At 39.4% G+C, this 111,064-nt stretch overlaps 5 protein-coding genes across 5 annotated transcripts in view; 1 reads left to right on the forward strand and 4 right to left on the reverse strand.

The window, feature by feature from the left end:
• The first annotated feature begins 12,299 nt into the window (after positions 1-12,299).
• LOC100890774 (multiple epidermal growth factor-like domains protein 6) lies at positions 12,300-48,155 on the forward strand. The gene is made up of 8 exons (XM_003728132.3): positions 12,300-12,612; positions 32,448-32,530; positions 38,883-39,180; positions 40,685-43,198; positions 44,840-44,943; positions 45,872-46,061; positions 47,048-47,127; positions 47,671-48,155. The coding sequence occupies exons 1-8, from the start codon at positions 12,500-12,502 to the stop codon at positions 48,153-48,155; spliced, it is 3,867 nt and encodes a 1,288-aa protein (XP_003728180.2). The 5' UTR covers positions 12,300-12,499.
• Positions 48,156-51,498: 3,343 nt separating this feature from the next.
• Positions 51,499-63,678, reverse strand: LOC115919448 (multiple epidermal growth factor-like domains protein 6). Its single transcript, XM_030973299.1, has 7 exons — positions 63,416-63,678; positions 62,556-62,870; positions 61,848-61,967; positions 54,372-61,064; positions 53,296-53,464; positions 52,762-52,844; positions 51,499-52,088 (listed from the first exon to the last, which is right to left on the reverse strand). The coding sequence occupies exons 1-7, from the start codon at positions 63,597-63,599 to the stop codon at positions 51,943-51,945; spliced, it is 7,710 nt and encodes a 2,569-aa protein (XP_030829159.1). The 5' UTR covers positions 63,600-63,678; the 3' UTR covers positions 51,499-51,942.
• LOC115919450 (multiple epidermal growth factor-like domains protein 11) lies at positions 63,606-66,456 on the reverse strand. Its single transcript, XM_030973300.1, has 2 exons — positions 64,264-66,456; positions 63,606-63,773 (listed from the first exon to the last, which is right to left on the reverse strand). The coding sequence occupies exons 1-2, from the start codon at positions 66,454-66,456 to the stop codon at positions 63,606-63,608; spliced, it is 2,361 nt and encodes a 786-aa protein (XP_030829160.1).
• A 761-nt stretch (positions 66,457-67,217) lies between these two features.
• LOC115919451 (multiple epidermal growth factor-like domains protein 6) lies at positions 67,218-76,539 on the reverse strand. The gene is made up of 3 exons (XM_030973304.1): positions 76,425-76,539; positions 67,876-75,881; positions 67,218-67,385 (listed from the first exon to the last, which is right to left on the reverse strand). The coding sequence occupies exons 1-3, from the start codon at positions 76,537-76,539 to the stop codon at positions 67,218-67,220; spliced, it is 8,289 nt and encodes a 2,762-aa protein (XP_030829164.1).
• Positions 76,540-92,426: 15,887 nt separating this feature from the next.
• The window catches only part of LOC115919452, a 19,354-nt gene continuing 716 nt past the window's right edge, over positions 92,427-111,064 (reverse strand). Inside the window, exons 2-7 of the mRNA XM_030973306.1 lie at positions 110,779-110,901; positions 109,816-109,957; positions 109,142-109,346; positions 107,843-108,046; positions 107,295-107,387; positions 92,427-96,173 (exon numbers count right to left, since the gene is read on the reverse strand). Of these exons, the coding sequence (XP_030829166.1) occupies positions 93,516-96,173; positions 107,295-107,387; positions 107,843-108,046; positions 109,142-109,346; positions 109,816-109,957; positions 110,779-110,901 (3,425 nt within the window). The 3' untranslated portion in view covers positions 92,427-93,515. The remainder of the gene's footprint in view (positions 96,174-107,294; positions 107,388-107,842; positions 108,047-109,141; positions 109,347-109,815; positions 109,958-110,778; positions 110,902-111,064) is intronic.

Here is a 111,064-nt window from a genome sequence, read left to right on the forward strand (position 1 = left end):
AAGATAATTATTATCAACAGTTCTATATAACTTTCATACCGAATTTCTATTTTGTATGAATCTGCTCAAAGAACTTAATATATATTTCTGGAATATAATTTTATATTGTTTCAATAAATTGTTAAACTGAATTGTTAAAGGTAAAGACCAGTATTGGAAACGCCCCATTAAAAAAAAAATGAAATTGAAGCTCTTATTACCAATCATGTGAAAGAATATGTTTTGACTAATACATGATGATAAAAATTTCGCCGGGCAACCGCCTACTAATTGATATATTTGGTAAATAAGTTTATCTACATGGTCTGTGAGAGATAAACGCACGTGTCGCGCACGTGTGCGTATAGTCCCATATACATCTTTCTGTGTACAGTGCTCGTAACTTTACGAAGACTGGGCCAAATTTCTTATCATGTTGATGATTCCAGAACCTTGCAGTACACACCAATACTTATATGCTAGACAATCAACCTTTTCTGATCGATTCCACAACGTTTCTCTCACAATGCAATCGCATGACCATATAACTCGTCTTTACCTTTAAACTAAATTTTGTGTAGTTTGTAAGAGTTCAGAATTCTTTTATGAAGTCTTGTACTTCATCTTTTCCTATGCATTCGTATTGTTTGAATATATATATATGTCGACAGAAAGCAATAAAAGATGTTAAATGGTTTAGAAAAAAATGAGTGTGTGGGGTATTGTGAATTACATTGTAAAGGCGTGTTCACTGGTCACACAACATAACTACGAGGAAGCAAGGTTGCACTGGCAATAGAATACAAGAAAGAAAGTATTCCCTTTTCGTTATGTTTATTGGGTACTGATGTTGCAGACCAAACACTTGCAAAGTGTCGTCATGCAAGCAAATGAATGTCGTGATTCGGAATTATGAGAATCACATGAATGAGAATATTGCACGGAGATTACATAATGATCAAGGATGAGAATAACTTGAATAAATGCTATGGACATGATGAATAAAAGCTTACGACAGAATGGAAATGACGTCGAAAGTCCAAGGAAAATGAAGAGATGTGAAGAACGAAGAAAGGGGCTCACGCGATGAATGATGCGGAGGCTTGAAGGCGGAGATGTAGCTTCGTTATCGTGGCTGAAGAGCCGTGAAGAATCTCGACGCTGACGCTCGTAATGAAGATGGTGAAGAAGCTCTCAGGCGAGAAGAGAAGAGAAGAGATGTGGCGCTCGACGACGGAACAGTGGGTCGTTCGAGGTCGGAGGCAAAGAGTATAAATGTAGACATCAAAGTCGGTGGTTAGAACGGAGCAGTGAGGTCGCTCGATGAATCGTTGAGCCAGACTTTGAAGTGAAATCATCAGAGTTGCAATAGGTCGAACTAGTTGATGACATAGCAGACAAACTACGGTGAGTCGAGCTCGTGAGTGAAAAGAGCTACCGGTACGAAGAAACTGGCAGCTCCCAGCGGAGAGTCAGGCGCCATGTCGGTTCTGACTATAACATTCCAACTGGGAGACTGCAGCCCGACGGAGACGGCAGAGAAAAGGTAGATCTGCCGTAGAAGAGACGAAAAGCACAGAAGATAAAGCCTTAATTGAGAGGAAATCATGGAGACGTCTTGACTCGACCAAGGTGAAAGCGGAAGTGGAGAAAAACCTCGTGGCGTTGAAAATACGCGGGTAAAGGAGTGCGCGGAAACACGTTGCGTGAATGGAAGGAAAAACATACGTGGTCCGAATAATGAATATAAATAAGTAGCGTGATGGAAAATAACTGTGAACATGAATGTACGATAAAAGTAGGGCGAATGTAAGAGCCGCTACAATGGTATTGTTCTTGTGTGTGGGCCACTTTTTTCAGACAGTAGAATATAGTAACATAACTATAATAATGATATTGATAAGATATTTGAGGAAGTGAGAAGAGGCGGAAAAAGAAGGGCGAAATACCGGAAGCAGATCTAGGATTATCCGAAAGAGGGCTTTTTTCCCCTCCCATTCAATTAAAACTAACGAAACAACAACAACAACAACAACAACAACAACAACGTTTCCAGACTTTATACAACTACTATTATTATTATGATACTGGCTTTCATTCTCTTTTTTCTTCTTAGGAGGGGAGGGGGCGTAGAACATCGCCCCTAACCCGCTTTGTCTATTTGAATCTATTAATAATACATATCAATATAATGTTATATACTGACAAGACTCATTTACTAACATACTATATCAGGCGCGGATCCAGGATTTCTTAGGGGGGCCGGGGCCGGGGCCCACTTTTTTTGTTGGTCCCAAATTTTTTCGCAACGACTCGGCCAGCCGCTGAATAAGCGGGGGGGGGGGGGGGGGGGGGGGGAGGGGGGATAAGAGGACACTTTTTTTTTGGGGGGGGGGTCTCGAAATTTGAAAATTCGACATTTTGTTCCGTGGGGGGGGGGGGGTGAGGTCCCCATTGGCATAATTTTTTTAATTTTTTTTTTATTTAAAAAAAAAGTCACAAAGGGGGGGGGGGGTTTGCTCCAAGATACACACATAAAAAAACCCGAAGGGAGGGGGGTTTACCCCCCCCCCCCCTGCGTATGCGTCTGCTCGTCTGAATACAGTTCCCCCCCCCCCCCCCCCCCCCGCGCGAAGCGCGGAAGCTTTTACGTTTCATTAAATCATTAAAGAAAGAAGGCGATTCGTTGTACCGTTCTCGACTCTTAATCCTCGTCTGAATTCAGTTCCCCCCCCCCTCCCATCCGCGTGCGCGAAGCGCGGAAACTTTTACGTTTCATTAAATCATTAGAGAAAGAAGACGATTCGTTGTACCGTTTTTAACTCTCAATCCTCGTCTAAATTCACCCCCCCCCCTCCCGCGCAAAGCTCGGAAGCTTTGACATTTAATTTAATTATTAGAGAAACAAGACGATTCGTTGTACCGTTTTCGACTCTTAATCCTTGTCTGAATTTCAAAAATGTTTTTTGTCTGCTCCTTTCCCTTAATACGTCCTTTTCTTTTCTCTCCTCTTTTTTTTTGGCCGGCGGTGTTTTTTTGGGGGGGCCGCCCCCACTGCCCCCCTGGTCAGATGAACATCTTTTGATACCTTGTCCGCCCCCGGAAACTCATGGGTTGAAGGCAAATTACGGTCAGATAAGCATTCCGGGGCCCGCCTCAGGGCCCCTGGTGGGGTCGAGGGTGCGGAAACTCCTGAATTTGAATACGGTCAGATGAACATATTTTTATACCTTATTTATGACACTGGCAGGACACTGATTGGCGTGAGGTCCAGTGGGCGGAGCCCCCAGAAGCTCAGGGTTTTAGGCATTACATTACCGTTAGATTAGCATCCAGTGAGGTCCAGGGGGCAGAGCCCCCGGAAGCTCAGGGGTTTAGGCATTCGATTACGGTCAGATGAACATATTTTTATAATTTATTTGTGACACTGGCAGGACACATTACATTACACCAAATTACACCAATATCTTTGACGAGAGAACGGTTTTTGAAGCCTGTGCCCATTGGTTATAATACATGCGCGAGCATGCGTTCGAGACTCGCCAAAAGACACCACTTTTCCATATGATGATAATAATGTACGACTGACATCCTGAGCCGAAGACACATTCTCCAGAATGTTGGAATCCAGGCGGAAGTTGCGGAAGGACCGAAGGAGACACACATATCGAAGCCGTGTTCGTCTTCGAGACGAGGAAGCATCTCATCTTCGACGAATGACTTGTCGTCATCGTGATGACTGACGTAGGCATCATAAACATATTCATGGTTGTTGTCTCCCACAGCTCCGTAATTTTGGCGCTGAAAGGAAACCCCTATGCGGTGATGATAGTAGTTTATCAACCTGAACCTCCAAACGACGAATGATACGATGATGACGACGAACGCGACGAGGATAACAGTGACAGCAATTATGACCACATGCCACGGTGTTTCACCAGGAGGAAAAATGGGTGGGCTGGGATCAGGCCTGAGTAGACAAGACTCACTGAAGAAGTCCTTGAGGGGCTTGCCATAGTTTTTACATTGATATGGCCCCTTTCCTGGAGGAGGACTTAATGTGATAAACGGGATGAAGTCAGGACTTCGTGTACTTGTACTCGGCCCCGGCAGACTAACACAGGCGCGGATCCAGGATTTCTTAGGGGTGGGGGCCCAATTTTTTTCCTTTTGCTCTCGACAAATTGAAAATCGCGCCGGCCTAAAATGCGCCAAGTTGGGGGGGGGGGGGGGGGGGGGGGGGGGGGGGGGGGGGGGTAATGAGCACTAATTTTTTTTTTTTTTTTGCTCCCGAAAATTTGAAAATTGGGGGAGGGGGGGGGGGGGTTAGTGAGCACTAATCTTTTTTTGCTCCCGAAAATTTGAAAATCGCGCCGGCACAAAATGCGCTTAGTGGGGGGGGGGGGGGGGGGGGGAGGGGGGGGGGGGGGGGGGGGGGGGGGGGGGGGTAGTGAGCACATTTTTCTTTGTGGTCCTCGAAAATTTAAAAATTGGCACCCCCCCCCCCCCTTGAGCGCCAGGGGGGCCAACTCCCAAAAAAAGGTAAAATTAACGGGTTTTTACACATTTTTTTTTTCTCAGATCCGCCACTGATCAGAAATATCCTCTAGGAAACCTTTTTTTTTCTCGCTGATTTCGGCCGAGTCCCTCATATGACGAACGCCATCTTGTGCTGACATTTAACAACAGATGCTGAAATTCGGAATTGTTTTCGCCATTGTATACGACTGAATTGTCCTCCTCAAACAACTAGCAACCCTTTCGCTCTCATATCTTAACAAAGTCCAGTCAATCTTCTAATGCTCATCACATTCTTTCAGAATGGTTTTTATGTAAATTTGGGGGAGGAGGTGAAAGTTATCAGTACTATCATGAATATTATGAGTCAATTATTTACTAAACAACTCTGAATTAAAATACATGTATACTCAATCACATCTCTACCAGTAAGTGAAAGCATTCTGATGATGATACTGAACTCAGAAATAAGTATGTGCAAGGCAGGTGGGTGTATGCAAGTGTAGCTAGATTAAATAATTGTCTTTCAATGTGTCCAAGAACGGGATCATCCCCGTTGATCAACAGCCCACGAGACCGATGATTAACACCATATTTGGAATATATTTGGAATACAAAGTTGGAAAACTGCGAAAATTTCTGGATCAAAGTTCTACTCATCGTCTTGTTAATGCCCTTGTAACTTCCCACCTTGATTACTGTAATGGACTATTAATCAATCTCCCTAGCTCTCATTTAGCCCCTCTTCAACATATTCAGAACACAGCAGCACGCCTCATCACACGTACAAGAAAACATGAACACATCACACCGATCATTCGTTCTCTACACTGGCTCCCCCTCCAACAACGTATCAAATTCAAGATTCTCATGCTGACATACAAGGCCTTTCACAAACTTGCTCCCTCATATCTCTCGGCACTCATCACTCTTAAAACTCGTACTTCATCTATGCGTCTCAGATCATCATCCACAGGCCACAGCACATCTTCATCTTGCCCCAGGCCCTCGCACCCACACCCGCTATGGAAATCGTGCCTTTTCTGTCTGTGCCCCCCAACTTTGGAACAATCTTCCCCATGAAATACGCGAGTCCCCAACCTTAGAGACATTCAAAAGTAAACTTAAGACTTATTTGTTTAATATGTAATGTAATGTAATCATATTTTGTTTGTTTAACTATAAAGCGTTATGTAAATATTAACTATTATTATTGTATGATTGTTATTAGGAATTTGTTATTATAATTATGTATCATGTATTATATTCTTGTAATTTGTAGGTTAACATTACTTTAATTTAATTTTTTTGTTAAGCGCTTAGAAACTTTGTATTAAGCGCTATATAAATGTAATTTATTATTATTATTATTATATTTACTAGACTGACTGCCAAAGAGACCGAGGAAAAAAACACTTATATCAATACATGATTTTACATGGTCGAATGATCATTTTCTCACACGTCGAATGCTTAAGAAATAAAATATTAACTAAAATAAAGTAAATGTAACTGTTTTATGTGCTGAACTCCAGATCAGATTCTGATCAGACTTCTTTGCCCACGCGCCAACATTATTTTGAATACTCCAATAAATAACAAATAATGTGTTACACAATGGATGGTGACGGATGAAATCAATCAGTCGATAATTAGAGAAAAGGTAAAATACATTAAATTGAGAGAATATCAGTGAAACACCTGTTGAATAATTTCTTAATAGTGCAATGCCCCCAGCAAGGCTACATTAACCCATCGAATTATGCCTGAACTCTATAATTATGTTCGACGGACGTGGATTCACACGGCACAAAACAAAGATCGCTGGAAGTTTTAAACTTCAATCCGATCAGCCTTAAAGTTATTTATATACATCTGCAAAGTACATAACATCGAGTGAAGACCCACCGCTTCTCATTTATGCTAGGATTCTCAAAACAAATGTGTTTGAAGTCGAATATAGATGGAAAAATACAAAATTTAGGTTTTCTGCGTTAAAAAAACACACAGAAAACCCAGATTATGTATATTGTCTGCAAGCACATTTTTTTTTCTTTTTTTTTTTTTGGGGGGGGGGGATCTTTGCAGAAGTGTGTCTTAAATGATTATGATACAATTTAAGTTTAATTTTGCCATCAAATTTTTTGTGAATTTGGGGCTCCCATCACTTTAGAGGGGCTTCAAAGTGTATGGACTGCCGTGTAAACCTAGCTTATGTTACGTAAGATTCATAGAATTTTGTCCATGTTATTAGTTTCATCATGTAATGGTTTCCTCAGGGCCAGTGTTGGTTGCAATGCAGGGGGTAATTAGACAACTGGAGGTATGCCAACCTGAATATGCCCCATTGCCAAAGTGTAAAGGGGATCTTCCGTGCTATGACGAATAAGTTCAGAAGTTCGTTACTCTGTATAAACAATAATATCAATTTGTGTATCTGTGCCATAAAAATGACAATTTGTATAACTTCTAATTCGAGAGACATTTCATCCAACAGGACTTATTCAGTTTTGTTACAGGTGCATTTTAATGTGCGTGTGCAATTAAAACAATTTGTGTAAAGGGGTGGGGGGGGCAATCGTAAAGTTTGATGACCCTCTGAATGATGATTACCATTTTTTACTCTTCGTGTTTTTATACCTCTATCATCAAATCTGAAATTCTGAAGGCCTTCTTATATATTTCTTCATGTCTTTGTTTCTTGGAACAAATTTCGGATAAGTTGTTACTTCTTCGGCAATTTCATTCGAAAGAATGCTTTCAAGACGATTTTCCTGGTTATATTGAGGGCGTATAGGGCACGAGACTGACAGAGACTGACTTATAAACTTGTCTTGGCTTGGAAAAACCATTGGCAGAAGGCCTCTTGATATCATTCACCACTGCCAGCAAATAGGAGGACACATATTATGATACATTACGTAAGATTATGGCAAGCCACCTTAATCATAGATTAACAGATCCTCATATACGGACCCAAACTTTGGAAAACTTTCCAAAGTAATTGTTCCGCTGTGCTGGCGGTTAGATGCTCCGTATATTCTATTATGCTTAAGTAGACATGAAGGTGACCAATTTCGCCTCCTCGGAAAGAAATCGAAGAAGAAATAAGCAGAATTTACTAAAGGCCTTTTCTGTTTATTGCTCCCCCCCCCAACAACAACAACAAAATAAATAATAATAACAATACTGATAATAATAATAGTAATGATAATCAATGTAATAATAAATAAATAAATATAATTATAAAAAACAATAGATACTTTATAAAATCAGACAAAATAAGAAGACAGATGCGCCTTTCCAACACTTCCTGAATGGATGCTTACTTGCTTTGGGACAGAGACAATTCGATGACAGAAAAAGTGAATGACGGAAAGATAGACAGGAAGAAAGTGTGAGAAGAATGAGAGGGAGTGAAGGAGGGAGAGAGAGAGGGGGGAGGAGGACAAGGAGGTGAAAGAGAAGCAAGAATAAATTCAGAGAGGAAATAAATGACGCGACAGACAACGACTGAGAGATAAGAGGAGTGATAGACGAGATGAGAGAGAGAGAGAGAGAGACAGAGGCAGGAGGAAAAGAAAATGGAAATGGAGAGAGAGAGAGAGTGGGTGAAGGTACAGAAAGAGATGACACAGAAAGCGCGACATACAAGGACAGATGGAAAGGAAGAAGAGAGACTGAGAAACAAAGAAAAGACCAACAAAAAACAGAGACTGAGGACAAACAAAACATTCGTCTGAGGGATCGAAATAGATGACAAGGGACCCTGGAACTTTCAAAATGTATCCGAATCGATACAGAAAGTTCCTAAAGGGAATAAAAAGAGACGGAAGAAAGAGGTAAGAGAGGGTAAAGAATGGGGTAAGTGATCAAGGTCATGTTCTGCTTTGTCATCGTTAGCTTCCTATCCCGCAGCATAAAATAGACCAGTCATCACTCATTACGTGACATGCAACAAGGGGGTGCTGAAACTCCTTTCATAATTATGTTCTATCGGGAAAAATTATTTTTAAATTCTCTTTTCCCGACCAATCTGACACTTGACTTCCCCACTGTTTAAATTAACTTTATTTCGATTTTGAATTTGAATGATGAGGTATTTGCGTGTACCCAATTCATAATAATATGGTGACCTTTCTCTTTAAACAAAATGTATTTTAATATTACTTTTGATAGAAAATTTAAAACTAACTTTGAACATTTAATCCGACCCCTCTTTACAAAACGATATGACACATTTGCATTTATGTTATCATTATTACTGTTTTCGTTTTTGTTAATTGGTATGTAACATTCCTTTGTAATCGTCATGTCTTCCATTTGTTATGATGTTTTAAGCAGCAAATTAGCAGATTACGATGCATTAAACAAACAACCAAGTCTCACATGTGACTACAATTAATACATGATTAGGAGATTATACATGTAATTGTTGCTCTTTAGGCCCGTTTGTAATTTGCCTTATCGCCGGACTCGAAATAAAAGAACGAACATTTAGCGAGTAAACGATTTTCGTGTTCCTCTCTTAAACTCCAGTACTAATTGCAGTTAGCGCCAATCATTTCTAAACTGTGATTGCGCGAGGGATGATTACCCCACGAGATAGATGTATCTCCTATTAATTAGAAGGTAATTAGACAGCTGTTAAAGTAGAGAAATGTGATACCATAATATTCCAAGCATCCCTGTGATCATGATACGACGCTAATACGTGTCCGGGTTTGAAACGCATGTGTCGTGATTTCGAATACACTCGTATTATGTCAAAAGTGTTGAGTGAGTTTTTAAGGCAGATTTTTATCACAATCATTATCTTGTTGACAAGATGTATACTTGAATGTCCGTTATGATTTAAACAACAGTTGTGGTCATTTCTCTAGATTTAAGCAATTGTCATGAACATGATATTATTATGTGTTGTTTCCTCAAACAATGAATGAAGACGGGTAACCTTAACAGCAGGCTAACATTGAACCCCTGCATGCGCCAAATAAAAAACGACAATTAACGAAAAGAAACAAAAAGAAAGCACGCTTAACAGAATCTTACAAACCTTTTTAACTCAGCCATTACCGATTATGAATCCAAGATGAACATTTTTTTTTAATTCTTCACGAATGGAGCTGCATGGTACTTGAGATTTTGGGGACCTGACAAGAGTGGAATAGAATAAAATTGTTCCCTCATTTTTGTACCATTAATGAGTATACTGACTTTAATCAAAGTATAGACTTAAAAATACCTGTCGTGCCTCTCATGATTTGACGTGATTTAGGATTAACGTGACACAAGGATTTTAGAGTTCATGCCTTTCTTGAACCTACCAACAAATTCAGAGGTACTCGACGCCTCCAAAAGGGGGTAAATGATTTTCACTCATTCTTTCTCTTTCCTTGAAGATGAAAAGGAAAGTTTAACCGTTCGCGGAACATCCTCACACAATATGCTGCAGACATTATAGGACAATCATCCAGCGATTACTCATGCCTTATTTTTACACCATGCAAACCCACCCGATAATTCACCAAGCAGCTCTCCGGATGCGGGCGGGGAAGATCATGGATGCCAATGTCTGACGAGACAAAGGGAAATTGTTAGGTGTAGTGGAACAGACTGAATCTTCCTTCTGTTAATGTAGTTTAATGTACCGCTCAGTATAAACAAAGATATGACACGAAATCATATGACATTCATCGCATGTCAACGAAAAACAATCTTTCGTAATAATCAGGGATGATACAATAGTGTTAATGTACTACATAAATCAATAGAGAAAACAATTGGTAGTTGTCTGAATACAAAATGACATTGTAATATCAAATAATACCTTGCCACAAAATCAACTTGCTCCAAGGTAAAACACGACATTTGACTTGAAATTAGAAATTAAAATTGCGTTCCCCACGCTTATTTTATTGTGAAGAAAGAACAAGTGAGTGTAAATATTTGATTGGTATAATTAGTCGTGCTTGATAAAACACGGACAAAGCAGAATTGTTTTTATATCAAATATTGTAGAACAGATGACACGAAATCTCCAAAAGTTAATCAACCGTCACTTAAACTGAGTAGAATAAATTTGTGCAACCTGCCCATTGAAATGCGGAACTTGGAATGCAAAATACCTGCAATAACCTGTAAATTCAATGGGTTTAGGCCTGATATTAAATTATAAACGGCATTTCTCATTTACTTCATTTCTCTTCTATCAATAACATTCATGTTCATTGCTCAAAAGGCACCAAGCGTCATTTTGCTGACGTGGGACTACGTCAGCAACTGACACAGTATTGTACGTGACGTGCCATATTACAGTGACGTCGGATATTAAGCGAATTTTATCAACGGTGCTATACACTGCGTTAAATTACATCATTAGGTTTTCTTAGCGCGAGTATCAACGCAATCTGAATGACGTATCGTGTATAACGGGAGTTTAATACACAAGGAGGACTAAATTATAAAACCTTGCGTGGCTGCGCTTATGGGAAGAAATTATGAGGCGACATGGTTAAGTTTAATATGAAAGATGGCAGATAAAAGATTTGAGTCGAAATTGACGGGTAAAATCAAGCCACCCGTTCACTCCTCCATTATAAAAGCAATCTACAAAAACATTTTTCACATTTCACTCATATGGAACAACTCGATGTAGACGAGTTTGTAATTGTATTGATATAGAGCGGAGATAGAAAAACAAACAAGTCCTATTGCGAACACATGCCAGATTCGCCACGCATATAATATTTATAGACCTCTTTTGTCGTCCATCAACAGAAAGAATATTGTACTTTTGGTCCAGACAATAATCTATGTGAAAGATCAGCTTACTTTTGACTTTACTTTTTATCACATCCATATTGTTGGTTTGTCCTGTATACCTGTCTAGCGAGAAAATGTTAATGTAACAATATAACTTGTTTTCATGTTTTATTAGTGTTTGTCTCATCTTTATTTTCTCCTTCCGCTTGTTCTTCTTCCAATAATCTTAGTCAGTCCCCTCTCTCTCTTTCTCTCCCTCTTTCTTTCTTTTCGTAGCTTGTACTCGATTATGATAAGCGCTTCTCGAAATCTAAGCCATTTTATTTCAGTGCTCTCTTCACTGTTGCTATTATTCCAAGTCAATAGTTACCATTTACAAAGTCAACATCGTGTTTTGTTTTGTGGTAATGTCAAATTATTATTCTAGTATCACCTTGGATTTATTTTGATTGTTTTGATGCGTTCTGTATTACTAAACAGGGTCTCATGGTAGACCAGCACTATCGGGTGGAAATGTACTACCCTGTATACATGTCAGAAATAAATAAATTAATATAATGAACCTCTAACAACACCGTGAAATGTTTACCTGGGAACTTAGTAAAAGATTTAAACGAACATCCTGGATTGCTTACCGAACATGACTTTTTACTGAGTACATGAAATCGTGGCCCAAAACCTCACAGTACAATTTCTGTACACGCAGAAACTTTCAGCCAGTGAGCACCCGCGCGTGAAGCAAGTTGATCATCAATAGCCAATCAGCGACTTCCTTTACTGTCGCTAATGCAACCCACACACACACAGAGTCCACCAGCCGCCTGTTCTTGTCTTTGCACTTCGCTGATGGTAACTCTACGGGGAAAGTCTGGCGTGGGCACGCTGCGCTGTTGTGTTGGTTCCTCGTCTCCTTCTCTCTCTCTCTCTCTCACTCGCTATATGCGTGTGGAGGTCATTTCTAATGATTGCATACCACTGCAGTAAACGCACAAACAAACAGAGGCATTCTTTGTTTGGATTTACTTACTCACTGCTCGAATAGATGTATGCCGAACAGCACTTTCTGTACATCGACTGGTCAAAAGACTGCCTTGGAATTGGACTTCATCTCACTTTACTCAAAGATGGTCGTGAGCGAGCATAAATGTGCTTAAAACCAGCAGTTTTAGTTACTCTACCGTGTTATTTATCATCGGAGCACGTTTCTAGGGTGTGAATTCTATTAGCAAAAGAAACCATGGAACTATTATATTGGGTGAATACTCTCCTTGTTCTGGCAGCATGTCTTTGGTGTAGGGTGTCATCTAATGGTGTTTTCTCTCCGACTGGGATCAACGTTTGCCAATACACGTGAGTATGCATAAAAGTAGATGGAGTGAGAGGTTTTTTATGGGTGAATTATACAGTTGGAAAAAATATATCACTTTTTATTTGTAAAGTTGTTTAAATAGAGCAGAATTGGTTCACTCGTTATGTTTTGTTTGTTTATTTGTGTTTCTTTTTTGTTTTGTTTTGTATCATCATTGTAACGAGCTAAGATGTTTTTCAGCTCATGTTGGTGCCATGATATTTCATGTGTGCTGGAGAGTGAAAAGCTAATCAAAACATAAATCAAATAAATCGTTATCATGGGATGTTTTTGTTTTCCAAATTTCTTCATGAACGAAATTAACTAAATATGTAAATATTCACAGCTTCCAGATTAAAACAACCAGGAATTCAAGATCTTAATTTGTATGAATGATAATATTCCAAACCAAACTAGTATTTACATGTACATTATTCTGATGTAGGCCTATATCAATATCAATATTCAGATGTATTATGTTCAAGTTGCTTTGAATACTATATTATCACGAGTGCTCAGAGTCAGAGTATTATCAACAAAATTGGATAAACAATACATTCTTGTGAAAGTAAGGTAACATTAAAAAAATCATAAAAATTCATGTAGGCCTACACTACACATACGACAACAATGTCTAGTGAATGTCTTTGATTGAATTGAATATGCCGGTGTATAAATTGTGTTGCTCTTGACAATGGACGCATTATTTTGACACAGATAATGTTTGATGATAATAAATACACGTGGAGATTATAATGCACCTCGCTTCCTGCTCCATACAGTCATGCCACCCACTAAAAGATTAAAACGGGCCTCAAACTCTGTTTCAGTATAATCACCATTAATTTGTATTGGACGCATCAGCATTTCCACTCAAAACATTTAGTTGTGTGCAATGATTTTTATGATAATTTTGTTCATCATAATATAGGAGGAAACATGAAGTTAACATAAACACATGTCTCGTCATTATTTGTATCTGGCTGTTTATCAAGCCAAGTTATTGATATAATATTACAAAATGTATATGTGAATGCATCATTGACATAAACGATATATTTATACAAAACGAAATAAAACCTATATCAAAATAGATTTGCATTATTTTGATACAATATGAGGTAATTATAAGCTCATTATGTGGTGATAAATTATCAGTTTCAAATACAGAGTTAAGTAAATAGGGTAACGTTTTTTAAATATGACTGACATGAGCGATATACAAGAACCCATTATTATTATATTATTATTATTTTTTAAATGTATTGTCATCATAACATAGGTTATGCTATTGCATGTTTATATCATGACTTCCAAATACAGAATTTAAATATAAAACTATGATAAAATATATTATAATCGCCTATTATGTATTGCAGGTGTATATCGAAGATGTGAAAGAAAGTCGTGCATATAATTAAATAATATTAACTATAGGCTGCAAGCCAATAATATATCTATTACAGTTATCTCACAGTCTTGGTTTTTTAGAGTTAAATGATTGACAGATGTCTTCTTGGCTTGAAGCTTATCCAGGATAATGTGCCATTGTCATGGTAACTAATCAACCGGATGAGATATTCGTGATTACATATGGCACTTGCAGAAATATTGCCTTGCAGGATCTTGATAGCTTGTAAACTGTGGTTTCATTTGGACTTTGTTTGGTGGAGTTTGCATCTGTCTGCCTGAATTTGTCTCCTATATATAATTTATATCGCTATCTTATTTCCCTTATCCGTCGTATTTATTGGCATTTAGCTTTGGAATAAAATAAAGCTTTTCTGTATCACCATAATTCCCATTGACCCGTTGATTTATTTTGATATTACAGACAATAATCATTTTCAATGGTCGGGTTCATGGATTTAATTAAACATTGAAATGTCGTTTATTTTACATGTGGGAAGATCAAATGTATAGGAGGACAACGCAGGTCGTTTTTGTCTGTTCGGTCGGACCAATCTGTTTCTCCTATAAGGCTTTGTATACTAAGTTCTTCGTTACACTAAGGCACAATTAATATTTCGGCAATTTGATCTTTCAATACAAGCACTCCTAGAGACCCTTTTTGTGTGTTGTATAAGCTTGGAAACATTTTAAAAACCGTGAAATTTTCACACCTGCGTGATTTTGCTCTTTCACGAACAGATCTTTCGAATATCGACGGTGAAACAGTCTAACTTCAGCTCTAAAAATATGAATTATTGAAAATTCTCGAATTACAGAACGCACCTAGGACGTTTTTATTCAGTGACCCCCTTTTAAATATTTCCCCTACAGGAGAATTTAAAATAATTTCAATATGTCATCGAATCGGGGGAAATAGAAATGGTTCGAATCCAACTAAAGGATATTTAGGATATCTGGTTTGTTAGCATAATAACCGAGGGCATTAGACAGGAAATAGTCCATTTCCCTCGCCTTTGCCTCCTTCTCAATCTCAGTAACTTGTACTCTTTTTGTACGTGACTTGCTGCAGATGAATTCACCTGTGTTTTAACTGTAAAGCATAATCATACCGGTTTTCCTTGGCTTGATATTTCCCTCCGTTATTTAGAAGAGTCACGCGAACCCTATCAGGTTGACAGATTTTAAAAAAAGCTGCCGTTTAGTTTTACAAAGTTTAACAAAATATTTATTCAAATTAATCGTATAGTGCGAGAAAATAAGTACGATCTTGTTAGCCTGCACTGTAAAAAAAAAAAAAAAACGTCCGTAAAATGCCTGACACGAGGTAATAATGTTTCCAACCAACTTTCAGTAATATTATTCAAACTCAGTTTGGGTAAAACTGTTCCCAGTTTATGGTTTAAAATAGGCAGAACATTGCATCGCTCATTATTATTCATGATTGGACAAACTGCTATGTGTTACTTGAGTAAGGCAATATTGGTCAAAGTTGGTTGGATCATGGAGGTGCATGAGACTATGATTATGGTTAGATACATCATTACCCTCAATAATGGGCATTTTAACGCACTTTTTTTCTAGATATTAAAAAAAAGTCGAATGAATATGGTGCCATTCGACAATTAGACATTTTATAAGTGTCATCCTGTGGTCAGTTTAGATCCAATCTTGATTTGTGTTCAAATCTGATTGCTCCAGCGGATATCCAGTCAAATGATCAAGGAGTTACCCTGTCTGGCTGATCGGATGGGCGAGAGGACTGGGCGATAGGACAGGGCGATAGGACAGGGCAACAAGGACATCCCAAGACATGAAAATACCTGGATTTATTTTATCTGAGATAGAAAGGTTTGACAGGCGTGAAAATAATCAGATGAAGAGACGTTAGCAGAGATTCCGAAATAACGCGTGCTCTTTGGTCTGCATGCAAAGTACGTCGTAATGTCGAATGATTTAAAAACTACATTTTCGATATTAAAAACAGTTACAATCACATTGATATAATCCAAATCAGTTTCCCCATTTTGTAAAATTCATTCCAAATTCCATCACAGGCGGTACCAGTCTATGTGTTTATTAATTCATTGCTATTTTATTTCATCTTTGATTGAATCCCTTTTTCTTCTATAGCCGCTTGAAGCGTCTCTCTTCAGCTTCTCATACTTTATTAGTCATCTCTAACAGAGAAGACAATCAAAATCATCATTTCTGTATGTCTTTTACCTGTCTAATCTAGAAACCTATCACTTTTCTTTTGCAAAGCAGTGAGAGCGGTTTTATTTTATTTTGTGTTACGTAATTTAGATGCTCCTCCGCTTGATAATGTTCCATTTTCAAAAAGCCGAACAAAGGCAGTAAGCAGAAATCAAAAGTTTGAAACAGGTTGTCTGAATCATCCCTTACTTGGTTTAACTATGACGTAATCATGACGTCTGATTATCTAAATGATTCAAAATACCCTAACCTTCCATCACTAATGAAACACAACTGTTAAAATTAATTGGTTCCTCATTAAGCATGTTCCAGACACGAAATACAATGCCTCCAGTGCCTCTTAACCTCACGCCTATGAAGCATTTAAAAGTACGACTTTTAAGTTTGATAAGGTTTGAAGTTTGGTCATTTGGTCGTGTTCAATTAATTTTTTTGCATTCCTTTCTGATGTATATACAAATATGAAGAGGTTATATAGTTTATTACGGAGAGGGAGAGGGGGTGAAAAAGAGAGTGAGAGAGGAATGGAGAGATAGAGAGTGGGAGAGGGATCGAGAGAGGAGGGGGCAAGTACCCAATTTATTGTTCGCTTCCATCATGGATCCAAAATTAGGGTTATGTGGAAAATAAACGAAGAAATAAAAGAAAATCACCCGTGTCTTGCATGCTGGGGAGGGGGTGGGGGCTTGCGGGGTGGGGGTGGGGGGCTGGTAACATCCATCTACATCATTTTGTTACTTCTTCGTCCAACAGTCTTTCAGTACTGATCCTGGAATGAAGCCATTATCAACATAGCCCCCATAGACTTGATAGAGGAAGGGGCAACTAAGGGAGAAAGGAAGGGCTGGGGTGACAAGCATATAAATAGAAAGAAAGGCCCTGGACCTAGATTCCTAACCACTGTAAGCCACGTAGTGGTTTCATCGGTTAGTTCCTTAGTTGATCAGGAAAAATATTAAGATTCATGAAGAAATGACGAAGAATATTTAACAGGTGAGGAATTACCTGCGGTCTTGGTCGATTCTGCATTTATCAAAAATAGCGAATGATGACGATGTTAAAATGGCAGGTGTATGAACATTTTCGGAAGTATATTAGGTAGTTTGCCAATGAATTTGGGAACAGAATATCAATTTACTTAGGTAATGCTGCCATCTTGGTAAGTTGGGCCAAGTGTGAATCCAGGAAATTAAACGAGGGAGGGGACAAAATATCTGACAGCACTCAATATTCGTGTGTACAGAATGCCAAATTGGGGTTTAGAATGAGAGGGGTTGTGTGACTGCTATGCCCTTCTTAAATCCACCGGGGAGACTGGTCCTAGTTTACAAATCAATAATTATTTGTCCATTTCTAGCAGTTGTCATAAATCATTGATATTAAAGCTCAAGATGGTAGATTGGACTTGTTCGCGTCCATTTGCACTATTAGAAAGGGAGATAATTTTCAAAAATCAAAACCATCATTGACAGATGACTCAGAATAAAACTTAGTTTTAGAACTCATTCATTATTCATAATCATTTATGAATGAGTTATTTCTTCTGCGGATTTCATGTTTACTTTGCTACGAAATTGCAGAGAAACCATCGCGTGTCAACTGATTACGTCCATGACTATTTATAATGTGACATTCAATCCTGCCAGGAGTGGCATAATGTCATCAATTATGTTCCATTCCTCTGATTTGAGGGACAATGTTGCCAAAGATGACAGATTGGTCACAGACCCGAGGAACTACTACAGGACGTGTATCATTCCTTGCCATATTCAAGTTCACTGTACTATCAGAGTGTAGAAAATTTGTTGTTGATGTTGTTGATGATGTGTGCTGGTTTCTTTGATTGAATCTTTGCTGCATGGACTATTGTAGCGTATAGGCTCTCACCAGGCCGCGTGCTATCTAACCCAATTGACAATGACACAACATGTCAATACAGGAAGCTCTGAAGAGTAACGTTAGTTTATTGAAATGTGTCCTATATTTGACCGACATGTAGGCTCTATATAATCATTACATCAGTCATTGATTTGTTTTGGTTATAAAATGTAATACAAATTACATAAGATACAATTTCACCAACTGTATTTTTTTCAATTTAACCGAATACTATCATTATAATTAAAATAACATGAACAGAAATTGAAAACAATAATACAGGGGCTTAAAGTAAAAGCTTCCATCTCACGTTTGTAAAAATTACATATTTTGCACTTCATTATTTTATTTTAAAAAAGCTAATGATACATAGGCGAGAAGAGGCAGTATTGGGATATATGTGGGATCAGGGAGGTGAAAGAAAAGGAGGCGAAACTATTGTAATTTATTCAAACGCATTCTTGAGTTCTAAAGCGTAACAATGGGATGTGTAACATTCCACTTGGCTTTGAAGTTCCATGCTCCGAACCGCGCTTCCACTGCGGGGACTTTCGGAAGCCAGGCACCAGTTTTACATTTATTACAAAATATTAAATTACCGGCAAAATTTCAGTGTAAATCAAAAACTTTATATGGGGATTTTATTGGGAATAGTGCATCAAACAAATTTTCAAATTTAGAACTCCGTCCTTCCTTTAATTTGTGTGCCAGAGTTAGTAAAAGAAAAATTACATCCTGTCAAAAACTCAATATTTTAGGATGATGCGCTAATTTGTGCATGCTTTAATGTCCCGTTATTTGATCCATGATTTACAATCTTCAATAACATTAAGTTTGCTAATGCGTGTTTTCGCGTGTTTTTTGTATTTTTCAAGTTTAAAAAAGGATGAAAGTACACAAGTTTGTGTTCGCTTGTTCTACTCTTTACACATTCAACAATGGATGAGAAATCATTGGAAGGGACAGCGAACAGTTGCAGTGATACCATTTTCTGATGTAGGAATTCTAACTCCTGAAATTTCATGCGCTCTTTTATCTCACCACCTGGTCAACAGTTGCAGATTAGCGCATAACTTTTCGGCGGCTTGGAGCATGGGGTCAAAGGAGAGCGGCTTGATTCCAGTCCTTCTCTATCACGTCCCTGGTGGGATATATGTATTTATGATTTGCCAGTTCTGACTAATTGTTAATTTTCTTCAAGCAAGAAATACACCTTAATTAGATAAATATATATATATATATAAAGAGAGACAGACAGACAATGTACATGTTCATACTCAGGTTACGAAGAGTTATAAACGTTTGCCTGGTGTATATAATACGTTTGAGTGTTCCTCGTCTGCAAGTTCAACTACGAGTAACTCTGCATAATGCATGCGGCGAATTTGTGAGTTATGACGCTGTCCATCAAGAGTGGGTCACCTTCGTGTCTAAAAAGATTATCAAATACTCCTTTTCTTCCACATTTCTATTGGATTTACGTTTCAGAATGAGTGCGAAGTGAAAACACATATTTACACGTGTTCTCAAGGGATGTTGTTCTTAGCTTTTTTTAAATGAAGTGGTTGGGCCGATTCAATGAATTTTCTGAAGGTACAGTATTAGTACAAGGATGCAAAATGTATTTCCTTCTCCAATTTTTCTAGTGAAAGATGTCATTGTAAATAATACCTAGGGGAAAACGAGGTAAAAGGATAACTTATGAAAGCATTCTGTATTTTCATCTATGCATAATTATGGTTTGACGATATTTCAAACTAGGGTGTGCAGACACTCAAATCTACGATTATTTTGAATTTCTAACATGCGAGCAAAGCATTACAATCATGATTACTTGTAGACGTAAACCATAGATTTCACACTTTGCAATGCTCCAACAGCCTGACTAGTCAAACACGAAGTAAATTTTCAGTTATCTCTTTCAAGAATTACGAAATTCTGCCCTTAATAATATTACAGAACTGAGATGAAAATGAACTTCGAAGAAATAAAACAGAATTAACGTTGCCTCAGGGAGAAGAGGAAAACACCGGTAGCCTGATATTTTATTTCGCTAAGATTTGAACAAGTAACCCGGCATATTTAAAGCCTACTCATGTCCGAGCTAGACCTTGTTATCCCTCGAGTGAGGAGGGTAGCCCCTCAGATCAGGAAGATTATCTCCCATATTCGTCATCAAAATGGGCGGGGGACAGAAACCTGACTCCGTACAAACACCCGCCAGCTTTACCACTGAACTTGATGGTTTAAAAGTGGGTGCCCTTTAAGATCGGAACAAAATAGATCCTCATCAAATTGACTGAAAGACGTTTAAAGCTACTCCATCTATTGAGGGATTATCCATGGTGATCCTTGCAAGGATTAGCCGAAAAAATGATAACTCTGTCTTGGAGATGACCCCAAACCGTTTAAACTGATTGTACAAAATTTAAATATAAGAATGATTACAATTGCAACAATACAATTACATTAAGAATTTTCTCAGTTTTCAGTTTTTCATACAACTTTTCTCTGCGAGGAGGGTTTGAAAACCTATCAACAAGATCAAGAATATCACGGTGATGAAAGTATAAAGCTATCATCACAGTTTGTTTTTCCCGTCACAAAAATGATACAAATGACAAAAGCAAGAAGAACTTTACTGTTCTTACAAATCAGTAGCTGTAGGTCATTAATGGTCTGAAAATGAACTTCTTATATAGTATTATGTGTTACGAAAAAAAATTAATGCAATTTTGCAGTTAACGATCATTTCAGAAACAACGTAATCTACAATATTTTTTGTATTTGGCCTTGCAGAATGCATCTTTGCAATTATAAAACGATAAGTTTGTATCTTACCAAATATAAATTCTGAATTTAAAATGTCCACATAGTAGTTGTAGGTAGGTCCTGCTTGTATGATAGGCCTAATTGTCAATTGGTGTATGCTGTGCCTATGTTAAAAGTGACCCATATGAAATCATTATGCAGGATTAGGAGGGATGATTACCGTTATAGATAGACGCAAATAAACGTCTTGGGGGTTCGCCCCTATAACGGAAATGCAGACTTCCTACTTGATATCTTGTTCATACAAACCATAAAAGATAATTCAGACCGTCTTTGGTCACCAGCAGGGGATATGCAAACAGTCAGACAAGGGCTCCTTCTGGTTCAATAAATGACCCGTTCTATGCCAGTCAAATCAAGTCAAATATACTTTCTATGATTTATTTTTAACGGTCGTTTAATTACGTATACCCTCGCGATGCAGATGAGCGGAAAGCTGAAAGCCACTCTTGCAGGAATCTTTTGAAGATTACTTCGTCCACACAAGAAACTTAGAATAACCCACATTAGAATAGTGAAGTCTTATATATTTGAACATTGAATAAAAATATTAATTATTTCAAATTGAAATGCGACTTCACAAAAATGTGATCCCTAGAATGATTCCTAAGCCTCCATTTAGATATTATTTTTTCTCCTCAAAATTTTGCTCTTTTTAAAAATATAGAAATAGCCATAAGAGCAGCTCATTACATGTCACACCCATTTAAATGACAACTAATTAAAGTTTGGCCACTGCACGTGAAATAGATTTTCTTTTCAGTTACTCTTTCAAGCCAGAGTCACTAACCGCAGACTATGATTTGCGCAATACTTTTGCTTTCCATAAGTCAAAACTAACTACACCTGTGGTCTGTGGTTGGCATACATTTTCTTGACGACATCCTACATTTAATTTCCCCAAGAAGCGTGTGATTATTCTAAATGCATTCACTCATGTCATTAATCTGTATCTCCTGTTCCAAATTTGGTAACTTAACCGCTGTCGCCGTGCCCACTCCACATAATTATATTCACACCCCACAATTTGACATGGCCGATAGACATAAGTTCAGCTATTTTTTCTTGTAAGGACTGTTTCCCTGCGCTCAAATAATTATTAGAGATGGGTAGCATATAACCCCCTTTTCTTCCAAAGTAAAATGCTTGTGTGCTTTGTGATGCCCGATGGACACAAGACGTCATTTTGTTGACGTGCGTCAGCTAAAGGCGCGGTCTTTGACGCACCGCATGAGAGTGATATGGTGTACCAAAAGTGTGCTTACTTAGAAAACAACGGTATAAATATTGCGTTAAATTTCTGGCGTACAGGCTACTTGCCTTCAGACACAGGCTTCATTGGCGCACGTATAATGCAATCGACTCATGACTACTCGTGTGCAACGGGTATTACGCTGCGGCGATGAAAACAGCACTTTATTATTGTATCGCTGCGTCATTGACCTGCGTCATCCCCCCTTCAAGGCAATTCATATTTCCATGTGAATTTTGTTTTATCATCGGGCCGAATGCGCTTATTGTGGAAAGTGGGCTGGGGGGGGGGGGGGCGCTTTCCGACAAATTAATTAAATCTTTTGATTGGTTTCACAGGCTGGACTTTTTAATTTGTGAACGTGTTGTGTGGACGCTTATCATAGCGAGGTATTTCCTCTTTGTTCTGTAAGATATTGGGTCAGTGTGAATCAGTGTGTAGGTAATGACCTATTACTAATGGATTATAGTCAAGTATAAATTCGACTGGTTTATTTCTTTATTCTCAATTTGATGATCATTTTGATACCTAGATCATCATTTTTATTTACTCGGTTTAACGGATTTCACTTTTCATTATTTGTTCGTAAATTGATGGTTTATTGTACAATCATTGCTACATGACAGCCTTTAATTGTGCGTCAGGAACATATTGGGAACATAATATATTAGGCTCGTTAAATATTTCTAACCTTTTTCTTTCGCTCCTTTACAAGTCAACAGAGGCACACGGGTATGAACAAATTCCTTTCCATTGTTGTGGTACGCCGATTCATTTTGTATATAAAAATTCCATAGTCCGCATAAAAGCCCATTTTACTTGACTCAGTACTTGTCACTCTGAGGCTAAATATATCACACTTTCCCAAAATCATTAATCTTTCTTAATCGTTAACACCCCCTCCCCCTACTGATATTAGTCTTTTAATTGTTATACTAGCAAATCAAGTAAGAGCATGTCCTTCATTATACTTTCAATAATAATGATTGCATGGATTAAATTGACACTTCTACGGATTTATCTTTGTATAGTGTTTCTATATTGTAGCATACGTAGGCCTACATATTAAAGATAACTTTTACGTGCAATATACTTCCAAATAATTTCCTTGATATTTAAACGCTAAATCCGATTGAAGTTGATTAAATTCATCAAAAACGAAAAGTATTGATGAAAACATGATTTATATTCCACTAGTATCTCACACTGAAATTAAATGAAATAATTTTATAGAATCTATATACATGTACAATTTACATCATTTTTTGAAAACAATTGTGTAGATATTTATTTGATGCAATCACCAACAATTAGTCAACAGTGCCTCTTCCGTTGCGCAATGTTGATATCCTACAGGTAGTATTTACTTTGATGTCATGCATGCATGGTTCAACTATGTATCATGAATACAAACTTGACTAGATTGTGTATGAAGTATTTGTAATAATTATAGACAATGCTAAAGTAGAAATCGCTGTGAAGATCAAACTTATCAACAAGTAAATTGTCACACGTTATGAAATAAGTATAATGAATAAGAAAGAAAGACTTGCGAGACGGGATCGAAGGAGAGATAAGTTTCGAAAATGTATTGAATGTCTTTCAATATTTTACTTCTATTTCTATCCACTTTCCTTAGTCCTTCTAGGACTTTATACATGGTGTACCGTAAACCTCTTCCGCAATATTTTAGTTGTCGTCAAAATCTGTCTGTGAAAAACGTTCTGACCCATATTTTGTCATTCTAGTTTGGCATGATCCTCATCGAGATATTTTTAGGAAATCTTCATTAATCCATGAAAAGAACTATTGACCTTGGGATTAATAGATAATTAAAGAATCCATCCGCTTTGTGGAACCTATGCCATATACGAAAGATGTACAGAAATTACGTTTAACATCGACGAATAGATATGGAATATCATATATGATTATAAAACAAGAGAGAGAGGGGGGTAAGAGGGAGGGGGGGGGTAATTATGTGGAAATGCCTGCCCACTGACCTAAATAAAATTGATCAAGGTAATTTATTTTCGACTTGAAAGACATTGAAATTATTATGTGTATAATTATGTACTGAAAGAAAACTTCACGCATTTAAGAAAAATTTACATAATACAAAAACCAATAACAAAGAAGTGGTTCGGAAAAATCTTGCACAACTTAATATTTGGTAGACATGGTGGCGTTTGAAATTGTATTTGAAAACAAAGATGTGATATTTTCCCCTCTTAACACATATTACACAATTATGTAATTTCTTTCGAAATGGCAAAGGCATGCTGTCGGATACAAAATGTAGATTTACCATGTTCTTGAAACTGTTATTTAAGGCTATTTATGTTAATCGCTCTCCCAGGGGAAATAGGAAATAATGACACGCGATCATAATTATAACAGACATAATCTTTATTCTTTACGAATATTACTATTCAAACCAAGTATGTATTTTGCGTTTCATGTTGATTTTGACAAGAATTTCGATGGTGATTTTGTTGCAATTTGTCAGCATTTTGGAGATCATCGCATGTTCTTCTGTGATTGATGGAGCAGTTATCTTCAAATTTTCTCAAATTTTCAGGTCATTAGTGGTAAGATTTATTCAAATATCTTGATACTGATAGAACAAAATAATGCCTCCCGAACGGTGTACTTTAAGGTGAAGAAGAAGAAAGAAAAATAAACATTTGCGTGTGTCCCTCGCTCGTTGGGAGGAGGTCTATTGCTTTCAATATTGTTGGCGTGTTATAAACTGGACTGGCTGGCTAGATTAATAAAAGCCTCATAAGGAGAGGTTACATATATTACATCCCTTGAACTTGACGTCATGTCATATGTATTCACACTTCAAATTGGAATTATAAGATGATGAGACAAATCTGGAACCCACACTGTTAGAATACCAGATGTTAAATCTTTCCAATAGTAGATCAGTATTGTTGAACAAAACAGCTGCTCTGTAAAGATGTATGGTTTTATTGTTTATAATTGACTTATTGTTTAAATGCATGATTATTTTACAAGTAAATTCACAACAGATTGTTTCAAATCGAATTTTAACAAAGAATCAGTTTAACGTTAGCTGGTGTTTCGTTACTGTTTGAGTAAAAACACGATATATTTTTTTTCAGTAACCTTTATTACAATTATATCCAAACGTATGATAAGAAACGTATGCCTCATAGGTTGGATGACAAAAATAAACGAGTTACAATGATATGTTTTCGGAGCAGTTTAAACTAATATAGAGAGTGCTTCCAAAAGATAACTATTCCTCCATCTTGAACCTGCATCATCTCAAAGTCAGGGTATAAAAAAGTCAAATGGATTTTGCGGGAAATTGCTTACTTTACATAACAAATCCATACATGGACATGTTATAAACATGGATTTAAGTATGCCTGTTTCATTTCAAACCAGTTGGCATGTGATCATCTCTGTAAAGATGAAATAAACCGACATTTAATCCCTCTTTCTATCCGCCTGGCGGCCATTTTCTTTGCCACACGCTGGATAAGGTATCACTGACAAGCCACATGAACTAAACCTCCGTTCATGGTCGTCACACCGCGCCGGTGCGGTGAAAATTTATTTCTGAAAAATAGGAAAAGATGGTAATATTTGCTGCTTCATGTAAACTAGAAGTGTTTAGATATGTGTAATTCAGACAAGGGTTACAGTAACCAAAAAAAGAAGTGTTTATCAGTTTATATCTTGAGATTTGGAGAAAACGTTGACTCGTAAGAAACTGCTTTTTATCATATAATATGTGTAGAGAGAATTGTTCACAAATTAAAACAATATTGCGTGCTATACCTCTTGCCGTCTGTAAATTGTGGCCCAAAAGCCACTCCCATAGTTCAGCATTTATGACGTCATCATCCTGCTCCTCTTGATAAAAGTAAACATATTTTTCATAAAAGGATATACTATCCACCCAGTAAAGAAAGTAGACAGTGTTAATTCGTGTTTACACAATGTCTGGGAAAATCAACTTAGCAAAATGTTTTTTTAGAATTAATGGTGCGAAAACGGATAAATATTACAATAATGCGTTTAGGAATAGATATTCGGGTGATAGCATATAATTATGGTCCCTGATTATTATAACCTTCTGCTACTACCTTTGCTTTGGGTAATTATGTTTTTAGTGATTTGTTCGTTTTTAGGAGAGAGATAGAGAGAGAGAGAGAGAGAGAAGAATGTATAACACCAGGTAGTAACGTAAATGAGAAGAGGAAACAGAAAAAGAAGAAGAAGTGGAGGAAGAAGAAGAAGAAAGAGAAGAGAGATGTATACTAGAAGAAGACCTACATGCCAGTTATCGTGATTAGAGAGTCAAGCTTTTAGTGCATTTGGCATTAACATTTAACCCGCGCACTTTTTGTCCACAAAATGAGATGACCACGTGACCTTTGCTTGGGGCGTAGATCTCGGCTATCACTTATGATAGGTCGCATCAACATTCTACATCATCATGACCGTGGACTTCTACTTAGAAGGGTTTCTTTTTCTTCTAAGAATCATCTCTCATCGGGAATGCACATCGAATCCTAGATGAAAATGAGTTCTCCAAATGTTGTGGCCAAAACAGCGAGGCTCTTTGTTGGTTGTTGGAGGGTCGTTTAGTTGCATATCGAAACACCAGTTCTTGCTTTTTTACATTAGGAACTTAAATACGGTCGTCCTACCGAAGATCTGTGCTCTAATTGGACGCAGAACACCCCCCCCCCCCTTCCGTCATGCAAAATGACTTACAGACACGGGCGTATGATTAAATTATCAAATTGTTCATTTTGTACTAATCTCATCTCTCTCTCTCTCTCTCTCTCTCTCTCTGTTTCATCCGACCATACCAGTGTCTCTGGTAAATGTATCGGTCAATTCAAATGTGATATTGTATTACAGATATTTAATCTGATGTAAGTGTTGTTATCATCGCGACGCCCATACATATCATATGGAAAAATAACAATACAGACCTACACGTACAATAATGTGTTTTTGTTCCATGGGCCTTCATAAATTTAACACCCCATCTTCCCCCCCCCCCCCCCCCCATCTATCAGCATTACAGAGGCCGCTCATCACCCCCATTGTAAATCTGTGCCAGGCTTTCATAATTTCCATACAGCACGCACACGCCAGTCATGTTCTAGCAATGTTTTTTTTCTTCTATTAGTTTGAAGCGCGTCGGCGGTCGATCGAGAGCTGCGAAACGCATCAGTGTTTTCCTCCCCGGCCTTTGGTCATCTTGTAGGAAAGGGGCGAGAAGTCATGTGCCAATGATATGGCGCCAACAACATGTGACAGGTTAAAGAAACGGTTAGCATGATACGATGCTCATGTAAAATTATATTGGAATGTGTATAGGTGTTGTGAAATATCTTTGAATAGTTTGAAGTTTTTTTTCTTTCTTTCCTGAAGTCTAAAGCGTTTGAGCAGACCTGAAAGCATTGTTTTGTCACGCATGTGAAGTTTTGAGGAAAAACTAGTTACGACATGCCATCTGGTCTGAATTTTATGCAAATAATAATGTCAATATTGCGTTTTCTCACAACACATCAACGTTCATGAAGTCTCATTTGGAAAAGTTTTGTTTCTTCCCCCGGGCCCCCACCCCTGGATCCGCCACTGCCCCCCTCCAAAAAAAAAAATGAAAGTTTTCCTCCTTTACTCAACTTACGGTAAATAGCACGGTTAGACATAATCAGATAAAAATACAAAAAATAAACATATCTTTTAATGACATTTACGACAGCTATCTCTGATGTCCTCGTCAACTTCCACCCTATCAATTTTACTGATAGAACTAAGCGATGTATAGACAGTGAATAATAAGGGGAAATACTTGTTTTGAACGAACGGAACCAATGACTCTTCAACAGAGGAAACGATAATGAGACTAGGAAGTATTCCTGGTTCTACTTTACCTGCCGCCTAACTAGGTTTATTAACATGTTTGATCACCAATACACTTGTTTATCCTTAAACCAGGTTCCCTATAAAGCATATTGGCATAATTATGACGATGATACAGTGCCAATTCGCGGATGAGCAGATATTGTTTGGCAATGGTACAACGAGCTTTTTGTGGTCATGTCAAAAAAGAATGCAACGTTTTTTTTTGTCTGTGTGCATGTTTTGTTGACAGTGTTTCAAGGGAATTTAGGATGAGTTTCGCTGGTCCATTGATTTCGTATTGAATCCATGCGATTGTTAATTACTTAAATTTGGTAAATAAATATGATATTTGGTTGATGAACAATATTGTGCTTTCCGATTGAAAAATATTTCCTGTTTCTCACACCTTCGCACATTCTCTAGATGTGTTGGAACAAAACCATTTTATGAACTTTTAAACTACTGGAATTAACTTGTCAAGGTTATACTCATGTATGCCATCATCATGATCATCATAATCGACAAGTGCAAACTGTGATGTTAGCAACTGTGACAGGGAATGTGCGTTCTCATTGTAACAGGTTAATACCATTTTAGTTATATTCTTTTTATTTATGCAACTGATAACATAAACAAAGCACGATGACGAAAAAAAAATCGACCTGGGACAATAACATGGATATTATGTCGGAAGCGCTGATAATAAGAATGAGATTATGTGTCTTTCGCTACATTCATGATGAGCTTAATATTTCCCATGGTTATTAAAAGTAATCAAATTGAAAAGGTAAAGCGTATAGGGCATTGAAATCTATGTTTCATAGCAAACCAGTTGGCATATATTATGTAAACAAAAGAAAAAAACTGACACATAAACCTAAACCCTCTTTCTATCCGACTGGCCGCCATTATATGATTTTAAGCAAGTTCAAAAGGTGCTTGACTTTGAAAGTAAACGTTTTGATTATTACTTTGATAGCATTCTAAGACAAACTTTCAGGTATATGTTTTCTAAAATGGCTAATACAGGACGTGGGGGTAGAAGAAGGTCATTTACACCGCTAAGTCTGGAATGCTTACTTTCAGAACCCACAGTGGTTTCCTTCCTTGATATTTCATGGGTAATTAAATAATTTTGACGTCTCTAGGTGGTAACTTTATCTTTATAATTATGATGATCCAGAATCTTGACTTTAACCTAGTTTGTTGCCCACAAGTCTTTTTCTGTCTCTCTCTCTCTCTCTCTCTCTCTCTATTTTTTACTCTTTTTTCTCCTTCTTCCACTCTCTTTCTCTCTCTCTCTCTCACACACCATCTCTCTCTCTCTCTCTCTCTCTCCCCCCCCCCCATTCTCCTGATTTTATTTTCTTCCAACTGTCAAATGACTGTTACGCTCTAGATTAATTCTAACTTGCCTCCATCATACCCTCATTTTGCGCTCAACGTACTAGGTTTGTTTTCCTATATATTCGTTTATTCCCCACCTCTTCCCAATCTCTCTCTCTCTAACTCTTATTCTTATCCCCCCCCCTTTCCCCGTTATCATATAATCATGATAATCATTCCTCTTCATTTATTTTCTTTTTTATTAGTCATCTTCGAGTGAACATCGTCGGCGGACAACGAATGATTGTACGTCCAAAAATGCGGTTATTTATCAAATATCACGCTTTTGTTCGCAAATTGCTCCGTGTTATTGGAGTACAACACACGTTTTGTGCAACACAACAATAGAAGAGTCTCCCCAAAAGAATGTCTGTGTGAACTGCAGCCGAAAATATTCAACTCAATAAGGTCATACGATTGTCCAACCACACCAAAAGTCCCTTGTAAAAAGAAATTGAAAAATTTTAACTTTAACAAATGTATGGACTACCATTTGCCCTCGATTTATCATCATTAGTCATCATTACGGTGGGTCAAAGTAAACAAATTACAACATATACCTACAACCTTGATGATGCAGTAAATACACACTTTTTAAAACCTTTATGAACGTAATTTGATGAATGAGTAAAAGGATTTTTTAAATTGTTTCATCTATATAAAAAATTATGTTACAATATGAGGTTAGACTGATATTGTGGCAATTACCACTCCTTCAAAACTATTAATTGACAATATCTACAACATGACATTTCCCCAGAATTGTCGGCCTATCCTTCGTGGTTTGAATACCCATTTCCTGCTATATATTGACCGTCTTTTGCGATTAGCTTGCCCTTGATTCTGACGTGAAACCATAGACCTACAGTCAGGGCTTAGAGCAGGAAAACCATTTATTCAGATTTACAAAAATACGTACAGACGATAAAATAGGCCTCAAAATTTATTGACAGAGGAAGACCCACTTAGCGGGAGAGATGTCCGATAAATATAGCTGGTCCGAGGCCGGGTTTGGTCTACTTCGTTGGCACTGAATCATCCGATTATACCTATCAAAGTGTGTATCATATTCCACTTATGACAATAGAATGGTGTTGAAGTTTGTCAAGGAAATTAGATACTACACCACACCTTTATATGGAATGCGATTTAGGCCAGATTAAACCGAGAATAAGCATGAATTATCCCATTTGTTTGAGATATTTGCCACGAAACATGACATTTCCTGTGTAATATAGTTAAAGGGATTCGGTAACTTTGTCTCAGATTGTGAAACAAAATCCTGGATTTAGTTCATGCTGCAATGATAATTATAATGCTTTAGGTCAGTCAAGAACTCCGTGACTTTTAAAAGCCGATCGCCTGTCTGATTATCAAGATATTTCCCGTATATGATTGGAAATCGAAAACAAGTTTTGCGTTTTCCTAACGGTTTTCATAACACTGCAGTCTATATATAAAACGAGTATGGTAAAAGCGGTCACTCAAAGATTTTTACTTTTCTGAAGCACTTCTTGATCATTTTGAAGCGCGATTTTTTTTGTTGGTAGGGCTTCAATATTACACCATATCACAGATACTAATAACAAGTAGGGCCGTGCATCTCATATTTAACATTGTTAAACGATGCCTTTAAAAGGTTAATCGGCGAGTAGTGCGATAGTAAGAAAATAGATCACCTTCATTTATAATTTTTCTGAATTTAGATAAATCCCTAAAAGTCGTCATATGCATCCACACAGGAAATAAAATGTATATATAATCAATACAAAGGCTGAAGAAAACAAAAGGTAACGATCTCTGATTCAAATATTTCACCTCTCATTTGCCTATCAGTCTACCTTCGGAGAGATTGAGAAAAAAAGGAAAAGAAAGAGAGATAATATGACAAGGGGGAACATCCCGGAAAACTTAGAGGGGCTATGACTAATCTCGTGATTCATCTACTAAATATCAAAGGAATCCGACGAAACCCTTTCTTAGCTTAACCCAAACTGTAAGTAAAGTTGCGATTAAATCGAAATTTTACTTTAATCCATGATAAACAATTAAATACAATGCACCAAAAGCCTGAAAGAACAAAAGGGTTATAGTGTGCTTTCGTTTTGAAATGTGAGTTCATGGTCAATTTAAATCAACTTCCACTAAAATGAACACCGCAATCGGATTGACCTGGGGAAAATAGTTCTGTCTACCTAAATTGTGTCTGTTGTGTGGTTTCCTTAACACTTGTTTGTATGATGATAACCAAACTCATGACATACATGATTCAAATGACAGGCTTCCTTGGTCTATATCCGTGACTCAAAAAACAACCTCAAAAAATGTATTTAGATAGATAACATCTCGTCTAAATGTCAGGGGTCATTGGGGTATTACCTGTATTATAAATCCGGGACTGTAGAATGATATAGCGATGAAGCCTGAGCATCAATGCACTTGATAAAAGCATTCCGATACCTATCCTTGTATTTTAATTTAATTCTATGAGCTATTGGTGGTCATCATTATTATGTCTATTAAATACAATATGAGTTAGAAAAGAGGAAATAATGGAAAAACTATAATGATATTTATATTATGAAAAGAGCATGAGGTTTTATTGGATTGCATCATTCTAAATACTGCAAAAGAAAATTATTCGAAAATGTTATTTTTTCTTAACGTTGAATAATGGATCACATGTTTAACTTTCTATCATAGATTATCTTCATCATTTCCATAAGATATTTAGTTTCTTATTACACAAACTACTTTGCCGCTTTTTAAAATAAAATTTACTGAGGGCTGGATATTAAAAATAACAACAACAAAATTTTGAAGAGTATAATATCCAGTTAAAAGGGGGAAACAGGGAGATGCTTAATACTAACAAACGTACAAACCCAGAAGGAGAGCCATGATTGTTTTATTCCGGAAGTTTAAACATTTGAACCTTTGATTTTCATGATTTTACAGGCAGGAGAGTTCAACAGGACAGAGTGAGGTTGTTCTAGATTGCTGCCCGGGATGGAGACAGATAGGCAATGAATGCCCAGAACGTAAGTCTATTTTCATTCATACTATTGCGTGAGATTGTTTCTTATTAATTATTTACAAATATTCATCTATCCTTTTTCATATTCTCTTACTACTTCCTTTCATCAAAGCAAACTTTCTTACACTGGTTTCGTCCATGTTGAATCCTCCATTTCTCGGTGGTGTTTCCCTTCATATCCTCGTTAAGATAATACATTTAGTTTGTTTGTTTGTTTTGTTTCGTTTTGTTTTGCCTGACTGCTGAGAAAGCATTTAGCGAGAAGAAGACATCAACCATCATCTATCAACTCCCAATTGAAAGAAAGTCACCCCTGTGCAATGTTTCAAGCCGCATTCCTTATCAATAATTATGACTCCTGCTCTAGCAGCTTAAACCACTATCTGCCATATTAATTAGTCATAATTATAATCTATTTTTGATAGTTTAATGAGAAACAATTAATGATGAAATCACTTTCCTGATATAAGAAGTCATATCGTGGGCACACAGTCATAAGCAATCGATTATTGATAATGACTAATGACGCCAATTACAGGGTGTGCTTCTCTGAACCTTCCGTATAGGCTGGACATACTTCAGAATGTAAATGAAAACCCAGATGATGTGACTGCTCAGGGTAACTTGCAGATCTTTATACCATGTACTTGCATTAATTTTAAATAACGGGACAATAATTATTTTTCGAAAGATTGTTGTTTTACAGAGCGAATTTTTAAGTTGTCATGCCATTGTATCATTATCGTCATCATAATCATTTTTAGTTTTTACGAGTTTTTTTTTTCTTTGGCTGCTCACGGTTGACGTGGCTATAGTGATGGGTTTTCAGTGAAAATGACCATTAGTTTTTGACTCACTACTCCATGGTATAACGTTCCATAATCATCAGGCATTGGATGTATTAAAATCTCGTTCTTGAGATTGTGTGTTGGTCCAACGATGGTATGGAGTAAACTGTCATAGGGTTTTGCAATCATAGCACATGGCATTGTAGAATGATTACCTCATTGAACTATACACTTATCTGCATTCTTGAAATAACGGGTTTCTTTGATGCACACCAGAGCAGTACTTTCCTTTTCGGTTTCCCGCCTTTATCAGAAGAGAGCTTTCATATCTTCGCTGGACCACTGAAGAGATCTTGTTCAATACTTTCTAGCCGAGTATTTGCAAGTGTTCCTTGGGCATTTCATGTAGCTTAAGTCTACTATGAACAATGCAATCATATTTATCATGATGAAACCAAGGTCGTTCATCACCCAAAATGACCAAGTCGAAAGTACTTATGTACTTATATCTTGTCTGAATAGTATATAACCAACACGATTACAAACAAAAAAACATTGAAACCATGCAACCTAGCTATTCCATTGCTCATTCGAATCATGTTCAAATTACACAATATGTCCTTGCAATATTCATACATTGCAATAAGTGACACGCTAAGCTCTTTAAATTGCCTAGGGTTGATTTTTGTTGTTGAAAGTCTTTGCATCGCACCTCACCTAAAAAGTAAGGAAATTGATAAGAAACATGTTGCTAATGGGCAAGAGCGTTCTCCCTCCTCTCACCCCCGCCGACTGTTCAGATTAGATTAGAACATTTTTCAAGGAAGGCGGGAATGTGGCCATGATGTGCTCAGATGTGGCCTTATATCTTAATGAGGGTGGCGCTAGATGTCCGAGATGACGAGATACGGTCAGACTTCCCGAATCACGTGATCACCCACATTTGCGTATGGATGACCGTAAGAAACTGACGCCATCATGATAGATATAGAATAGGTCTACACATCATCGATTCGAAGTTGATTTTGATCTGAATAGTGTAACTTGAAGTTCCAGATAATTTAATAATTAATATCTAATTTTAAAAAGGCAAACCTCAAACGTGTAAAATAACAGAATTAGCTACATTGTTATAGGCACTTAATGTTACTGTTATCTTCTGATTGGCCATTTACTAATGGTAATGATACTAAAAACGACCAATAGTCAACGCTGTTACATCTAAGAGATTTTAAGTCTTCGATAAAGTACTATGTCACACGGACGGGACACATTGCACACAATCTTCCTTATTGTGTAGCATAACATTTTTAAAAGTTTTGATCCTTGTGCTCAATCATTGGTGGTTGTATGACAATATTTTGTCATTTTCCCCTCAAGGTTATTGCCTTTGATTTCTTTCTTGGTGGTCAAAATATTCTGGCAGGAAGCATGCTATCTCTTTACGTCAATCATCTCATAATAATGTTAAGCCTTTGTCATGGAAATAGCATTTCCCGTCAAAGTGTTTTTCAGATGTTGACTCTGGATTACATCTAATATTACTTTGTGGTTTGTAATCAATGGTCATTAAGGGTTTTGCGTTATATTTAGGTATTATTGTTGGGCTGTTTACAAATAACTTCTAAAGATTGTCTTTCTCACGTTACAAAGTGATATCAACGATAAATCATGTTTGTGATCAACAATGTTGGTGATAATATAACGTCATGATATCGTCATGATATGGGTCCCTATACCTGGAAGTCGAGTTTAACAGATTTCGTCAACAGTGGATACTTTCGAATTATCTTACATATGGCTCGGCGATAGAGCAGTCATCTCGAAACCAAGTTAATGCCATAGTGCCCTTTGGTAAGGCAATAACCCTTCCCATCAAGTCCCTCGGATAGAAGTTTTATGCAATCGGTCCCCTGGTTGCTATACCAAAAAGTACTTACTCTTTAGCATTTAAGTAAAATTCTATCATCAATATTTCCATTTTCAAATATCGTCTAATATTGATATAAATCTGAATATTGAACAGTTGAGCAGTCACTGAAGAGTTAAGCACTCCATCCATTTTGGTTAGATTCATAGAAGTCTGAGAATAAGGATGTCGCACACTGACACCATTACTGAACATGTTGAGGAAAAACTAATTAATAGGTACTTCCCCTGTATTCGATGGGATTCCCTATCTCTAAAATAAATTGCTTCTCGTCGAAAACATGGTGTCTGGTTTCTGTTAGAGAATCCTTTTACTTGTCAACCATTCATTAACCCAAATCGTGGCTAATCTCTTCGTCTATTCCAACAAGTGCAAGGCGAAGATGGCGCCCAGTGGCAAAGAGGGGGTTCTGTCTATCCCTTGCCAAGCGAAGTCCTCATCAGCCCCTTGGTATTTTAGGAGGTACTGTCAAACTTTCGCAGACAAACATCCCGTATTCAGTATCGGGAGCTAGGACACTCAATATTACTTGTAGGTTTCAATATGGTTATTTGAAATAACATGTCTCCGATAAAATGATGGCCGAACTCTTGCAGACTTTGGTCTATATTTGCTGCGAAGAGGGATATACCTTTCTACCCGTATAATGATAAATACTTCTTAGCCATTATTAACATTTCTGACTATGGAATTGGCTTTTGAGAATGAAAAATCGATCTAAAATATTGTCGTGATTCAGTCTGTTTATCTATGCTGCTACAAAATATTAATCAAAGAGGATTGTGTAATGCTGAATTGAGGCATGCATGAGTTGGTAATCATCACCAGTTCTACGAGGCGGGGGTACTCATAGTCAAAGGTTTGTAGGATGATACTTCCCTGAATCACTCTTCTTCCTGTTTCGTTTCCAGATTGAAACCAAACGACTTTCAGTTGGAACTGTTCCCAATATGAATGTTTCATTACATTTCCACAAATTCCTCCGCACAGGTCCCCTCCCTCTATTTCCGCACTCCGGCGTAAAGCTTCCGCGCGGAGTGGCGCCCCCAATCAACTCTGATTAAGGAGTGTTTAATAAGTTAATCCGCAGTGCTCCTATGTTCCTAGGTTAAGTTCCAAGATGATTGGTCCAGTGCACGACATTTACTGCCATGCAACGTCAGTTTTGCTTTCCTTCTCGGCTGGTAAGAAACATGAATGAAGGAAACATTGTGACTTCCTGGTGAGGAAGCTTTAGATCTCATCCCATCTGATCCCTGATTTACTAGAGAACATTCAAAGACTAAAATTACTTGGGTTGATATCAGTCATTGCCATCATGCTGACGATGGTCTTACTGTTTTGCAGGGGTCGCGAGCTAGCTATGACAAGATGTAGCCTATTTATTATGCAGGATTTGGTCATTTTTGTTTGCAATGATGTTAAGAATTTGTACAATAAGATTAAATGGGTGATGATTCCATGTTTTAAAATAACTTGGAAATTGACCATCGACATATTTCACCCTCCATCATGTATTGGAAGTAATCATAAACAAGGTTGCAAGGACTTTCGAAAAATCGACCTAAGACAAAATCAGAAGTCTTATGGGTCATACATTGAAATGTGCGAACATGACCATGATGAAAACAAAGACATATTACATAATTCGAACAGGATTTACTCGGGCATATACGTGTAGGCCTATGTATAATAGGATATAGTGAAACTGCCTTAAATTTGATTTCTCGAATGTTTTACGATAATGATTTATATGAAATCTCATAATTTGTTTATAATTCACTTTAAACTATTAATATATGGGTGCAGGGGCGGAATGCTACCGGTACCTTAGTGGCCACAGTGGTCATAGTGGTCATAGTGGCCATTCATGTCCGACCATCACATAACGACCATAACGGCTCTAAAATGCGTTATAAGTGAAGTTAATGGTTTAAACTGTAATATTCGAGTACAGTGTATGTCATAATTATTCTGACGATTATATTACGGATGAATTGACCAAGAGTGTACTTTCCTAGGGTCCCAGAATTATGGTGTTTTTTTTTCTCGAAAAGATGAGGTCAAGGAATACTTTGTTTTCGTGACTCAAGTCCGCGTAGACAATCAGGTGAAAAAGACATGGATTAAACTCCAACAAGTGTACCACGGTTCGTCATGTTACTGGTAGGATATGAATACGGTCACTAATCGCTACACTATCCTTAGAAAATGTTCATACCCCAAAAAGAATAGATAAGCTCCTGTCAATCCTAATCGGTGTGTCATGGGAGAAAATGGAACCGACAAATTGTGAAGACCTGCAGATATATTAAGCGCAGACGAGGGGTGACAGGGAGGTCAGTGGGTTTTAATCTGGATGAATAATGCTTAGGAATGTATGGATGGATCCCAAAACAATTCCTGGTGAGTTTCAGGGGACAAAGAAGTGAAAGAACGATGAAATAAGGCTCGTTTGTTTGAATTATTACGTAGTGAAATAAATACGCCCTCATCTCATACGACATGACTGTTTAAGAATGTCCAAATTACTTCTTCTACTTCTATTTCTTCTGTCATGATTTGCAGCTGCTTTTGCCCACGGTTATATTTCGGATGGTCCCTCTTGCGCATTTTTTGTATAGGTTATTAGCCACAATTAATGAAAAACTATCTTGAAAGCAAAATCCATTTTTAAAAATATATATGCATTTACCATGGTAGACAATCTTTATATGCTGTCATTTATTATAATCAGTACTTCTGAAGTCTATCCATGGAAGTTATTTTCCTTATGTCATTGCCAGAAACATTTCCGCGCCGAAAACACTTCCCCAATCTAATCCTTCTTTAATGCACTTAATTTCTTAGGGTAGACTTACACTCTTCACCGACAGAATTCTAGCTAAACTAAATCCAATCATTCTTCCCCCTTTTAGTGGTTCCCTCTAGCTCATTCAACAACTACTCGGGTATAATGTACTAATGAACTTGTTTATGCTCCAGATGGGCGTGGTCAAATTAGCGTTGCCAATTGATGCTTTCCGACTGAACACAGTGCGTAGTGATCATCGGGTCACCTTGCACTTTCACGGAGTCAATCAGAGCTACGCTTTTAATTACTCCAACGACAGGTTGACACAGATGGCGTCGAGATAAATGTGGCTGAAATAAAAACGTCTGGAATCTGGACGGGATTCTTTACAAAGAGTACAGGTGTTTGCCGTGTAGCGACAAACACACAAATATGATTATGCCTCAAGAACACGGTGGAGGATATGTTTATATATATCAGATTTCCTTTCGTGGGACGCTGCAAATGTTGATTGTTCAAAAACTGTTCTAGGAAATGTATGATTTATGAAGAAAAAAAAATCATTTATACATCATGAAATGCAATTAATCATCTTGATCAGTCCCCCCCCCCCCTCTTTCTCTCTCCCTCTCTCTCTCTCCCTCTCTCTCTCTCTTTCTCTCTCTCTCTCTCTCTCTATTTATAGTTATGGGTCTCCTCACTTCATGTTACTTTTAATAAAATTATCATAAAATGGTAAATGGCTTCGTCTTGAGAGGGCTGCGTCTTTAGAGGGCTGCGTCTTTACATATTTTATGACAAACTAATCGTTTTTTTTTACCTTCTCATCTCTTTTCTCAAACAGCGTGCGGGTCAGGTACATGGGGTCGTAGCTGTGCAAAAGTCTGTAGCTGTCCCGAAAATACCAACTGTAACAATGTGAACGGCGCCTGCACCTGTCCACCTGGATTACAGGGTGCACAATGTGAACAGGCCTGCGACCGAGGTCGGTTCGGAGCTGGATGTACCGGTGTCTGCGGATGTATGAACGAAGCATCTTGTGACGTCGTGACAGGGACGTGTGAATGTCGACCGGGATGGATGGGCGAGTCGTGCGACGTCGCATGCGAACAGGGTTTCGTCGGTATGAACTGTGGAATTAGGTAAAAACAAACATAAATACAAACAAACAAGATGAGACAAAACTAAAAACACCGTCATAGTAAACATATTACAGTAAACATCCAGAGGATTTCACTAGCTTTCATGTCATACTTCTTCCTTTCGCTTTTCTTCAAAACTTATAAAAAAAATACACTGTTGTATTTTCTTCAATTAATTATATTAATTATTTCAGAATTTTGAAAACTTGAGTGCTAAATTTGCTACTATAAAGTTTTTGTCACCTTGTGGTGCGAAAACAAATCCAGTTTTCTAACAAGAACCTTCCACAAACTATTGATAATATCTGCAAACATATTTTCGTATTGCCAGTGTCAGACAAAGGATACGGATGGGCCTCAAACAAAATCCGCATTTTGAATTAGGGATCAAGGAATTTAGACAGATTCTGATCAGTGATGATTTGCACATTTCATTTTGATGCATAACTCCTATACATTATAACTACGTTAAACAGTATACTATTTGATAAAATCCTTTCAAATGTTATCAGCTGATTGTTTAGATTACCTTATATATGCTTCGTCATCATGGTATACTGATTTGTTTCTGCCAATGACGAAGGTTATATAACAAGGTCTCGAAAGCTCAAACGAACATTTCCCCAAAACTATTTAAAAAAAACTATTTTGAAGGTATATCCGGCCTCCAAAAACGATTATCGAGACAGACCAGAAATAATTTTCCATCCCTTCATGGCCTCTCACCCTCTCACCGTGTGAAGTTCAAATTCACCGTGCGTGGATATTTCGTCAAATCACTCTGGCACGGTCATACAGCCAACAAATCGAGTAATTCTTGTGTTCCTGCTCTGGTTAAACGATATCAATTATGTCCTGTTTTTCCACATTTCTACAAATTTGAGGAAAATTACATTCATCCGAAGGACGGCGATTTATTTTCGGTTCATTTGCCATTCATTTAAGATGATTTGGAGATGAGTAGTTAGTCAGATGCCAAATCTGGTAGACCAGAGTTTAGGAGGTGAATCACTGAGGAGGAATGGCCATGATGACATAAACATATCCAGATGATTTAGACATCTAACGGTGTTCGTTAAGGTCGTGACTCGTATTCTTGAGCAATATCTTACAAGAATTGATGGTTAGAGAATTCTCGAAGGCGTTATAGGGTGATTGATAACTAAACGAATTATCATATGAGTTAAAGAAATTTACAATTTTTGTCTTTGGTTTGTTTGAAGCCATGGGTAAAGGATGAATAAGTATATGATTACATTTTCACCAATACATTTCTCACAGTGAGGGGAGGACCACAGCTATATTGTTGAACATTCGAAGTGGTCTATACAACTAAGACCTTTATGTAAGATTAGACATCTTGCCATAACATCAAATAATAGGTTCAAACAAGTTTATAAGATTGGCAAGATTATAATGCTTGATACATAGGAATTATTTTAAAATAATCTACTCAAAAGTTGAATACTTATGTACCACAATATTTCCTTCTTCTATATTACAGGTGTAAATGCATGAATGGTGGGACCTGTTCTGATTTGAATGGCACGTCCTGTACCTGTCCAGCAGGCTTGACCGGTGAGAGGTGTGGAGATCCTTGTCCTCCAGGATTCTACGGCGAAGGGTGCCTTCAGCGATGTACCTGTCAACACAACGGGAAATGCAACCCTACTAATGGGTCTTGTACCTGCAGCCCAGGATGGATGGGAGAGGAATGTTTGCAGATGTGCCCTTGGGGTTGGTACGGTGAGGGCTGTGTTACTGAATGCATATGCGACAATGGAGCAGGGTGCAGCAACGTGGACGGGTCTTGTTTCTGTAGGTCTGGATGGAAAGGTCGGCAGTGTGACATTGCCTGCGAGCCAGGACGGTACGGTCCTGGTTGCAAAAGATCCTGTAGGTGTCAACACGGTGGAAGATGTGACCATCAGACTGGCCAGTGTTACTGTACTTCAGGCTGGACAGGACGATTCTGCCATCTTACGTGTCCAGAGGGATATTATGGCGAAGAATGTGGCAATAAGTGTCGCTGTCAGAATGGGGAGTGTGACCACATCACAGGGGAGTGCACTTGCTTTGGAGGATGGAGAGGAGAGCGTTGTGAAGTGCCATGCTCAGAAGGTTACTACGGAAGGGATTGTAGAAGTAGCTGTTTGTGTTTGAATGGAGCAAGTTGCAACTCAGTGGACGGAACATGCGAATGCTTACCTGGTTGGGTGGGTGAGACTTGTAACCAGGTTTGTGAAGAAGGTTTCCACGGACATGCATGCAGGATGACATGCTCATGCGAACACGATGCACGGTGTAACCACGTAACCGGAGAATGTGGATGTCCATCAGGGTTGACCGGTCCAAGATGCAACATGACTTGTTCTGCAGGAACTTTCGGCCACGAGTGCAGTCAAGAATGCGAGTGTCTGCACGCAACCGGTTGTGATCCAAAGTATGGCACTTGCCAGTGCGAACCTGGCTGGACTGGAAAATGGTGTCAGTATCCATGTGAGAAAGGACGATATGGTGATGGCTGTTTAGAGGTTTGTCAGTGTCAAAATGGAGCTGCTTGTGACTCAGTGAATGGCTCTTGTTCGTGTCTTGAAGGATTTCACGGGGAGTTTTGTGACAGGATCTGCCCTGATGGCACATTTGGACAATCTTGTGCAGACGAATGTTCGTGTTTAAATGGTGCGTCGTGTCATCATGTCAGTGGTTCCTGCACTTGCTTACCGGGATACGTCGGCAGTGACTGTGAGTTCCAATGCAATTCGAGATTCTTCGGACAAGGGTGCATGACGGAGTGCTCGTGCAAGAATGGTGCAAAATGTGACCATGTGAACGGTTTCTGCAGTTGTACATCGGGATGGTTTGGAGAACATTGTGATGCACCCTGTCCAGACGGACGGTTTGGAATAGGTTGCATAGAGGAATGCAGGTGCACAAATGGTGCCACATGTCTTTCCGGAGATGGTACATGTATTTGCAGTCCGGGTTGGACGGGTGTCCAATGTAGTGAACAATGTCCTTTGAATACCTTTGGGGTGTTTTGCTCAGAGAGTTGCAGGTGTGAACATGATGGGGCATGTGATCCGGTCAACGGATCTTGCAAATGTCAACCGGGTTGGACTGGAAAGTACTGTGAAGAATCATGCCCAATTGGAAATTATGGTATTAACTGTGAAGAAGCCTGTTCTTGCTTCAACGAAGCAACATGCGACTCTATTTCAGGACATTGCGTTTGTTCTGCAGGATGGACAGGATTAAACTGCAATGAAACATGTCCAGAAGGATATTATGGGTTGAACTGTTTAAACGTTTGCACTTGTGAAAATGGAGGTGACTGTGACCCTATTCTCGGTTGTGTGTGTAAATCCGGGTGGCAAGGGCAACAGTGCAATGAGCCCTGTGTGGAAGGTACCTTTGGAGTCAATTGCCAGGAGATGTGTGACTGCCAAAATGGTGGACATTGTCATCATGTTATCGGATGCGTATGTCCTCCTGGTTGGATCGGTAGTCGGTGCGACAATAGATGCCCTGTCGGGTCATATGGGACAGACTGCTCTCAGAAATGTAATTGTGGAGAGAATGGTGAATGTCACCCAGAATTTGGATGTGTTTGTGAGTCTGGATGGTTGGGCCGGGATTGCAAGGACAAGTGTCCAGAGGGCTTCTTTGAGGATCAGTGCGAGGAGAGATGCACCTGTCATAACAACGCCACGTGCCATCACGTTTCTGGATGCAAGTGTCCAGATGGCTGGACAGGAACATTCTGCAACGAGTCCTGCACAGAAGGTTTATTTGGCAAAGATTGCCTTGAGGAGTGTAGATGCCATCATGGGACATGCGACCCTGTGGTAGGATGTCTTTGTAAACACGGTTGGCAGGGGCAACACTGCAACGTAACCTGTTCGAGTGGATGGCATGGACCGGGTTGTACGCGGAAGTGCCCGAGTTGCCAACATGGCGGTGTTTGTCATCACGTGACGGGGAGCTGTGTCTGCTCACCTGGATATATTGGAAAGAGGTAAGTTTGACCAAAATATTTACGTCTGGCTGATATTGAGAGGCACTCCTTATCGTATGAAAACAAATAGTTTAATAACAGTCTGCAATTATCTTCTTAGAGCAAAATATGTCGTTTATGGGGACTTTCGGTTTCATTATGACTTGTTAGGATATGTTTGCATCCTGTTTTGACTGCATTTTACAAGGATAAAATAACTATACATTTTTCATTGTTAACATTATTAATGGGGAAAGCCTTCTTGCCACAATAAAAGACCTTGAGGTTCCGAAGTGACCAGGCCGCTATACACGTAAAGAAAATGGTTATACCATCCTTCTTAGTTGCTTTGATAAGAACTATATTCTGGCAATTTTGCTCCTAATCAAATGAACGGGTATTCTAAATTAAGGCATGGGTACAAGGGTACCTTCTTTCTAATACGAGCAAAAGATGCTGACCAACAAGTGTGTTTTGAATTTTAGCCCAAAGCCACTGAAATTATTTTGGTCCTAACGTTTAGAGGTGGACAACCTGATTTGAAGGGTCTGCATGAGAAAAGACCGATGGAGACATCTTGGGGGTAATATTTCAACATCGATAATGTCTGGCGTGATGTTGTTTTCCTGTTGATCGGAACATGAACCTTCAAACTTCCTATAGACCTACTCCCTTGTGTACCAGCACGGGTTGTTGAGAGACTGGTACCCTTATGTACAGTTCAGTGCTATCAATGTGGCTAGCTTGAGATAGTGTGCCTAACGGTGTCGTTACAAAATCTTTGTAAAACACAAACAAAGATGATATTACAAGGTGTTACTGCTTTTACAAAGACCATTTCACATATTAAAGAAAAAACATTATCGTTGGCTGTCAGTGCCCCCAAAATGTAAATTTGAATAAATTACAGCAGTTACAGCCATGACTTTGAGTATAAAATACAAAATTGCATAAAGGAACCTTGGAGATAAAAACATTCACACCCTTTAGACCCTCTTGTTTCGTCTGGAATAAACATTTTATGTTATTACGCAGGTTATTTTCATTCTTTACTTTTTTGTTGACTGAGCTTCTGTTTTTAATCATATTGTTTTCAGGGGGCTTTCCTAAATGTGAATTATATTTTTCTCAACATTCATATTTTTCTTGCGGTCTGACCTAAATTAGATTTCAAGGAAGCGATGAGTGGCATTTATGTGTGAAATGTTTTACTTTAATCACCTGAATGATTTAACAGAAACAAAGTCTAGACTCGACATCCTCTCAAAGTTTCCCAAATGGATTCATCCACGATTTTACCAAACTTTCTCTCCTCGTAAATCATAAAATAAAACGAAGGGCAATGTATCATATTTCATCATGACATATCAAGAACTGCTTTATTTAAAACAGCCATGATTATGATTACTTCTTTCTTGCCACAACTTACTAAATAGGGAATGTATTTCTTTCTTAAGTTGGCCATTAATGACGGTTGATGGTTAATGAACACAATTAGCCAAAGTTTAGCTCTTTTATCGCTAGAATTTTGTTCTCACCTTGTTCTCAATTATAAACCACAAATAGCAATGCATATCGATGGAAAATCGTTAGGTCCTTTACATTTATTTATAATTCTTAATTCCCTTTGGTTTTGTCTTCTTTTTTTCCTTCTAATTACAGATGTCAGAAGTCATGTCCGAGAGGTTACTTTGGTTCAGGCTGTAAACATCAATGTGAATGTGGTTTAGATGGAAATTGTGAACCAACTACAGGTGCATGTATAGGTAAGTTCTTTTCTTTCCTTTTATGCAACAAACTTTCACCTGCAATTTTTTTCAGTGCGTCACATATTAATATGTTTACAGCAGAGGCCTACTTAGAGGAAACACAAGTGTGACTGTGTGAGACTGATTCGCTGTCTTCACCTAATCAAAGTTTGCCTTCAGAAAACTCTTGTATGGGATCTAGACAATCTAGTGCATGCTAATTAAAATCCCGTTCCCCTTTAACCTCATATTTCATCCACATCCACACGGTGTTCAAGTTAGTTAACATTCCAATTTCCCCTGGCTATGAGCTTGTTCGGGAAGGGGTGCAGGTTGCCTTTTTGCTAAGTTCGGGAAGGGGTGCAGGTTGCCTTTTTGCTAAACAAAAAAAAACCAAACCGCCAACAGCGATGGAAACCCAACTTCAAGGGTGAAAGAACGGTTTCCCCAAACCTCAGGCAATGTGCTGAAATTAGTTTTTAAAGAGCTTATCTACTTCCTACATAATTTCTACGACATATAAACCTTAGAACTGTCAAACAATTATGGTTTCAATTTTCAGTTTTTCTGTTAACGAGCATGAGCATTTATAGATTTCTGTCACCACCCAAACAAAAAAAGACTGAAGGCACATTTGTATACCCTTGAGCTGACTCAGATTGAGCATGAAATAAAGATCAAACATTACCTCTTTATTAATATCAGTTTTAACCACTTGTCACTCTTTACATGTAGGATGATATCCCGTATCATAATGTCTCTTTGACCACGCAGCAATAACGATACGGATGATGGTGATGATAATGATACTAATAATGAAAACAAACTTAATTTCTATATCGCACATCACCATAGATGGAGTCGCTATGTGACGTGCCTCGGAACGACTTCTATTTCTTGAAATGTTAAATAAATGTTTTTACTGTTCCTTTTCTTTTCTTTGTAGACAACTTTGAAGTGAACCTAACTGAGAGGGGTAGCGGTAACATTCAAAGGCAGGAGCTTCGAGACACGATGCCAACTCCCTTCTTTATGTACGCAATCATCGCTGGGGGCGCTCTTGCACTCCTAGTTCTCATCGTTTTCACTCTGGTTGCATCTCACCGGTTCCGCTTTGTTCACCGTGGCACATACGAGTAAGATAATAATTAATTTTTCTCATTTTACGGTATTTTAAAATAAAGAAATAATTGCTCGTATTCATAATAGCGTTCTCATTTTAGTCTCGGTCTGAAGCCTTGGACCCTTACTAAGCCGGTAGAGTTACGGGGATTGATGGGGCGAAATCAGAACCCCCCCCCTCCCCCCTACGAAGGAAATAGATCTTTTCGGCATTAAGCATAAGTTTCAACTTTTCATTTCTTAAATTTACCATAATGCTGACCCTAAATTACCAAACAAAATCCATGTCACTATGAAATCGAAGTACCTTTATTGCATGTCTTGATTTATTTCGTTTAATCATTTTGCTACAGTAGACAGAGTTTCTTTGGAAAGAGGTTGGCATTTGACGCGTCAGAAAATAACGGATTTATTCTTGCCAGGTTTAACTCTTTCTGCGTTTTTCTCGAATTGTCTTTAACGATCTTCTTGAATACCCCTAAAATGTTTCCACATGGCATCCGCTACTTAATATTGTCATTCACACCTCCCCCTTCCACTGACATGACAAGAGTCGGGAGAGAAACAGATATATTCGTCATCAAGTATAAACGAGAGATGGGGAAAGGGATTCGTGTATGAGTTTGGAGATAATATGGAAATCGTTTATAAACCGGTATTATTTCTCCATTCAGATTTATGCTTAATCAGCCTGGACACAGATGTTTGTAATTCCAGATTACAAGTCATGTGCCTTCATATGAAAAACTGAACTGAGTCAATGCAATTTCAAAAATGGGAAAGATAGTCCAATCATAGACTACATTTTGGGGAATGTTGGGGGTGACTTTGATCATTTTTCTTTTAACTAGTCTTTCCTTGATCATATCTAATCTTTCACGCAACATTTCAAATGTCATTGTTGTTGCTATTGTTGTTGTTCTTCTTCTCCTCCTTTTTCTTGTTCCTCACTAACGCATTTAGTTTATTTTAAAGTTTATTTGTTTTCATTTTCAATTAGAACTGGTGAACGTCTAGAAGATCTACTTGCAGGTGATATGAAGAACCTAGATTTGAACAGAAACAGGACGAAGACAAATGGTAAGGAGCCTCAGAAGAACATGAAAATGAAAAAAAGGAAAATATCGCTATTACCTCTACCATCTCACTATACCACCATCACCACGACAACCACCAATGCCATGCATCTCTACCACCACCAAAACCACCTCTATCACCCCCTCTAATATATACCTCCTTCACAGCCACCCCTACTACTTCTTCGTTCCTATTACTTTTTATCGTTCGCCTGATTTCCTGTATGCTGAGAAAAAATTGTACTTAATTCAGCAGAAAAGTTTTCTCTCGTACCTTATTAGTAATAAATTGTTCTCTTCTCGTATTTGTTAACCCTCCACTATTACTTCTAATGTGTATTGCTCGCAGTGGCGTACGCAGGATTTTTTCAAGGGTTTTTTTTTAACATTTTGAAATCGGGCCAAAAATTTCGCAACGACTCACTATTAATAAACAAATCTCAAGAATGGGGTTTTAACCCCCCCCCCCCCCCCTACGTACGCGCCTGATTGCTCGTAGGTAAACCAAATACTGATGTCTTTTATATGATTTTTCATCTACTTTCAGGTGCGTTAGCAACAAGAGTAGCAGAGGAGAGACGGCGTAGCATGGCCTCGTTATTATCATCTTCGGACAAAACACATTCTCGAACCTCCTCATCACTCTTCAACTTCCAGTTCGGCAAGTGCGTAGAGGAAGATTATGACGTCAGGAGAAGCACAGCAAACAGTCTAAACCGAAAACCCATCCCCTTTCCTCGAGATCCGAGCAAAATACGCACCATCCTGTCGCTAGCACCAAACAGAACATCATCGGATGTTTCGAAATCGGTGGCAGACTTTTTAAGATCGTCGGGTGTCGATTTAAGAATACCCATTGACGATGTCGTTGATGTCGAAGAGAAAGATGATATCAACAAGACACAGTTAACTGTCAAAGACACTACTCAGTCAGAAAAAGTTGAGCAAATGTCGGTAGATGTCACGCAAACTAACATTGTTCCTACAGCACCTCCTGATGTGACTTTGGAGAGTGGGGAGGTTGCATCATGAATAACCGACCATCTTGCATTCTGCTATAAAAGAAAGCAGATTTTAAGATTTTAAGGTGCAGCAAATGCACAAGGCGGAGTTTACAATTACAAATAAGGATGCCTTTGTCGCATCGCAAGCGTTTTATGCCCGAGTTGTCGAATAGGCCTGCTCCGTTCTAAGATGTTGCTATGATTGGTCAGTCAGTCAGTTAGTTTGAGTAACGTACATATGCCGCTTATGTAGGACGTGTCCAGAGTCGTCACGAAGAGGAAGCCAGGAATCGACAACAGTTTTTTTCTCATATGAGCATGAATTAGGGAATCCTATCGGCCCCCTCCAAATCGCGGGTATCTAAAGTCCGTCTGCACTAGTTTGGCCAGGGGGATTAGACCTCACTGCAAGGTCATTGACAGGTGTTTATCTCATCAAATCAGCTCTCATTAAAAAAAAGGTGATCATGTGGACCAACTGGCACCGATTAGGCATTGTTTGCTATATAGAGGGCGCAAGTAGCTATAAGTAGTGCAGTGGGGCTTTAAGACACCATAGATCAGCCAGTGATTTAGTTAGTGGTGGATGTCATTTGAGCCATCAAAAAAAAACTTTGAAATGAAGCGGTACGAAATGGACGAGAAAAATTACCCAATTTAGTAAAATACTAAATTACACCAGTGCTCTCTAGCTGGTTCCTTGTTTATTAATAGAATCGTGATTAATTTTGTTTTAAAGCGGGTTATCATGATTGCTGAGACTCAAAACGTCTTTTAACAGCCAGCATTCAGGTCTCCGATATTTAATTTGAAATTTATCCCACCAAGTGGGGCACGTTGGTGAAGGCTCTTGGCACTCAGACGGGAGGTCTTGGGTTCGATCCTGCTCGGTGCTTACATATTTGGACAAGGTGTTTTGCTTAAATTAATTTATCGCACTCCACCCAGGTGTATACATAGTAATGCTGGGGTAATGATATTTGCAGCTTCCATAAAAAGCGCATTATCAATACTGACGTGGCTTCCCTTGGTAAATAAGACCCAATTGATATTAATTGTATTTATATACATATGTTGTGGTCTTGCAGGCATGACCGATATGATCCTCGATCAAGAGAGATAAGAGAAATGTCGCAAATGAAAGGAGGAATATGGGTATGGTGTGCTCATGAATTATATAGTTATGCAGGTATTACTAATGTTTGCAGAAATTAATATGGCAATAAATGTGAGAATGATTTGAAATATGATTGACAAACATTTAAGAGTGAAGACTAAAACGTAACACAAGACTTAACCTTGTAACTACAGATTTGTCCCAGTTGCAAATAATGCATCCGATTCAGAAAAAAATTAGCCTTGATAAATTCATTCTATCGATTTCCTTCATATAAATTGGGCTAAACGTTGCATTACAAACTTGGATAGATATCGGGTATTAACGTCTAGTGTAATGACAGAATTGAATATGTGTTCATGTACTGGAATATTATGGATGAACAAGACTTGAATATGCATGAACGTGAATGTTATATTGATATAAATGTAATCTCCAAATCTGTGTCCATTTTGAAGATCAGTGTACATTGACTATAAAATATCGTCATGTGGAATTCAAATGTTTATGAACTGCCGATAGTTTTTTTTAATTTGAATATTTGTTGTTTGGAGTATTCTATATTCTATGTTATGTAAGGGTATGAAAACTATGTGCAATTTATTTTTACTCGAGTATAGAATAAGATCGTCGTCAATTCATGAAATTTAAAAAAAAAATCTTACACGTGGATGTTTTTTATGATAGCATAGCCGTTAAATCATGGTCGCTGAGCATAATTTCACAAGTGTGGTAATTCTCAGTTAGTTCAATATTTTAATAATTAATTCAAAAATATAACAAACTATACCTGTATGTTAGAAATGCAGCATGATTATTGTACATAAATAAGAAGGACAAGGTCAAACAGTAATTGTACATAGATTGCAAATGTTCTTCAAAAGAAAACTTTTATTGTAATTTTGTTTTATACTGTAAATACAATTTTATTTAACAATGATTAAATTCTATATAGCCTGTTTCTTATAAAAGAAGTTTGTCTTTGTCTCCTTGTGTGCATTCCAATCAAACAAAAGTCGTCACAATTTCTTTTTCTCTTTTTCAAATTCATCCATTTCGCATTGTGTTTGAAATCATACAGATGCAAAACATATAAAACTCATACTTTGATGACAATTTTCAATTACCAAGTAAACTATAATGTACAGAAATTACTGATAAAGTTGAGGAAAGCAACATGATTTACGTATATACCTGAGCATCAACACTTAAAGACTGCGTAAATGACACGAACAGTACAGCAATATCTAATTACCGCCCTTCTTCACCTTTATACGGAAAATATAAAATATAAACAAAATATTTACAAGCATCTTTGTGATAAGCCTGATATCAACTGCACTTTCTCGTAGATAGACACATCATGTTTACCACATGCTATTCTACAAAATGGCAATAGTATAAAAAAGACATTTACTAGCTTGGAGATATGGATGTACAGTGCGTCCCAGAAAAAACAAAACCGAGAATTATCGATGTTTAATTATAACTTAATCACAATTATTATTGATAAATGACACATGTTTCGAAAGCTTAGATCCTCCTCTTTCATTTGATGCAACTCATATAATGCATATTTCACGCATGAGTGGTAAAAATGAATTTGAAGAGAGGAAACCAAAAAGTTATTTGGCGGACGGTTTCTGAATTTCAAAGAAAAAAATCACATTTCTAGAAAGTAGAGTTTTTGCCCTTTCATATGACCCCTTAGTCAGGAAAAATGAGCTAGGAATAACAAAGTTCTATTTGTTTAAAGTAGTGCTTGCATTTCCATAATTTCATTAAACGAATTCGTTTTCACTGACTGCCTGCCGTAGCAACCAACGGAATTAACAAAAGACTTAACTCCGTTTCCTTGATATTGATATTTCACATATTGGGGAGGGGCAAGTGCCCCCTGAAGCTACACCAAAGGTGTTGGAAATAACTTAACTTGCCGTAACGTCCCTCTGGACATCTGTTTTCACACAAATCTCCTATCCATCCTGGTTGGCATAAACAACTCCCATCGATATGGTTGCACGAAGTTTTTTTCATAATAACTGATATTGTTCGAGGAGGGCTGTAACGGATATCTGCCTCACCCATCCCTATAAAAGCAAAGAACAACAAATAAAGAACTCGGTAATGATATCAAACCTTCCGAGCTGACATTGCAATCATATTGAGCACTTCGTGCTTGCTATATATATATATATATATATATAACATAATAACAACGAAAACAACAATGATAGAATGGTAGGATGGGTTATCGTATCACGTTGAAAACAAGCCAACTAAATGAATCAACATTCCTTTGGTATGAACCTTGCAACCATCTTATGGACTGCAACTAACTAAACAGACAATTTTCATCATGATTATTATACAAATTATACAAAATATTATGAAGTAGCAAAGCATTAACCATGTTAGGAATCATTGCCAAATAGTTGCATGGATTATCCCGCTGCAGAGTTATTGTAATCGCCTAGAGGGCGAGACAATCATACGGATTAAAGAACAGTGTTTTCTCTCATCGCTTACAGTGCATGAAAATAAGAAGGGCACATTTCCACATGGAATCTTTTGGTCCAATTTGGATCGAATTTGTTAAAAGCATTAGAGAGCAAAATGGAGCTACAAACGATTTGGCATTATTTTCATTTTTTTAAATATATGCTTAGAGCAGCCACACACAATGACTCGCAGGATATTATAAGCTGGATTCCCGCTCGACGATGTCATCCTCTGGCATACGAACGCTGATGACCTCGACGCTTCCTTCCAAGTACTGCTGTCGTGTCTCTTCCGTATCACCATTCGATGTTGACTTCCAATCCGACTGCGATCCCGGTTTGCCTGAATAGTAAGAAAACGAGACAACTTTTACGCTGGTTGTGTGAATGTGGATTAGCTAGGAGTATACTCAATGATGATCATTGAGTATTTTTTTTTTTTTGGGGGGGGAGGGGGGTATGTTTGTTGAATTAAGCGAGCGAGCACATTTTGAAAGGTTTATAGTTTACTTAATTGACATCCTCTGATGATGCAGCATCATCCAACGTGTATAAATTTATGATTAAACATTACTAACAAAACACCTCGCTGAAAAAAAGAGATGATGGTTACCCAAATAAAATGTCATTTCAAGCTTTTCTGCAACCTCTACCCACCCTCCACCACCACTTACGTCGGTTTGGATGTGCATGAGCTTTTCGCCGCCCCATAGAAGACATTCTATCACTCAATCAATTTTGGCGGCAGCCATTCACAATAAATATTTCAGCATGTTACGGAATGCAACCAAATTAAACTGATCTTTATGATTAAAAAGAAAAGAAGAAGAAGAAGAAGAAAGAAAAAAAAACCTTCAAAAGTAAAGATTTAAAATACATGTACTTCTAATTTTCAAACGCAGATGGCGCTAATGCACTCATTTGATATCCTCACATCCATCCGCATTATCAAAAATAAGGGTGTAGCTATATTAGTGTACACTGAACGAGGGAATCGTTTCTTTCAAATAACTAACCTAATAAGTTTTGATTGATTACGTCTAGTTTATCACCATTAATGTCTACCCGATGAGAACGACCATCAGTGGCTTTTGGAACACTGAATATGAGGAAGAAAGAAAATATGTATTAGATAATAATGCTTTCACTTGTAACTGATCTCATACCAAATAGAATAAGGTGCTTTTAAAATTAATTAACAGCTAAACTGCTTCCCTGCCGGCTTGATGCAATATCTAAATCTGAACCGCTAACCTGGAAGCTTTCGCATGTAAATGTGTCCAATGTGTGCTTCTACTATGAGCAAAAAGGGAATAAGTCCAAATGATAAAAATAACACCCTTCAACCTATTTGATAACAGCTATTGTTTTCTCATTCTTTACTTCGTATTACTTTCATGATTCTCGATTTCCCAACTTCAGCCCCTGGACCGAACACTGTACCTATACTTAAATCTAACCCCAATCCTTAACCTAACATGAAAACCATTTTCAACCCTAACTCTCTATTTTTAGCAAAATAAACCCGGTGCAAATGTTTGATACCACACCTGTTAATTGCTTGTGGTGGTCGGTGCTTTACCCGTCGAATGACGTAGGCAATTACTGCAACAACAACAAATATCACTATAGCACTCCCAACAGTGACACCAGTGATCACTCCTAACTGGTCTTGTTTGGAACTTGGCTCTTTGGTCTCAACAGCAGCAACGTAGAGGTCTGCTAAATACAGAAGAAGGTAATGAGAGACAGGCGCGTAGCCAGGCGGGGACGATGGGGGCGGTCGCCCCCCCCCCCCCCCCCCCCCAACAAAACGCCGGCCAAAAAAAAGAGAGAGAGAGAGAGAAAAAAAAAAAGAAAGGAAGAGGAAGTAGGAAGAAAAAAGGATTAAGAGTCGAGAACGGTACAACGGATCGCTTTCTTTCTATAGTAATCTAATGACACGTCAAAGCTTTCGCGCTTCGCAAAAGGACGGGGGAAACTCCCCCCCTCCCTGCACCCACCCCCTAGGGAGTGCGCTATGCGAGCTTGGTAAGTGATTCGCACTCTTTGCGTGCTCACTACCGCCCCCCCCCCCTAAAATAAAATCCTGGCTACGCGCTTGATGAGAGGAAAGAAGTAGAGAAAGTACAAAATATTGGTGTAGTGGCACACTTTCGCCAAGGGCCTGACTATCAAGTTTCCATTCAAATATACTTTTGGAAGTAAACGAGGCGAGGGAGCAAACCATTGGAATAGAAGTACGGTGATATCGTTCAGTATTTCGTAGTTATGGTACTAGAAAGGATATGTAGATGGAATATAACACCCAGCTGCCCGATTATGATGTTAAGATTGCTCAAATTATTTGTAATTTTAAAATCCAAAGGGAGAATGATTTGGTAAATAAATGAAAACCATGTAGCTGTAAAACAAAACGTTTGTGGTGAAAATAATCGTGTAATATTGAACGGAAAATTCAAGCTACTAACATGATTATTTAGATATAAATAGTACAGATTTACAATGCACGAATATAGTTTATTTATCACTTAATCAAGTGAACGTTTCCCTTTTTTCTTTTGGTACTCCACTTGATAATTCTAAAATAAAAATATGACTTTGAACATTTGAAGTGTGATCCCACCTTGGCAGTATCCAGTCTCTGGATCACAGAAGTCAGTCAGCTGACAATTACACACCGAGCTGCAATGGAGACCAAAGGTACCGTCTTGACATTGATCTTTACACCCGACACCTATCCATCCTGGAAGACAGTCTATGCACCCAAGGACGGGATCACAAACTCCACCGTTCATACATGCGCAAGTATGGGCACATACTGGGCCGTAAGTGTCATTGGCGCACAGTTCCTCACACCGAGGACCAGTTAATCCTGGGTCACACAAGCAGCCAAGTTCATTATGACACGAGCTGTTCGTGCTACAGTCGCATGTCGAAGAACATTTTAGACCATACGTGCCATCAGGACAGACGCTGTTACAACCCTGTCCTAACCATCCTGCGTCACACACGCATCCAACTTCTGGGTCACAAGTACCGTGCTGGTTACATGAGCATACTTCGGAACAACCGATACCGAATGTGCCATCTGGACAGCTTTCAGCGCAGTTGGGCCCTCTCCATCCAGCATTACATAAGCATGAACCATCCACCGGGTCACATGAACCGCCATTCTGACATGAACATTTCTCTGCACAATTCTGTCCAAAGAACCCTTCAGGGCACTGCTGTCCACAATACATGCCTTCCCAGCCACGATCACATGAGCACGACCCATCAGCAGCATTACAACGTCCATTTTCTTCACAGCGGCAGAGCTCGGTGCAGTTGGAACCGAATCGGCCTTCTGGACAAGGTGTAGCACAGATCTCCCCCATCCATCCAGCTGAACAGGCACAAGAACCATTTACATGATGACAGGCGGCACCATTTTGACACTGGCAGATAAGAGAACATTGGTGACCATAGTAACCAGAAGAACATCTTTCGTCACACAGTTCCCCGATCCATCCTTGCTGACAAGTGCACGCCCCATCTATGTGATTGCACTCTGCAACGTTTTGACATCCACAAGGCTCCTGGCACATATGTCCAAAGTAACCCCTTGAACACGATTCATTACACTGTAAACCGAACCATCCAGGAGGACAATTACACGTACCATCCATTGGGTTGCACGATGTGATGTTATGACAAGTACATACATCCACACAGTTGTACCCATAATATCCTGGAGGACATGTTTCTTCACACATGGATCCTATGAATCCAGATTGGCAAATACAGAATCCAGTGACATGGTGACACGTTCCGTAATTCTGGCACAAGCATGTTTCTTGACAATCTTGGCCATAGAAACCCTCTTCACACCAGTCTCTACACGTAGGTCCAATCCAGCCTGGTTTACAGGAGCATGATCCATCGACATGATGGCAAGCTCCACCAATTTCACAATGACATCGCCCTAAGCACTCACTACCAAAGAATCCCTCTGGACATTTCTGATCACATATGTCACCAATCCATCCGGACGAACAGGTACATGATCCATCGATGTGGCTGCATGATGAATTATTCTGGCACACGCAAAGTTCAAGACAATCTTTTCCAAAGAAACCTCGAACACACCTTTCATCGCATATGGCTCTAGTCCATCCCGGTTCACAAGTACATGAACCATTGATGTGATCGCATGTACCATCATTCTGGCATTGACATATTTCATGACATCCATGACCAAAGAATCCTTCTCTGCATCTCTCATTACAAAGCTGTCCAGTCCAACCCGGAGAACAAGAACAAGACCCATCAATGTTACTGCAACTTCCACCATTTGCACATCGACACTGTTGTAAACAACCAGATCCGAAAAGTCCAAAAGGGCACGCTTGTTCACAGAACTCCCCGATCCATCCAGGTCCGCAAAGGCAGGACCCATCTAGATTATCACATGTGGCACCATTCTGGCACTGACAGCGCTCCTGGCAGTCTTGTCCATAGAAGTTTTCGTTGCAGGGCTCAGCACAAGTGACACCTTGCCATCCTGGAGCACAGGAACAAGCTCCACTAACATGATGACAAGTTCCTCTATTAACACACTGGCACTGTTGCAGGCATTCGTTCCCATAATATCCTACTGGACACTTTTCAGCACACACTTCCCCAGTCCATCCAGATTTACAAGTGCATATTCCATCGATGTGATCGCATGTGCCATCATTCTGGCATTGACATAACTGTCGGCAGTCTTGTCCGAAAAATCCATCCTGGCAACGTGCACTGCATGCCATGCCAGTCCAACCTGGAAAACAATTACATGAACCATCAACATGGTCACACAATCCACCACTTGTGCAACCACAAAGAAGCATACAAGCATTGCCGTAACGTCCCTCTGGACATCTGTTTTCACACAAATCTCCTATCCATCCTGGTTGGCATAAACAACTCCCATCGATATGGTTGCACGAAGCATTGTTTCGACAGGCGCAAACTTCCCGGCATTGTAGACCAAAGGAGCTGTCTCCACAAGGGGATTTGCAATCTAGTCCTATCCAACCAGCAGTACACGTGCATGAGCCATCTATGTGGTTGCATGTTCCTCCATTTTCACATTGGCACTGTTGTGAGCATTCAAGCCCATAGAACCCTTCTGGACATTCTTGTTCACATGTTTCTCCAATAAAACCTTTACCACACCTGCATGATCCATCCACATGAAAACAGGTGCCTCCATTTTGACATCTGCATTCCACAGTACATCCTAATCCATAGGTGTCTGTCGGGCAAACCTCAGTACACAAGTCCCCAGTCCATCCAGGTTGGCAGCTGCATGACCCGGAAACAGGGTCACATGCGCCATCGTTAAGACACTGACATTCATTCTCACAGTTCAATCCGAAGGTACCATCCGCACAGGTATCCGTACAGAATTGTCCTCGCCAGCCAGCCAGGCATGAACAAGTGCCGTCGACATGATTGCATTCAGCTCCATTTTCACACAAGCATCCATATTCACAGTTCATTCCGTATGAACCTTGTGGACATCTTTCATCGCAGAGATCACCCGTCCACCCAGGACTGCAATCGCAGTGACCATCCTTATGATGGCAATGTGCTCCGTTCTGGCACAGGCAATCCGTTCGACAACCTTCGCCAAAGAAGTTTTCTGGACACATCTCAGAACATGTCTCTCCAATCCAGCCTGGTGCACAAAAGCATGAACCACTGGTGTGGCTACAATTCGCACCGTTCACGCAAGAACACACAGCTCTGCAGTCAAGTCCATAAAACCCTTCCTGACATCCAACATCACAGACTTCCCCCATCCAACCTGATGAACAAGTGCAGGTTCCATCTGTCTGATTACAGTGTGCTCCGTTTTGACATAGGCATTCCTGTGAACACCCAGTTCCGAACGTACCAAGAGGACATGGTTGGTGACATCTTGGTCCAGTCCAACCCGGTTTACAAGTACATGAACCATCGATGTAATCGCATGTACCATCATTCTGGCATTGACATATTTCATGACATCCATGACCAAAGAATCCTTCTCTGCATCTCTCATTACAAAGCTGTCCAGTCCAACCCGGAGAACAAGAACAAGACCCATCAATGTTACTGCAACTTCCACCATTTGCACATCGACACTGTTGTAAACAACCAGATCCGAAAAGTCCAAAAGGGCACGCTTGTTCACAGAACTCCCCGATCCATCCAGGTCCGCAAAGGCAGGACCCATCTAGATTATCACATGTGGCACCATTCTGGCACTGACAGCGCTCCTGGCAGTCTTGTCCATAGAAGTTTTCGTTGCAGGGCTCAGCACAAGTGACACCTTGCCATCCTGGAGCACAGGAACAAGCTCCACTAACATGATGACAAGTTCCTCTATTAACACACTGGCACTGTTGCAGGCATTCGTTCCCATAAGATCCTACTGGACACTTTTCAGCACACACTTCCCCAGTCCATCCAGATTTACAAGTGCATATTCCATCGATGTGATCGCATGTGCCATCATTCTGGCATTGACATAACTGTCGGCAGTCTTGTCCGAAAAATCCGTCCTGGCAACGTGCACTGCATGCCATGCCAGTCCAACCTGGAAAACAATTACATGAACCATCAACATGGTCACACAATCCACCACTTGTGCAACCACAAAGAAGCATACAAGCATTGCCGTAACGTCCCTCTGGACATCTGTTTTCACACAAATCTCCTATCCATCCTGGTTGGCATAAACAACTCCCATCGATATGGTTGCACGAAGCATTGTTTCGACAGGCGCAAACTTCCCGGCATTGTAGACCAAAGGAGCTGTCTCCACAAGGGGATTTGCAATCTAGTCCTATCCAACCAGCAGTACACGTGCATGAGCCATCTATGTGGTTGCATGTTCCTCCATTTTCACATTGGCACTGTTGTGAGCATTCAAGCCCATAGAACCCTTCTGGACATTCTTGTTCACATGTTTTTCCAATAAAACCTTTACCACACCTGCATGATCCATCCACATGAAAACAGGTGCCTCCATTTTGACATCTGCATTCCACAGTACATCCTAATCCATAGGTGTCTGTCGGGCAAACCTCAGTACACAAGTCCCCAGTCCATCCAGGTTGGCAGCTGCATGACCCGGAAACAGGGTCACATGCGCCATCGTTAAGACACTGACATTCATTCTCACAGTTCAATCCGAAGGTACCATCCGCACAGGTATCCGTACAGAATTGTCCTCGCCAGCCAGCCAGGCATGAACAAGTGCCGTCGACATGATTGCATTCAGCTCCATTTTCACACAAGCATCCATATTCACAGTTCATTCCGTATGAACCTTGTGGACATCTTTCATCGCAGAGATCACCCGTCCACCCAGGACTGCAATCGCAGTGACCATCCTTATGATGGCAATGTGCTCCGTTCTGGCACAGGCAATCCGTTCGACAACCTTCGCCAAAGAAGTTTTCTGGACACATCTCAGAACATGTCTCTCCAATCCAGCCTGGTGCACAAAAGCATGAACCACTGGTGTGGCTACAATTCGCACCGTTCACGCAAGAACACACAGCTCTGCAGTCAAGTCCATAAAACCCTTCCTGACATCCAACATCACAGACTTCCCCCATCCAACCTGATGAACAAGTGCAGGTTCCATCTGTCTGATTACAGTGTGCTCCGTTTTGACATAGGCATTCCTGTGAACACCCAGTTCCGAACGTACCAAGAGGACATGGTTGGTGACATCTTGGTCCAGTCCATCCCGGTTTACAAGTACATGAACCATCGATGTAATCGCATGTACCATCATTCTGGCATTGACATATTTCATGACATCCATGACCAAAGAATCCTTCTCTGCATCTCTCATTACAAAGCTGTCCAGTCCAACCCGGAGAACAAGAACAAGACCCATCAATGTTACTGCAACTTCCACCATTTGCACATCGACACTGTTGTAAACAACCAGATCCGAAAAGTCCAAAAGGGCACGCTTGTTCACAGAACTCCCCGATCCATCCAGGTCCGCAAAGGCAGGACCCATCTAGATTATCACATGTGGCACCATTCTGGCACTGACAGCGCTCCTGGCAGTCTTGTCCATAGAAGTTTTCGTTGCAGGGCTCAGCACAAGTGACACCTTGCCATCCTGGAGCACAGGAACAAGCTCCACTAACATGATGACAAGTTCCTCTATTAACACACTGGCACTGTTGCAGGCATTCGTTCCCATAAGATCCTACTGGACACTTTTCAGCACACACTTCCCCAGTCCATCCAGATTTACAAGTGCATATTCCATCGATGTGATCGCATGTGCCATCATTCTGGCATTGACATAACTGTCGGCAGTCTTGTCCGAAAAATCCATCCTGGCAACGTGCACTGCATGCCATGCCAGTCCAACCTGGAAAACAATTACATGAACCATCAACATGGTCACACAATCCACCACTTGTGCAACCACAAAGAAGCATACAAGCATTGCCGTAACGTCCCTCTGGACATCTGTTTTCACACAAATCTCCTATCCATCCTGGTTGGCATAAACAACTCCCATCGATATGGTTGCACGAAGCATTGTTTCGACAGGCGCAAACTTCCCGGCATTGTAGACCAAAGGAGCTGTCTCCACAAGGGGATTTGCAATCTAGTCCTATCCAACCAGCAGTACACGTGCATGAGCCATCTATGTGGTTGCATGTTCCTCCATTTTCACATTGGCACTGTTGTGAGCATTCAAGCCCATAGAACCCTTCTGGACATTCTTGTTCACATGTTTCTCCAATAAAACCTTTACCACACCTGCATGATCCATCCACATGAAAACAGGTGCCTCCATTTTGACATCTGCATTCCACAGTACATCCTAATCCATAGGTGTCTGTCGGGCAAACCTCAGTACACAAGTCCCCAGTCCATCCAGGTTGGCAGCTGCATGACCCGGAAACAGGGTCACATGCGCCATCGTTAAGACACTGACATTCATTCTCACAGTTCAATCCGAAGGTACCATCCGCACAGGTATCCGTACAGAATTGTCCTCGCCAGCCAGCCAGGCATGAACAAGTGCCGTCGACATGATTGCATTCAGCTCCATTTTCACACAAGCATCCATATTCACAGTTCATTCCGTATGAACCTTGTGGACATCTTTCATCGCAGAGATCACCCGTCCACCCAGGACTGCAATCGCAGTGACCATCCTTATGATGGCAATGTGCTCCGTTCTGGCACAGGCAATCCGTTCGACAACCTTCGCCAAAGAAGTTTTCTGGACATATCTCAGAACATGTCTCTCCAATCCAGCCTGGTGCACAAAAGCATGAACCACTGGTGTGGCTACAATTCGCACCGTTCACGCAAGAACACACAGCTCTGCAGTCAAGTCCATAAAACCCTTCCTGACATCCAACATCACAGACTTCCCCCATCCAACCTGATGAACAAGTGCAGGTTCCATCTGTCTGATTACAGTGTGCTCCGTTTTGACATAGGCATTCCTGTGAACACCCAGTTCCGAACGTACCAAGAGGACATGGTTGGTGACATCTTGGTCCAGTCCATCCCGGTTTACAAGTACATGAACCATCGATGTAATCGCATGTACCATCATTCTGGCATTGACATATTTCATGACATCCATGACCAAAGAATCCTTCTCTGCATCTCTCATTACAAAGCTGTCCAGTCCAACCCGGAGAACAAGAACAAGACCCATCAATGTTACTGCAACTTCCACCATTTGCACATCGACACTGTTGTAAACAACCAGATCCGAAAAGTCCAAAAGGGCACGCTTGTTCACAGAACTCCCCGATCCATCCAGGTCCGCAAAGGCAGGACCCATCTAGATTATCACATGTGGCACCATTCTGGCACTGACAGCGCTCCTGGCAGTCTTGTCCATAGAAGTTTTCGTTGCAGGGCTCAGCACAAGTGACACCTTGCCATCCTGGAGCACAGGAACAAGCTCCACTAACATGATGACAAGTTCCTCTATTAACACACTGGCACTGTTGCAGGCATTCGTTCCCATAAGATCCTACTGGACACTTTTCAGCACACACTTCCCCAGTCCATCCAGATTTACAAGTGCATATTCCATCGATGTGATCGCATGTGCCATCATTCTGGCATTGACATAACTGTCGGCAGTCTTGTCCGAAAAATCCATCCTGGCAACGTGCACTGCATGCCATGCCAGTCCAACCTGGAAAACAATTACATGAACCATCAACATGGTCACACAATCCACCACTTGTGCAACCACAAAGAAGCATACAAGCATTGCCGTAACGTCCCTCTGGACATCTGTTTTCACACAAATCTCCTATCCATCCTGGTTGGCATAAACAACTCCCATCGATATGGTTGCACGAAGCATTGTTTCGACAGGCGCAAACTTCCCGGCATTGTAGACCAAAGGAGCTGTCTCCACAAGGGGATTTGCAATCTAGTCCTATCCAACCAGCAGTACACGTGCATGAGCCATCTATGTGGTTGCATGTTCCTCCATTTTCACATTGGCACTGTTGTGAGCATTCAAGCCCATAGAACCCTTCTGGACATTCTTGTTCACATGTTTCTCCAATAAAACCTTTACCACACCTGCATGATCCATCCACATGAAAACAGGTGCCTCCATTTTGACATCTACATTCCACAGTACATCCTAATCCATAGGTGTCTGTCGGGCAAACCTCAGTACACAAGTCCCCAGTCCATCCAGGTTGGCAGCTGCATGATCCGAAAACAGGGTCACATGCGCCATCGTTAAGACACTGACATTCATTCTCACAGTTCAATCCGAAGGTACCATCCGCACAGGTATCCGTACAGAATTGTCCTCGCCAGCCAGCCAGGCATGAACAAGTGCCGTCGACATGATTGCATTCAGCTCCATTTTCACACAAGCATCCATATTCACAGTTCATTCCGTATGAACCTTGTGGACATCTTTCATCGCAGAGATCACCCGTCCACCCAGGACTGCAATCGCAGTGACCATCCTTATGATGGCAATGTGCTCCGTTCTGGCACAGGCAATCCGTTCGACAACCTTCGCCAAAGAAGTTTTCTGGACACATCTCAGAACATGTCTCTCCAATCCAGCCTGGTGCACAAAAGCATGAACCACTGGTGTGGCTACAATTCGCACCGTTCACGCAAGAACACACAGCTCTGCAGTCAAGTCCATAAAACCCTTCCTGACATCCAACATCACAGACTTCCCCCATCCAACCTGATGAACAAGTGCAGGTTCCATCTGTCTGATTACAGTGTGCTCCGTTTTGACATAGGCATTCCTGTGAACACCCAGTTCCGAACGTACCAAGAGGACATGGTTGGTGACATCTTGGTCCAGTCCATCCCGGTTTACAAGTACATGAACCATCGATGTAATCGCATGTACCATCATTCTGGCATTGACATATTTCATGACATCCATGACCAAAGAATCCTTCTCTGCATCTCTCATTACAAAGCTGTCCAGTCCAACCCGGAGAACAAGAACAAGACCCATCAATGTTACTGCAACTTCCACCATTTGCACATCGACACTGTTGTAAACAACCAGATCCGAAAAGTCCAAAAGGGCACGCTTGTTCACAGAACTCCCCGATCCATCCAGGTCCGCAAAGGCAGGACCCATCTAGATTATCACATGTGGCACCATTCTGGCACTGACAGCGCTCCTGGCAGTCTTGTCCATAGAAGTTTTCGTTGCAGGGCTCAGCACAAGTGACACCTTGCCATCCTGGAGCACAGGAACAAGCTCCACTAACATGATGACAAGTTCCTCTATTAACACACTGGCACTGTTGCAGGCATTCGTTCCCATAAGATCCTACTGGACACTTTTCAGCACACACTTCCCCAGTCCATCCAGATTTACAAGTGCATATTCCATCGATGTGATCGCATGTGCCATCATTCTGGCATTGACATAACTGTCGGCAGTCTTGTCCGAAAAATCCATCCTGGCAACGTGCACTGCATGCCATGCCAGTCCAACCTGGAAAACAATTACATGAACCATCAACATGGTCACACAATCCACCACTTGTGCAACCACAAAGAAGCATACAAGCATTGCCGTAACGTCCCTCTGGACATCTGTTTTCACACAAATCTCCTATCCATCCTGGTTGGCATAAACAACTCCCATCGATATGGTTGCACGAAGCATTGTTTCGACAGGCGCAAACTTCCCGGCATTGTAGACCAAAGGAGCTGTCTCCACAAGGGGATTTGCAATCTAGTCCTATCCAACCAGCAGTACACGTGCATGAGCCATCTATGTGGTTGCATGTTCCTCCATTTTCACATTGGCACTGTTGTGAGCATTCAAGCCCATAGAACCCTTCTGGACATTCTTGTTCACATGTTTCTCCAATAAAACCTTTACCACACCTGCATGATCCATCCACATGAAAACAGGTGCCTCTATTTTGACATCTACATTCCACAGTACATCCTAATCCATAGGTGTCTGTCGGGCAAACCTCAGTACACAAGTCCCCAGTCCATCCAGGTTGGCAGCTGCATGATCCGAAAACAGGGTCACATGCGCCATCGTTAAGACACTGACATTCATTCTCACAGTTCAATCCGAAGGTACCATCCGCACAGGTATCCGTACAGAATTGTCCTCGCCAGCCAGCCAGGCATGAACAAGTGCCGTCGACATGATTGCATTCAGCTCCATTTTCACACAAGCATCCATATTCACAGTTCATTCCGTATGAACCTTGTGGACATCTTTCATCGCAGAGATCACCCGTCCACCCAGGACTGCAATCGCAGTGACCATCCTTATGATGGCAATGTGCTCCGTTCTGGCACAGGCAATCCGTTCGACAACCTTCGCCAAAGAAGTTTTCTGGACACATCTCAGAACATGTCTCTCCAATCCAGCCTGGTGCACAAAAGCATGAACCACTGGTGTGGCTACAATTCGCACCGTTCACGCAAGAACACACAGCTCTGCAGTCAAGTCCATAAAACCCTTCCTGACATCCAACATCACAGACTTCCCCCATCCAACCTGATGAACAAGTGCAGGTTCCATCTGTCTGATTACAGTGTGCTCCGTTTTGACATAGGCATTCCTGTGAACACCCAGTTCCGAACGTACCAAGAGGACATGGTTGGTGACATCTTGGTCCAGTCCATCCCGGTTTACAAGTACATGAACCATCGATGTAATCGCATGTACCATCATTCTGGCATTGACATATTTCATGACATCCATGACCAAAGAATCCTTCTCTGCATCTCTCATTACAAAGCTGTCCAGTCCAACCCGGAGAACAAGAACAAGACCCATCAATGTTACTGCAACTTCCACCATTTGCACATCGACACTGTTGTAAACAACCAGATCCGAAAAGTCCAAAAGGGCACGCTTGTTCACAGAACTCCCCGATCCATCCAGGTCCGCAAAGGCAGGACCCATCTAGATTATCACATGTGGCACCATTCTGGCACTGACAGCGCTCCTGGCAGTCTTGTCCATAGAAGTTTTCGTTGCAGGGCTCAGCACAAGTGACACCTTGCCATCCTGGAGCACAGGAACAAGCTCCACTAACATGATGACAAGTTCCTCTATTAACACACTGGCACTGTTGCAGGCATTCGTTCCCATAAGATCCTACTGGACACTTTTCAGCACACACTTCCCCAGTCCATCCAGATTTACAAGTGCATATTCCATCGATGTGATCGCATGTGCCATCATTCTGGCATTGACATAACTGTCGGCAGTCTTGTCCGAAAAATCCATCCTGGCAACGTGCACTGCATGCCATGCCAGTCCAACCTGGAAAACAATTACATGAACCATCAACATGGTCACACAATCCACCACTTGTGCAACCACAAAGAAGCATACAAGCATTGCCGTAACGTCCCTCTGGACATCTGTTTTCACACAAATCTCCTATCCATCCTGGTTGGCATAAACAACTCCCATCGATATGGTTGCACGAAGCATTGTTTCGACAGGCGCAAACTTCCCGGCATTGTAGACCAAAGGAGCTGTCTCCACAAGGGGATTTGCAATCTAGTCCTATCCAACCAGCAGTACACGTGCATGAGCCATCTATGTGGTTGCATGTTCCTCCATTTTCACATTGGCACTGTTGTGAGCATTCAAGCCCATAGAACCCTTCTGGACATTCTTGTTCACATGTTTCTCCAATAAAACCTTTACCACACCTGCATGATCCATCCACATGAAAACAGGTGCCTCTATTTTGACATCTACATTCCACAGTACATCCTAATCCATAGGTGTCTGTCGGGCAAACCTCAGTACACAAGTCCCCAGTCCATCCAGGTTGGCAGCTGCATGATCCGAAAACAGGGTCACATGCGCCATCGTTAAGACACTGACATTCATTCTCACAGTTCAATCCGAAGGTACCATCCGCACAGGTATCCGTACAGAATTGTCCTCGCCAGCCAGCCAGGCATGAACAAGTGCCGTCGACATGATTGCATTCAGCTCCATTTTCACACAAGCATCCATATTCACAGTTCATTCCGTATGAACCTTGTGGACATCTTTCATCGCAGAGATCACCCGTCCACCCAGGACTGCAATCGCAGTGACCATCCTTATGATGGCAATGTGCTCCGTTCTGGCACAGGCAATCCGTTCGACAACCTTCGCCAAAGAAGTTTTCTGGACACATCTCAGAACATGTCTCTCCAATCCAGCCTGGTGCACAAAAGCATGAACCACTGGTGTGGCTACAATTCGCACCGTTCACGCAAGAACACACAGCTCTGCAGTCAAGTCCATAAAACCCTTCCTGACATCCAACATCACAGACTTCCCCCATCCAACCTGATGAACAAGTGCAGGTTCCATCTGTCTGATTACAGTGTGCTCCGTTTTGACATAGGCATTCCTGTGAACACCCAGTTCCGAACGTACCAAGAGGACATGGTTGGTGACATCTTGGTCCAGTCCATCCCGGTTTACAAGTACATGAACCATCGATGTAATCGCATGTACCATCATTCTGGCATTGACATATTTCATGACATCCATGACCAAAGAATCCTTCTCTGCATCTCTCATTACAAAGCTGTCCAGTCCAACCCGGAGAACAAGAACAAGACCCATCAATGTTACTGCAACTTCCACCATTTGCACATCGACACTGTTGTAAACAACCAGATCCGAAAAGTCCAAAAGGGCACGCTTGTTCACAGAACTCCCCGATCCATCCAGGTCCGCAAAGGCAGGACCCATCTAGATTATCACATGTGGCACCATTCTGGCACTGACAGCGCTCCTGGCAGTCTTGTCCATAGAAGTTTTCGTTGCAGGGCTCAGCACAAGTGACACCTTGCCATCCTGGAGCACAGGAACAAGCTCCACTAACATGATGACAAGTTCCTCTATTAACACACTGGCACTGTTGCAGGCATTCGTTCCCATAAGATCCTACTGGACACTTTTCAGCACACACTTCCCCAGTCCATCCAGATTTACAAGTGCATATTCCATCGATGTGATCGCATGTGCCATCATTCTGGCATTGACATAACTGTCGGCAGTCTTGTCCGAAAAATCCATCCTGGCAACGTGCACTGCATGCCATGCCAGTCCAACCTGGAAAACAATTACATGAACCATCAACATGGTCACACAATCCACCACTTGTGCAACCACAAAGAAGCATACAAGCATTGCCGTAACGTCCCTCTGGACATCTGTTTTCACACAAATCTCCTATCCATCCTGGTTGGCATAAACAACTCCCATCGATATGGTTGCACGAAGCATTGTTTCGACAGGCGCAAACTTCCCGGCATTGTAGACCAAAGGAGCTGTCTCCACAAGGGGATTTGCAATCTAGTCCTATCCAACCAGCAGTACACGTGCATGAGCCATCTATGTGGTTGCATGTTCCTCCATTTTCACATTGGCACTGTTGTGAGCATTCAAGCCCATAGAACCCTTCTGGACATTCTTGTTCACATGTTTCTCCAATAAAACCTTTACCACACCTGCATGATCCATCCACATGAAAACAGGTGCCTCCATTTTGACATCTACATTCCACAGTACATCCTAATCCATAGGTGTCTGTCGGGCAAACCTCAGTACACAAGTCCCCAGTCCATCCAGGTTGGCAGCTGCATGATCCGAAAACAGGGTCACATGCGCCATCGTTAAGACACTGACATTCATTCTCACAGTTCAATCCGAAGGTACCATCCGCACAGGTATCCGTACAGAATTGTCCTCGCCAGCCAGCCAGGCATGAACAAGTGCCGTCGACATGATTGCATTCAGCTCCATTTTCACACAAGCATCCATATTCACAGTTCATTCCGTATGAACCTTGTGGACATCTTTCATCGCAGAGATCACCCGTCCACCCAGGACTGCAATCGCAGTGACCATCCTTATGATGGCAATGTGCTCCGTTCTGGCACAGGCAATCCGTTCGACAACCTTCGCCAAAGAAGTTTTCTGGACACATCTCAGAACATGTCTCTCCAATCCAGCCTGGTGCACAAAAGCATGAACCACTGGTGTGGCTACAATTCGCACCGTTCACGCAAGAACACACAGCTCTGCAGTCAAGTCCATAAAACCCTTCCTGACATCCAACATCACAGACTTCCCCCATCCAACCTGATGAACAAGTGCAGGTTCCATCTGTCTGATTACAGTGTGCTCCGTTTTGACATAGGCATTCCTGTGAACACCCAGTTCCGAACGTACCAAGAGGACATGGTTGGTGACATCTTGGTCCAGTCCATCCCGGTTTACAAGTACATGAACCATCGATGTAATCGCATGTACCATCATTCTGGCATTGACATATTTCATGACATCCATGACCAAAGAATCCTTCTCTGCATCTCTCATTACAAAGCTGTCCAGTCCAACCCGGAGAACAAGAACAAGACCCATCAATGTTACTGCAACTTCCACCATTTGCACATCGACACTGTTGTAAACAACCAGATCCGAAAAGTCCAAAAGGGCACGCTTGTTCACAGAACTCCCCGATCCATCCAGGTCCGCAAAGGCAGGACCCATCTAGATTATCACATGTGGCACCATTCTGGCACTGACAGCGCTCCTGGCAGTCTTGTCCATAGAAGTTTTCGTTGCAGGGCTCAGCACAAGTGACACCTTGCCATCCTGGAGCACAGGAACAAGCTCCACTAACATGATGACAAGTTCCTCTATTAACACACTGGCACTGTTGCAGGCATTCGTTCCCATAAGATCCTACTGGACACTTTTCAGCACACACTTCCCCAGTCCATCCAGATTTACAAGTGCATATTCCATCGATGTGATCGCATGTGCCATCATTCTGGCATTGACATAACTGTCGGCAGTCTTGTCCGAAAAATCCATCCTGGCAACGTGCACTGCATGCCATGCCAGTCCAACCTGGAAAACAATTACATGAACCATCAACATGGTCACACAATCCACCACTTGTGCAACCACAAAGAAGCATACAAGCATTGCCGTAACGTCCCTCTGGACATCTGTTTTCACACAAATCTCCTATCCATCCTGGTTGGCATAAACAACTCCCATCGATATGGTTGCACGAAGCATTGTTTCGACAGGCGCAAACTTCCCGGCATTGTAGACCAAAGGAGCTGTCTCCACAAGGGGATTTGCAATCTAGTCCTATCCAACCAGCAGTACACGTGCATGAGCCATCTATGTGGTTGCATGTTCCTCCATTTTCACATTGGCACTGTTGTGAGCATTTAAGCCCATAGAACCCTTCTGGACATTCTTGTTCACATGTTTCTCCAATAAAACCTTTACCACACCTGCATGATCCATCCACATGAAAACAGGTGCCTCCATTTTGACATCTGCATTCCACAGTACATCCTAATCCATAGGTGTCTGTCGGGCAAACCTCAGTACACAAGTCCCCAGTCCATCCAGGTTGGCAGCTGCATGACCCGGAAACAGGGTCACATGCGCCATCGTTAAGACACTGACATTCATTCTCACAGTTCAATCCGAAGGTACCATCCGCACAGGTATCCGTACAGAATTGTCCTCGCCAGCCAGCCAGGCATGAACAAGTGCCGTCGACATGATTGCATTCAGCTCCATTTTCACACAAGCATCCATATTCACAGTTCATTCCGTATGAACCTTGTGGACATCTTTCATCGCAGAGATCACCCGTCCACCCAGGACTGCAATCGCAGTGACCATCCTTATGATGGCAATGTGCTCCGTTCTGGCACAGGCAATCCGTTCGACAACCTTCGCCAAAGAAGTTTTCTGGACACATCTCAGAACATGTCTCTCCAATCCAGCCTGGTGCACAAAAGCATGAACCACTGGTGTGGCTACAATTCGCACCGTTCACGCAAGAACACACAGCTCTGCAGTCAAGTCCATAAAACCCTTCCTGACATCCAACATCACAGACTTCCCCCATCCAACCTGATGAACAAGTGCAGGTTCCATCTGTCTGATTACAGTGTGCTCCGTTTTGACATAGGCATTCCTGTGAACACCCAGTTCCGAACGTACCAAGAGGACATGGTTGGTGACATCTTGGTCCAGTCCATCCCGGTTTACAAGTACATGAACCATCGATGTAATCGCATGTACCATCATTCTGGCATTGACATATTTCATGACATCCATGACCAAAGAATCCTTCTCTGCATCTCTCATTACAAAGCTGTCCAGTCCAACCCGGAGAACAAGAACAAGACCCATCAATGTTACTGCAACTTCCACCATTTGCACATCGACACTGTTGTAAACAACCAGATCCGAAAAGTCCAAAAGGGCACGCTTGTTCACAGAACTCCCCGATCCATCCAGGTCCGCAAAGGCAGGACCCATCTAGATTATCACATGTGGCACCATTCTGGCACTGACAGCGCTCCTGGCAGTCTTGTCCATAGAAGTTTTCGTTGCAGGGCTCAGCACAAGTGACACCTTGCCATCCTGGAGCACAGGAACAAGCTCCACTAACATGATGACAAGTTCCTCTATTAACACACTGGCACTGTTGCAGGCATTCGTTCCCATAAGATCCTACTGGACACTTTTCAGCACACACTTCCCCAGTCCATCCAGATTTACAAGTGCATATTCCATCGATGTGATCGCATGTGCCATCATTCTGGCATTGACATAACTGTCGGCAGTCTTGTCCGAAAAATCCATCCTGGCAACGTGCACTGCATGCCATGCCAGTCCAACCTGGAAAACAATTACATGAACCATCAACATGGTCACACAATCCACCACTTGTGCAACCACAAAGAAGCATACAAGCATTGCCGTAACGTCCCTCTGGACATCTGTTTTCACACAAATCTCCTATCCATCCTGGTTGGCATAAACAACTCCCATCGATATGGTTGCACGAAGCATTGTTTCGACAGGCGCAAACTTCCCGGCATTGTAGACCAAAGGAGCTGTCTCCACAAGGGGATTTGCAATCTAGTCCTATCCAACCAGCAGTACACGTGCATGAGCCATCTATGTGGTTGCATGTTCCTCCATTTTCACATTGGCACTGTTGTGAGCATTCAAGCCCATAGAACCCTTCTGGACATTCTTGTTCACATGTTTCTCCAATAAAACCTTTACCACACCTGCATGATCCATCCACATGAAAACAGGTGCCTCCATTTTGACATCTACATTCCACAGTACATCCTAATCCATAGGTGTCTGTCGGGCAAACCTCAGTACACAAGTCCCCAGTCCATCCAGGTTGGCAGCTGCATGATCCGAAAACAGGGTCACATGCGCCATCGTTAAGACACTGACATTCATTCTCACAGTTCAATCCGAAGGTACCATCCGCACAGGTATCCGTACAGAATTGTCCTCGCCAGCCAGCCAGGCATGAACAAGTGCCGTCGACATGATTGCATTCAGCTCCATTTTCACACAAGCATCCATATTCACAGTTCATTCCGTATGAACCTTGTGGACATCTTTCATCGCAGAGATCACCCGTCCACCCAGGACTGCAATCGCAGTGACCATCCTTATGATGGCAATGTGCTCCGTTCTGGCACAGGCAATCCGTTCGACAACCTTCGCCAAAGAAGTTTTCTGGACACATCTCAGAACATGTCTCTCCAATCCAGCCTGGTGCACAAAAGCATGAACCACTGGTGTGGCTACAATTCGCACCGTTCACGCAAGAACACACAGCTCTGCAGTCAAGTCCATAAAACCCTTCCTGACATCCAACATCACAGACTTCCCCCATCCAACCTGATGAACAAGTGCAGGTTCCATCTGTCTGATTACAGTGTGCTCCGTTTTGACATAGGCATTCCTGTGAACACCCAGTTCCGAACGTACCAAGAGGACATGGTTGGTGACATCTTGGTCCAGTCCATCCCGGTTTACAAGTACATGAACCATCGATGTAATCGCATGTACCATCATTCTGGCATTGACATATTTCATGACATCCATGACCAAAGAATCCTTCTCTGCATCTCTCATTACAAAGCTGTCCAGTCCAACCCGGAGAACAAGAACAAGACCCATCAATGTTACTGCAACTTCCACCATTTGCACATCGACACTGTTGTAAACAACCAGATCCGAAAAGTCCAAAAGGGCACGCTTGTTCACAGAACTCCCCGATCCATCCAGGTCCGCAAAGGCAGGACCCATCTAGATTATCACATGTGGCACCATTCTGGCACTGACAGCGCTCCTGGCAGTCTTGTCCATAGAAGTTTTCGTTGCAGGGCTCAGCACAAGTGACACCTTGCCATCCTGGAGCACAGGAACAAGCTCCACTAACATGATGACAAGTTCCTCTATTAACACACTGGCACTGTTGCAGGCATTCGTTCCCATAAGATCCTACTGGACACTTTTCAGCACACACTTCCCCAGTCCATCCAGATTTACAAGTGCATATTCCATCGATGTGATCGCATGTGCCATCATTCTGGCATTGACATAACTGTCGGCAGTCTTGTCCGAAAAATCCATCCTGGCAACGTGCACTGCATGCCATGCCAGTCCAACCTGGAAAACAATTACATGAACCATCAACATGGTCACACAATCCACCACTTGTGCAACCACAAAGAAGCATACAAGCATTGCCGTAACGTCCCTCTGGACATCTGTTTTCACACAAATCTCCTATCCATCCTGGTTGGCATAAACAACTCCCATCGATATGGTTGCACGAAGCATTGTTTCGACAGGCGCAAACTTCCCGGCATTGTAGACCAAAGGAGCTGTCTCCACAAGGGGATTTGCAATCTAGTCCTATCCAACCAGCAGTACACGTGCATGAGCCATCTATGTGGTTGCATGTTCCTCCATTTTCACATTGGCACTGTTGTGAGCATTTAAGCCCATAGAACCCTTCTGGACATTCTTGTTCACATGTTTCTCCAATAAAACCTTTACCACACCTGCATGATCCATCCACATGAAAACAGGTGCCTCCATTTTGACATCTGCATTCCACAGTACATCCTAATCCATAGGTGTCTGTCGGGCAAACCTCAGTACACAAGTCCCCAGTCCATCCAGGTTGGCAGCTGCATGACCCGGAAACAGGGTCACATGCGCCATCGTTAAGACACTGACATTCATTCTCACAGTTCAATCCGAAGGTACCATCCGCACAGGTATCCGTACAGAATTGTCCTCGCCAGCCAGCCAGGCATGAACAAGTGCCGTCGACATGATTGCATTCAGCTCCATTTTCACACAAGCATCCATATTCACAGTTCATTCCGTATGAACCTTGTGGACATCTTTCATCGCAGAGATCACCCGTCCACCCAGGACTGCAATCGCAGTGACCATCCTTATGATGGCAATGTGCTCCGTTCTGGCACAGGCAATCCGTTCGACAACCTTCGCCAAAGAAGTTTTCTGGACACATCTCAGAACATGTCTCTCCAATCCAGCCTGGTGCACAAAAGCATGAACCACTGGTGTGGCTACAATTCGCACCGTTCACGCAAGAACACACAGCTCTGCAGTCAAGTCCATAAAACCCTTCCTGACATCCAACATCACAGACTTCCCCCATCCAACCTGATGAACAAGTGCAGGTTCCATCTGTCTGATTACAGTGTGCTCCGTTTTGACATAGGCATTCCTGTGAACACCCAGTTCCGAACGTACCAAGAGGACATGGTTGGTGACATCTTGGTCCAGTCCATCCCGGTTTACAAGTACATGAACCATCGATGTAATCGCATGTACCATCATTCTGGCATTGACATATTTCATGACATCCATGACCAAAGAATCCTTCTCTGCATCTCTCATTACAAAGCTGTCCAGTCCAACCCGGAGAACAAGAACAAGACCCATCAATGTTACTGCAACTTCCACCATTTGCACATCGACACTGTTGTAAACAACCAGATCCGAAAAGTCCAAAAGGGCACGCTTGTTCACAGAACTCCCCGATCCATCCAGGTCCGCAAAGGCAGGACCCATCTAGATTATCACATGTGGCACCATTCTGGCACTGACAGCGCTCCTGGCAGTCTTGTCCATAGAAGTTTTCGTTGCAGGGCTCAGCACAAGTGACACCTTGCCATCCTGGAGCACAGGAACAAGCTCCACTAACATGATGACAAGTTCCTCTATTAACACACTGGCACTGTTGCAGGCATTCGTTCCCATAAGATCCTACTGGACACTTTTCAGCACACACTTCCCCAGTCCATCCAGATTTACAAGTGCATATTCCATCGATGTGATCGCATGTGCCATCATTCTGGCATTGACATAACTGTCGGCAGTCTTGTCCGAAAAATCCATCCTGGCAACGTGCACTGCATGCCATGCCAGTCCAACCTGGAAAACAATTACATGAACCATCAACATGGTCACACAATCCACCACTTGTGCAACCACAAAGAAGCATACAAGCATTGCCGTAACGTCCCTCTGGACATCTGTTTTCACACAAATCTCCTATCCATCCTGGTTGGCATAAACAACTCCCATCGATATGGTTGCACGAAGCATTGTTTCGACAGGCGCAAACTTCCCGGCATTGTAGACCAAAGGAGCTGTCTCCACAAGGGGATTTGCAATCTAGTCCTATCCAACCAGCAGTACACGTGCATGAGCCATCTATGTGGTTGCATGTTCCTCCATTTTCACATTGGCACTGTTGTGAGCATTCAAGCCCATAGAACCCTTCTGGACATTCTTGTTCACATGTTTCTCCAATAAAACCTTTACCACACCTGCATGATCCATCCACATGAAAACAGGTGCCTCCATTTTGACATCTGCATTCCACAGTACATCCTAATCCATAGGTGTCTGTCGGGCAAACCTCAGTACACAAGTCCCCAGTCCATCCAGGTTGGCAGCTGCATGACCCGGAAACAGGGTCACATGCGCCATCGTTAAGACACTGACATTCATTCTCACAGTTCAATCCGAAGGTACCATCCGCACAGGTATCCGTACAGAATTGTCCTCGCCAGCCAGCCAGGCATGAACAAGTGCCGTCGACATGATTGCATTCAGCTCCATTTTCACACAAGCATCCATATTCACAGTTCATTCCGTATGAACCTTGTGGACATCTTTCATCGCAGAGATCACCCGTCCACCCAGGACTGCAATCGCAGTGACCATCCTTATGATGGCAATGTGCTCCGTTCTGGCACAGGCAATCCGTTCGACAACCTTCGCCAAAGAAGTTTTCTGGACACATCTCAGAACATGTCTCTCCAATCCAGCCTGGTGCACAAAAGCATGAACCACTGGTGTGGCTACAATTCGCACCGTTCACGCAAGAACACACAGCTCTGCAGTCAAGTCCATAAAACCCTTCCTGACATCCAACATCACAGACTTCCCCCATCCAACCTGATGAACAAGTGCAGGTTCCATCTGTCTGATTACAGTGTGCTCCGTTTTGACATAGGCATTCCTGTGAACACCCAGTTCCGAACGTACCAAGAGGACATGGTTGGTGACATCTTGGTCCAGTCCAGCCTGGTTTACACGCACAAGAACCATCAGACTGGCATGGTGACCCGTCTGGACAAAGACATTCTTCATCACATAGTGTGCCGGAGAAACCGTTGCGACACGTACAAGAGCCATCTACAGGATCACAAAAAGCAATTTTCGCACAACGGCATCTGAAAGACAAAATAATGTAAAATTGATCAAACTGTTTGATTCATGCTAACCTGTATAGACGTTAAAATCTAGTGTTTTAATTATTCGCGCAATTACCAGTGATATAGCTTCCATGGTGGTGATTCAACTGAAATGGGAAAAATTAGAAAAATTAAGTAATGATTAAATGATCCACTTTCAGTATAGAGTAGAGTCGGGGTAGAAACACAATTATTGTCAGCTAGAGCTTGATAGTCCTACCTAAATTGCCTATACCTTGTGGTTTGTTTAACTTCCATGAAAAATGAGATTTGTTAAATCCGATCGCATGCTGACCGATGCTTGGACTATCTGGCGGCTGGGATACAAATGGGGACCCGTAGATTCGAGTAATGGGTAATAAAAAAGGATATTTGACAACTGGAAGGAATCGAGGAAGTTAAAAAGCTCTCCTGATAATAGGTTCGTGGTAATGAATAAAGATCCGTAATGATTGATTATGTTCATATTAATTAGATAAGTTACCTTTGTTGACAACCCACTCCGTAGCGGTGATTAGAACACGGTTGATCACATGACTTGCCATTCCAACCAGCATTACAGGTACAAGCACCTGACCAACGATTACATGTGGCGCCATTCTGACAGGTACAGGTCTGGGAAGTGGAATCATACACATTTAAGATTTTGATTAGATTATGATGATAATCCATCAGTTGGCCATGTGTACAGTGTTGAAATCTATGACATTAAACTGATTTGTAATGCATGAAATGGACTAAGTACGGTTCGTATTTCCAGTCACTATAAGCAATAGAAGGTAATCTCCGTTGTCAAATCAGCATTCACTTTAAAACCGTTAATTTGATTTGATGTGATTTGATTTATACGGATTTGACGGTTTACCCTTTAACCAATATTGTCATACATAATTTTACTAAATTATTCTGGCTTTATACATGGCTGAAGAGACAGTTATATAATCAGGCTTTACAAATGATATGAGATCAGATAATGGAGAAGTATAAATGAGAAGCGCACGATAAAAAAGGTATGATAAACAGTATTCTTTAACGCTATGCAAGGATCCGCTTCTGCAAGCAGAACATGATGGACGAACGCATTGATTTATTAGAAACATTCGTAAAGATCTCAGTATGACAAGTGAAATGAACTTAATAAAATACTCATGATGAATGATGAATAACAATCGTTATTGCAAAGACTTTACAAACAAACAACCTTAGGCCATTTCAAAAGCTCTGTGCGTCACCTGATCATAATGTGTGAACGCGGCAATGACATTAGACGTAATCCATACATGATTTCTATACAGGCAACAAAATGGAGTAATAAATTTCACCCTTAAGTTGATTTCTTGAAAGTCTATGTGATCTTGTTAACAGGAATTAATAAGTAACTCCCGGAATGGTGGCTTACCAGTTTACAGTTTCTGCCATAGTGTTGAGCGTCGCATTTCTCCTCGCAGGTTGCCCCTTTCCAGCCCTTGTTACACGAACAGTTTCCAGTTTCTCGGTTGCATTTGGAATTTTTCTTGTGACAGGTACATGTGTTAGCACAACCAACACCCCATGTATTCTTTGGACATTCTACACAGAAAATCAAGAGAATGTGTATTACTATCCAAGGGTGTCCTTAGAAGTGTTGTCGTCTAGTAGATAAGTCACCCGACTGAAGATCGCAAGGTACGGGGTTCGAGTCCCGCCGCGGCACTAATGTCCTTTGGCAAGACTTTAATCTACATTTGCCACTCTCCACCCATGTGTTAAATGGGTACCCGTTATGATGTGAAATTTAATGTGTTTGGATGAGCAAGTGGCGCCTGTAAAATGGCGACTGACCGGAATGCTCCACAGGGAATGGATAATGTGCTTACAATGTGTGCGGGTAAGCCTGAATCCGATGACCAGGGTAATAACAAGTGCTGCACCTAGAAACAAAGTATTAGGCGCATTATAAATGTAAGCTATTATTAATCGAGACGTTATGAGGATGAAATTAGAAACTTGTAAATTCATCTTGTGTTACCTGCCCCCTAAAAGGAACAGTTTGAAGAGCCGATCATGCAACCTGAATATTGATTGAAAAATAAGCGAGTATTGAAATAAGTAATAAGCAATTTAAGATAAAACAAGAACGACGAAAAAAAAATTAAATCAACTACATTTTTGCACTTACTGATTTTTTCTTACGATACAATCTTATCGATATTAAGATTAATTATTCTGCATCCTTCTTGCAATTAAATAAATTAAAGTTAACAGAGTTTTATAATACCATTAATCAAGGGAAATGGCATATTTTCATCAAATACGTGAACATAATTCTAACTTATAATAGCAATCTAAAGAGTCGAAAGGGGAAATGGGATAAACAAATAACGAATCAAGGTTAGTTAAAGCTTTAAAAAAACGTTGGTTGCCTTAGATATTCCATGTGATTTGAGTGGGAAATCAATTTTAAAAGAACTTCATGACAATGATCCAGTACTCGAGCCAAGGAAGGAAATTACCATAAACACTTTATCACTCTCCAACAATCCGAAAATAGGACTGGGGTGACAAGTCAGGTGTTTCCTTTCTTGGTTGTTAAGCATCCAGAATTATCACCACGCAAGTTTTATAGTTTGAAATTGATTTCAATGAAAATAAACAGGTACTTGTTTGAAGATTGCCAGTAGATTCATAATGGTGGAGGTGCATATGAAATGAAGCCAATTCCGGCCTCGGGACGGCATCTGATGGCTCATTTTTGAATAAAAAACAAATTAAAACAATTTCATGACGATACGTGAAATTTTTGTTCTATAAGGAGCGTAATTTAGACAAATTATCATAGCATAGCTCCAGGTGCACGTGTTCCACCTCCCCCTCTTGAAAAATATCGAATGGCAGAAGAGAGGGTAATAAATTTATTTTATTTTTAATTGTTGTCAAATTTATTCATTTAAAGAATGATTGTCCACGATTTTTTTAATTGTCGTTAAAAATATTCATTTTGAATATGAATAAATTTGTTGTTGTTGTTGTTGTTTGGTATTATTGGCATTTCATTCTTTTTTAGAATATTTACGCCTTTCACTTTTTTCTTTTTTACTATTTGTAAATTCGTACTCTTCTAAAATCATAGTTTTTGTTTGTTTGATAATATAATCTCAGATCCACTGGTCCATGAAAACCCTTCACCACAATTGGCACCTTCCTGCGAGACCGGCGCGGTACATTGCGCAATCTTCTCGGCCATCATTGCCCTAGGCATCTCTGGTGCCGGTGAGAGGATTCTGGGGTAGATCTTCAGAGTCTCTTGTTTGGGGTTTACCGTCCTCTATCCCTCTTTACTCTTTCTTTCCTTTTCCCTTCTAGTATTTTTCCTTTTTTTCTTAAACCTTATTTTTCTATCAAAGTAGGTATCAACATCTTAGAGCATTTGGTTATCGTGCGATATGTGCAAAAAAAAAAAAAAAAAAGATGACATAACTTATATGAGCATAATGCATAAAGATACATCATGTATATCATTACATTTCATATATTTCCAACTAAATCAATGACTTACTTCGAGTGCACTTGCCCCTCTTTTCCAGCCAGCCAGCACAGCAACCAAGAGCTGTAATACCGTATGAATTCCTGTATAGAGACAGAGTTACTACGATTAAAACATTATTACAAATATATGTCTATCAGCAATCATTCCGGGTACCTATACCTAAAGAGAACAGTTTAAGATTTCAAAATCTAAGCAAGGGATCTTGTCATGTCGGTGCGACTTGAAAGCCCAGCGTTGTCGTGTAGTTCATAACATTGTCACTTGGTTCCACCAAGAAAAAATATTATTAAACCTCTAGAGTCATATTGGTGTTCATGTACTTTTAATACTTAAGTGGTAATTCATCATTTGAAAGGGCCGCGGAGTGACCAATTTTTCTAAATGGTAGATTTACATAATGTTACCGTCTAAGATGGCCTGGGAGAATATGACAGAGATATTTTTAATTTATTAACAGCATGCTCTCTGCCAAATGATTATTAGGAAAATCAAAGTTTCAATCAAATCGTGGGGGAAATGAAAAATTAAGAAAATAGAGCATGTGTATTTATGGTGACGGAGAAGGTTCGACAGATGGATTTAAGGAATGGGGCTATAATGAAGGGGATATAAAATTCAATTCAATTCACTTCAATTCAAATTGTATTGATTTAAATCCAAACAAATAGGATCATTCTCAATACTTTTGTTATTCATGGGATAACAGATTTTAAGATTATAGTGTAAAATAGATTGTAAGTAGAGTGCAAGAGTAAAGATAACAATAACCAGGAATGGCATAAATTAACGTACTACTAAATGTCTCTTCTGGAATATAATGCAGGGATGAAAATGATTACTCGTAATACTTTTTACAATTTGTTGTTGTTCGCCTTTTCTTTTCAAATAAAAAAGAAACAAATACAACATGATAGTAAGTCTAACAGCCTTTTCACACACGGGTAAAATTCTTTAAAGCTGATTAGTTTGTGAAAAGGCTGCTTGTATCTGTCCGAACATCGTATAAACGACGTTCACACGGGGAAAAAATTCTTTAAAGCTTTTTAAAGCTGTTGAGTTAACAGCTTTAAACTAATCAGCTCTAGATACGATGAATTTTAGCTGTGTGTGAAAAGGCTCCCTATTCAAAATCCAAACTCGTGGGAGACAGCGACAACGGGATGACAATCACGGGATGCTTTTTACAATACTCAATTTCATCGAGATTAATGCTATGGTAAACAAACAATCAATGATCTACTAATTTCGTATATGGTCGTACATAGACAGAGTCACGGAGAATGTGGGGTGGGGGTGTTTAGAGAGCGAATAGAAGAAATAACACCGAGAGTAGTTTCAAAATGTAAGTGAGTAGATTTCTTCTACATCATAGAACGATTGATCTTGCATGATATTCGTGACAAATATTAGTGTGTAGAATTAATTGTGTGTGTTTCAGTGTAAATGTGATTGTTTTGCGTGTTCACTGATCACACCAAATAACTCTATTTTTATTTTAGCTACGAGGAAGCAAGGTTGCACGGACAATAAAACACATGATAAATAGTATTCCCTTTTCGTTATTTTATTGAGGTATAAACTGCACACTTGCAAGTGTAGTCAGGCAATATGAATGACTTGGAATAAGAATGACATTAATGAGAAATGAGAATATTGCACGGAGATTAAATGGTCATGTACTAAATGAGATGGACATGAATGAATGCAGTGAATAAATTAAGCTTACGACAAAGTAGGTATGACGTCGAAAGTTCCATGGAAATGATGACGATCGAGTGATGAACGAGGAAAGGGGCTCAGTCACGGGATGATGAAACGGAGGCTTGAAGGCGGAAACGCGACTTCGTTGGCGTGGCTGAAGAGCCGTGAAGAAACGCGATGTCGACGCTGACGCTCGTGATGGTGATGATGATCATGATGATGATCTCGGGCGAGAAGAGAAGTGAAGAAGTGCGGCGCTGAAGAGGAGGCAGTGAGTCGCTCGTTGTCGGAGGCCAAAGAAGAAATGCGGACATCAAAGCCAGTGGTGATGCAGAGCAGTGATTAAGAAGCCGTCGGAAAACACATCAACAAACTACGCAGCTGCTTGGCGCTAAACAGATGCTCATCGGTAAACGCGATAAACGCCGATAATTATGATCAGTTTGAATGCGAGGGTTTGGGAATATCAAAATGCTCATGCGAAGATCGATGTATATTGGAGTCAAGCTGTTTTAAAGATTTCCCCTAGTTTGATCAGTATAAGATATTTACAAGACGGTGAAGAAAACAAAGGCGTCATCCTTTTGAATGCCCTCCCCCCCCCCCCCCCCGGCACGTGGGGTATATTTCGACCCATGCAAGGTGCAAGCTGGAAAAAGTATAACGAAAATATCTTAAATTCTTTCTTTTGATCATCAAAAGTTACCTTGAAGAAATGTTGCTAAAATCGTACTTATTGAAATCCCATTCTAAAGAGTCATTATAAGTTCAATCACCTCAATACATGTAATACGTAACTGAATCACGAGAAAGCCTTGCCAACCCCCATCTTCCCTGCGATTTTGCGCCCTTTTCCTACGGAAAACATCCGACTTTGTAGTTGAGCTGCCCCATGACGACGAACATGAAAACATTTGATCTGATAACATGGGTTCATGAACGATCAATTTCCCAATGTCATTACACTCGTCTAGTCAAAACTAAAAGAAAAAGATGAACTTCTCAGTACATTCACGTGGTCAATTATGACTTAATGTTTATTAATACATTTTGAAACAAAGAATGTTACGTCTTTCATATCAGTTTGAAAATCTGATTGAGTGTTAAAGCTTACTTAGACCTATACGATATTTCCTTAAGATTTTGTTTTCTTTTTCTTCGCAATTCATTTTCCATATAGTTTTTCTTTCTCTTTAATATTTATTTTTGAATTGTTTGTTATATATTTGTAAAACTGCAAAAGAAAAAGAAAATCAAACAGAAATAAATAAATCAAATCAAATCAAATCAAATCATCATTCGGTGAATTGTTCTAACTGCATCGAAGATTCACGTCTACATCAGTATCAGCGTGATAGATGGTGATGAGCGCAGCGAAGGTGATCTGCATAATGACGGTCGAGATTAGGCCTGGACTAATGTCAAACTTTAAAATATATGTTCACAAATGTTTTTGAATGATAATACTGTAGGTCTAAAATACATTAAGAAGAGCATTATACTCTGGTATTGTATATAGTGCATGCTTTATCACGTTATGATGTAGGCATCTCTATTGCTCCCATATATAGGGCTATGTAAATGACAACTATAAAGATAAAAGATGTCCATAGCTTGACCGAGGCATCACCGATGTATATGGGAGTGAGCAAAATAAAGGAGGTGTCAGACACAATTTTCCCGATCCATCTTGAATTAACTAGATAATAGCTTTCTATATAATTCACTTACGTAAGTGACAGAGAGAAATTTCTCGATAATGGAGAATTTTCTTGGTTCGTTGTAGGTTTTTTTTGCGGGACTTTCCCCGGGATAATTGATGACAGACAGAAAAAATTCTAGATAGCTATTTTCCAGATAATTAGACTCTGTCTGACACCGCCTTATAAGGATCCACCGATGTGAATTACTCTAAACATTTTACTGGAGTACCTCGCACAAGGCGAAGAAATATCCACATCTGTGGGTTGATGATTGATGATGAGTATACATCCTCAATAACAAAGCCAATGGAGTAGGGAGTATCGAGCCCGACCCCTCCCCTCAAAAATGGAATAAAATAGACTGGAGAAAAAAAATCAATTACTCGAATCCGAGTTCTTTCCAGTTTTTTGTTTAACTATTGGTCACAGAAACTTTCATCTTTCATGTATCTACATGTATTAAGAATAACATGAAAAATTATCCAATCGTTTAACTGTTAGTATATTATTGACACATAGGGTATTAACAGACCTGTTTGCTTATAATGCATACTCTTTAAACAACAAACTTATCTCGATAACTAAAAGCTTTCCAGAGGCTTGCCCGATATAGCAACAAACAACTAGTGTATGCAAACTGGATTATATCCGTAGAGTTGTCATTATTCATAGCAGTTGAATGAAATGGCTGGTAATCAGGGGTTAAATACATTAGTACATAGGTCTATTCACTCATCCTTAAAGGAAACCTAAACCCAAAGAATAAGTGTAGGTATTCTGATAAATGAGATGTATTCCTGCCCTTTGATGTACAATATTCCTTACGAAAATGTACAAGATATATATAAATGAAGATATTCCTGGCATGATGTGATGCCTTTCAGCATGATATGGGCGCAGCCATTTTCTTTAAAATGTGACGTACCTATATTGAAGTTGTACATGTATCATGCACCAAGCTTTAGTTGGAAAGAATTTTTAAATCAATAACGAAACCTTTACTTTTCAATAAAATAAATAATATACCTGAGATGATAGAAATTAAATTATGTGAAAAATAAATAATAGGGGCACAATTGTAACAAAATTCATTTAAAAAAACTACACTATAGCAGTTGACAAATCTATTTCATTTATGAGAAACCTTCACCCCAGAAGAGCACTAACTTATTTATGCAATTTGAATTCTGGCAATTATACAAAGAATAATAGCAGGTGAATGAAACGCTTCATCACCACACACGTCTGGGAAAGAAGCATCCTTAAATTTGAATACATTTGCTTGATAAACGACTTCGCATAGTACGGTCACATTATCAAGAAATTGGCGATGCTCATGTCGTGCTGAGAAACTGTACTTTATTTTTGCTTTATACCTCTCTCATACACTTTGGTGGGGAATCTTGTAGATTCATGGGCAATAATATGATAAATATCTCAAAATAATTAAAGTTATTACTTGGGGTTCGGTTTCCTTTAAAGTGCCTGTTCAAAGAAAATCACAAATATGACAAATAACGTATCACTAGAAACTGGTAAGCTAACAGATGGCCATCGTACAAGTTTTAGGGCAACTACATATCGGGTGATTTATAAAAATACAAATAAAACCACCTCCATAGCATCTGGGATATGCGAGAGATTCGCTAGAGAAATAACAATGAACCAATCCTGCCCAAGCAGACGACATCCCATAAAAATAAATATAATTGCAATGCTATTATTTCTCAAATTATAATGAGTTTAGTGTATATAAATTTGATGGCATTTTACACCATTCAAAAAGGGATATGACCCCAATTCTGATAACTAAATTCTTTTGTTTGTAAATACACAGGATAGGGGTTAATGAACAATCAAAGAAACCACACTTTCAAATTAAAAAACCCCGCAATGATAGCATGGACGGCATTTGTTCCCTCTTGAAACGCCGAACATACCGCGGTATATGCAGCTGAAAATACAATGGCGTCTTATTTTGTTTACAAGCGACGGATTCCTTTATTTTCTTATCCTTGCATTTTTCATCAAAATAATACCATGCGCGGGATTTAGAGTGAGGTAATAGATTAAACAGTTAGCCTGAGGGTAGTGAAGTAAGAGAAATAACTGAAGAAAAGATGACAAAACAGGCACTGAAAATGTGTGAGATGTCATGGGACATCGTCTGCTTACAAGTGCAAATCATGTTCAACATGTGACGTCACATATCTCAGCAGCGATCGGAGAGCTTTTCAGGTGCTATGCCGGGGCTGTATAGACCATTTCGTAGTTACCACATGGTACAAAATAATGACCCCAAATATCCACAGATCTTTTACTCATGGAGAAGTCCCACTTTGGGTATTTTAGAATAATCAATGCCAAAGTCATGTATGTGCTTCATGAATAGCTTTTGTTTGCCCTCTTGTATCATAGAATGTACCGTAAGTGCACAAATAAATAATGATTACATAACATGAGCACGTATTCATCTCGGTAGGTTTTACAATTTTATCACGGATGACCTTTATCGGCTCATGCACAGATTGTATCTACGAACTGGTCTATTTAAGCGTTTTGTAATTGAAAATAATCACTACTTCGAATGTTTCCCAGCATTGAATTTTGATAACCTTGTCCAATCAAAGTTTCAACTTTGCAATAATGACAATAAAGTTAGTTTTTAAAATCAATGAATCTTCTTTTTAATCTCGACCGATTCATCGGTGAAATATTTAGGGTAAAAGTCGTTCAGCCACCCCACCCCCTACCACCGCCACCGCCATGGACTTTTTTTTCAATAAACACCTCAGAAAAGAGAATGCAACCACCTTCATTGTATTTTGAGTCATTCAACATTATTGTTTATGGTGTGGAGGTTTATAAAAGCAATCGAGAAATTCCCCTTTCCTAAAGTGATCTCTACACAGCAATAAAACTGAGTTTTTGCTAGGGACCATCGCCCGATAAGCCTTTTGACAAAGTACTAGAGGCATAAACCAAACGAAAATTGCCTTTTCGATATCGTTAATATCCCTGATATTATTTTCTATATAGTCATTTCAACGCAAAATGCCATCTCACTCATCTCACTATTCTTTGCCGCTCGGAAACTATTAATTTATGTAAGTCAATAGCAAGGAAAGGTTACTGTCATAACTATAAGGAAATTAATAAGTGTTAATAAGAACATGTAACACTACCACTTACTCAATTAGGCAGACATTGTCATCTCCCATCTGTAGTGAGATCACAAGAGATGGCAGACAGCATATCAACAATATCAGGAGAAAATGGTATTCCATGATGCAACTCTGCTGTATCTCAAATGGAATGTGAGTGGCCTGAAACCTAATAGTCATCGCTTGGATGATTTGCTGAGCAATAGTCGTCACCAGCCAATCAACGCTTCAGTGAGAGAGGGTCCCTATAGTGTATTGGCCAATAGGAATCATCATTATGATCATAATTCCTGTCTTCCACGCACTTTTCATCTTTCTAGAAGGTTGGAATACCACGATTATGTGCTTCATAAAAAGGGTCTTTTACTTAATGCATGGTCGTACAGAGGATTTTTAATGTTAGGGACCGGGGTAAAATGCAATTAATTATTGAAAATTTATTGCATTTTTTTTGTTTTGTTTTTTGGTGGGAACTGCCCCCTACCCTAGCATCCGCTGCGTACAGTCATGGTTTAGTGGCCAAGCAATGGCCTCGTAACTGTGAGGCCCCAGGATCAAAACCGTGTCGATGTGCTATATTATAGTGCCCTTTTGTTGGGCATTAATCCTCATTACTGCCATTTATGACTTAAGGGCGTGGGTACCCTAGTTGATAAGCATAGTAGCAGGTATAGCACACCAAAAATAAGTACAACAAACACATGTTATTTGATGATTGCAAATGATCAAGCTTTATGAAAGCTTCAAAAAACAAAAAACAGAATTGAAATCGGTCAATGCGTTGTGATTTTATACCATTTTTTTGAAATCGCAAAATTACCGAAAAACCTGCCAGAAATGGTCAAATTGGCAAAAATGGCAAAATTCGACAAAGTTGACAACTTAATTCATCCCGTTCTTGGACACAAATAATAAATTAAATTATCAGACACTAAAACATCATCTTTGGGGTAAAAAATACAAAAAAGAAAATTCATATATCTAATACCGTTTTTAAAACAGAAGCCAAAAAAATAAGTCATTTTTACCAGTTTTGCGAATCTGCAGATATGAAAAAGTTGTGAAAATAACTAAGTCCACCTAATTAATATGCGCATATGTAATCAAATCAAAACCGAACATGATACATCAGTGAAACCTATGTATATCAGACAGGTATGGAAATATATGAAAAAAAATCATGAATATTCATCAAATATGCAATTTCAGCTAATTATATATTTGCGCACTCATTATGCAAATTAGGAAAGTCAAACTGTTCATTTTTTGGCATTTTTTAAATCATATATTCATAGATCATATTTACACTAAATATTAACCTTAAATTCCAAATATTTTTGCAATGCCAATAAAATATGGCGATGGAAATTACATGGATCACCGTCACAGCTATTTCATCATGTGTTTCACAAATTATTCAGAAAGCCGATCATATGATAAGAATTTGTAGAATTTCAGCTACATCACAGTATATTTGGCTATTTAAAAGATGTCAGATTTGAGGATTTATGACGATTTTCCGAGAAACCATTCAACAGGCCATAACATTCCACAGGAACTGAATTTTAGAGTACCAAAAAGTTTGGCGACCCCAGTACAGTTGTGGCTACCTTGAGTGTAAATAACAAATTGATTCAATGAGTGGAACACATGAGAATATTGCATTTTTGTAGGAGAGTTTTAAACATTGAGGTGCATTTTCACCACGCAGAATAGCAGTGCGAGTCAATGGGCGATCAGCGGGCCATGTCACACATGGCTGAAAAGACAATATTATAATTAAGTAATTTAACATATATCCCACATGCCTATAATAATGAAACTACACAGAATTGTAGTTAAAGGTATGCTTGAAATATATGTGAAATAAAAAATTAAAAATATTGTTTAGTTTTTTTAAAATAAATTTACAAAAATTGCTATTTCTACCATCTGACTGCTGTTGTGTGTGTGTGTTCGCGGGGCAGACTGTGTGCACAGGCAGTGTTAACACCCTACTAATAGTAGCATACACATGCTTTAGCAGTCACGCAAAACAAACACTGGCAAATTATTATTCAATAAAAGCTGAGTATGTGTACTATTATCTTGATATATTAGGAATATATTATTGTCAAAATAATTCCATAAATTGGGGTAAAAGAAATATATTCCAACTATATGAGCGACAGTGTATGATCAAGAATATTAAAGTATACTTGATAGAATTTTTTGTCTATTCTCCCATCCCCACCCCTGTTAAACATGCTTCCAACACCCTCATCCACACACCCAAGCTCACACACACATACGCTCCTAAACATTAATTTCTGGACCAGTACTCGAACACGTTATGAACCTACAATTGAGGTACCCCAATAGTTTGACCAAGTGGTGTCAAACAATTAGGGTGTTGAATTGTGTTTGTAGTGTCAAGAAATTGGGGTGTTGAATTGGTGCATGTGTTTGCAGCATGGGTGTCGATCCGTAACTGATACCTATTCATCAGGGGGGGATGATCTATTCATTCACCCCCCCCCCCCTGATGAATAGGTATTACGTAAGTATCGACACCCATGGTTTGCAGTGTCAAACAATTGGGGTGTTGAACTGTGTTTGTAGTGTCAAGAAATTGGGGTGTTGAATTGGTGCATGTGTTTGTAGTGTCAAACAATTGGGGTGTTGAATTGGTGCATGTGTTTGTAGTGTCAAACAATTGGGGTGTTGAATTGGTGCATGTGTTTGCAATGTCAAACAATTGGGGTGTTGAATTGGTGCATGTGTTTGCAATGTCAAACAATTGGGGTGTTGAATTGGTGCATGTGTTTGCAATGTCAAACAATTGGGGTGTTGAATTGGTGCATGTGTTTGTAGTGTCAAACAATTGGGTGTTGAATCGGTGCATGTGTTTGCAATGTCAAACAATTGGGGTGTTGAATTGGTGCATGTGTTTGCAATGTCAAACAATTGGGGTGTTGAATTGGTGCATGTGTTTGTAGTGTCCAACAATTGGGGTGTTGAATCGGTGCATGTGTTTGCAATGTCCAACAATTGGGGTGTTGAATTGGTGCATGTGTTTGCAATGTCAAACAAATGGGGTGTTGAATTGGTGCATGTGTTTGCACTGTCAAACAATTGGGGTGTTGAATTGGTGCACTGTGTTTGCAATGTCAAACAATCGGGGTGTTGAATTGGTGCATGTGTTTGCAGTGTCAAACAATTGGGGTGTTGAATTGGTGCATGCGTTTGCAATGTCAAACAATTGGGGTGTTGAATTGGTGCATGTGTTTGCAATGTCAAACAATTGGGGTGTTGAATTGGTGCATGTGTTTGCAATGTCAAACAATTGGGGTTGAATTGGTGCATGTGTTTGCAGTGTCAAACAATTGGGGTGTTGAATTGGTGCATGTGTTTGCAATGTCAAACAATTGGGGTGTTGAATTGGTGCATGTGTTTGCAGTGTCAAACAATTGGGGTGTTGAAGTGATGCATGTGTTTGTAGTGTCAAATAATCGGGGTGTTGAATTGGTGCATGTGTTGGCAGTGTCAAACAATCGGGGTGTTGAATTGCGTTTGTAATGTCAAACAATCGGGGTGTTGAATTGGTGCTTTCCAATGTCAATATTGTGTTAAACATGTCTTTATATTTTCAACATTCGAATGTGAAAAATTTGTGGCGTCTTTGCACTCTGCAATGAAATGGCTATCATTTCAGATATTTTATTCTTTGCGTTCATTTAATAAAGATAAAAAATGTATGGATTTGTCTTGTCAGCGATTTGTTGTGCTTATTTCTTATGTATGTCTTGGGTTTAGCACCGTCTCTAAATTACAAATAAGATTGCTGCTGCAGTGTTAAAATACTTTAAATAAAAGATAATATCCACAACTTATTCTCTGTTGTAAATGCCAATTGAACATTTATTTTGCGAGTTCAACATCAGTGAAATAACAAAATAACTGGTAGACATGCACTTCACTTAACAGGGAAATCTTCTCAGCATTCTTGAAGTTGAAGCCAATGCAATAGCCCTATTAAGAGCTGTGGAGACAGTGCTGGCAGTTTACAATCTCAATTGTTTTCCTAAAAAAGCTACAATTTGTCAACTTTTTAACCATCAAACTTGAAAAAGAAAAATACAATTTGAAAAAATGTTTGAAATCTAAAAAAAGCACTGCACAAATTTCACCTTCATTCTTATAATGGATTAAATCACAAGCTATACACAAATTGCAGGCAGTGAAGCAAATCTTTTGACCTTAAAAAGGTTTCATCCATGCTCTTACTTTATAGAGTTGCATTATCTATCTATCCATAATTTTTACACTGCAACTCAACACAACTTGCTGTCAATCCAGTTCAAATTAAGACTTCATTGCAGTATGTGCCAAGAAGAATATAGTCATTGAAACACATCATGTGCTATATGCAAAGTAAAAACACAGTATATGTAATATCAATTCAACCCATTTTAAAGGTTTTATGAATTGAATTTGTACAGATGTTTGATATAAACTCCTCAACGTAAGTTTGGAAACTTTGAAATACAGATGCATTTCTCAGAAAGTTGAAACATATTTGCATATTAGTAAAAGCTGTAGTCTTCTCTACAACGCCTCGTTTGTGACAATCACTTATTCCATGCACAGCAGAGTAATCAATTATCATCCTTGAAACATGAGAAGGTTTGGAAAAAACAAACACATATTTACCATGAAGATTTGCATAGTGATATATGTGACAGGTGGGATGAGAGATTTGAGCAAATAAAGGGTCATTTGGGAGAAGAAAAAAAAAACGCTTTAACTCATATACAACATTATGCAAACATGTTTCAAATTTTTCAGAAATACATACCATGTGGATGTTTACTCAGAAATCTGTGGAAATTAACTTGGAAAAATACGCACAATTGGCAATCATTACAAAACTGAAAACAACATGCCATTGGACGTGGCCTCTTGTCAGCAAACTTGTCCTAAAATCAGGAGACAAAATATTTGTGATTTTTCAAATATGAGATTGAAAATTAACTGAAAATAAATGTTTGAACATAAAATCAACAATTTCAGTCAATTATCATTATTTTCTCCACTTTTTTAAAAACTAATCCAGACACCCAAATAAAGCATTTATAATTTTCTCAAATCTACATCGACTGGATAACAAATTACATCAACAAATCATCATGTGCTATATGCAAAGTATAAACACAGTATGTGTAATATCAATTCAACCCATGTTTAAAGGTTTTATGAATTGAATTTGTACAGATGTTTGATATACAGACGCATTTCTCAAAAAGTTGAAACATGTTTGCATATTAGTAAAATCTGTAGTCTTCTCTACAACGCCTCGTTTGTGACAATCACTTATTCCATGCACAGCAGAGTAATCAATTATCATCCTTGAAACATGAGAAGGTTTGGAAAAAACAAACACATATTTACCATGAAGATTTGCATAGTGATATATGTGACAGGTGGGATGAGAGATTTGAGCAAATAAAGGGTCATTTGGGAGAAGAAAAAAAAAACGCTTTAACTCATATACAACATTATGCAAACATGTTTCAAATTTTTCAGAAATACATACCATGTGGATGTTTACTCAGAAATCTGTGGAAATTAACTTGGAAAAATACGCACAATTGGCAATCATTACAAAACTGAAAACAACATGCCATTGGACGTGGCCTCTTGTCAGCAAACTTGTCCTAAAATCAGGAGACAAAATATTTGTGATTTTTCAAATATGAGATTGAAAATTAACTGAAAATAAATGTTTGAACATAAAATCAACAATTTCAGTCAATTATCATTATTTTCTCCACTTTTTTAAAAACTAATCCAGACACCCAAATAAAGCATTTATAATTTTCTCAAATCTACATCGACTGGATAACAAATTACATCAACAAATCATCATGTGCTATATGCAAAGTATAAACACAGTATGTGTAATATCAATTCAACCCATGTTTAAAGGTTTTATGAATTGAATGTTTGCATATTAGTAAAATCACTTATTCTATGCACAGTTGAGTAATCAATTATCATCATTTGAAAATGAGGTTTGAAACAAAACATACCATATTTACCATGAAGATCTGCATAGTGATATATGTGACAGGTGGGATGAGGGATTTGAGCAAATGAAGGGTCATTTGAGAGCAAAATAACAGCGCTGTAACTCATATGCAACATTATGCAAACATGTTTCAAATTTTTCAGAAATATATACCATGTGGATGTTTAATCTAAAATCTGTGGAAATTAACACAATTGGCAATCATTACAAAACTGGAAACATGCCATTGGATGCCATTGGATGCCATTAGATGAAAATAAATGTTTTTGCATAAAATCAACAATTTCAGTCGTATTATTTTCTCCACTTTTTTTTTTTTTGGAACTAATCCAGACACCAAAATAAAGCATCTCCTTGGTAAACTTTCATGCAGAATATACAGTAGCAACTAAATTTTAGTTTTAATTTTTTGTATTAAAGTAGGTCCTTGAGTTTGTTTTCATAACCCATGATGCATAAACTCAAACTTGGGAATGACATTTTCAAAAAAATATTTGTCAATGTTTTGGACAATAGGTACGAGTTTGAAACAACTGAGAGTAGTAAATGAGGTTCAAGTGCCTGGATTAATGTTACATTAAAAAAAAAAATTCCCTGTAAAGTTACTTTATAATGGTGGTCCAAAAAATTGGGTAAAAAGCAGGTTTTTTGTGTGATTTAAATGGAGTCACCAATGGATTTATTGTGTAATTTCCTGTCAGAAAATGTATACACTCATGCACTTCCCATCAGAGTTGTTCACGAGTTACGAGATAAAACATATTGGATAAAACATTATCCCTCCACCACCCTTAATTGATGTACTTGTACAACATATTTACATGAGACAGTCAACCAATGGTATCAAGTGAAATCACAGGGACTCATGATAGATGAAGCATTTGGTTGATTTGGAAACATCAGGTGTCAGTGTTACATCCGCAAATCAACGAAACCAACATAACAATTCTTGGATATCCATCACCAAATGCTTTGAATGCAGGACATTTCTTTTACTGTACAGATTTCTTAAACTTAATTAAAATAATAGGAAACACTTACTTTCTGATAAAAAAAAATGAAAATGGGCAATTGAGTATTGAGACAACACTGACACATACCATAGGTAAGGTATTTGATAACCTGAAAGGCCAGTATTTCAAAATTCATTCCAATATTATTGGAAGCATCTACCAACTGCACTTGGTGTAGAGGTGTTCTGTGTAATAATCAACCATGATGTGATTTGCAGCATGTACCATACTGATACTGAATTTAGGTAAAATATGAACTCTTTTCCCTAAACTAAAACCTATATCAAATTTTTGTAGTAACACTTCAATACAAACAAAAAAAGAAAAAATGGTACAAAATGCAGGTATGTCGCAATTAATTCAGCTGTCAAAGGAGAGGTCCATCCACAACACCCTGCTTACTTTTTCACATACATCTTTTCCTTCTTCTGCAACCTCTTCCTTTCAAGTTGGTTTAAAGTATGGACTTTGAATTTAACTTCTTTCCAGTTCTTGTCTTTCAGCAGTCCCTTACTCTTTTGTATGATTTGTAATCCAACCAGTTTTCCTGGCACAGTTTTAGTCTTCAACATTTTCTTGACTTCTTCCCTGGATTTGAGATATTGTGTCTGTTCATCTGTCCACCTGTTGTATTTTCTGCCTACACGCTTTACTTTTGCTTGGGTACGTCTGCTTACCTCTTCAAAGACTTCAGACTCTTCACTGTCACTAACTACTGTTTCTGCATCGCTTCCTCCAGGGCTCTTGTCTACATCACGAGGTCCAGTCTCTTCATCACTATATTCAGTCTGTGTGTCTCCCGACATTGTTTGGTCGGTTTCATCTAGATCTACAGTGTCGTCTGGACTCAGCTCAATTTCCTCAAGTGACTTTCCAGCATATTTGTGCATTTCACCTTTTGCAGATATTGTGAGTAGTTTGCTAGCCTTTGCCAACAGCAGGACATCTTGCGGAAGTCTGTAATATTCTCGATGAATACGAACATCATGACCCATCATATTGGCCAACTGCTCTAACTCATGATCATTTAAGTTCAGCAGCTGGGACGTAGTTGCTATATGTTTCCGTAGTCGTGTACACCTGACATTTTCTGGCTTCATAAGATCTGCCTTATCAGTAAGTGTTTTCATTGCGTCACAGGCTCTGTACGGAGTACTAGCAGTGTCACATGCTCGAGAGAATATGTATCTGCGTGGCTCATCATCTCTTTGCCTTTGGTCATGGTAGTCTATTATCATATCCACACTCTGTTTTGTGTTTTCAGTCAAAAAGACTGGAACTCCCCTTCCTCTCTTGCCTCTGACCTTTACCATCTTCAGCCGATTCATTGCTGCCTTCTCTGACATTGTGAGAGTCTTGAAAATTTCATCATGGCATATGTCAGTCTTGGTGATCTGCTCTCTGTATTCATCTACTTTCATTCTTTCTACTTCCCCAGGTCGTCTTCTATTGTATGTTACAATTTGCGCTAGAGTTACATTGGCCAAATCTCTGTATAGATCTGGTGACATGCCAGCTTCTTCTATGTCTGTCTTTATTTCTTTCTCTGTTTCTGCAAGATACTTGTTAAATTGAACAACATCTTGTGTGAGAGGCAGTGTCCTAGGGTTTTTCCAATTCTTCTCGGTGCGCTGCTGCAGTGCAGAGGAAGTCACATGAATGTTCCACTCATCAACAAGCAACCTTTCAAATTCATTGACCGTCTTCACATGGTCTTCCATATGTTGTCTGGTATACTTGCCCCTGACAACCACCACCAGGTCTTTAAGAAATGGTCCAAGCTTGAGAGCAGTAGAGTATGCCCCATGTTTTTGTGTGCCTTCATCATATTTGCTTACAACAAGAGAAGCCTTAACTACAGTATCAAATTTGCTAGGAGTAAGCATGTCTGACGCATTTACAATACTTGTGTCAATGCTTCTTGCTGCTTGTAGAACTTTTGCGACTGTCCTCATTTTTTCTCTGCATGTTTCTTCCTTCTTAGCAGAATTGCTTTTTCCTAAGTGATTCTGTCCAACACCAAGGATGTCTTGATCATTTTTTATTATTAGTGATATATCATTGCAACCCATTGAATCAACTGCTCTGCGACATTGACTTGTTGTGCTATGCTTCATAGGTATAAGAGCTCTACCACTTTTCACATGCATGTTTTTGTTTGTTGCATTGTTCTTGCTTCCATCTTTTGCTTTACAATTTTTTCTGTGAATGTACAGGGAATGAATATGGTAATATCCGTAACAATAAGAGCATGGGACGTAATCATTCACATCATATTTCGCTTTATATTTAGGCCTCTTTGTTACTTTTAAATCCATTGCTTCTCCAATGTGTACCTTTTGATTGTGCTCAAAGTCCCCTAATTTCTTTATTTTTGACCATATTTGCGTTTTTCTGTTATCATCAACTGTTGCCTGGGCTTCTGCAACCATTGACTCATCTGTGTGCTTTCGTAACAGATGGCGTTTAAGCTGTGACTGCTTCTTACCGCAATATAGACAGTATGAATATGAATCCCATTTCCTTGGTCCGTTGGGTTTTGTATTTGATGCAGCTACATATGGCTCATCTTCTTTGTCACTGTCACTTTCTACTATCGCAGGTGCCTTTTTTCCCAGTTTTCGATTAGACTTGATATCACCATCACTTTCTACCAATTTCCTCTTTCCATTGGAGTTGATCTCACTGTCACTTTCAACCATCACAGGTGCCACATATGGCTCATCTTCTTTGTCACTGTCACTTTCTACTATCGCAGGTGCTTTTTTTCCCAGTTTTTGGTTAGACTTGATATCACCATCACTTTCTACCAATTTCCTCTTTCCATTGGAGTTGATCTCACTGTCACTTTCAACCATCACTGGTGCCACATATGGCTCATCTTCTTTGTCACTGTCACTTTCTACTATCGCAGGTGCTTTTTTTCCCAGTTTTCGGTTAGACTTGATATCACCTTCACTTTCTACCAATTTCCTCTTTCCATTGGAGTTGATCTCACTGTCACTTTCAACCATCACAGGTGCCACTTTTTTCTGTTGTCTGTTGGAGTTAATTTCCTGAAAAAGCAAATACAAGAGGCACAACTTTAATTCATTTGGGTGTTTTACATGCTGATGGCAACGAGAGTAAAGTTTAATTGTGACTGAAACTCTCGGTACAAATTTTTATTTTTTCCTCTTTATTTTTCACATTTGATGAGATATTCAGATATACTGTAATCCTGGATACAAATCTGGAATATATCTTTACAATGATGTGTATTTTTGAAAAGTCAACAATAACTAGAGATTATTCGGCTGCATGCAGCCGGCAGGTATTATTCCGCACCCGGGTCCAATTTGTAAAGACACCAGGTATGGGGCCCCGCGAATTTTGAACGCTGATCATGACCCAAAATCTGATAAGTTTATCAGTGCGCAATAATACATACTTTAAGTTACATCAATATCCAATGAGCCATTGTCACATTATCACTAAGCATGATATCTCATGACCTTCGACCTTTCAACCCTGAAATCTGATCAGTTCATTGGTGCCTTATTAACAGATACCTCACCAAAGCCCCATCAATATCCAATTAACCACTTTCAAGTTGTGGTAAAACACCAAGTATAGGGCCATGTGACCTTTGACCTATCAACCCTGAAATTTGATCAGTTCATTGGTGCCTTATAATATATACGTCACCCAAGTTATATTAATTTCCGATAAACCTTTCTCAAGTTATCGTTGTCCAGAGCTCAAGTCAGACATATTTCAGGCCCTGTGACCTTTGAACCCTGAAATCTGAGCAGTTTATTGGGGACTTATGATACATACTTCACCCACATTACATCAATATCAAATAAACCATTCAAGTTATCGTGGTCAAGAGCTCAAATCAGAGCTCAAATCAAATCTGATATCAAACATCCGATCAGCCGGTCATAAGTAATCACGCTAACAAGAAGCGGTAACGGACGGACAATCCAAAAACATGATGCCTCTGGCACCACCTTCGGTGTGCGAAGGCATAAATATGTCAACATTTTACATTGAATTAAGGCTCAATAGACACATGCTTGAGTATACTTCTTCTTTTTTTTACTAACAATTTACACCAAAATTTTCAACCTGGGGCAAAATTTTACAGTAATTTTTAGAATAAAGTGCTGGGCAAGATCATTGTCACCATTGAAGTTATAGGGTAAACTGATGAAATTGTCACTTCATATTATTTCAGTGTGTCATGCACGAGTCATTACTCTAGATACGAGCCCCAATCAAAAATTCTCTGTACCTTCCCAAAGAATTTTGTCCATACAAAAGCAATTTGTATGGTGGTAGGTGGTACAATAATATTAGACTTTGTTTTGCAACAGTTTCTCACACTTAAGGTCATAATGTCCCACAAACCCAAATTTGTCCCAGGAGGGGGCATGGGGGTTCACATTTGTAATTTTGGTGAAGTCCTACCATTGGTCGATGAAGCATGACATAAAAAATAATACTTACAAAATGTCTGACATTGCAAATGTATTCACCAATTCAACACCCTATTTGTTTTACATTGCAAACAAACCAATTCAACACCCCATTTGTTTAACAAAGCAAATGCACCTATTCAACATTCTATTTCTTGAACAGTGCAAACACACCAATTCAACACCCCATTTGTTTGACATTGCAAATACACCTATTCAATACCCAATTTGTTTAACAAACCAAATGCACCCATGCAATGAAACCTTCTATTTCTTCAACTGTGCAAACACACCAATTCAACACCCCATTTGTTTTACAAGGCAAATGCACCTAATGAAACATTCTATTTCTTCAACTGTGCAAACACACCAATTCAACACCCCATTTGTTTGACATTGCAAATGCACCTATTCAACATTCTATTTCTTCAACTGTGCAAACACACCAATTCAACACCCCATTTGTTTGACATTGCAAACACACCAATTCAACACCCCATTTGTTTGCCAAAGCAGATGCACCTATTCAACATTCTATTTCTTCAACTGTGCAAACACACCAATTCAACACCCCATTTGTTTGACATTGCAAACACACCAATTCAACACCCCATTTGTTTGACAAAGCAAATGCACCTATTCAACATTCTATTTCTTCAACTGTGCAAACACACAAATTCAACACCCATTTGTTTGACAAAGCAAATGCACCTATTCAACATTCTATTTCTTCAACAGTGCAAACACACCAATTCAACACCCCATTTGTTTGACATTGCAAATACACCTATTCAATACCCAATTTGTTTAACAAACCAAATGCACCCATGCAATGAAACCTTCTATTTCTTCAACTGTGCAAACACACAAATTCAACACCCCATTTGTTTTACAAGGCAAATGCACCAATTCAACACCCCATTTGTTTGACAAAGCAAATGCACCCAATGAAACATTCAATTTCTTGAACTGTGCAAACACACCAATTCAACACCCCATTTGTTTGCCAAAGCAAATGCACCTATTCATCATTCTATTTCTTCAACTTAGCAAACACACCAATTCAACACCCCATTTGTTTGACATTGCAAACACACCAATTCAACACCCCATTTGTTTGACATTGCAAACACACCTATTCAATACCCCATTTGTTTGACAAACCAAATGCACCTATTCAACATTCTATTTCTTCAACTGTGCAAACACACCAATTCAACACCCCATTTGTTTGACATTGCAAACACACCAATTCAACACCATTTGTTTGACAAAGCAAATGCACCTATTCAACATTCTATTTCTTCAACTGTGCAAACACACCAATTCAACACCCCATTTGTTTGACAAAGCAAATGCACCTATTCAACATTCTATTTCTTCAACTGTGCAAACACACCAATTCAACACCCCATTTGTTTGACAAAGCAAATGCACCTATTCAACATTCTATTTCTTCAACTGTGCAAACACACCAATTCAACACCCCATTTGTTTGACAAAGCAAATGCACCTATTCAACATTCTATTTCTTCAACTGTGCAAACACACCAATTCAACACCCCATTTGTTTGACAAAGCAAATGCACCCAATGAAACATTCAATTTCTTCAACTGTGCAAACACACCAATTCAACACCCCATTTGTTTGACAATGTAAATACACCTATTCAAATCCCATTTGTTTGCCAAAGCAAATGCACCTATTCAACATTCTATTTATTCAACTGTGCAAACACACCAATTCAACACCATTTGTTTGACAAAGCAAATGCACCTATTTTACATTCTATTTCTTCAACTGTGCAAACACACCAATTCAACACCCCATTTGTTTGATAAAGCAAATGCACCTATTCAACATTCTCTTTCTTCAACTGTGCAAACACACCAATTTAACACCCCATTTGTTTGACAAAGCAAATGCACCCAATGAAACATTCTATTTCTTTAACTGTGCAAACACACCAATTCAACACCCCATTTGTTTGACATTGCAAATACACCTATTTAATACCCCATTTGTTTGACAAAGCAAATGCACCTATTCAACATTCTATTTCTTCAACTGTGCAAACACACCAATTCAACACCCATTTGTTTGACAAAGCAAATGCACCTATTCAACATTCTATTTCTTCAACTGTGCAAACACACCAATTCAACACCCATTTGTTTGACAATGTAAACACACCAATTCAACACCCCATTTGTTTGACAAAGCAAACGCACCCAATGAAACATTCAATTTCTTGAACTGTGCAAACACACCAATTCAACACCCCATTTGTTTGCCAAAGCAAATGCACCTATTCATCATTCTATTTCTTCAACTTAGCAAACACACCAATTCAACACCCCATTTGTTTGACATTGCAAACACACCAATTCAACACCCCATTTGTTTGACATTGCAAACACACCTATTCAATATCCCATTTGTTTGACAAACCAAATGCACCTATTCAACATTCTATTTCTTCAACTGTGCAAACACACCAATTCAACACCCCATTTGTTTGACATTGCAAACACACCAATTCAACACCATTTGTTTGACAAAGCAAATGCACCTATTCAACATTCTATTTCTTCAACTGTGCAAACACACCAATTCAACACCCCATTTGTTTGACAAAGCAAATGCACCTATTCAACATTCTATTTCTTCAACTGTGCAAACACACCAATTCAACACCCCATTGTTTGACAATGTAAATACACCTATTCAAATCCCATTTGTTTGCCAAAGCAAATGCACCTATTCAACATTCTATTTATTCAACTGTGCAAACACACCAATTCAACACCATTTGTTTGACAAAGCAAATGCACCTATTTAACATTCTATTTCTTCAACTGTGCAAACACACCAATTCAACACCCCATTTGTTTGACAAAGCAAATGCACCTATTCAACATTCTATTTCTTCAACTATGCAAACACACTAATTCAACACCCCATTTGTTTGACATTGCAAACACACCTATTCAATACCCCATTTGTTTGACATTGCAAATACACCTATTCAATACCCCATTTGTTTGACATTGCAAATACACCTATTCAATACCCCATTTGTTTGACAAAGCAAATGCACCTATTCAACATTCTATTTATTGAACAGTGCAAACACACTAATTTAACACCCCATTTGTTTGACATTGCAAACACACCTATTCAATACCCATTTGTTTGACATTGCAAACACACCTATTCAATACCCCATTTGTTTGACATTGCAAACACACCTATTCACTACCCCATTTGTTTGACAAAGCAAATGCACCTATTCAACATTCTATGTCTTCAACTGTGCAAACACACCAATTCAACACCCCATTTGTTTGACATTGCAAATACACCTATTCAATACCCAATTTGTTTAACAAACCAAATGCACCCATGCAATGAAACCTTCTATTTCTTCAACTGTGCAAACACACCAATTCAACACCCCATTTGTTTTACAAGGCAAATGCACCTAATGAAACATTCTATTTCTTCAACTGTGCAAACACACCAATTCAACACCCCATTTGTTTGACATTGCAAATGCACCTATTCAACATTCTATTTCTTCAACTGTGCAAACAAACCAATTCAACACCCAATTTGTTGACATTGCAAACACACCAATTCAACACCCCATTTGTTTGCCAAAGCAGATGCACCTATTCAACATTCTATTTCTTCAACTGTGCAAACACACCAATTCAACACCCCATTTGTTTGACATTGCAAACACACCAATTCAACACCCCATTTGTTTGACAAAGCAAATGCACCTATTCAACATTCTATTTCTTCAACTGTGCAAACACACAAATTCAACACCCATTTGTTTGACAAAGCAAATGCACCTATTCAACATTCTATTTCTTCAACAGTGCAAACACACCAATTCAACACCCCATTTGTTTGACATTGCAAATACACCTATTCAATACCCAATTTGTTTAACAAACCACATGCACCCATGCAATGAAACCTTCTATTTCTTCAACTGTGCAAACACACAAATTCAACACCCCATTTGTTTTACAAGGCAAATGCACCAATTCAACACCCCATTTGTTTGACAAAGCAAATGCACCCAATGAAACATTCAATTTCTTGAACTGTGCAAACACACCAATTCAACACCCCATTTGTTTGCCAAAGCAAATGTACCTATTCATCATTCTATTTCTTCAACTTAGCAAACACACCAATTCAACACCCCATTTGTTTGACATTGCAAACACACCAATTCAACACCCCATTTGTTTGACATTGCAAACACACCTATTCAATACCCCATTTGTTTGACAAACCAAATGCACCTATTCAACATTCTATTTCTTCAACTGTGCAAACACACCAATTCAACACCCCATTTGTTTGACATTGCAAACACACCAATTCAACACCATTTGTTTGACAAAGCAAATGCACCTATTCAACATTCTATTTCTTCAACTGTGCAAACACACCAATTCAACACCCCATTTGTTTGACAAAGCAAATGCACCTATTCAACATTCTATTTCTTCAACTGTGCAAACACACCAATTCAACACCCCATTTGTTTGACAAAGCAAATGCACCTATTCAACATTCTATTTCTTCAACTGTGCAAACACCAATTCAACACCCCATTTGTTTGACAAAGCAAATGCACCTATTCAACATTCTATTTCTTCAACTGTGCAAACACACCAATTCAACACCCCATTTGTTTGACAAAGCAAATGCACCCAATGAAACATTCAATTTCTTCAACTGTGCAAACACACCAATTCAACACCCCATTTGTTTGACAATGTAAATACACCTATTCAAATCCCATTTGTTTGCCAAAGCAAATGCACCTATTCAACATTCTATTTATTCAACTGTGCAAACACACCAATTCAACACCATTTGTTTGACAAAGCAAATGCACCTATTTTACATTCTATTTCTTCAACTGTGCAAACACACCAATTCAACACCCCATTTGTTTGATAAAGCAAATGCACCTATTCAACATTCTCTTTCTTCAACTGTGCAAACACACCAATTTAACACCCCATTTGTTTGACAAAGCAAATGCACCCAATGAAACATTCTATTTCTTTAACTGTGCAAACACACCAATTCAACACCCCATTTGTTTGACATTGCAAATACACCTATTTAATACCCCATTTGTTTGACAAAGCAAATGCACCTATTCAACATTCTATTTCTTCAACTGTGCAAACACACCAATTCAACACCCATTTGTTTGACAAAGCAAATGCACCTATTCAACATTCTATTTCTTCAACTGTGCAAACACACCAATTCAACACCATTTGTTTGACAATGTAAACACACCAATTCAACACCCCATTTGTTTGACAAAGCAAACGCACCCAATGAAACATTCAATTCTTGAACTGTGCAAACACACCAATTCAACACCCCATTTGTTTGCCAAAGCAAATGCACCTATTCATCATTCTATTTCTTCAACTTAGCAAACACACCAATTCAACACCCCATTTGTTTGACATTGCAAACACACCAATTCAACACCCCATTTGTTTGACATTGCAAACACACCTATTCATTATCCCATTTGTTTGACAAACCAAATGCACCTATTCAACATTCTATTTCTTCAACTGTGCAAACACACCAATTCAACACCCCATTTGTTTGACATTGCAAACACACCCATTCAACACCATTTGTTTGACAAAGCAAATGCACCTATTCAACATTCTATTTCTTCAACTGTGCAAACACACCAATTCAACACCCCATTTGTTTGACAAAGCAAATGCACCTATTCAACATTCTATTTCTTCAACTGTGCAAACACACCAATTCAACACCCATTGTTTGACAATGTAAATACACCTATTCAAATCCCATTTGTTTGCCAAAGCAAATGCACCTATTCAACATTCTATTTATTCAACTGTGCAAACACACCAATTCAACACCATTTGTTTGACAAAGCAAATGCACCTATTTAACATTCTATTTCTTCAACTGTGCAAACACACCAATTCAACACCCCATTTGTTTGACAAAGCAAATGCACCTATTCAACATTCTATTTATTCAACTGTGCAAACACACCAATTCAACACCATTTGTTTGACAAAGCAAATGCACCTATTTAACATTCTATTTCTTCAACTGTGCAAACACACTATTCAACACCCCATTTGTTTGACATTGCAAACACACCTATTCAATACCCCATTTGTTTGACATTGCAAATACACCTATTCAATACCCCATTTGTTTGACATTGCAAATACACCTATTCAATACCCCATTTGTTTGACAAAGCAAATGCACCTATTCAACATTCTATTTCTTGAACAGTGCAAACACACTAATTTAACACCCCATTTGTTTGACATTGCAAACACACCTATTCAATACCCATTTGTTTGACATTGCAAACACACCTATTCACCCCATTTGTTTGACATTGCAAACACACCTATTCACTACCCCATTTGTTTGACAAAGCAAATGCACCTATTCAACATTCTATGTCTTCAACTGTGCAAACACACCAATTCAACACCCCATTTGTTTGACATTGCAAACACATCAATTCAACACCCCATTTGTTTGACATTGCAAACACACCAATTCAATACCCCATTTGTTTGACAAAGCAAATGCACCTATTCAACATTCTATTTCTTCAACTGTGCAAACACACCAATTCAACACCCATTTGTTTGACAAAGCAAATGCACCTATTCAACATTCTATTTCTTCAACTGTGCAAACACACCAATTCAACACTCCATTTGTTTGACAAAGCAAATGCACCCATGAAACATTCAATTTCTTGAACTGTGCAAACACACCAATTCAACACCCCATTTGTTTGACAATGTAAATACACCTATTCAAATCCCATTTGTTTGCCAAAGCAAATGCACCTATTCAACATTCTATTTATTCAACTGTGCAAACACACCAATTCAACACCATTTGTTTGACAAAGCAAATGCACCTATTCAACATTCTATTTCTTCAACTGTGCAAACACACCAATTCAACACCCCATTTGTTTGACAAAGCAAATGCACCTATTCAACATTCTCTTTCTTCAACTGTGCAAACACACCAATTCAACACCCCATTTGTTTGACAAAGCAAATGCACCCAATGAAACATTCTATTTCTTTAACTGTGCAAACACACCAATTCAACACCCCATTTGTTTGACATTGCAAATACACCTATTCAATACCCAATTTGTTTGACAAAGCAAATGCACCTATTCAAAATTCTATTTCTTTAACTGTGCAAACACACCAATTCAACACCCCATTTGTTTGACATTGCAAACACACCTATTCAATACCCCATTTGTTTGACATTGCAAACACACCTATTCAATACCCCATTTGTTTGACATTGCAAACACACCTATTCAATACCCCATTTGTTTGACAAAGCAAATGCACCTATTCAACATTCTATGTCTTCAACTGTGCAAACACACCAATTCAACACCCCATTTGTTTGACATTGCAAACACACCTATTCAACATTCTATTTCTTCAACTGTGCAAACACACCAATTCAACACCCCATTTGTTTGACATTGCAAACACACCTATTCAACATTCTATTTCTTCAACTGTGCAAACACACAAATTCAACACCCCATTTGTTTGACATTGCAAATACACCTATTCAATACCCCATTTGTTTGACAAAGCAAATGCACCTATTCAACATTCTATTTCTTCAACTGTGCAAACACACCAATTCAACACCCCATTTGTTTGACAAAGCAAATGCACCTATTCAACATTCTATTTCTTCAACTGTGCAAACACACCAATTCAACACCCCATTTGTTTGACATTGCAAATACACCTATTCAACACCCCATTTGTTTGACATTGCAAACACACCAATTCAACACCCATTTGTTTGACATTGCAAATACACCTATTCAATACCCTATTTGTTTGTTTCATTGGGTGAATTTACATTGTCAAACAAATAGGGTGTTGAATTGGTGTGTTTGCACAGTTGAAGAAATAGAATGTTTCATTGGGTGCATTTACATTGTCAAACAAATGGGGTATTTAGGTGTTTGCAATGTCAAACAACCCTTACAAAAAAATGTTCAATGTTATGCCGCCACGCTAATGTTCTTTGGCAAGACATTGATCTACATTTGCCACACTACACCCAGGTGAAGTAAATGGGTACCTGGTAGGAATTGATTCCTTGAAATGCTAGAGCGCCGTATGGCAGCCGTGCTAAAGCCAGGGTAATAATCGGGAGCGCCAGGAGGGTCAAATCTGACTGACATGAGCGCTATACAAGAACCCACTATTATACCAATGGTATACCATTCGGAAGTACCACTGAAAATACCATACAGATACCATTCACAAACGCCATTTAAATACCATTCGGATACCATTGAGATTACGCTCGCTACGCTTGAATGGGCACCCTTCATCTACCAGTGAAATACGATTCAACCTAATAATAAGTTAATATCTTACCAATTGGCTAATTCCTTTGTCAGCCACGTCCCCACCCCCTCCCACCCCAGTAGAAACAAAATAAAAGGGGGACATGAATAACAGTGTCAAGAACATAAAAAAAAAATCAGAAGTAGAATGAAAAGAAGAAGAAATAAGGGAGCAAGAAAAAAGGAAGGAATAGCATGAGAGGAAGGAGAGGAGGAGAATGAGGAGAAGGAGGAGAATGAGGATCGAGTTAGAGAGGAAGGGGGAGAAGAGGAGGAGAAGTGGAAACAAAGAGGAAGGAAATACACCACCCCACTAGAAATGAAATAAAAGTGGGGAAATCAATAAAATAGCTTTGAGAAAATTACTCAAGAACATACAAAAGAATGACAAATATAATGAAAAGAAGAAGAAGAAGAAGTAATAGAGCAAGAAAAAAGTACAGAGTATTATGGAAAAAAACAGGAAGAGAATATGAGGGTCGGGGAAGAAAAGCATTAGTAGAAATAGGAGGAGATGAACGCGGAGCAGTAGGAGAAGGAGAGGAAGGAGGAGAAGGAGGAGGAGAGGAAGAAGGGGAAGGAGAATGAGAAGGGGAAAATCGGACAGGAGAAGGAGGAGGAGCAAAGAGATAATTGCCTGAAAGACATGTAAGTGAAGATTCAGAGTAAGAAAAGGGGACAGGATGTAGGGAAAGAGAATGAGAAAGAGAAGATGAGGAAGAAGAAAAAGTAACAGGAACGGGAGGAGTATGAGGAAAGTAGTTGAAAGGAAGAGAAAGAGCAGATGTGAAAGAAGAGGAAGGAGAAATTGAAGGAGTGGGAGGTGGGAGGGGTGGTTTTAAGGAAACTACAGGTAGTGAATGGAGCTGTGGGCACAGATTAAAAAGAAACCCAAACCCTCAAGTCAACAAGTTTGAAATCAAAGTTCAGACAGAATAAAACAAGTCAGCACAAATGTGAATGGAATAATAAAGTTATGGCTATATGATTTTTCTATATGACATTTTTGACACGACCGTATAGGTATTGACATTAATTTGTTGACAACTCTCAATATGTTTTGTTCACGATTAATTTATGCACCTGCTATCGTGATTTATATGTTTTCTATCGACTTTGTCTTCACTCATGTTTGTTATATTTGTTATGTGATATGATTTTTGCCAAAAAAGATTAACAAATAGGGTTATTGGGTTCAATGATACATAGAAACAATGAATATTCTTACCCTATTAGAAGCCTTGTTTCTCAAACTTCTTGGGAAGAATTCTTCTTCACTTTCTTCTTCACTATCCGGTGTATATGAACTGCCTGACTGTGACTGTAAGAAAGAAACAGGAATATTTTGTCATTCTTCTTGATTATGGATGTTTTTTTTTTCTTTGTATTTTTCAAACTGATTCTACGTGAAGAGGATGTAAAAATAAAAAATAGGAAGATGATCAGATCAAACTATTAGATATAAGTAAACACTAAGATTTACAAAATTGGAAAGAAACAATTAGTATATAACAAGGGTTAATGAAAAAGAGCATAAAGCCTTGTTGAATGTTTGATTCTAAAGTAAAGTACATAAATATCACTTAAAGGAGAAAAGGGAAGCAGATAGTACAAATACTTGTTTTTTTTAAAGAAGAAGAGTAGAATCAATATGAAAAGACAAGAAGGAAGGGTTCGTTTTCCTTTAAATAAAGAAGTTCTTACCCATCTTTCTGACTTCCTAATCCGTTATTCTTTTTCATTGCAATCTCACAATTTAAATAATGAAGTTCTTACCTGAATTTTCAAATCCCTAATCCTTTCTTCTTCTTCCTCCGTCCTCCTCTGTTCCTCCTCTTCTTGTCTAACTCGTTCTTCCCTCTTTCGTTTCTCGGCCTCCCACTCAGCCTCCCACTCAGCCTCCTCTCTCAAACGTTTCCGTTCTGCTGTATTCACCAATTGCTCTGCCGTCTCACGTTCCCTCTGTCTGGCAGCATCCTCCTTCATTGTTTCAAAATATAAGATCATTGGATAATCATTATAATTAGTGGTGGTTTGAAGTTTTGTCCCCTTACAAATACGTATATCAGGCTTACCAAAACACTTTACTTTGCAGACAAAATAATTTGTGTGAATTATGCTCAACTTTTTATTCTTCATTTGAAAACAAAATTGAATATAGTAAGTAAGTAGTAAGTATTAAAGTAGTCTCTAAGCGCTCTAAGCAATAGTAATCATATACTCTAGCTTTTTTTCTTTTCAGTGGAAAAAAGATCTACTTTCACCAAAAAAGTAGGCCACATTTTATAGGCTTTCAGCTTTCATATGAATAACAATTTAAACTCAGATCACATGTTGGCTTGCAATCATCCTCTTTCACATTCACATCTGTCCCAGATGGTGGCTATTGGGAAGCAATATTAGAGATTTGAACGAAAATGTAGAATGCAATATTAACCTAATTAAAGCTCTGTAATATCTTTTTTTATGTAAAATAAAACAAGGTCATCATAAAAGTAGCTTAAACATTGTGAGGTCCATATTTGTTAGGTTTCTTTTATAGCGAGTCTACACATTGTAAGGTTCATTTTTGTTAGTTTAGTTTAGTAAAACTTTCTTTGCACAATGTTATACATTGTTAGGTCCATGTATCTTGGTTAAGCTATACAAAGTTCAGCAAATCATAACATTGGCTTATTCCATGGTAATAAAAGGTCCACCTTATTAGGTTACGATCATTTGAAATTATCTTGGAAGTCACCTTTGCTAGATTATTTGATCAATTGTAGACACTGTTGGGTCCACTTTCATTGATTTAGGTAGTTTATCAAGTCTATGCTGAGTATTAAAGGTATCTTTCTTTTCCTTTAAAACTTTAGCTTAGACCATCAAAAACACTTGAAGTGAGGTCCACTTTGTCAGCTCAGTATAGCACATTTACAAATTATAAGGTCCACCTTTGTGTATTAAGTTAGCAGTTTTAAACACTGAATTAATATCTTGAATGTCAGAAAGTAGGTTAGTGGCTAATTTACCCATTCTAAGGTCCACCTTTTAGCAAATCTATATATGAGAATAAACAAACGAAACATGTACCTGTCGCCATGGTAAGTTGTCAACGCCATAATCGTATCTCAATTCAGCACCAGGTCTAATATCCACTAATGCAAATAAGCACAGATGTGGAAGGCTAGAACCACTTGACTGGTTGAATGTGACTTTCTTAATTACACAGTTTGGGTGGATGTGATCGTCATTCACCCACCTTGCCAGGCATGAATCTTCCTCTGACGCATCAATACTGGAAAGAGTACAAATATCAAGCACACAAACGATGACAGTAGGCTACTAGTAGTAACTAAACTTCCTAATCTGTCCCATTAGATAAACCACTGTACTATGAGTATTGGTGGTGTGAAATAACTGACACCTAAAGGTCCTACATAAGTTAAGGAAACCAACATGACTCGAGATTGGTATGCAAGATTTAAAATGATTCATCCTTGAACTACGGTAGTGACAATTCTATAAATTATAATGTAATTAAACAAGTAGATATTTCATTTCATCAATTTCTTCTTTTTCCAAGGTTATTGGGGATGATTGTTCTTCTTGTTTAAGCTGAGTAGCTAACAGAGGATAGTTATTTGCTCAACTAAGAATGGACCTATCCAAAAATGATGAATCCTAAAAATGCCCATGAAACAAGCATAATACTTTGTCACTCAAAATACTAAAGTCAAGGAAATAAACTAATCTAAATTACTTACCGATACTTTGTATTATTGTGAGAAAAATGGAAAACATAGTCCACATTCTCTTCATCTTCATCAGGAGCAATGGTCAGATCTCCACGGTACTCCAGAAGAAAGTTTCCCTTGAAAAAGGGTCTTGTGGTCACAAGGCCATATCCTAAAAATGGAGAAGGAAAAGTGCATTTCAAAATATTTACATTTTCCCCAAACCATGCAAGCTTCCAATAGTAGTATGTTTAATAGAATTAAAATTATCATTTGCCTGGTCTGTTCTGGTGCCATGAGCCAGAAGAAATGTGTGCTTTCCTGTACGGTCCACGGGGATTCCCCTTTACAAAATTAATTCAAACCATTACAGTTCCTCCAAGTAGCACATGAGATGTTTCTAGGGTATATGGTGCTTGTCCAGTACAATGGAATTTAAAATCTATCCCAAGCCCATTCATACTCGGATGACATTAACCTGGTGAATGTTGTCATTTAGATTTGCAAATGAAAACATGGATTTCTTGAAAGGATAAGCTCTTTTGATACACCTCTGGTCTTTGACTGTGTCACGAGTAATAATAATATTTAATTTTTATATAGCACCTCCTAACACCTCTGCAGACTGCAGGATAACATAGCTTATACATTCCAATGATTCCATATTTATGGCTCCTATCTTTTCTTTTTTCTAGCTCTCTTTGTCGCTTTTACCTATTTGTTTATTATTGTATTTCATTTAATTTAATTAATGTATTATTTTTTTTGGGGGGGGGGGACACAAGTCCCTAGGCCTACCGTATTCACTATTACTACTATGACTATTTTGATTAAATTATTATCATTATTAATATTGTAAATATTTTCTAAGTTATTATTATTATTACTATTATTATTATCATTGTAATTATCATTACTTTTATTTTTATTGTGTATAATTATTGTTATTAACATTATTATCATTATTGTATGGATTTGTTCTTTATAATTTACCTATATCATCTTTGATAAATGTCTTGGTAAATCCACTCTGGTCTTTGCCCAGACACACCAATTCTTTGCCACTTTGTGCGGTGGAATACGGGCAGGTCGCTTTCTTTGTCCTGAAGCCATACTCTGTCAAAAAAGGTGGTCATAAAACTAGGTAGTAAACATGAACTCCAATTTGTTAGCACATGAAATCAGACAGTTTTTCATTAGCCCCAATGTGTTTGTGTCATTGACTTTTCATAGAACTTGCATCTGGGTGGGGGGGGGGGGGGGCTGGTGGCGGGGCAGC

This window comes from Strongylocentrotus purpuratus, unplaced genomic scaffold (genome assembly GCF_000002235.5).
Source record: "Strongylocentrotus purpuratus isolate Spur 01 unplaced genomic scaffold, Spur_5.0 spur5_scaffold_6, whole genome shotgun sequence".
Classification (NCBI taxonomy): domain Eukaryota; kingdom Metazoa; phylum Echinodermata; class Echinoidea; order Camarodonta; family Strongylocentrotidae; genus Strongylocentrotus; species Strongylocentrotus purpuratus.

Excerpts from the sequence above, each read along its gene's own strand:
- LOC100890774 (XM_003728132.3), top strand. The coding sequence starts at position 12,500 with ATGGAACTATTATATTGGGTGAATACTCTCCTTGTTCTGGCAGCATGT. Across the intron at positions 12,613-32,447 it reads ATCAACGTTTGCCAATACAC|GCAGGAGAGTTCAACAGGAC; the intron begins GTGAGTATGCAT and ends ATGATTTTACAG. Across the intron at positions 32,531-38,882 it reads AGGCAATGAATGCCCAGAAC|CGTGCGGGTCAGGTACATGG; the intron begins GTAAGTCTATTT and ends TTTCTCAAACAG.
- LOC115919448 (XM_030973299.1), bottom strand. The coding sequence starts at position 63,599 with ATGGGAACGAATGCCTGCAACAGTGCCAGTGTGTTAATAGAGGAACTT. Across the intron at positions 62,871-63,415 it reads AATGGTGCCACATGTGATAA|GCTGGATTGGAGAGACATGT; the intron begins TCTAGATGGGTC and ends TTTGTGCACCAG. Across the intron at positions 61,065-61,847 it reads CATCGATGGAATATGCACTT|GCTGGATTGGAGAGACATGT; the intron begins GTAAATCTGGAT and ends TTTGTGCACCAG.
- LOC115919450 (XM_030973300.1), bottom strand. The coding sequence starts at position 66,456 with ATGTGTCCAGAAAACTTCTTTGGCGAAGGTTGTCGAACGGATTGCCTG. Across the intron at positions 63,774-64,263 it reads CTGGGGACTTGTGTACTGAG|GTTGGACTGGCATGGCATGC; the intron begins GTTTGCCCGACA and ends ATTGTTTTCCAG.
- LOC115919451 (XM_030973304.1), bottom strand. The coding sequence starts at position 76,539 with ATGGCGCCACATGTAATCGTTGGTCAGGTGCTTGTACCTGTAATGCTG. Across the intron at positions 75,882-76,424 it reads GGAGTGGGTTGTCAACAAAG|ATGGCTCTTGTACGTGTCGC; the intron begins GTAACTTATCTA and ends GTGATCCTGTAG. Across the intron at positions 67,386-67,875 it reads CTGGGGACTTGTGTACTGAG|GTTGGACTGGCATGGCATGC; the intron begins GTTTGCCCGACA and ends ATTGTTTTCCAG.